Source organism: Engystomops pustulosus, chromosome 1 (genome assembly GCF_040894005.1).
Source record: "Engystomops pustulosus chromosome 1, aEngPut4.maternal, whole genome shotgun sequence".
NCBI lineage: Eukaryota > Metazoa > Chordata > Amphibia > Anura > Leptodactylidae > Engystomops > Engystomops pustulosus.
The window spans coordinates 126096342-126240520 of NC_092411.1; the positions used below are offsets into that span (position 1 = coordinate 126096342).

At 42.4% G+C, this 144179-nt stretch overlaps 2 protein-coding genes across 5 annotated transcripts; one reads left to right on the forward strand and one right to left on the reverse strand.

The window, feature by feature from the left end:
- Positions 1-10236: 10236 nt before the first annotated feature.
- On the forward strand, positions 10237-34189 carry SNAPC3 (small nuclear RNA activating complex polypeptide 3). 3 transcript variants are annotated; one of them, XM_072152980.1, is made up of 9 exons: positions 10239-10553; positions 21349-21432; positions 23992-24073; positions 24454-24558; positions 27945-28094; positions 28988-29070; positions 29711-29875; positions 31103-31210; positions 33438-34189. In XM_072152980.1, the coding sequence occupies exons 1-9, from the start codon at positions 10333-10335 to the stop codon at positions 33583-33585; spliced, it is 1146 nt and encodes a 381-aa protein (XP_072009081.1). In that variant the 5' UTR covers positions 10239-10332; the 3' UTR covers positions 33586-34189. The 3 variants fall into 3 exon arrangements, with proteins under 3 accessions (XP_072009084.1, XP_072009089.1, XP_072009081.1); XM_072152983.1 differs by lacking the exon at positions 31103-31210 and having other exon boundaries at positions 10237-10553; XM_072152988.1 differs by lacking the exon at positions 29711-29875 and having other exon boundaries at positions 10238-10553.
- A 2770-nt stretch (positions 34190-36959) lies between these two features.
- PSIP1 (PC4 and SRSF1 interacting protein 1) lies at positions 36960-89385 on the reverse strand. 2 transcript variants are annotated; one of them, XM_072153007.1, is made up of 17 exons: positions 89001-89385; positions 86833-86939; positions 69529-69605; positions 68477-68615; positions 63626-63763; positions 63057-63158; positions 61552-61605; positions 57520-57628; positions 54987-55065; positions 52092-52290; positions 51025-51140; positions 48906-48955; positions 47179-47249; positions 45855-45956; positions 41574-41790; positions 40923-41016; positions 36960-38301 (listed from the first exon to the last, which is right to left on the reverse strand). In XM_072153007.1, exons 2-17 carry the CDS (start codon positions 86902-86904, stop codon positions 38253-38255), a joined length of 1668 nt encoding a protein of 555 aa, XP_072009108.1. In that variant the 5' UTR covers positions 86905-86939; positions 89001-89385; the 3' UTR covers positions 36960-38252. The 2 variants fall into 2 exon arrangements, with proteins under 2 accessions (XP_072009108.1, XP_072009101.1); XM_072153000.1 differs by having other exon boundaries at positions 89097-89384.
- Positions 89386-144179: the final 54794 nt, after the last annotated feature.

Below are 144179 nucleotides of genomic sequence, written 5' to 3' on the forward strand. Positions count from 1 at the left end.
ACCCTGACAAAATCCTGGGGTAGTCACAGGGGCTGGGCTTTGGTTTGGATGCATTTAAAAAAAACAACACATGACTTGTCTGTGCTGCAGACTCCTCATCTCTCAGCCCCCACCTTTGTGCTCCTGTAAAGCTCCTCCCTATCCCACTGATGTCAGCTCACCATGCTGTGACCTCTGTGAAGGAGCTGTATAGGAGCACAGACAAGTGGGGGCTGAGAGCTGAGGAGTCTGCAGCACAGACAAGTCACATTTTTTTTAATGAAATGCATCCAATGCTCAAAGGCTGAGCTCTCTCCATACAGGGCAGGTGTCAGCTGTTTTATACACCACAATTGGTGCTGGTAGTTAATCTACCAAACTTCCAAATTGCTACTTTTTTGCCGTTTTGCAACCATAAATATTTGAATAAAAAGTGATGAAAAGGTTGTATAGAGTTGCATGTGGTGATACTGTGTTCTCACTGAACCACGACTAATCACAACAGTCCTTAGTCCTCACAGCCCTCATTTATGGTTGCATGCATGTAGCCTCAAAGTAAATCCACCATCACAATCAGGCATGATAAACCAGGGGCACTACTCATAGATCCAGGCACCCAGACTGTGGTGATAATCTTATATTTGGTATCCATGGTCTCCTTCCTTTTAAAATCAACTTTTAAAATTATGATAATAAGGCTGAAGGGCTCTGGGAGGCGTTACCCGAGCTTTTGTTTACTGAAGCTTCACATGCTGTTACACTGTATATGAGCACTTCCCCCTCTCAATAGGCAGGTGGAGAAGGGAAGTGGAGACAGTGTAACAGCCGGTGAAGCTACAGTGTGGGGGCTCTGGTAACACCCCCAGAGTCCTTCTGGCTTATTAGCATAAGTTCTAAAACCTATGTTGTATATGACATTATTGTCTATGGTTCATTATACTATAAATTAGTAATAAAGAGGCAAATATATACAGAGCATATACAGACTATAAGAAATAAATGTAAAACTGTAGGAAAAAGACACATCTGTGAGGGATCAGGAAGGGTTATGTAAGTGGAAACATTTAATGCCTAAGCGGAGTGGAAATAATCATGGCTTGTGTAAAGCACGGTAAGCTAAAATGCATGAATGTGATAAGACAAGCCTTTTTACTTGACATTCAATAACAGTGCTTTATAAAATAATACACATTTTCCTAAAAACTGCTGCAGTCTGTCCAGTTTAGGTGACCTAGACAGCACTTTATCTACTACTTGAAAGGTTTTTTTTTTGTGGTAACAGAGAAAGTTTTAGATTGCTGAATTATTGTATACGAGAAGTTGTATATTTATCACAATTATTATTACTATTATATCTTCCTATAGTCTTAGGCCCCTTCCACACTTGCATTTTTCACTCGCGTTTTCTGCGCTTGCTTTTGATGAACTGGAAGGCCCCTTCCACACTTGCATTGCAGATCAATGGTCAGTGAAAAACTGACATTTTGCATCAGAGTGCATTTAGTTTTCAGTCAGAGTTTGTTCAGTGTCTCAGTTTTTCATGCGCATTTTCAATGCAATTTCAATGCGTTTTTCACATGCAGGTAATGTGCGTGAAAGGACTCAGGACTGAGCTCTATCTTTTCTATGGCAATTGATGCATGAAAAACGCATTGCACTTGCATTGGACTTGCAAGTGTCTCAGAGTGTCTTTGATGCATCTCCATAGACTTGTATGGTGCGTTTTTTTAACGTGTGACTTGCAAAAGTAGGGCATGCTGAGATCTCAACGCGCGTTAAAAAAAAGTGCATGTGTGCGTGAAAAAAAATGCAAGTCTGAAAAAGCCCATTGATTACAATGGGTCAGAGCGAAATGCAAGTTCTGCGCGTCAAAAGCACGTGCAGAAAACGCACGTGAAAAACGCAAGTGTGAAAGGGGCCGAAGGGGCCTAATTGTCAATTTTTATGGGTGGTGAAAAAGCGATGATATTTTTTAGCCCTGCCATTCACCATATGGGATAATTATTTTTATATTTTGATAGACTGGGCATTTTGAAACATGGATATACTTAACCCCTTAAGGACCCAGCTCATTTTGACCTTCAGGGCGAAGACCCATTTTTGAAATCTGACATATGTCATTTTATGTGGTAATAACTTTAGTACGCTTTAGCTTACCAAAATTATTTTAACATTTTTTCTTGACATGTTGTACTTTAAGTTGTATGAGACATTTTGGTTGACATGTTTTGTATTTATTTATGAAAAAAATGGAATTTGATCAAATTTGGCAAAATCTGCACTTTTCAAAATTAGAAATTACTGCCATTTGGACAGTTAGTTTAAGCATATTAATTAGTTACCAATTATCATTTACCATTTATGTGCTTCATGGTAGTATCATTTTTATTTCTTTATTTATATAGCATACACAGATTACGCAGTGCTGCACAAAGCATGTCAAATTGGTCCCTGTCCCCATGGGGCTCACAATCTAAACAACCTACCAGTATGTTTTGGAGTGTGTGGGGAAACCAGAGGACCCGGAGGAAACCCACACAAACACGGAGAGAGCATGCAAACTCTTTGCAGATGTTGACTTGGGTGGGATTTGTACCCAGGACCACAGCGCTGCAAGGCAGATGTGCTACCCACTCAGCCACCATGCCGCCCCATTACTTTCTAATTAGGTTGTAAGAAGACTTACAGGTATAACTGTCTGTAAATTTCTACATTTTCAAGAACATTTTCAAATCAAACGTTTTAGGTACCAGGTTAGTTCTTAGGGACTTTTAAAAGCCTATTTATTACAAATCCCCAATAAGTCACCCCATTATGAAAACAGCACATTTTGAGTTATGGAAAAATGCTTAAAGAAAGTTTTTTGACCATTTGAGCATTCCACATTTTTATCCATAGCATGATTATTTAAACTTTTAGCATTCAAAAAGAGTGTACGTATAAAATAGTTAGGGAGATTTGGTGTACAATTTCTCTCCAACATTGAATTACTTCACATGTTGATGTTCGCTGGCATTTGGGCACACAGTAGGGCACAGAAGGGAAAGAGCAGTCAATGCTTCAATCTTTTTCAGGCACCATGATATGTTTTCAAAGCCCTGGAAATAACATAGTAAGTGACTAAAAAAGCAGATGTAGCAGAATTGACTAAAAAAAGCACACTTGCGTCATGTTCCTATGGTCTATGTTTTTACATGTACGGTCCAAATGACACCTCCCATTTGGTTAGTATGGTTTGGTTTGCTTAGAGATACCAAATTTATATAGGATTTATTTTGTTTTAAAACTAAAAAAATAATAAAATAATAAAAATAATAATACTTCAATATACATTTCAAAAAATTATTGTAGAAAATATTATATTGTTGTAGAGTGACCATACTATCGAAATATAAAAAAACTTTAGCACAGAGATGTTATCAGTAAAGGAGATTTTCTAGAAGGTTACCTGCTCATATTGAGGCAAGTAAACAAGCAGCTATTGAATTCTAGGAAAATGGATATTCACATGTCTACCTCTTGATGAGTAATGTGATAAATTGCTTTGAATGGAGAGGTAATTGACTGTGCTTTACATTTTGTATTAACTTGACTTTCTGCTATTGGTTTCAGAAACCGTTTCAGTTTTGGACACTTTCTGTGCCCTTTGCTCTTCTTTAAAATTGCTTTCAAATTTTTCTTTAACTGTATTTTTATTTGATTTTCACATTTAGAACAGGGGAGAGGGTGGGCGATTAAATAGCAAATATAGGGGGACCCACTCCCGCCTCTATAACACATGAGCACATAAGACAAAGGACTAGGCCAGTGATGGGCAACCTTTTGAGCTTGGTGTGTCAAAATTCGCCAAAAAACCGAGCATAACTCGGGTGGTGTGTCACCTTGACAAAAAAAACATAATTTTGTGATATTTATAGTTTAAATAACAAATATGTATACTATTTAACTTCTAGGGTACTTTAACCGTAGGTTGTCTGATTGATCCTACCATGTACTGCCATACTACATTATGGCAGTATATGGGGATTTTCCCAATCATCTATTACTATGTGCAAATCGCACATTGTAATAGATCGGTTACAATCAGACAGGTGTGGAAATGCTTAGTAACCTGTGAACTTTCTGTCATGAAAGTTCACAGGTTATAGCGAGGGCGCAGGCGCCGCTGTCTGCATCTCCCTCATGCCCTCTTGGCATGGAGAAGGTGTGAGGAGCAAAAGATTGGCAATGTCTGGGCTTGTACATCACAAAACTGACACACAAGCCCTGATGACTGTCTTCTATCATACAGTGCACTGACCTTACTTACTATATGATGAGAGTGGTTGTCCTCCCTTGCCCCTGCTGTGGAGATGGTCAGTGTAGAGGTGGCAGCTGCTGGGACATCACACAAGGCAGCAGCAATGTGACCTCTGACTGTGATGCCATCTTCCCCCCACCACAACTATAAGGAGCTGCAGAGGAGCCTCCTGGGTGTATGGCCGGGTCACCTCTCCTGCTGTGCCCCATGCTGATACCTGTGCTGACTGGAGACACTAGGCAAAGCTCACACATGGGGAGGGGCCGGCCCTGGGGAGGAGGAGGAGGGAGGAGTGCCGGAAGCTCAGTGCAATCTCTCAGCCTGCACCTGGTCATGTAGGTTGAAACTTAACTCTCAGGCAGCCGTGTGTCAGTGAAAATGGCTACGTGTGTCAGCACTGACACGCGTGTCATAGGTTAGCCATCACTGGACTATGCAAAGGAGAGACACACAAGGACTAGGAGGGGAGGTGGGAAGTATAGGGTAGGGGGTAAACGTCTGCACCTCACATGGTGTTAGGTCATTGTGCTGCTGGACCAGTAAGGCCCCTTTCACACTTGCATTTTTCATGCGTGTTTTCTGCGCGTGCTTTTGACGTGCAGAACTTGCATTGCTCTCTGACCCATTGTAATCAATGGGTGTTTTCAGACTTGCATTTTTTTTCACACACACACGCGTGTTTTTTTTAACGCGCGTTTAAATCTCGACATGCTCTACTTTTGCAAGTCACGCGAAAAACGCACCATACAAGTCTATGGAGATGCATCAAAAACGCATTGCACTCTGAGACACTTGCAAGTGCAATGCAAGTGCAATGCGTTTTTCACGCAGCAATTGCCATAGAAAAGATAGAGCTCATTCCTAAATCCATTTCACGCGCATTTTCTGCGCGTTAAAAACGCATTGAAATTGCATCAAAAAAGCGCGTGAAAAACTGAGACACTGAAGAAACTCTGACTGAAAACTGATTGCACTCTGATGCAAAATGTGCGTTTTTCACTGACCAAACCCTGATCGCACCCTGATCAAACTCTGATGTGATCTGCAACGCAAGTGTGGAAGGGGCATAAGAGTCCCAGGGAGCCCAGACAAGATCAAATGTATCCACTTTGTTTTGCATAAGAGCTGTCAAGTGTTCCATAGTATAAATGTCAAGAACCTGTCCAGCTACAGCGCAACCACAACCAGGGTTGGCGCAAGCTGTCAGAATGAGTAAGTGGTAGCAAACTTACCCTACAACGTCCCTAGGGCTATGGCCTTACCTGCAGCCCGCTATTACGGACCCTAACTGACCCTGCTAGGTGACGAGAAAGACTTGCTTCATCTGGCAGCTGCTGGATAGTAGAGCGCACAGGTAACAGGAATTCAGATATAGACCAGTGTTCACACTGGTACACAGAAAACAAACACAAGTCTGAGAACATAAAAGCAGGGGTCAAACAACAGATTCAGACAGACAAGCGGAGTTGGACCAAAGCGGGTCAAAACCAAGATGGTGGCAAAGGTATAGAATCAGATAGCAAATACAGTAAAATGGTCTGTAGGCAAAGCAGAAATAAAATACACATAGCTAGAGAACACAGGAGACCAGCAAGGTCTGAATAACCAGCTAGGTCTGATAAGGTATATAAGGCAGTTCCTGGGCACGCCTCCAGCTGCAGCTGTCCATCAAGCTAGTAACCCTTGCAGAACTCCTTATATTGCATGCACGGTGGCTGAGTGGGTAGCACTTCTGCCTTGAAGCGCTGGGGTCCTGGGTTCGAATCCCACCCAGATCAACATCTGCAAAGAGTTTGTATGTTCTCTCTGTGTTTGGGTGGGTTTCCTCCGGTTTCGTCCCACACTCCAAAACATACTGTTAGGTTGTTTAGATTGTGGGCCCCATGGGGACAGGGCCAAAACGCACATGGGAAACATGTGGCGTTTTGAACCTATTTTTGGGCCACTTTTAAGCAGTCCGTTAAAAACGCATGCAATTTTTTTTAAACGCATTCGTTTTTGACCGGTTTTACCAATTATCTTAATTAAAAGGCTGGTGGCACAAGTGGTGTTTTGAACCTGTTTTTGGTCCATAAAAAAAACGCATGCGTTTTTTGAAAACGCATCATTTTTTGACCGGTTTTACCAATTATCTTAATTAAAGCGGGTCAAAAACGGACTGCTTAAAAAAGGCCCAAAAATGGGTTCAAAACGCCACGTATGCCGCCCGCCAATCGGGGCATGAACAGATGTGTTTTCAAAAAACGCATGCGGTTTTTAATGCATGCCTTTTTTTAACAAACTGCTTAAAAACGGCCCAAAAACGGTTTCAAAATGCCACACCTTAGGCCGCGGTCACACGTTCCGCAAGGCGTCCGTTCATAATGCAACGCTTGTGCACAGGGGGGCGGTCCTCAGCCCGAACGCACATGCGTTTCAAAGGAAATAAACCGATCACATGCGTTTCCATGGAAACGCATGTGTGTTCGGGCCGAGCACCGCCCCCTGTGCGCTAGCATCGCGTTATGAACGGACACCTAGCGGAAAGCGTGTGACCGAGGCCTAAGGGTGATGCCACATGTCACGTTTTTAAGCATGTGTTTTGCCTAATTACATTACTGTTAACATTTGCATTTACAAACACATGTGTTTTGTTAACATCGCGTTAACAAATGTAATTAGTAATGTAATAAGGCAAATCACCTCTCCTCCACTGTTGTAATGCATTTTAAACGCAATGAAAATGCATCCAAAACACAATGGGGGTCATTTATTAAGGGCCCGATTCGCGTTTTCCCGACGTGTTACCCGAATATTTCCGTTTTGCGCCGCTTGTACTTAAATTGCCCCGGGATTTTGGCGCACGCGATCGGATTGTGGCGCATCGGCGCTGGCATGCGCGCGACGGAAATCGGGGGGCGTGGCCGAACGAAAACCCGACGTATTCGGAAAAACCGCCGCATTTAAAAACCGAAAATGTGTCGCATAAGGACCGCTTACCTTCACCTGGTCCAGCTCGGTGCATTCCGGCGCGATGAGTTTACTTTCAGCGCAGCAGCGCCACCTGGTGGACGGCGGAAGAACTACCTTATTAAATCCCGGCCGGACCCGAATCCAGAGCGGAGAAGCCGCCGCTGGAACGCGAATGGACCGGGTAAGTAAATTTGCCCCAATGTGTGAATGTGCCCTTAGTGGGTTTTTAAGACTACCGGAGTACCATACCATACAAGAATAGTAGGAATTACTTAATCTCCAAATAACTAAATAGAGAGAAGAGGGGGGGAGGGACTTGTCTGTCAAATCCGGAATAGACTCTTGTCATGGCATGGCCTAGACATCTGTCATGTAAGACTGGAGGGTAGGCCAGGGTTGTATAAGAATGATTTCATTGGTGACTGCTCAGTTTGTAAAGGGAAGTGAAGGCAGTGCTTCCAGATTGCTCTAGTTTGCATCATGTGGCCCAGGAGGCCACGTTCCAGAAGAAAGCATTAGGGGGCACTCCAAAGCTTCTCCATTTCCAGAAGAGAGATCAGAAGACCATTCCATCTATTCAGGAGTTACTGTAAAGATGAGAAGAGGGCCCGGAAGTTCTGAGCATAAAGGGTTTTGTAGGAAGCAGTGATATAGACCTGGAGGTATTTCAGGGACTTTGTCTGCCATTTATAATTATTATTAGAGCGGAGTAGGACTAATTGGTCCACATGAATATTAATTGGTAATGCCTTGTTTTTACCTAAGTTAACCTTATAGCCAGACAAACTACCATAGTATTCTTTCAGTCAATGGAGATTAGGGAGGTTGGTGTGAGGTCGTTATTTCAGACCCTCTAGTGCAGTGATGGCGAACCTATGGCACTGGTGCCAGAGGTGGCACTCAGAGCGCTTTCTGTGGGCACTCAGGCCATCAGCCCAGGACAGAGTTCACCAAACAGGAACAAATCCATTAAATCTTCCTGCAGTCCCAGGCAACTTATGAGATGCTGCGCACAGCACTATTTTACAGCGACACTTCATTGACTGTTTGGAACTGCTTGAAAAGTGAGAAGGTGCTGACAGAACTGCATTATCTTTGGAGGTCCTCATGCTGGACCCACCATTCTTTCTAAACAGAGAGACCCTGGAGAGATGCTACAATGAATTTGCCCAACTTGTTTCAACTGTATTGGTGGCATCAGGGGCTGATACAATTAAAGAAGTGGAAGAACAGGTAGCAATAAGTTACTGCTTAAAATGGCACTTTGGCACATCAGGTTAAATAAGTGGGTTTCGGTTGTTGTTTGGGCACTTGGTCTCTAAAAGGTTCGCCATCACTGCTCTAGTGTACTTTAACCCTGCAGGGTCTGATTGCTCATACTATATACTGCAATGCTCTATTAGACTGAAGGCTGCCATGGCAATTGATCGTCCCCCTCTAATGATGTCACGGGGGGGTGATCGGCAATTGTGGGTTTATAAGAGGAACCTGTTACCAGCGGGACGCCTGTTAAACCCCTAAACATACCTTATAGGCTGCATTAAATGTTGTGCGTTTAGTATCTCCTCTCTGGCCCTGCGTGTACTATGCCGTTGTGCAATTAATAGTCGGTCGTGCCGCCTCATGCACGTGCTTGCGCAGTGAGCGTTTCTCCCTCCAGATACACGCATTTAATGCAGCCTAAAAGGTATGTTTAGCAAACGCGATGGAAAAGCAATGTTACCTTAGCATGTGGTCTGACAGTTGCATGGGCCTGAATAGGGCCAAAAAGTAAATTTATCCTTGTTTGGGTTTTATGAGGGTCAGAGTAAAACGAGGAAGATCAGTCTCTAGGACAGTGGTGGCGAACCTATGGCACGGGTGCCAGAGGTGGCACTCGGAGACATTTCTGTGGGCACTCAGACCATCACCCCAGGACAGAGTTCGCCACACAGGAACAAATCCACCAAATATTCCTGCAGTCCCAGGCAACTTGAGAGATGCTGTTCTCAGCGCTAATTTAAAGCGACACTTCATTGGCTGGTTGGAACTGCGGGGACAGTGAGAAGGTGTGGACAGGGCTGAATCTTTGGAGGTAATCCTCCTGGACCCTTCATTCCTCCTCTATAGAGAGACCCTGGAGAGAAGCTACAAGTTTGAATTTGCCATCCTTCTTTCAACTGTATTGGTGGCCTCAGGTGCTGATACGATTGAAAGATGTGGAAGAACAGGTAGCAATAAGTTACTGCTTAAAAAGCCATGTTGGCACTTCATGGTAAATAAGTGGATTTTGCTTGTAGTTTGGGCACTCTGTCTCCAAAAGGTTTGCCATCACTGCTCTAGGATTATCTATTCTCCACAGATCATAGAGTTGATGCTGTCTCAACAGTTTACGGAAGTCTTGTTTGGACTTAAGACCGCGGTCACGCGTTAGTGTTGCGTTCATAACGCGATGCTAGCGCACAAGGGGGGGCTCGGCCCAATCGCACATGCATCTTAAGAAGGTGGGCTGAGGGTGGGTTCTCTTGCAGTGCTGTCCGTGTAGGTTGAGAAGGGCATATTAAAGTCACAGTAGCAAAAGTGACGTTACTTATTTGTAGTGGATCATGAAGTACCCACTGAGGGCAGGATTAAGTTTGCCCTACCTCAGTGCGGGGATAAATAAATTCACTACGTGGGGGACCGTACATAAAGTTGTTGGCCATAGAAAATACATGTTGCTGAGTTACGAGGAGGTATTTTTTATATGGGTCTATGGTGGGGCTGGCCACAGGAAAGGGGATATTATACTAAATTGGGACAATTGAGGTTGGTATTATACTATGATGGGGGGCAGGCCGATGGGAATCTCCTTACTGAGCAATTTCCCAGTAAAAAAAAGGTTTAAAAATAAATAGTTTACATTGTACAGCTTACATGTATCTCCTTTATAGTATATGTATTACATTGTATGTCAATTCACTGTCACTTTTTCATATCTGATGCTCCTTCCATTGGCGTTATTAGGCGCAAAGACCTTTGGGTCTTGTAGTTTCGGAACTGCTCTGGGACTGACGTACCATAGACGACGAGGACTACAATTCCCGAGATGCCTTGCGGCCAGCGGAGTTTCCTGGTACAGTATGGCGGGGCGCACGGATGAAAACATCCCCACGTACGAGGTGGCAAATGTGAACACTAAGAAGATACACGTGGGTTCCTTTGGACACCTGTGGAGGCAGAACCTGAGCAGCTGTGAGCTCAGTCTGGCGGAGGGGTCCGGGGTGGACCTGGAGGATGAAGAGCTGGCTACAGAGCTGGACTGCACGGCGGACATTGCCACCGAGATCAAGAGCCTGTGCAGGTAACTTACAGCGGCGTGTCCTGTACTGCGGAGCAGAAGCTAGAAATGTACATTAAATGTGGACACCTGGCTGACTGCAATCTGTTACTGTAATTCTATATAAATGTTTTATAGCTTAAGACTCAGTCCCAGTTTTTGGATTTTGACTTGCGTCGCTTTATATGGTTATAACTTTTCTACAAAGTGATTCTGAGATTGTTTTAACCCACATGTTGTACTTTGTTTTAGCGGTAAATTTTTGCTGATAAGTTTCGTGTTTATTTAAAAAAAAAAAAAAAAGACAAAATGATGAATTTTTTGTAAAATTTGCCATTTTTTTAAAATCAAAATTCGAAATGCTTTTTTCAGGCAGATAGATTTACCACCTAAATAAGTTGCTGAATAACATTTCCCATATGTCTACTTTACATTTTCATAATTTTTGAAACGTCTGGATAATTTATTTTGATGTCACGCGGCTTACAAATTGATTTTGATTTTCAGTATTTTCAGAATTTACTATTTTGGGGATAATTGCTGTTTTGAATGAAATTTTAAATATTTAACATTTAAAAAACCCACTACATAACCAACCCATTTTCAAATCTGCACCCCCTCAAACTATCAGAAACGGCTTTTAGGAAGATTGTTAACCCCTTGAGATCTTCACAGTAATTAAATCAAATTGGAGGTGACATTTACAATGGTCAAATACCTTCTTTTATTCCTAAAATTACACATTTCCAAAAGTTAAAAAAGTTAAAACCCATCTTACAATTTGTTATGCAATTTCTCCAGAGTACAGAGACAAGCAGCAAGGCGGAGAAGGGAAGGCGCGTCCTTTGAAGAATAAGATGCACGTATTGTTGAAAATTTATGAACTTTTTTTTTTGAGGGCATCAATTCTGTACTGTATTTTTAATTTTTTACATTTCTTTTCACCATATTGCCTCATAATCATGGTATCTCTATTCTATGGGTCGATACGATTACAGGGATACCATACTTGAATATTTTTTCTTATGTTTTACCAAATTTGCCAAATAAAATCCTAATGTGGGGAAAAATCTATAATTTATTCACCACCGTCTTCCAAGTGGCATAACATTTTTGGTTTATTGGCTACAGAGCTGGTTGATGCCTTGTTTCATTCATTCTGGAGTACATATGTTATTTTGATGGGATGAAATGGGTAGAAATCATAATTTTTGGTGGATTTTTAACATTTTTCTTTTCTACAGTGTTCATCAAGCGGGTTCAATAATGATATTTTTAGAAATCTACGGGTCGCTACAAACCTGATGATGTATTTGTGGGGTTTGTGTTGTGATTTGGAACTTTTTTTGTGCTTAGTTCTATCGTGGGACCTGAACAAGCAATGACCTGATTGCTTGTTCTTGATAATACCTCAGGGCTGCCATGACAGCAATGGGGGGGGGGGGGGAGGTTTAGGAGATCCGTATCAGCCAAGTTAAATGCCAGTGTTGCGCTGACCGCAGCATTTAAAGGGTTAAATACCCGCAATTGGAGCGCACTCCGACCAGGGGTGGTACACAGGGATGTCAGCTATTAGTTACAGCTGCCAACCAGTCTTCTCCGATGCTTGAGCTGAGCCGGCATAATATCTGCGTCCGATATAGCAGGGTGCTAAGTTTACAGCGCTCGGCGTTCAATATGTTGATGCAGAACGTTAATGGGTTAAAGGAGAACGACCATTGGTTTCATCTGGGCCTGGAGGGTGCTAAGAGGCGTACTCCTGTCCCATACCTGTAATCTTTTACAAAACTAGCAAACTTTTGTTCACTGGTTTTTATACAAAATTACACCAGATTGGACCTAATCCTCTTGATCTATCTGGCTGGATGCGCCGGTGGGGCGGAGGGTTAAGGGTTATCTTCCCCCATACAATTATGCTAATGAGTCTGGGGCACTTTGATTTACATCACCTGTCACCCAAGCACTTCAGCTTATAATTTATAAACACCTGCATTACGTTTAAAGCCCCTCCTGGTTCCTGACATCAACTGCTCTCTGAATGGGCAGGGACGAAAGTAATTGGGGAATGAATAAATTATCAGATGAGGCGTTCAGAAGTGCTCCGGTGATGTAAACCAGAACACCCCAGACTGATTAGCAGAATTTTTAATGTTGCCAAAATAGCAGCATATAGAGTTATAATAAAAGACCTTCTTAGAAGAAGGATTCATCAGGAGCTTGTAAGTAGGACTAGTATACCATTGATGAAACTGATGGTAGATGTCCTTTATGGCAAACTCAGGCAAAAAAAAACAAAAACTTTTTTTCTTATTATTTGTATTTGACAGTAGAGGCAGTTGTTTTTTTTATGGTTGTGATTTTACATGGGATGTGTCATAAATAGATGATTATGTGGGTCCCACTTACCATTCTCCATTCAACTCTATAGGAATGCTGACAAGAACCGAGGCTATTTTCTCCACACTTCCATAAAGCTAAATGGAGAGTAGCTGTGCAGCAGTATGTGACCTCCTTCACATGCGGCTACATGACGGAGGTCAGCATAACTCCGTTCCCTAGATAGGTCAGGTTCCCAGAAGAGGGACCTGCTTCTATTTATTGATGACGTTTCCTGTAGATATGTCATAAATGGTTTAGATGGGAATAACCCTTTTAAAGGGAAAATGCTAGAAGAACATGTCATACCCTACAGGATCAACAGGTTCCCTTTAACGAGGTCCTGTCAGGGCAATTTGGGCCTCTAAACCATCCACAGTTCTTCAATGACCCGGAGTGCTACATCACGGCTTCCTTGCACAAGTGTCGCAACTACAGCACATGCGCAGTGAATCGTGGTGTAGTAAGTATAAAGTTTTATATTTTAATAGTGGCCATGGAGGGACTTAATAAAAGGTAATTTGGGACACTAAACTATCAGGCCATAAGGACCTGTGGGTGGTTTAGGGTTCCAAATTACCCTAATGGGTACTTTTTAAGCATCTTCCCCCTACAGAACCCATATGGCCTCACACTCAGACTTCTGCACTTAATGTAGGCCATAGCACATATTACTTGCATAAAACCTACAGCCAAATACAGTAAGGGTGTAGTGGATCGGATGCATACAGATTCAATCCAGAAGAAAAGAGCGCTGCCTGCCCCTCCCCTCTCGATAGAGAATAGTGGCGCACGGCGTTCTCACGGCCAAAGATAGAGCACACTCTATATTTTTTTGCTGCCACGGCATGGTGAGCACACGTTGTGTAAGTCTGGGTGCCATATACAACTATGGGGGATGAAATGCGGCCCCCATATGTTTGTATGCATAGGCCCCTAGCCCGTATATTTCAGGGGTCTGTTGTGTTCACAGAATAAAATGATGAGGGGACTCTGTACGTAGCCACTATAGATTTGATCACTTTAGATTTTTAGAGTGTCAAAATTAAGAACAGTTCAAGTACTTGAAGTACTGCAATTTTTCTCAAGTTTTCTCAGTTTTCATATTTTATTTTAACTTTTTATGTGGTTTAATCCATTTCAGCAAAATTAGCCAGGGAAGGAGAGACGGGAGGATGGCTAATCAGTTTGGTTTTAGGAACCAGTCATTGCATTATGTCTGGTGGTCCATGTGTTACTCATATGATGGGGTCAATGTACGTCATGTCTAGCTTCTTGGCTTTTTCCCACTTAAAGTGAACCTGGAGGAGACTGAGACACAGACACACAGGCTACTGCAACTGTTAGGTTGGCCCCTCAGGGTCCTTACCAAAATTTTAAAAGTAGATTGAAGAATAAGGCCAGTTTCACATTAGTCTGTGATCAATTTGTATCAATATCATGCATGGACTTCAGTGCCCAGCAAAATGATCACTCCATGGTATGGCACTTCTCACATCTGTGATCACGGACTAATGTGAAACCGGTCTAACAAATATAAGAAGATTACCATAGTCACAGTGCCTGGATCTATGAGTAAGCGCCCCTGGTTTATCATGCTTGATTTCGATGTTAGATTTCCTTTAAAGGGAACCTGTCAGCACATTTTAACAAATACAACTAGTAACAGGTTCTCATAGAGCCTTATTACGTAAGTGGCAACCTTCTTTTAGCTAAAAATAGTTTCCCTTACATCCCCATAAATCAAGTTTATCTTGTATTACCTGACATCAGAGGGGGCATGTCCTGCTTGGCCGGCCCCTCCTTTTTACTCCATCCTATGTCCCATGCCCCATGCCTCCTCTTAGAAGTCAGCACTTTCATGTGATCAGTGTGATGTCATCTAAGGTCTTTTACCCAGTTATGTTTGCTATGTCTACCCCATGTATGTATCTCATCACATGAAATCACAGCATGGATCCATGGACTTGTACTCCTCCCCGCGTCTTCACGGAGGCATGGTATGATTTAATGAGACCAAATACATACATTGGCCAGACATTGAAATTTAATAGGGATTTAGATGACATCATCCTGGCCGCATGACATGGCCAATGAAATAACAGAGCTCTCTCTCAATATTCCGTACAGCAGCATGTCATAGCAGTCAGGAACAAGGAGACACGACAATGCAAGAAAAATTTAATATGCAGGACTCATTTAGTGTGATGGACGTGCATTAGGAGAGTTGCATATAAGTTTACAAACTGATTTTTGGGTGGGTTAATTTAAATGGCAGGTTGTAAATTGTTTCGTATTGCTGGTGTGAACATGCTTCAAGTTTTATTTACCCTATACTGTTAATATAAGAAACATTGTAATATCATAGAGAAATGTCCTGCATCTCTACTTCTTTGGATCTTTTCCACACTGTCCTCCATAACGTGACGTTCAGACTGACAGCAAGGTAGGTTGAGATACAACAGTACCAAATTACATGGATCTCCGTGAACTGGAGCTGACTAAAAGTAGAGAGACAGAGGCTGTAGAAGCTAGGAATTTTCTACCCAAGTTCTATCTTCACATCAATAACCTCTTTTAACCCCTTAGCGCTCTGCGCCGTAGCTGCACTGCGCTGAGTTCCTCGAATAGCGCTCAGCGCAGTACAGCTACTGCGCAGAGACGATGCCGATTCAGCGCTGCATAGCAGCCGAACCGGCATCGTTAGCCGTGGGATTTCAACGGTAATCTACCGTTGACATCCCCGGCTAACACCCACGGTCAGAGTGGGCTCCGATCGCGGGCGTTTAACCCCTTAAATGCCGCGGTCAACGCGACCGCGGCATTTAACATGCCTTCCGGGGGTCTTTACCCCACGATCGGCCCCCCCCCCCGCGCCGTTTTCAGGGGGGCTGATCACTGTTTTGGCACCTCTGGGGTCCGATCGGGACCCCAGAGAAGCCTGAAGGCGGTGCCTTTAAGATGGCGTCTGTGACGTCATCTTAAAGGCAAAGTGTCAGCCTATGCATCTGCATAGGCTGGCACTGCTAATACCCTGCAATACATGAGTATTGCAGAGTATTATCAAGAACAAGTAATCAGATGATTGCTTGTTCATATCCCATGGTGGATCAAGTAAAAAACGTAAAAAAAAATGTTTTTCAATAAATAATAACTTTATAAATCACTAAAAATGCCTATAAGCCCCAAAACATATAAAGAGACCTATAACGCTCAAAAAAGTCTAAATCATAACACAAACCCCCACATATATAGTATCACCGCGTCCGTAACAATCCATAGAATAAAACTAAATAACTATTGAACCCATATGATGAACGCCGTAAAAAAAAAAACGTTAAAAACCCGCTCAAAATTATGATTTTTACCTATTATATCCCACTAAAAATGCAATAAAAAGTGATCAACAAAACATATGTACTCCAGAATGATAATGTTGCAAAGAACAACATGTCCCGCAAAAAACAAGCCATCAACCAGCTCTGTAGCCAAAAACGTAACAATGTCATGCCACTTGGAAGACGGCGATGCAAAAATGATAGATTTTTCCCCACATTGGGGTTTTATTTGGCAAATTTAGTAAAACATAAGAAAAAATATTCATGTCTGGTATAACCGTAATCGTATCGACCCATAGAATAAAGATAACAGGATTATTAGGCTATACGGTGAACACGAAAAAAAAAAAAGTAAAAAATCCAGTACAGAATTGATGCTTTTCTACTCATGACCTCAAAAAAAGTTCCTAAATTTTCAACAATAGGTGATACCAACCCTTAAAATGGTAACACTGGAAAAAGCATCTCATCGCGCAAAAAAAAATGCCATCACATGGCCCAAATAACGGAAAAGCGAAAATTTTATAGCCTTCAAAAGGGGGCAACGAGAAAACTAAAATCCTGGCAGCTGCAGGGTGCTCCTTCCCTTCTGCGCCTCGCTGTGCCCCCATAACACAAGTAATGTCCACATGTGGGGGGTCGCTGCACTCAGGAGAAATTGCAGAACAAATTTTATGGTGGGATTTCTCTTTTTATCTTTTGGAAATGTGTAAATTTTAGGGCTAAATGAACGTATAACCGACAAAATTTGACCATTCTAAATTTCACCGCCATTTTGATTCAATTACTATGAAGATCTCAAGGGGTTAACAATCTTTGTAAATGCTGTTTCTGATAGTTTGTGGGGTGCAGATTTGAAAATGGGTTGGTTATATAGGGGTTTTTTGATGCTGAATATGTAAAATTTAATTTCAAACAGTATTTATCCCCAAAATAGTCAATTCTGAAAATACGGAAAATCGCTATTCGATTTGTAGGCCGCGTGACGTCAAAATAAATTATCCAAACATTTCAAAAATTATGAAAATGTAAAGTAGACAAATGGGAAATGTTATTCTGCAAGTTATTTAGGTGGTAAATCGATCTGCCTGAAAACGCGGTGATTTTGAATTTCGAAAATGGCAAATTTTTCTAAAAATTCATCATTTTTTTTCCCTTTTTTTGTAAATTAAACGCAAAACTTATCAGCCAAAATTTACCACTAAAATGAAGTACAACATGTGGGGAAAAAACAGTCTCAGAATCGCTTTGATAAGTAAAAGTGTTCAAAAGTTATAACCATATAAAGAGATGAAGGTCAGAATCCAAAATATGGGACTGAGCCTTAAGCTGTAAAATGGCTGCGTCCTTAAGGGGTTAAATATCCTATATTGTTTCAAAGTGATTTTCACTCCTTTCACTGTGCATTGGGAGTAAGATATCATAGCAGCCTCCCGAGTCAACTGGGAATTAGAGATAAAGTCTTATACTTATCTCGTCCTGATTCCGGACCAGCATGGCACCTCCTGTCACAATCCTCCTCTGTTGCCATGGAGAAGCTGTATCAACAATTGGCTCTTGCTGAAACCTACATAAATAACAACGTTAGTGTTCTAACTCCACAATAAAATGTTAAGATTGAGAGTTCCACATAACGGTCTCACCCAGTTCCTTCTAGATCGGAGATTGAAGAAATTTCCTCAGTAATTCACTTCTCTATACTGGATCCTGTGGGAGACCACACTACACTCTCGTACATGTGATCACAGCATCGGTCCTGTATCAGGAAGAATGTGGACAGATGGTGCAGATCACCAAGGATAAGAGTAAAAACTATTATATTCCAGCATACTCACAAACAGAATATTAAAAGCGCGCATATCACAATGGTTAAAAAACGCCTTAGGTCCTCTCGGGCACATTCGTGACTGCGCAACTTCAAATTTTGGTCTGCTGAGCCCATATCGTGGTGCGCCAAAGCGTGGTTGGGAAAAGGAATACAACTGTTTCTGCAGATCTGCTCCGACATCAGCTCGCCCTGAGCTGGTGCGAGGTATTTGTGGGTTATAACTGGCATTTTAAAGTGGTAGGTTTCCTTTTAAGCCCCATGGAAAACTCCTAGCCACTTATGTTGCCCTCTTTCTTTAGCTAGATGTCCTTTAAGTAATTGCTATCATAGCCGGTTTACTCTGACAATAGATTCTTGTCAGAACTTAAGACTTGGATACGTGTTAAAGTATATGTATTCCATATCATCTACAACCGTTTTCTCTATTTTTGCTATTTTTATTTTTCTGCATGCTCTGCTTATATTGTATTTTCTTTCTGAAGCCTCACTCGTGTTTGTTCTTAATGTCAGAACAGAAACAGAATTGTTTTCTCAAATCTGTAGTACAATACCTTATTATGTAGTATTATGCCGTCTGCTTAACTACACATTTAGGAAAAGAAGTATGCCATGAATTGTTAAATTTAGAGGAATGTGTATATGCAGTCCATAATGTTAGTGTGCTCTTTTAGATGAATCTATGTGATATTGCAATGTAAAGATGACCACATACTTTATTCCATCTGAAGGTGAAATGGCCTAAACGGTAGCAAAATGAAGACTGGAAAATGGTTCTTCGAGTGAGTAAGGTGTAGGCCAGTGATGGGCAACCTTTTGAGCTTGGTGTGTCGAAATTCGCCAAAAAACCGAGCATAACTCGGGTGGTGTGTCACCTTGAGAAAAAAAAACTGATTTTGTGATATTTAGAGTTTAAATAACAAATACGTATAGTTATTTAACTTACCTGCTTAGTGACTTCTTTTTAAATCTGTCAGTTGGTTTCTTTTGTTGGTCTTGCTGTTATTTAACTTGTGTGGGGTGCCATGAACTAAGATAAGTGAGGGGGAGGGGGAATTCTTCCAGTGATGGCAAACCTGTGGCAGTCCAGCAACAGCTAGTTTTAAGGACATTTGTGCCCTGAGAAGTGCCCCCCAAAGAGTGTACATCACAGCCCAGCCCGGCAGAGCTCAACTCAATAAATTAACTTACCTAACTGGCACAGGCTCCAACGACACCACGTGCCTCCGTTACTCCTCTTCAGGCCGCTTCAGCTCCTGTGTAGATGTTCCTGCGCAGGCACAGCATAGATTGCGTCTTTGCGAGCTGGGGCTGCTCTGTCTCCACGCTCCACTCTGCACACTCCGCTCTCTGACTGAGATGCAGCCGCTCGCTGCAGACCACATCGCCAACCGACCGCCCAACCGGCCCCAGACAACAGACAACTGCACTACAGCAATTTTTCTCCAGCAGCCGTGTGTCACTGAAAATGGCTACGTGTGTCAGTGCTGACATGCGTGTCATAGGTTGGCCATCACTGGTGTAGGCTAAACCACAGCCACTGCACGGATGTCATAGTTTCCTGTAATAATAAATCTTTATCTCCCATCTTATATATAACGCCATCGTATTCTACAGCATTTACATATGAAATTGAGACAGAGTAAGAAAATGGTCAAATGCTACAATAGAAATCATTGTCCTGCTTGCAAAAGCTCACAATATACACAGCAGGTATAATTGCTTGTACAATGGCCCAATTCTGCATCAACCATTAACCAGTAAGAGGAAGAGAGAGATCCGGAGAAGGAAACACTGAAAGTGTGATCAGTGCTCGTATGACACCTATGTGTAAAATATGGAAGTCTTCTAAAGATTAACATGATCAGTCTGCAGGATGGGGTGTATTTGAAAAGAAAAGCTGTCAACAAATATGAAACGATTTGTGATCAATGGCTAAATGTTCCAGGGCTAACTTTGGGGGCCCTATTCATAATTGGACACGGGCTATCCTATGGTCTTCCACAGGAGTAACTGCTGTATATTGGGTGCTAGAGTTTTCATGGCTTGCTCTGGATTCTTCTGACGTCAATGTACTTATCTATCTTCTCTTGTGTGGGAACCCCGATCGGGAGAGGGGGTTTGATTTTGAGGAAATCCCTATATTTGTTGTAGGTGTATTACATACTGTGTCTGGATCGGGGGGGAGACTCATGTATGCGCAGGGGATGGGGTAAAGATTACCGATGCAGTCACTGTATGCGCAGGGGATGGGGTAAAGATTACCGATGCAGTCACTGTATGTTCAGGGGGGTTAAAGATCACAGCTAGTGCAGGGAGAGGAGTCATGTGGCTGTCAGTCTAAAATGTCAGCATGCCCCATGATCTGTGCAATCAAGCTGTGGCACAAGGAATAAATGCTGTCATTTTAAACTTTTGGCTGTGGGTCTGACACTACTCCTGTCCTACATGTGGCTTGTGCGCTGCATAAGAGGTGCCCACAGTTGTCACTTTGAAATGACAGCATCTAACATTCAGACCTGGATTATTATTGAAGCTTCTGGAGAGTCTTTGTGCTTCTATCTGTATCTCTGTACTGTGACGCAGTTGAAAGTAATGACATAGCAGTGGTTGAGCAAAAGGACTTGCCACCCTTTTGCTATTGATGACCTATTTTGACACCCAGCATCCCTGCTGATCAGCTGTTCGTAGCAGCCATTGGCGCCACAAGCACACAGTGAGGGGAACTAGAAGCCGACCTTATACTGTTGTGGTCAAACACCATCTTGGATCACATTGGATAGTAGCAGACCTGCAGTACCATGGCACAGCCACTATGCAGTGGATCAAGCCGACTGGTTGTAGTGTTAAAAGCGGTTGCAAACAAAAGGTCTGTTGAGTGTGCAGATGTCAGTCCCCTACCAATCTGATGGTGGAAAACAGTATGAAGGATTGTAAACCAAGCACACACTTACATACTGTTGTGCGCCCCTCTGATAGTATCCTCTCTTCTCTTAGCTTCTCATGCCCTGGTTTTTATCAAAAAAGGCTTTTAAAATTTTACCGTATAGAGATACCGTAATTGGTAAATTAGATTGTGTACATCTCACATGAACTCTATAACAGACGTCTTTTATTTGGTAAGGACCTGATAGCCAGTGACACTAGTATGCTTTTTATCAAAATTGTATAACTTGGTCTTGTTGGCCATAGTGTTTTGAACTCATATGATTAAACCATTTTTACAGCAATGAATTACAACGGGGCTAATTGATTAGTTGCATTTTGATGTTTCTTTTAGTGTGGATGCATTAAAGAGTAATGAGGATGGAGAGGAAGCTGATCCAGAGATAATCCCTGAAGATAGCTGCCTAGTGACTTTGAGGTACGCTTTGATCTTTCATTTATTATATAACATTTCTGAATAATGGCTGCTGTTCAGTGTGCATTGAAGGACAGGGGTGAGCATCGGTCAGAGGTTTGCGTAAAGAATGGCAATTCTTTAAAAGTTCATTCAATTCATTAAAAGTTGATCAGAGTGGGGCAACCCCAGCGAGCAGCTGTTATACACTATGGTCAGAGCCAGAAAATCACAATGGCGCACTTTTATCACAGTGTCTGATGCTGGGTGATAAATCTGGTGTAGTGTAAGACTACCCAGTTGTACTTTGCACCTTCTATTAGTTAGCTTAATTTATGCCAGAGAGCTGCACCGATCCCTGGATCATTAGCATTATTTTTGGTGTACAGGCATTTTGGAGCGAAACCTCGCTACTTTTGCCATACCAGTTGTAAAAGTTCTTGAAAACTGTTAAATGTGGTGCACACTGTTATTTCGATGGAAATTACGACAGAATTCGTAAACGGATTGATAAATCTTTCCCCATTGTAAGTATATTTATAGTTGTGGTGCCTGGATCTATGAGTAAGCGTCCCTGGTTTATCATGGTGGATTTTGATTGCCTTTTAAGTTTGGTCACATCATTTTATCTTTTGGCTGCCCAGAACATGTTCTCTCACTCAAGGGTGTTGTTCCCTTGAAGTAAAACCAATATAAATAAAATTGTAGGGGAATGTAGCAAAATACAATTCCCCCCACTGTTGTACAATATAGGTAATACATTTTATTGTAAGGATGTTGTGCTGTGCCCTCTGCTGCAGCAGGATCGAGGATAAAAGTGATGATTGTGGATTTACTGCTGGGTAATTTCCACAACTATGTATGTATTCAACATTTTGGGGGAGCTTTATCAATCAGTTTATGCCAGAAAATTGGAGCAATTCGCATCTGCTTCACATTTACAGAAGGTTTTACATCAATTTTCGACTGTTTTCCAACTCCTATGAACAAGGGGCGTATCCTCAATAAAAGGGGTGTGTCTGTAGCAGAAATAATCCATGGGCCAGAAAATGTAATATTGTGGTGCAGCAAACTAGACCAACTAATAGGAGGTGCAAAGTACAACTCTCAAGTTTTATACTGCACCAGATCAATCATCCAGAATCAGACGCAGAGAACTGTCTAGTTCTATTCTGCATTGGTCTAAAGACTGACACATTGATAAATCTCCCCCATTGTACTTACAACTGTCTTCTATGTGACCTCCCTTACACATTGAATGAAACCTTTTGAAAGAATAGGTTAGACTTCATGTGTCCCTATGACAAAAACATGCACATTGACTTGCTCTGAGGACATGTTGTAAGAGATGATTATCGGTCCTTTGTTCAACAATCATTGTCTTCTCTGTATGGCCAATACGATCTTTTAAAAAAAACACTCCAGTCAAAGCTAATTCATTCAATAATGCATTGTGTAGGGTCTGAAGGGAGGAGCATGACTCATTGAATTCCCAGAACCTAGAGTCATGCTCCTCCCCTTAGGACCTGCATAAGGTGTAATTCAAAGAATCGTCTCTGACTGAAATGTTCCAATAACGTAAAATGCAGTAGTTTGTGCTGTAAGAAATGAAAATGGCATGAATTAAAAAATGAATTAGAAATTGTGTCCAGGGTAGTCTTCACTATGGGTCACGTTGAATCTGGCAGGATTTCTATAAATTCCTTTTTATTTTTTATATCCTTACATAAATCTTCCAAGGTTCCCATGTCCCTTTCACTAGTCCTACAAAAGACCTATTATATTAGTGGCGAGAAATGCTTTCATAGCAACATTATAGAGAGCAATAAAACCCCCAACTACTAAAGGCGTTGAAAAAGTATCATTTAGATAAATGTGTTCAGGTTTATGGTTGCAGAAAATACTTTGGAGATGAAGCTTTCTTTGAAGTTTTTTTTTTTTTTTTTTTGTTCTGTAAAAATCAAATTATTAAACCTTTTTGGTTTTTATTCACATGTCTACTTCTTCCAAAAGCCATAACTCCTATTTTATTACTATTACTAGTGATCAATTGGGATTTGGTTCTAATAAGCTTGTAATGCTGAACTATGTGTACAATGTGCTTGGTAGTAATAAGTGTGTAAACTGTCCTTGTCTACCTCTGACCCTTGTTCACCTGGCTCGTTGTTTGTGCTGCTGAACATCACCAATGCCTCTTTAGTGATCACTGATACTTATCAGGGAGCCCATTATACGTGACCTTTTCTAGAACTATGAAGGGCTTGCCATTTCATACACTCATGTGCGCAGTTGCATATATCCGGAGGCTCCGGCCTCCTGATCTATGAAAGTTTGCTGGATGTAGCGAGTGCGCAGACAGGTGCACTCTACGCCGACCCCCTACGTTGCTGCTGTGCCCACCGTTCATGCCCCCACTAGCCAACTTGGCATGGAGGAGGCGTAAAGGAGGAAATAATTGCAATTTACTGGTGCTTTACTAATAATTACGATTACTTTGGGGCTGGATATTGCAGGTACATACTTTCTAGAAAAAAAAAGGTGATCTGCTTTTTTTTTACTAAACAAATATGACCTTCCCTCTAGTATTCGGAACAAGATCATCGAAAGACGCAAGGAAATGGCGGTAGACCGGGCATTCCGTCAGGAAGTATTCCTTCATGAAATGGTAAGAACATTGAAGTTACATTTGTACTAACATGTGTTGGGACCTGGTTTAGCTTTCCTTTGGGATCAGTTCCCACTTTTTATTAGAATAATATAGAGTTTATTGTGTACTATGATTTGAAATGATGTGTTATTATAGGGCAGTCTGCCATCTTCTCTTCTGATAAGGTTTCTCTAATGACGCTCATGTTAGACTGACCCTGCTTTACAATATTTCGGCAATGGTATGACCGTACTCTATCCACTTAGTTAGCAGGGACTTTTGACAGATATAATTAACTGTACAGGAATCAAACGCAAAATATTCCTGTGCAATCCATACCAGCCTCACAATGTGATGTACAGGAGCTGTAAATAATTGTGTAATGATCTTTTCCATAGGAGTCTTGTGGCTTAGGAGCAAGACCAGAAGACCTTTCGGACCTGGTAGATGAGGGAGAGCTAGTGCTAACTCTGGAGGTTTTTCATCCTGTTGTATATCAGAAGGTGTGTGTTTACTAAACTGTATACTAAAGTACTTGATACTGTAATGTGGATAGTGCTGGATAGTAAGTTAATAAACCATGTAGCATTACTTTTCCAAGCTGATCTCATGCATAACTGATGGCAGATCGTAGGAATAACTGCTGGTTTCCAGCTCTATAGCCGATATCTTTGTATAATTTCCATTACCCAGAGTTACTTGCTGAAATTCAAAAGTGCATCTTCAAAGCCTTTTTATATACTGCAGGTGGGGTTTATGTACGCCACTATAATTGGCTGTAAAAGGAGCAATGTACAATTTCCAAGTCCCTTGCTACTTCCCTGGTCCCCCTGCTAAATAAACCCCAGTACACAGTGGAAATTTCTCTAGCTTCCCTACAGTTGTCAGCCTTTGCTTTGGAGTAATCATTGAAAGATCCGTTATCCGTAGATAACAGCAGATATAACAGATCATAACATCAATACAAATGAAAACCCAGTACTTGGATGACAGGATTGTCATTAACTTCATTCTTTAATAACACCTTCCCTTACACCCTTCTTGCATTTCCAGTTACCCTAGAGCAGTGGTGGCGAACCTATGGCACGGGTGCCAGAGGTGGCACTCAGACCCATTTCTGTGGGCACTCAAGTTGTTAACCCAGGACAGAGTTCATCAGACAGGAACAAATCCACCAAATCTTCCTGCAGTCCCAGGCAACTTAAGAGATGCTGCTCTCAGCGCCATTTTAAAGCGACACTTCATTGGCTTTGGAACTGCAGGAAAAGTAAGAAGGTGTGGACAGGGCTGCATTATCTTTGAAGCTCCTCCTGCTGGACCTGACCATTCTTCCTCTACAGAGAGACCCTGGAGAGAAGCTACAATGCCAGAGTCTGAATTTGCCTTCTTTCTTTCAATCGTATTGAAGCCTCAGGGGGCTGATACAATTGAAAGATGTGGAAGAACAGGTAGCAAGAAGTTACTGCTTAAAATGTTGGCACTTCATGGTAAATAAGTGGATTTTATTTGTCGCTTGAGCACTCAGTCTGTAAAAGGTTCACCATCACTGCCCTAGAGGGTGTATGCTGGCTTTCCGGCTATGCATAATGCAGCAAACCCCTGTCGCTAACACCACCAATTGTGGATGTTAACCATTTAAATGCCAAAATAAAGGTTCCTGGGGCATATAAGTGTTGCTGTTGCGCAGGCGCCGCCAACTTGGTTTTGTTCAATGCTCGCTGGGACGTCATCGGGGCACGACAATCAGTTGCCATGACATGTTAAACTCCCAGGCCTGTCTATAGGCAGTATCTGTAAGTGCTCAGACCCCCTAGGAGTCAAGTACTCTAGAGCAGTGTTGGCGAACCTATGGCACGGGTGCCAGAGGTGGCACTCGGAGCCCTTTCTGTGGGCACCCAGCACAGATTTACCAGATAGGACTCAAGGCTTCCTCCTGCAGTCCAAGACAGCCCGAGACACGCCATGCTCAGTGCTTTATTAAAGTGACACCTACTTGGCTGCCAGGACTACAGGAGGAGGGAGAAGGTATTGACAGAGATGGATTATCATTGGAGCCCTTGCTTTGGGTCCCCTGATTCTTCCTCTTCAGGTGACCCTGGAGGTGAACTACAATCCAAATGTCTCCAGCGTTCTATTGTATTGGTGTCCTCAGGACGCCAATACGATTGAAACGTATGGTACAGCAGAGATCAATAGGTTACTGCTCAAATTGTTATGTTGGCACTTTGCAACATAAAAGTGGGTTTTGGTTGCAGTTTGGGCACTCTGTATCTAAAAGGTTCGCCATCACTGCTCTAGGGGGTCTAAAAATGCAGTAAAAAAATGCCCAATCTATTAAATTAAAATTTATAAGCCATTATTCCAGGAGGTAAAACCTTTAACCGAAAATGGCACCCAAATGTTTGAATCGCCACACTTTTGCCATTTTGTATCACATAAGATATTGAATAAAACTTGATGAAAAGGTCGTCCAGTCCTTAAAATGGTAGCATTAGAAAATGTCATCTCATACCTTACACCGCTCCTTACACAAAAGTATGAAAACATTATTAGTGTCACAATAAGGCAAAATCAAATTTAAAAATTAAAAAAAATAAATAAATAAATGTAATAAAAAATTTTAGGTCTGGTCTCAAGTCGACCAGTGCAGTTAGTATATTGGATAGAAGCCAAATTATTAAATTGTATGTTGCTTGTGAGCTCCAAGAACTATCAACACAGACTAAAAGTTTGTCTGCACAAAAAGCACACTTTATTTGAACAGATAGTTGTCTTTTATACACCTTAGAATAGGCGTATACCACATGTATACAATGGTATGTACTAAACTAATCTTCACTGAAAGATATTTGTTTATTTTTCAGTCGTTGTTACACATTGCATCAGGAATAGTTAGTCATTCTTAAATATCCCCCCCCTTATGGTGACACAGGTGGGTTGCTATATACTTTTTAAGGTTAAGATTGTAAACTAGTGTTTGTGCTGTTTAATGATACATTTTATACAAAGATCCTTTGATTCCTTTGTAAGTTGAAGGTCTGTTACCAAATGATGTTTTAAATGCTAAAATATCATACTATAACTATAATTTATAGGGTATCCCTATCAACATATATAAATTATCTCTGTGATCATACTGACCCAAAGAATGGAGTGGAGGTGTCATTTGGAGCAGACGGTGAAGGTCGTCATAATAGAGTCCACAAGAAAATGATGCAAATTAGTTTTTTCGCCAATTTTACCACATTAGGATTTTTTTCCCAGTAGAAGGCGTGGAATATTAAATACCATCCCTAGGACGGACAGTCCCTCATACAGCTCTGTGCATAAAAAAAGTTATGGATTTTTGAGCGTGGAAAGCAGAAAAAAGCAAACAAAAATGCAAATGGGCAATGGCGTTAAGGAGTTAAAATGGCATACCCAGAAGCAAGACAGTACTGACACAGCAGCGTTTTGGCTCATGCCTTCCTCATAATCATAGTGGAGCTGAAACGCTGCTGTGTTAGTCCTGTCTTCTTGCTGTGTATGAATTTGTCTTTTAGCTGGGTGCTACTTTAAAGGGGTTGTCCACTTTCAGCAAATAATTGATATGGTTTGTGTAAGGAATAGTTATACAAGTTTCCAATACACTCTCTGTATCAATTCCTCACAGTTCTTTAGATCTCTGCTTTCTGTGCTGCTATAGAAAGCTTCTCTGTTTACTTCCAGTGGATATCATCTGTCCATGTGATGTGATGGATATGCAGGTGTACGAGCCGTTATTATCACACAACTCCTATTATTCATCTGCCTGTGTATCACATCACCATGGACAGATTTTATTCATACCGTATCTATCTATGTATCTCAGATCCTAAGCTGTAAATTTAGTTTATTTTATCCTCTTCAGAGCAATGGAAACAAGCCCAATGTGGCAATCCAGGTGCTTGGCACCCAGAAGCTGACAGAACTCCGAGACGCCATTAAGTGTGTCAGTGACTTGCAGATTGGAGGGGAATTCAGCAGCAATCCAGACCTGGCGCCTGAAAACATTTGCAAGGTAGAAATCACTGGCATGTTTTAGCAGGAAAACTTTATGTAATTTTTTGTGACTAATTAAAATTGACACTATCATCCTATGCTTGATACAAACATCAACATTTTACTTTGTGAATATCATTTTGTAATGTAAGTGTCACCATTTTACATTTTTCAGTGTAATCCACTGTTTAAAGTAACATACAGTTGCTTTCCATACAATAGCGAACACATTAAAAATGGTAATATGAACCAAAACAATTCTGAAGCGCAGGAAAACATAACACAAGTAGCAAGGATGATGCCCTCAAATTTTACATTGGTGTGACTCGGTGGGAAAAATGGGCAACCTCTTATTGTGCATCAGTGTTTATGGCATTTTGTGTTCAAATCCCCACTAAAGGCTTTTTCATTTTTGTTACACATAGACTTCAAAAAGGTTCATTTGGGACCCTTAACCACAGGTCCATAAGGTATAGTTCGTTTAGGATCCCAAATCAACCTGACAGGTCCTCTTTAACTATTCCCTGCAACAGATTCATTAACTATAACTGGGTGCATTAACTATGGCTAGAGGGAGGAATGTTTAGAGCTGGCGCATCGGAGGAGAACAGATATGTCCTAGCTGCTCATGGAAACCAATCGGAGCTCCGCTTTAATTTCCCACAGCTGGTTGCCATGGGCAACTAGAACAGTTCTGTTCTCAGACACTTTTGAGATATCTCCCCCCAATGTGTTGGCTCTTAATAAATTCCACTCCATTGAGTAGAACTGTCCACTTGACTTATAAGCTCAGAATGACCATTCATTTCAATGAAGATCTTTACTGTGATTTATTGTAAACCTGTCTGTATAGAAATTAGTATTTTATTCAGCATGTTATTTCTTGTCTTTTAACTATTCTTTTCATTTCAGGATCTCTTCAAATCAGCTTTCTTCTATTTTGAAGGTGTTTTTTACAATGATATGAGATATCCAGAATGTAGAGATTTAAGCAGGTAAATCCCTCCCTCATTATACCCATCTATAAACATGTTTTACTTTGTCAATTGTGTACTATAACGTCCTGGTGCGACGGGGTGCATGGAGAGAGCTCTTAGCTCATGAGTAAGGATGCTATATGTGTCCAAAACGCATTGGATTAATATGATGTCCAAGTTTTAAAGATGCCTAAGTAAAGAAAAATTTTATGGAACAAAAAGCCCTGGTGGATTCCAACAGGTCCGTGTGGTAAATGAGCATAGGAGCAAAGCTCGAAGCGCGCCAAAGATGTCAGGGTAGGAGGAGAAATGAGGCTACTAGGGCATGGAGTAGCCGCGAGGTGTAGCCTCATGTCCGACTACTCCACGCCCCAGAAGCCGCTTTAGAAAATTTACGTATTAGGGTATTAAAGATCTTAAAAAGATAGCGGGGACATGAGGATTAGTTCTAAAAAGGGCTATCCTCACATCCCATACATCCACCTACCACCCGTTCTACCTTTATAGGTAGAATCGTGGTGGTAGGTTCCCTTTAAACAGTCTATTGTTCCCTGATTTATACTGTATATGTGGACTTCATGCTATGGTTCCTGCATTGAGCTGTTGGGTAGTTGTTTGTCAAAGGTTTAGGTATAAATGTCCCTTTATTCTATTTTAGCACCATAATTGGATGGTCCGAATCCCATGATAGAGGTTATGGGAAATTTCAGTCGGCCAAGATGGAAGACTTTACTTTTAATGACCTTAATATAAAAATTGGCTTCCCTTACTTGTACTGCCATCAAGGAGATTGTGAGCACATAGTTACTATTGTAGACATAAGGTAAGTAAAACGTACATGTTTTAATTCAGTGGAGTTTATGGAAATAAAAACATAAATACACACAAAATCTGCAGCTTAATTGTTGTATATATGCTGTGAATGTACATATATTTACTGCTAAATGTGAATTGTGTTTTTGAAGTGTATAGTTCCTAGACTTCAGAGATATTGTTGCCAAAGTAATTAAAAATCCAACACCTAATTAACAGGCAAATTCCTCCTGTATTGCCATCTTCCTCCAATGACGTTGACGATCTCACATTTAAGAGGCGTGAAGAAGCTTACACAAGATGGGGCTCTCTGACTCTTTCACATCACGTGGCCTTCCCAGTTTCATCATAGCTCACACCCGTGCATTAATATAGTTACACTGGGGTGTCCTAAGAGTGAGTGACATCTTATTACTGTAGGAGGACTTGATTGTTTAGCCTGCTCATATCCTTAGATTAATGTCACTACGTAGCACAAAGAAAACTCTCCTGGACCATAATTGCACAACAAATCCTTCTCTAGAGGGAACCTTCAGCAGAAATTGGTCTTAAAAACTCATGCACCTGCTTGACAGCATACTGGTCAATCTTGTTTCCGTCATGGCCCAGTGTGGAGACATCCATAAAATCAACTTTGAAGTCACATGTAAATTGGTTGTATAAAGTCATAGAGGCAAAGATGGTGGTAATTTTTGATTACTGATGATAGATTTTTATCTAGGGCTTAAACCGCCCTTACTTCAGTTGTAAAGGTGACCTTCAAATTAACTCTTTCATGGTTGCCCAGTACCGGGAACAAGAGCACAAAACCCAAGACGCATCAGTCTCATAGTGGATGTAGATTCTCCCTCCAGTTTATTAGCCCTCAGCTGCATATATCAAAGAGAACATCATCATGAAAGGGGCGTGAACAGAAGATAGAATACTGCAATGCTATTGGTCATAATGAATTTACCATTATTTCTTCTGAGGCCTTGTTTATACTAAAAGATATGTAGGTGCTAGAGCAAGAATATATAACAAGTAAAGGACAGACTTGCTTCTCATTAAATGTCAAGGAGAAAACTGGCAAACAGGTTACATAAAAATGAAGTTTAAATCATGACATTAGCTGTGAGCAGGCCAGCTAAAATGTCCACTTTATGTAAAATGGCCACTGTTTGGTTCTCTTGGTCCAAGATGGCCGCTGTAGAGGAATATATCATTAACACTGATGTATATATTTTTTTATTTGAAGGTTAATACATCATGAAGATTGTTTAGATAGACGACTCTATCCGTTGTATGTCCGAAAACATTGGTTTTGTACAAGAAAGTGCAATGTGTGTAATATATATGTTGCAAAGTAAGTATTTTTCAGTATGGATTGTACAAATATTAATTTACGCTGTAAAGGGCAACAAAGATGTGTGTACTCAGTTACCAGGCAGCTGAGTACACAAGACTGTAAGTACACAAGGGGTTACCCTCTTAGCCATTTATCTACATGAAGAGGCACATAACTCAGCAACCGGATATACAGTAGTACGATTAACTATGACAGTACACGCAGTTGCATCTCCATGTTGCCATTTTCGGATTGAATAAGAGTGTATTTGGGAGGCTTTTTGGAAACTTTAACCCCTTGACGATGCCCGCCGTAGCTGTACGGCACAGCGGTGCAGGGAGTGTATGAAGATGGTTTAGCCCGTGCAGGGGGGGCAGCGATCGGTTGCTTTGTCAGACCTAAGGCAGCATGGTTTAGGCAGATTCGTTACAATTGTAATTGTAATGTAAACTGTGCAAAAATGCCCTATCCTGCAATATAGTAGTATTTCAGTATATGGTAGGAATGATCAGACCATCTTGGTTTAGCCTAGAGGGTCTAAAAAAAATAGTAAAAAAAAAAAAGTTTCAAGAGTTTCAAAAAAAAAAAAAAAAAAGGAAAACTTCAAATAACCCCCCCTTCCCCAGAACTGATATAAAACGTAATAAACAGTAAAAGTCACAAACACATTAGGTATCGGGCGTCCCAAAATGCCCGATCTATCAAAATATAAAATCTGTTATTGCCGTTGGTGACCCCCAAAATGGAAAATAATGCCCAAATGTCGGACATGCGACTTTTACATCACATAAAAAAAATTGAATAAAAAGTGATCAAAATGTTGCACAGTCCTCAAAATAGTAGCAATGAAAATGTTGCTTATTTTCTAACAAATGACACCTAACACAGCTTTGTACACCAAAGTATGAAAAAGTTCTTGGCGTCCGAAGATGGATGTTTTCTTTGCACACAATTGTTTAAACTTTTGAAAATGTATTAAAATGCTAACCCTATATAAATTTGGTATCGCTGTGATCATACCGAACCAAAGAATAAAGTAGAGCTGTTATTTGGAGCGCAAGGTGAAAGTCGTACACAAGAACGTAACTCGAATGCAGTATTTTACCACATTTTTGGAAATTTTTTTTTCCAGCTTCCCAGTACATCACATGGAATAATAAATAATTCGACAGAAGTAAAAATTTGTTACGCACAAAATAAGCCCTCATACAGCTCTGTACATGGCAAAATGAAAAAGTTATGGATTTTTGAAGGAGGGGAGCAAGAAATGAGCAAAAAAAAAAACCCTGCGCCCTTTAGGGGTTAATGCAAAAATTCTGCTGGAAAATAATATAAACGCCTGGAAAATACACACAAGTTAGTGCAGCTTTTTGGAATGAAATATTCATCATCAGTTATTCATAAAAATCCACAGCTGAAAATGGGCATGTAATGGTTATTAAAAAAACATTTTCTTTGTGGGAAAAAAAAGTGTGCTATGCACCGCTGAGCTGCAAAGTCTCATTGATATGACTGTATTCTGTAATACACAACACAAGACTGTGTGAATGCTCTGTTTAAAGGGGTTGTCCGAGACTAACATAACATAGTGAGGTGGCTGCACCTCTGCTTACAGTGGCAAGGATACTCTGCTCTTGCAGCTTCCGGCCGTGCTTTTGGCAGGAAAATTAAGTACAAAAATTGCCACAGTTACTTCATGTGGAACAGCTTTTAAAGGAAATCTACCATCATGATAAACCAGGGGCAGTTACTTATAGATCCAGGCACCATGACTGTGATAATCTTCTTATATTTGTTATCCTAATAAAATCAACTTTTAAAATTACTCTGAAGGGCTTATGGGGGTGTTGCTTCAAAGACATGTTCCACCATGCAGAGAACCCATCCTGCTCTATGAGATTACATCAGACAGAGGTAAGGGGAGGGGGGTGTTGGAGAGGTGCTCCTGCAAAGTGTAAAAGCCTGTGAGCACATTAGCATAATTTAGAAAGTTGATCTTTGAAAGAAGGAGGCCATGGGTAACAAATATAAGATACTCTTAGAGCCAGATGCTGTGATTAAGTGCCCCTGGTTTATCATTCTTGATTTTTGATGGTACATTTCTTTTTACCCTTTCTAAAGTAAAATTTTGAGGAATCCTTAGTTTAGGTGTAGTTTCTGGGTGTGACTGAGTGTTATTTCCTATGATGTTTTAGGATGAATGTGAAGCTATAACATAATTTTTGTCTCTTCTTTCTGCACCTAGGTGGGTAACAAACCAAGACAGCCTTGCTCCAGATGACCCTTGTTTCTTCTGTGATGTCTGCTTCAAGATGCTTCATTATGACACAGAGGGCAATAAACTTGGGGACTTTCTTGCATATGTTTATGTTGACCATGGAACATTTAACTGACAGTATAATTCACAAGAATAAAACCAGTTATTGGATGTCACTTAGGAATTCCATGTTCAGGAAATGAACTTTGTTCCATGGAATTATTTCTTCATGCCAAAAACCAAACTCCAGTTCTGCAAGTCTAGTGTTGGACAAAAATCAAGGCGTGAGAAAAGCTCCTGTTACAAAACTTGTTGTGTAGTGACCACGCAGCCCATTTCCTACCGGCCATCCCTCCCCCATTATTGTGTATAGTGACTATTGTGTATAGTCAGTGTCATTGCACTATGCTGTCCTCTGACATATTCTCTTTACACTATTGTACATATGCTTCATGTGGTTATAACTATTGGGATATGTCGTGCACCTCCGGAGTGAAGAATCCTTTTACAATGTGCTTACACTTTTGGGCTGGATGGTAAAATGACAGCCAAGACACTTATTCTGTTGACTGAGGAGGACTTGTCTCACATTCCTCACAAGATTATAACAAACTATAATTAAACTCACATGCCAGAAACATTTTTAAACTTACCACTTACTGTAATTTCTGCAATTTTTTTTTTACTTGAAACTTATCGGCCTGGTGAAATTATTTTTGTAATATACTTAATTCAAACAATGCTGTTTTAGGAGCATTGAATGGGAACTAAAAAAAAATTAGGAGAGGCAGGGCTAAATAGCAGGCGTCTGAATAGGGCCCTCCTTCCCACGCATATAGTTATTTCTATACACTCGTGTACACATACAGTGCCATATACAAATGTACAGGATATCCACATGCTATATACATAAGTAACTTTTGCTAAATGTAATTTGATACAAATAATTCTTTATGGTGGCAAACTGTTCAGAAGGACTTGGCAATGAAGGAAACTTTTTATAAGAATTAGCCCGTCATCCATGTTCCAGAATACAATATACTTGCATAGTTCATCTATCACGTGTCCATGTCTGTCAGTCTTTCCTTGCAATTGTGTTCTGGTGGTGGTCAGGAGGTTTTCATCATTTCCAGTAGCTCTTCATCGAGCTGTTGTTGAGACTAATTGCACCACCAGGGTTCCAGCAACGAGAGACGTCAAGCTGACCCACACGACTTGGACAATGATGACAGCTGTCATATATAGTAAAACTAGAGGTGGGTCATGTATGTTATGGTGCACATCCTCCACTTTGTAGTGTGTTGGGCAGATGATGGTGCCCCCTAACACTGCAGGCTCCAAAGCCATGCTACCACTATAGTTATGCCCCTAGTGAACAGAAAGTCACCGTTCAACCATCCATTCCCCGAGGACCTAAATCTAGAGGGTTACCTTCCTTTATAATGGTTGGAAAAAGACTCCTGCACTTATTTTTCCACTATTTAGAAATGGAATGGGAAACAGAACCTACTAAACACAGGTATGAACGTTAGAAAATATCCTAAAAAAGACAGGTTAAATAGCAACCCACTGCAAATATGGCTGTATGCATCATAGATGTATATTGGAGAGCGAAGCTAAAAATGGAAACTGCTCTGGTGCACTAGGTTGAGACACACTCAGGAGTAATCCTCAGCCCCATGGAGCCTGGAGACAGCCGTATCACCTGAGGAAGCCACACTCACGTTCTTGAGGCCTCACACGTGAATACCACAGCATTAAAAGGAGCCAGCTCAGACAAGCTTCTAGGACAGTGGTGGCGGACCTTTTAGAGACCGAGTGCCCAAACTACAACCAAAATCCACTTATTTAAAATGAAGTGCCAACATGGCATTTCTAGCAGTAACTTATTGCTAACTGTTCTACAACAACATTCAATTGTAATGGCTCTCTTAAGGCCACCAATAGAGTTGAAAGAAAGTGGGCAAATTTAGAATTCTCTCTCCAGGAAGAATGGTGGGTCCAGCAGGAGGACCTCCAAAGACAATGCAGTTCTGTCCAATGACCACCTCAATTTTTCGGCAGTTCAAGCTGCCAATGAAATGTCGCTTTAAAATAGCTTTGAGAGCAGTATCTTTTAAGTTGCTTGGGATTGCAGGAACATTTGGTGGATTTGGTCCTGTTTGGTGAAGGTGCGATAATGGCCTGAGTGCCCATAGAAAGGGCTCTGCGTGCCACCGGTTCGCCACCACTGTTCTAGGATAAGTAGTAGTGCTCAGAGACCCTCTACATCCCGCATAGTATCCAAAGTCATGGAACCTCAACTGACCACCCCCTTTGTACCTGTTGCAGCCTAGTGGAAGGTTCCCTGCTGGTTTCCTCTGCACACCATTCAGACTGCTGAGCTGTCTTTTTGTAAATTAATGACCACGTGGAGCTTTCTGATGCAGGTGTTATGTATTCAATTGCAAGTGAAATATTAATCTTTAGTCCAGTTTTAGATACAAATATAGTCCAGATCTGAATTCAGTCTGAATATGACACATCTATGATCATTTATACATGATGCCCAGGCTCAACCTGACACTATGGGGGATATTTATCATACGCTGGCGCTCGTGCACCAGCGTATGATCGCCCCGCCGCTGCAAATTCGCAGCCCGATACATGAAGAGGCTTATGCCTCTTCATGTATCGGGCTGCCAGCTGCGCAGCATTTATCCTACGCCAGGATGAAAAGTCGCCGGCAGCAGCGAGTGCGCAGGCGCGGGGACAGTAACGTCCCGCGCCGGCCCACTCCCGTCCGGCCGCGCCCCCCCCTGGCGTGAAGGTGGCGGATTGGGGAAAATAATCGCAAAAGCTAGCATTTGCAGTTATTTCAGGGCCTCTGTGCCACTGGCGGTGCGCAGAGGTCCTGATAAATATCCCCCTATGTATTTAAGACAAAGTTTTGTAGCACTGCAGATGCTGCGTGACCAGGACAAACTGCACCACAGTAGAGGATTTGGTTCATTGCTCATAAAGAGAAATAAACATGCTGGTTAGATGGTGAATCACTATTGGAGTCTGCAGTTGAAAAGGATTTGGGAGTAATAGATTTATGAACAAAATTAAGAGAGCTGCTTCAATAAAATAAAAAAAGGTTTGCCGTTCCCAGAATGATTGTGTCCCTCTAAAGCTCTGATGTGACCTTTTCTATTTTAATATATTTATATGAAAAAAATTATATACTGCATGTTAGAGAACAAAAAGGATCGATATAATCATTGTAGAAGAGATCATATCATACAAGTGCTACATAGAAGCTGCTTTAAGGATGAGGGGGAAATAAAGGTACTGGCAATTCTTTTTCTCATGAGGTCAGAGAAGAGATTGATTTGACAACCTGACAATCTTATATGGAATAGGAATAATTTGTTCAAGAAATAAAATCACCAAATTTAAATTTAATCTGTAACAATCATCAGAAATCTGCATAAACCTTTCTTTTACCACTTTCAGCCAGAAGACATGAAAGTCAGTGATAAATCATAGGGTTTCCAAGATTTATTTCAGCCTTCAATACAAAAGCACAACAAAATGTCAGACACCGCATTGTATTTACATAGCAGGCTTCATGTGCACATTATACAACCATTTAAAAATAAAGAAACCAAAATTAGTATGTAAAGTTAAGAATTTCAAGTCCACTTTCCTAACATTTTTCACCGCTATATAAAAAATATATCAACATTTTCTTAGTTGTCTTCACAATTACAACATGGAATTAATTATACAGGGAACATGTATAATAGTTCTACAGCCACTTAAAAAAAAAACCCTAACTATTGGATCCATAAGCAGTGGAAGGTTTAAACTTGGATGTTGGAGAACGTAAGATGACTGTCACATTGAAGACTACAGCCATCCTCAAGCTTCTAGAATTTAGTATTTTGTGTGCCATTATATTGCGTAAGTACAGTACCAGCACTTATGTTATGAGTTATTTTGTAAAATGTGTATATTCTTGAATAAGAGGCACAAGTGATGATACAATGTTTAAATATTCTTCCCACCATTGTTTATGGTGTAGTTACAAAATAGGCCATAAATCTGTGCAAGACAACATCTCAACATAATATAGAAAACAATATGAAGAAAATAAATGTACAGCCCATTTCGTGTGTAGAGTAGGCGTCTGCACATATTTAGCAGGTTTAGTCATGCGATAATCTGGACGTCCTCTTATTAGCAGAACAAGTGAATTTAACATGGATTTAAATAAGAGAAAACGGAATGTAAATGCAATTTACAGCTTACAATACACGTAGCAGTTTCTATATGGAATCTTCTGGTGATACTTGGTGTGCCTTAATTCTCTACAGCCAAAAACATGACTCATCTCACAGAACATTGAATTTGTGCTTTTCTTGGTTTTGCTTACAATTCTGTGCCTCTACTGCTAGAAAAACAAAAACAAAAAAACAATGGATTTTTTTCTTGAGAGGACATCTGTAATGTGTTTAAACAAGTAGGAATCAGGATTCAGTGCTGATCTTTCAGAATGGACACTTCCACTAAACCACAGCAAGTCATGGTATGGAATGGATTGACAGTGTATTGCACCCAAATACTACCACAGCAAAATGATCCAGTAAGCTTCAGTGTCAGAACCGCAGGTTAGAAAAAAATAAAATAAAATCGTGTTCTACTGACAATGAACAAATGTCTTTCATTCCAAAACACCAAAATACTGAAGATATAAAAAGATTTAAAACACTGATCAGTCTAAAATTGTCAGTTGTCAAACTGCCACAGAAGTTCTCCAGAAACCTTGCTCCTCCACTAGTTGTCTGAGGCAGAGTCATCACTGGCGTGCTTGCTGATGTCAGTGCTGGGGACAGAGAAGCACATTCAATAGATTAGGAGACTAATTCAAACATCAATCTGGACCTATATCTATCTGTAGAATATGAGTGCGCCTCGTCTACTGGAGAACAGCTTTGGCTGTGTATTAAAGGTTCTTTCCCTTCAATATGGTGTCCCAAAAACTTACGGCAAAAACTGAACTATTTCCAGCCTGGGGGCATGCCTTTCACCTTACTTATTGTCACACCAGATACGTGTTGAAGATTGAAGGTAATAACTAGCCTCTACATTTTAACCAAAACAGAATAGGTTGCGCTGCAGGTCACCAACTCTTAGTAATGCTACGCTTTATTTTATAGGAGCTTATTGGTAGTGCCCTTATCCTACCCATGAAAAACAGGTGGTGAGAGTTGGTTACTGAAAACCCCTCAATCCCTTCTTGATGTAGGCAGTGTATAGGGTCCAACTTGCTGATTTGTGGGGGTCTCAGTGAAGGGACCCCCACAGATCATTAGGTCTGATGCACCCCAGTCAGTTCCCTTGAGATGATATATACTTGTGTATATATATCATCTCAACATATGATAACATATACTTGTGTATAAGCAAACATTTTCAGCCCAAAAAATGTGATGAAAAATCCCACCTGGGCTTATACAGGAGTGTATAAAAATAATAAGCTTACATACTTCCCTTCCGGCGCTCCATGCATCTCCTTTTCACTCAGAGCAGGCAGACACGAGTCTATGCTCTTTACCCACCGGCACACGCTATGATGAGGCACTACGAGGAACCGCAGTTTATTGTTTTACACACCGCTGGGCTGCAGGGCATTACATGAATAGAGGGGCTGCTGCAGGGCATTACATTACTCAGGGAGGCAATGACCAATGCATTTCCAACCCTAGGCTATACATTTTCCCAGTTATTTTTAGTAAAATAAGGGGACTTGGCTTATATAATATTATATATCGTATATACCGAGTATAATAATATTAGAAACCCCCCTATACATCATCCCATTTTCACATCTGCAACCCCTCAAACGAATGGGTTTCTTTTTTTTTGTTAATCTTCCAAAATTTGTTATGCCATTCCTCCCCAAATATGGACATTATTTGTTGTAGGGGCTTACAACGAGGCGCAGAAGAGAAGGAGGGAGATGCATTGGACAGTTTTGCCCTAGATTTTTGTGGTTTTTAGTTAGCTCAGCTCAGAAAAGTGCACCACAAACTATATAGATAAAAATCTATTCTGTAACTGATTTATATTTATATAAATTTATATTTTTGATTTACTAATTTTGTACAATAGAACCTAATGTTAGGGTCACAAAATCACCATTTTCCAAGTTCCACAACTCCTAATTTTCAGTCTATACTGCACTCCTTTACCATTGCACCTCCTTACAAACCCATCTTCTCCATGTGTCCTATATGGTTTCCCATGGTTACCAGAAAGCATAACAAATGGAGTAGCTAGGGGGGCGGTGGGGACAAGGTAAAACCTCTACTAGCAGCAACACATCTGCAGATAGCTAATGAGAATAAATTAGAGACTTGCTTATTATTGCTAAATGCAGAGTTAGGCAAAAGTTTTTATACTTTACAGTTGTATTTTAAAGAGATTTTCCCACAAAAGAAAATTTTCAAAGCGAAATCCCCTAGTGATGTTTACACAATGGATAATTTTAACCTCTTACTTTACAATATTACTAGTTTTATTGCCGTTTTAGCGCCTACCACTCCCTAGGCTGGTCAGTAAAATTCCAGGGTGTGGGCGGAGACTCTCTAAGCAGACACATTATGATATATCTAGTTATGTGAGCTGGCAATGTGGTTAGATTATCAAAGTACAAGTTTATATACACTTTCATCTGGCTTCTGACATTGTACTAACACACTGACACAGAGAGGAGACAGATGAGAGATGCATGAGATGCCTATTACACAGAGGAACGACAGACAGAGGATGACAGACTTTTACACGGTCGGCTCTGCTACATCTTTGTTCTCACAGATACGTTATTTGGGGGAAGGGGGCGGCAGGCACATATCTGCCTGGAGTTTATAGCTCATCTTGTTTATCGATGTGGTGCTGGCATTAAGTGAATCAGTGAGGGTCTGAACTCTGCTGTACTGCAGGGGGTGTGGCTACAGGCTCAGAGCAGAGACCGACAGATACTCAGCAGCAGGGGGTTACACAGGAATCCAATATGGCGGCCACACAATCCCAAGTCAGAAGTTACAGAGTCGTGTCTGGGCAACTGAAATTGTGAACACCAAGACTGATAGAGACAGGTTGGGCTTATATGTGAAATGCTGTATTTTTGTTAACAGTGAATTAGAGAATGTTATTTTGCTATCCTAAGTAAATATAAGTAATTTTTTTTAGTAGGAATACCCCTTTTATGAATTTGTATAGCGATTAACTTTAGAGGCCTGCAACACATTGCAACAAATCACAGACATTTACAAGGAATCGTTATAATGCATAATTCTAACTGGCACAAAGTCCTCTCATCTTTTACACTGACAGTAACGAGGCTGTACAGGTGGCTATACAACTGTATATACTGTTCTGTGCCAATGTAAATTGCTCTGTCATTCATTGCAATGTGTTGACATTCTGGAAATAGTGCCTTACCGTTTAGTACCCTTGTCCTCATTTTCCTCTCCACTTTCTCCATTCTGTTGCACTTGTTCCTGTCCTTCACGACCACCATTTACCGCTTTTGTATCTAAAGGGGAGGCGGGGGAAAATAAAATAAAAAAAACCATTTCATGGAGCATTATTCCATACATAGAAAATAAAAAATGATTAAAGTACTGTATATACTCTAGTATAAGCTAAGTTTTTCAGCACAAAACATGTGCTGAAAAAAAAAAAAACCTGCAGGTAGTCTTGATTCTTATGGGTGGGCAGCGACAGCTCCATGCGTGCTGGTAGCCGCTTGCTGACAGTGTGTGCACAGGCTTCCTAGTCTCTGCCCACCCACAGGAATCAGGAAGAGGACATGCTGGAGGCGAAGGAAAGGCAAGTACCTCGCTTGGAATGTGCTGTGCTGGGAATACTGGGTAACTGGCTGGCTATATAATGAGTGGAGGCTGTGACCAATACATTTCCCGCCCTAGGCTTATACGCAAGTCAATAGTTTTCCCCAGTTTTTTTGTGGTAAAACAAGGTGCCTCAGCTTATATTCAGGTCAAGTATATATGGTATGTTTCTCAGAAGAATTAAAAGTAGCAGAAAATATATTACAAAAAAAAAAAAAAAACACAACACACTCAAAAGTACCAGAGGTCTGTTCTTTTTCCACTTTTTTATGAGGCCCCCTCTTCCCTTGGTCTTTGCTTTTATTGGCTTCCTCCTGCTGCCGCTGTTCTGCCAATGACTTGTTGAGAACTTGTGTTATTACAGAGTCTCCTTCACCGACAAGGAACATATTTTTGAACTTGTTATAAAGCATTGTGGATTTATCCATTACCACCTGGCTGGCTTTAAACCGCCGAATCTGAAAATGTAACAAAAATATTACATAAAATAGCCTACACATAAGAAATTATTTTTAAATTTACCATCAATTCAACAAACAAAAGGAAAAAAAAAACAAATTGCTACCATCAATGCCCTAGTCTTAAAATAAACATGTTTTCATTACTTTGTCACAGTCAAGGTTTGACTCATCCCGTAGCATAAATCCTCCCCATGTATCTGGAAGTCCAACACACAAAGTAAATTTAACACAAGGCTGGCCATTTGTTTACAACCAGCACCTTGCTGGTATACACAGCCATAAATAAAAATAAATTTAGAAAAATCACAATGGGTGCAACAGGTGCCAGAACTCCTTCAATAAATATTGGCATTGGTTTCCATGAGTCATGAATGAGGCTGAATGTACCCATCTGGTGCAGCCTTTACGGTCTGTTCCCTCTCCATACAGGTCAGGTATCTGCCACAGTCTGTGCTGGTAACAGTCGTGGCAGTTAACTGGCTATGACCACGGCAACAAACAGATCATTTCACATAAATAGCAGCTTCACATGACTGCAGCCATATTACTGCCAATCAGCACCCCCTACATCATCATCATCAGGGGTCGCTGATCGCTTAGGAGCCTCCTATGACTGACTACCCCTTTAATTGGCAAAGACTTTTCAAATACTTCTGTGTGGCCAAGAGGGGGCCGCTTAATAAAATAAACCTGTACTCCACAGTCCCTCCTGGTGTCCCATGCCTCCATTTCTCCAGTCCGTTCCCCTGTTTGTTTACAGGGGCATGGAAGAAGTGCAGAGTTCAGCTCTCGGTCACCTCAGATTGGAGAGACCGTGGCGTGGGACACAGAGCTTCCACATAAGCAAGTACAGGTTTATTTATTTAAAGGACACCTGTCATCAGGTCTGTGTCACTAGTCCTGTCACCTCTACCTGTTGGAGCAGATCACAAGGATCCCATCCCAGCCTTTATCTAGTTATTTCATACATTATTCATTGTAAAATCATCTATTTTTTATCATGTAAATGAGGCTGGTCACACGGTCAGAGGCAGTGATGTCACCCCTGTTACCCCTCCCCTCTCCTCCCCCTGCTCATGTCTGTGTGTAATGTATAGTAAAGCATGGCTAGTGTGTGTACTGCATCTGCTGACATGCTGCATCTTCCTAATATACAGGTGAGAGACACAGACATCAGCTACACATGAATCTGACATGTTCTGCTGTAACATGGCTGCCTGGAGCTGCTGTATCTCTCCTATAGACACACACATGCACACACAGGCTGCAGGGGGCGCCAGCACCAGGAAGAACATCATTATACAGCCTCACATCATTATACAGGCTATCAGTCAAGCACTGGGGGTGTGGCTGTGCCTCCCACTCATGAATAGAGTGGACAGCTTGAATATGCTAATGCTTCATTGGACATTTCACAGGTCATTTGCATACAGCTTTAGGACCTCATTGCTTAGGTTTACAGGCATGTAGAGGGACATTGAAGGGATAGAGGCAATGCTCTCTAATGGCAGTTTATGAAAATATATTTAGTTTAAGGGGGTTATTTTGCATGACGGGTTCTCTTTAAGCAATCCCCTCCTGGCCACATGGAAGTTTTTGAAAAGTCTCCCACAACCCCTTTAGGCTCTCTATCACAGCCTGTTGGAGGAAGGCAGTAATAAAAATCTGTATTTTCACATTATATTGCAGTGTATTGTATGAGCAATCAGACCCCTTAGCGTTCAAACACCCAAGGGAAACTAATAAAGTAGTAAATTACAAAAAAAAAAAAGTAACTTTTTTAAAATATAAAAGATTCTCATCACCCTCCTTTCCCTAGAAACCATATAGAACAAAATCATAAACATGGCAGATATTACAGTGTCCCTAAAATTCCTGATCAGAGACGCGGCCATGTTATCTGCCGGCATACTATGACATAGTCAGCGGCCGCATCATAGTATGTGCCAGCCAGCGTCTCTGCCGGCTGTTACAGAAGACCGAAGAGGAGCCGCGCCGACCTCTGAACCACCCGAAGGGGAGTATGTAAGCTTATTATTATTTTTTTTTTTTAAGTGCGGTGCAGGCTGGCTATATACTAAAGGGGGATTGCTGGCTGTATACTGAGGGAGGGGGGCTGTGACCAATGCATTTCCAACCCTCAGCTTATACTCAAGTCAATAGGTTTTCCCAGTTTTTGGCGGTAAGATTAGGAGCCACAGCTTATACTCGAGTATATATGGTATGTGATTTTGACTTGTGCTTTACGTCAGTGGCAAATGTTAGTTGACATGATTTGAAAATTATTGCAATTTTCCTAATTTGAAATGGTTTTGTTTTTAAACTGACAATCTTATCATCCAAATTACAGGCAGCCCCCGGGTTACATACAAGATAGGGTCTGGAGGTTTGTTCTTAAGTTGAATTTGTATGCAAGTCTAAACTGTATATTTTATAATGGAAGTTCTAGACAATTTTTTTTCTTTTGCCCCAGTGACAATCGGACAAAATTTTTGGTGTAATTGGACCAAGAATTATCAATAAAGCTTCATTACAGACATCTTACAGCAGATCATTGCAGTCTGGGACTATAGTAAAGCATCCAGAGAGCTTCACCAGAGGTAACAGTGGGCAGGGGGGTCCATCTGTAACTATGGGTTGTCTGCAAGTTGGGTGTCCTTAAGTAGGGGACCGCCTGTACTTAATAACTAAAATTTACCATATCTCTGCATTATATTGGGATAACTTTGTAAACATCCTTAAATTTTTCTAGACTTACAAAAGTAACAGCAATGTTTAGGAAAATATTAAAAACCGTGTTTAAGGACCATTGCAATTAACCCTTTAAACACCTGACCCTTTTTTTTTCCCCCCATTTCCATTTTTCACTCCCCACCATCAAAAATCTATAACTTTTAGTTTTACAAGAGCTGTGTGACTGCTTGTTTTCTGCGTAACAAATTGCACTTCATAGTGATGGTATTTAATATTACATGCCGCATATTGGGAAGCAGGGAAAAAAATGCAGTGAAATAGGTAAAAAAAAAAAAAAAAAAAAAAAAAAAAAAAAAAACAACACGCATTTGTGCGGTTTTCTTGTGGCCTGGATTTTACAGCTTTAACGGTTTGCCCCAAATGACATGTCTACTTTAATCCCCCTGATTGCACCCATCCAAAGAATAAACATTTGTATAGGTATTACAGAGTTTTCATACATTTACAAATAATTTTTTGTACAGGAGGTTTTTAATTTATTTTTGATTTTGCCATCTTCTGGTGCTTACAACTTTTCCCATACTTCGGTGTACGGAGCTGTGGGTGGTGTCATATTTTTTGCAACTTTTGATGACGTTTTTAATGACTTGTACCGTTATATTTTGATAGATCGGGCATTTTCAGACGTGGCGATACCTACAGTATGGCAGTATATGGGGATTTTCCCCCTCATCCATTCCAATGTTCAAATTACACATTGTAATGAATGGGTTAAAACAAGAGCCACAGGTCTTTGGAAGACCCGGGCCTGTCATGGCGACCGATCGCTGTCCCCCAATGATGTCACGGAGAATGACGATCTTCACCAAGATGGCGGCGCACATGCGCCGCCTTCTCTTTGAAGCTGCCGGCAGCTTTGCTGGTGGCGATGTATGGGCAGCGATTGCAGGCTTCCGGTAACTGTTTTCTGCAATATGCAACCCGTGAGCCCTCTCCATGCGCTTGTCGGGAATGTGTTAAAGTATTTTTTCCTTTTAAGTTTTTTAAAACATTTTATGATAAAACAAAAAACGATAACTGAAACGTCAGCGCAGGAAGGGATACAAACGCTAAAGCTCTGCTTTTGTAAATACTACACACACAATCGATCTCTCTCTCATATATATCTATCTCTATATATCTATATATATAGCAGCCCTAATTACTAGCCCTAATCTATCTCTAGTGCCAAATTGTAAACAAAGTAGTATGCTACAAATGTCCCCTCCCTTTCTTCCTGGTCTCAATGTATAAATAGTGGCGTTCATGTGATTATACAATTCATAACTTTCAGAATCCACAGAGAAAATGAAAAGGATATGCCTTACTTTTTTCAAGGTAGTGATTAGATCTGTATGCTTCTGAGCATTCTGCATGGTGACCTGGAGAGACGCCAACTCGTCTAAGGCATTAATACATCTATGTACATCCTGAAGAAATAAATAAATTCTTTAGTAAAAATTAAGCAAATGGCAAAATTCAAATGTAACTACAAACCGGTACCTAAAGAAACCAAGATCAGTGACGTCCTACACACACACACACACTCACTAATCATGAATAATAATCAGCAACATACAGATCAGCAGTATGGACTTAGTGTCCCAAATCAAACAGATTCCCATCTGTGACAGCGAAAAATAAAGTTTATACTGGGGCTCACTGCGCCTGCACAATGTTCCAATGGAACTGAAGTAGTACAACCACTCTTCAATACAGATGCTTCATACCTATTGGACATGTGCAGTGCAGGCAGAGTGTACTACACCTGCTTCATTTGTAAAACTTCACCTACTTCTTTTCGAAATGGCAATTTTGTGTCCCATATCACACTGACAGGTTCCCTTTAAGGCCAAGGACTGGTACATTCTAACCCCCAGACCCACATCCCATTTGACTGAGGCGCTACTATTTCATCCAGGTTATGGCATCATGACTAACAAGCCAAGATTATTCCATAACTGGTGGGTGCGAGTTGTGTATATCACAACCATGTGACATTTCAGATTCTAAAAATAGAGCTTGGGAAGGAAGGTGAAAACTGGTTTTAAGGGCAAGGGGTTAAAGGGGTATTCCCGTCTGGGCATTCACATTCAGTTTGATAAATCTGCCATACATAAACATTTCTTCAATTAGATGTTATTAAAAAAAATGTTCCTGTGTGAAGATCATTTCCCATAGATGTAGTGATATGGTCCCTTAGAAACGAGATGGCTTCCTCGGATACGGCCACCTCTGCCTGAGAGATTTCCCAAATAAACAAAAAGGTTTTGTATATGAAATGTCTGGGAGTTACTGCAAGTCCCACAGCCGTCCTGCGGTAATGATCGCTGAATTCAGGAGGTCAGGCAGGGCTCTATAGCGCATGTCTGGCCACCGCTGCCAGAGTGTGACGTGGCCGTATCCGAGGAAGCCATCTCGTTTCTAAGAGACAACATGGCTACGTTTATGAGAAATTATCTTCACACAGGAACATTTTTTTTTTTTATAACATCCAATTGAAGAAATGTTTATACATTGCAGATTAATGAAACTGAATGTGAGTGCCCAGACGAGAATACCCCTTTAAATTAAGATATCACCATTTTTTATTTTTTTTTTAAATGTGAATAACAAAAAAAACTGGCACCAGTAACTAAACACACAACATACCTGGTGGTCAATTTTTAAAGAGTTCTTAATTTCAGCATGTATCCTTTGTAGCCTTGAATCTATGGAGACCTCTGAAAGTGTGCAAAAGAAAAAAACAAAAACAAATGAAACTACACTTAAAAGTGGTCATTACCTAAGGCGTTAGACAAGAAGGGCCTAACTTGTTTTGTGGGAAACGTCACAAGTGGCAAGGATTTGCCACATCGTGACGTAGTACCACGTATCACTACTGGCACCGACTCTGGTGCTATAAGCTGCGGCTGTAGCCGACACACGCCGCTAACACCTACGATCGGAGATTTCTCCTGACGTGGGTGTTAATCCCTTACACTTTGCGGTCACGCATGACCACAGGATGCAGGGCCATAGGTACGCTAATCCGTAAGCCTACGACCTACTAAAATTAAGTATTTGTAAATTGCATCTTATGTTGCAGAAAGTGAGCTCTTATTTGTTCAAATTGCCAAAAAATTTTTAAGATTGTGTAGCCATTAAAAAGTGACAATGCAAAACTGCTTTGAAATTGAAATTTTAGCCCCTGTAAAACAATTAAAGGGTTAACAAACTTCATAAAAGTGGTTTTACCTATGTTGAGGGGTGTAGTTTGTACACTGGTGTAATTTATGGGGTTTTACTATTATTTAGGCCTCTCAAAAGGTACTTGAAACCTGAGGTTCCTCAAAAGCAGGATTGTGGTTTTTTATGAAAATGTTGGGAAAAAAAAAACAAAAACAAAAAAAAACAACGCACCTAAAGCCCAAAGCCCCATAACCTCCTACAACATGAGAAGACTCAAAAAAGAAAAAAGAAAAAAAAAGCCCAAGTCAAAATAAAGCAGGCATTCGGTTAATGTTAGTTATCAAGTATTTTTGAAAATGTAGAACATTTTGAATTTCGAAAATCAAGAATATTTCCAAATTTAAACCAAATACCATATATACTCTTGTATAAGCCGAGTTTTTCAGCACAAAAAATGTGCTGAAAAACGTCCCCCCGGGTTATACACGAGTCTATTACAAAAAAAAATGTACCCACTTAAAAAATAAACTTACATACTCACCCTCCGATGTCAGCGTGTTCTGTCTTTTCTTCTGTCATGGACGCGGCCATGTTTTCTTCGTGGCCGCGCATACTATGACGTCAGCAGCGGCCGCATCATAGTATGCACCTGCTAGAAGAAAACATGGCCGCGTCCATGCCGGAAGAAAGAAGAGGAGCCGCGGAGAAGAAAGAAGATGGAACACGCTGACATCGGGGAGCCGCGCTGACATCGGAGGGTGAGCATATAAGTTTATTTTTTTAAGGGCTGTGGGGGCTGGCAGGCTGTATACTACTGGGGGGGGGGGGGTGTTTGATCAATGCATTTCCCACCCTCAGCTTATACTCGAGTCAGTAGTTTTTCCCAGTTTTTCATGGTAAAATTAGGGGTCTCGGCTTATACTCGGGTCGGCTTATACTCAAGTATATACAGTATCTGTTTTTTCATTAAAAAAAACCCGCAAAACTTACCACATAAATTTTTCAACAACTAACCCGATGTGAAAAGTGTCACCAGAAAACAATTTCAAAATCACTTATAGTGACAGGGCAGATTTGAAAAAAAAAAAAAAAAAACAAAACACAGGCCTTGTCAGGAAGATGAAAAGTGGCTTCGGTGGTGAGAGGTTAAAAGGGAACTAACCAAAAACAAACACTTTAAACTAAAGAAGAAAAAAAACAACACCAACCTTTTTTCTTGTCAAACTTCTTCACTTCAGGTTTTTTTGACTCTTCTTTGCTATTAAAGATTAAAATAGAATAAAAGATCAATAAAAAAAAAACAAAATAGACATAGAAAAATATATTATTAACCCCTTAAAGACACAGGGTATTTTCGCTCATTTCTCGCTCTCCATCTTCAAAAATCCATAACTTTTTCATTTTTCTGCGCACAGACCTGTGTGAGGGCATATTTTGTGCGTAACAAATTTTACTTTCCCGTGATGTTATTTATTATTCCCTGCCATGTAGTGGGAAGCCGTAAAAAAATTCCAAATGTGGAAAAATGTAAAAAAAACTTCATGTGTTCTTGTGGGCACAGTTTTTAGGACTTTCACTCTGCGCTCCAAATAACACCTCAGCTTTTTTTTTTTTGCCATCTTCTGAAGATGCACGGAGCTGGGGGAGGGGTCATTTTTTGCGAAATGAGCCGCCATTTTCATTGCTACCATTTTGAGGTCTTTGCTATATTTTTATCATTTTTTATGTCATCTAAAAAGGTGTAAAAGTCGCGTTTCGGACATTTGGGTGCGCCATTTGCCGTTCCGGAGGTCACCGCCGCCAATAACCGGTTTTATATTTTGATAGATCGGGCATTTTGGGACACGGTGATACCTAAAGAGTCTGTGATTTTTACTATTTATTATATTTTATATCAGTTCTAGGGAAAGGGGGGGGGGAATTTGAACTTTTAATATTTTATTATTTTTTCCCCACTATTTCTTAGACCCTCTAGGTAACTGTATCGCAGTATATGGCATTTCTGCACTGTATACATTACAATGAGCCACAGGCTCATTGTAATGGATGTGCAGAAGCCATGTATCCTCGGGTCAAACGAAGACCCGAGGGTACCATGGCAACCGATCGCCGCCCCCCCCCCCGATGACGTTTGGGGGAGTGGCGGAGGTAAGATGGCGGCGCCCACGCACCGCCACGTTTAAAGTGCCGCCGGCGACTTTGCCGGCGGCAAAGAAAGAGTTGACACCCGCGATCGGTGCAAGCATCGACCGCAGGTGATAGCGATGGGCCTTTGTTGCGATATAAGATAAGATAATCCAATCCTTTATTAGTCCCACAGTGGGGAAATTCACAGCAAAGTCCATCTCTGTATGAAGAAGGCTTAGCCCGTGAGCCCTCTTCATACAACCTTCACAGCTCCGTGGCGGATATATCCGCCACAGAGTGTGAAGGGGTTAAAAACAACGGATTAAAAAAAAAAAAAAAAAAACCACAACAAAAACCACAGACACACACACAACACATAATAATATTAGATTTTTGGATACATTTTTGTTTCATACAAAAAAACAAAAAAAAAAAAGACCCCCTGACCACATCCAGTCATTCTTGTCATGGATCCTGGAGAAGATCTCACCTTGACAGAGAAACAAGCTTTCAGGATGAAGGGTTCAACAGCAACGGTGTCAAAATTTATGGAAAGACTAGATCGACTTTGCTGAAAAGATGCTAAGAACAATAGGAGACTACATGGGGAAAGTGTGAAACCCGAAACTAATATCAAATTCTAAGTAATATGCATTGCACCTTAATTTCCATACACCAACATTCCAATGGTTTCTATTCAGAGACTTTACAGTCTTGGAAGAAAATGCCCCCAAAATCCAACAGTACCAGGAGGCGACAACCCTTCAGGTGAGGTGGAGGTCATCACTCAGAGTACGATGCAATTATGCATTTTTTGGAAAACAAATCATCTTTCACACATGTCAGATTCTCCCTGCTGCAAGTTACTTTCTAGAAACTTTTGCAGGAAAAACATCCATAGACACTATACTACCGTATGGTAGTATATGGGGATTTTACTTATCTATTACAACATGCCACTGGCACACTGTTTGCAACAAATGACCAGACACTATACAGCTTTGGGTCTAAGACTAATGCAGTCATCGTTGCTCGATGATACTCCACAATTTAAGCCGAGATGCTGACGACAATCAAAGGGTTAACACCCGCAATCAGCGCTAGAACTGGATAATACAATTTGATATATTTTTACCCTCGGGGATCTATACAAAGGCAACCATGAACCCAGGCAACCCCTTTAAGTGTAGAGCTGCTCACCTTTCCAGCTCTACTGTATCCTCGGTCTTCCTTTTCTTCTCAAAAACTTCTTTTTCGTGTATAGGCTTCAATGGCCTTTTCTGGGGAGGTTGCATAAGTTTTCCAACTTTACTTTTCTATTTTAGAAAACAAAAATATAAATATAATATAAATCCCGAAAACGCAAATCATTGAGTCAAGATGACACCTCTACTTTATTCTTGTGCAATACAGCTGACATCCAGGGTTTATGGACTTGGGCTTGGCCTCAGCCCTGTTCATACTCCCCTTCATGACAGACATTTACGTTGGGTGGTTGGGAAGGGGTTTATAATCCCACAACTCTTGGCTGCTAAAACATGTTGTGGTGCAGTTTCGGGACACAAAAGCTCGTTCAAAACAACGATGGAGTGCTAGAAACCCTAATTGACAAGATAAAAACAAAATTGGACTAACTTTTCAATAAAGGGAGCTTTCCATATAAAGATAGCTATAAGATAAATGAGTCTTATTCATCAATTTCATATTATCCAACCTTGGGTGCTTTGCCCAACAGCTGATGTCTGTGGATAGGTCATCAATCTATTCTGGAAAGACCATTAACACAGAATGTAAGCAAGTGTAAATCTTTTATATTTCACTAATATTTTAGGGGTGGGGGAGGCAGAATGCAATGCAAGTCCTTTTATATAATTTGTTTCAGCACGCAGTACACATTTAGCATTCATTTTAGAACTGTACTTTTTGCACATCAATGTCACTTAGAGAAAAATGATCTATAAATTTTAGTTCATTACTACCACTTTGGGGTACATTAAATTATTGCATATAAACATATTTATGCTAATATTCTAAGCACTGACTTAAGGGTAGATACAGATGGTAATCTATTGTAACCCATGCTTGAGTCACAGGGCGGTAACAGGCCAGGGAAAGCCATGGAAACTCTACTCCAATAACATTTGTAATGTAAATTTATTGTGCAGTTCATATGAACTTGTCAATTTCCATTCTAAATTAGGCAGTTGCGGAATTATTCGTAGATTTAAAGAGCCCATATATACTCCGATGCAATAGAACACACACACCTTTTCTTCTTCTTGATCATCATCTTCTGAAGCAGAATCAACTTTGCTTGCAGTTTTCTTTAACTCAGGTTCCTTTTTGCTGGCTTCTATTTTTTGATTTTCTTCTTCTTCGGTGCTTTCTTCATCTTTTCGTACAGGCTGCGGCTTTTGAAGTTTATTCTCCAAAGCTTTCTTTTTATTCGGATCCTCTTCGACTGGACTATTTATAAAGAAACAATAAGAGCTGCTACAATACCAAATTCAGAGTAGGAGGCAAAACAAATGGCGAAGTGACACAACATAATATCCATATTGCAAACAACTATTGTGAATCCTGTTTACTCCTAAACACTTGCTTTCAATTATTTAGAAAATTATGCCATTTTATTTTTTACCTCTTAAGGAGCAGGTATTCCTTTCTACCTTCCTAGAATAATAACTCCTCACATTTTAAAGGGGTTTGCCTATGAAAATAAGTTTGATTTTAATCCCCTACACAATAAACATAAATTTTTAACCCCCCTTAGGCTACATTCACACGATATATGCCCGCCATACCGTAGTACAGCAGGCATACATCGCCCCCGCCCCTCTCCATAGTGTAACCTAGGGCCCGGAAGGCTTCGGAACAGTAGCCGGTCGTGTATATATACGTCCCCCATACATTTGTGTGTAGCCTTACTTTGAACTTTACAATGAACTTTGAGTTAGGAGCTAAAGCAATAAAACTGAGTAAAATTCTAGAGTGTGGACGAGGACTCTCCAAAGCAGACCCTTCATGATTCATGAGACAGATCAGAGATGAGCGATTATCTCTGAAACCGAATCCATGAAACCGATATAAAACACAATGACATTCTCAGCTCTGCTAACTCATCTATAAAACACACAGAGTCAGGTCTATTATATTTATTATTATTATTATTATATAACCCTCCTTGATAAAGACCTCATCTATCTGTAGCTTGTAGAATAAGTCTCTGCACACTGCTGCTTGCTTGCAGAAAGTGCCTGTGTATGAGTTGGTCTTCCAATGCGGGGGGGGGGGGAAACAACAGTGTGCAGATAAGAGAACCGAAGAAGAAGCCGACCATAGAAGATTTATGGTCGTACCCAGGGGCTAGCAAATTTGTTAACAAATTATCTGTGAAATACTATATTTTTGTTAAAAACAGTGAATTAGAGAAAGTTTTGTTATCCTGAGTATATTTAAAAATGTTGTCTTCATGGAATACCCCTTTAACCATCTAAGCCATATGAGGGTTCATTTGTGGAATACATTGTAATCTCATTATTTAATACAACATACAAAGATAGCAAATAATTACTTTGAGAGGACTTTCTTTTTGTGTCTTTCGTTTAAAGACGACAGGACTTTTTGGAAGGACCTAGACAAACTGGCATTGCAGCAATAGTTGAACCAAATCAACATCTATATTCCCCTTTTCCAAATCCTTAATGTGAATAGGAAGCGTATAGTTTTGGGAAAATCTAGTCAAGGTGGTTGGAGACCTCTTCGATGGCTGGCCAATTTTGATTCATACATCTAAACGAGTAGTTTATTAGTACCGTATTTTTCGGCCTATAAGGCGAACCAAAAATCCTTTAATTTTCTTAGAAATCAAAGGTGCGCCTTATAGGCCGGTGCGCCTTATATATGAACTTATACAGAAATGTACTAACAGACAAGATGTACTGTACATTTACCAGAGTTTAATAGCTCCATCCCCAGAAATTTCCTGCACCTTCCCACACAGTATACAGGGTCCCTAGCTCCTGAAGTGCCCTGGCACCACAACTAACATTGTGCCCATCCTGCCCTCTCCTAGCACGGAGAGACGGGAGCTGCCATAGTGCGGACCACGAGGCAATCATCATCATCAGTAAACAATCCCCCATACCTGACAGCCCTGTAACACGGGAAAGAGAAAGAGCCACAGGGAACCCCAAAGGAATAACACCCTGGCTGAGCAGGGGAGGAGAAGGGGCACAGGGAGACCACTTAACCCCTGCTGCATCACCCTGCATTAACCCCCAGCAGCCATACCTCTGAGATCGGAGCTCTCTGACACGCTGAAGACAAGTTTCCCGTGAAGTGTAGCTGGCTTGAACTGTGCACAGGTCTACCACCTGCTGGTCATTTTTAGGTACTGCATTTGATCCTGCGCCTTTACTCCAGTGCACCTTATATATGAACCTAAATGTCTTAGCAGGCATTTATTAGAGGTGCGCCTTACAGCCCGGTGCGCCTTATAGGCCGAAAAATACGGTAGTTCATTGGTTGTATTTTGCTCTCTGCCGCCTTGAGGCCATTGCTTTAGTAGCTACTGATCATATTTTATCTCATGATTTTCCCCCTCGCATACTTCTACTATTTTGTGCTTTGTAAAATTACTACCACAGGTCTTATATTCATTTTAATATGCATTTAAAATGCATAAATACATTTTTTTTTAAAAAACATTACATTAATGTTTTTCTGGGGGGGTGTCAACAAATTATATTTACATATAAATACATTTAAAATAAATCTTTGCATTGCATATTATGGAGACTTTTGTATACCATTATAGGGTGACATTTTTCATTCAATTCAAGAGAACTGCCTTTGTGAGTTTAGACTTATTTTAACTTTAAATGGCAAAAAAGGGGCTCCTTGTAACAGGCTCAAAGAAACTTCCTTCCCTCTACCTGATCTCACTGCAGCATAGGGAGACTGTAACAGCTTGTGAAGCTGATGCATAAAGGTGCTCTGGTAACAGACAGACGCCCTTCAGGCCCATTAGCATAATTTTTATAAGGAAGGCAGCCATAGATAAAAAAAGATTACCACATGATCTATGATATCCCTGGTCAATTTTGCTTTTATGGTAGATTTCCTTTAATTGCTGGCAAAACATTTATATAAATTCTTACATTTCAGGTTCGGGTTCAGGTGGAGGCCTTATTATCCTTGGTCTCCCCCTAGGTTTTTTCTGTGGAACTTCTGTGGGTACTAAAATAAAATGATATACAGAGAATTACTTGTAAATTTTAATCATTAACACAAATACATTTCCATACAATCAATCATTAGCACTTTAAAAAAATGGGGAGAACTACTTTCTGGGATCTGTGAAAGTTAGAGACTACATTTAGCAAGAACTGTGGGTCAGGTTTTAATATCACCCTACCTTCTAGCATCTTTAAGTATGTGGGTCTTACAAGGTAGAGAAGACAGTTCATCCTTCTTGAGTTTGAGGAGACTCTCCTTCTGACCCTAAAAAAAACTGGTCTAACACTTGAGCCCCCCCACCACTTTGGGCTGGCATCTGTAGTGATGACGTTATCTGAGTGGACAACCCAAGGCAGGCCCTCTTCTGTAACAAGCCATTGATTTAGAGAATCTAAAACTAGATCGGGGAGTCTTATTTACCTGTCAAGATAGGCAAGCAATTTGTCCCAGGGATGCCAGCAGAAAGTTGAGGTTCATCCCTGCTTCCTACTAGCAGAAAATTGTTGAGGTAAGGTATAAATAACCCCTACTCTTCTCTTATGTAGGTTGCCATTTCTGAAACTACCTTTGATATCTCTATTGCTCCCATGGTGTTCACAAAGGGAGGGCACTGAACTGGTAATGTAGTGTATCCGAGTCTATCTGGAACACTAGTCAAATATTCAGATACAGATGGATAACCAGTAGGGATATTAGAGGAAGGAAGGACCTGGATGGTCAGCGTTAGACCAAATTGGTTGAGCAGCAGTGTTTTTTTTACTTTTAATTTCTGAAGTTCCTCCTGGGTAAAACTGTAGAGGGACTCTAAAAAGGAGTAGGATTATTCCGCCATAAGCTTCCCAATACAACTAGTACGGGAAGCCTTTTAGTTTAGTGGGAAGATTTCTACCACAAATTCTGCATTCCCTAGGATGTGTCTTACTAGGTGGTTGTTATAGGCAGCTCTTCCCCAAAGAAAATAAAAATAATGCCATAATGCCCCCTAGTCCTCAAAACAAATATACGACTTACCACCCTTTAGTATATTGACCAAGGGTCCTGGAGAATCATGTCTCTGTTGCATCCCAAACAGCAACAGAACCACCACTCCCCTACTCAAGTAGGCATTGTGCTGGCTAAGAAAGGGATGGGATAGAATAAAGGGATAGAAGAATATCATTCTGGACCCTACACTGCCCTAATCAAGTCTCCTTCCAAGGGACAGAAAACCAGTGAGGTAGGAAAGGAGGAGTTTTCTTATACTCAGGTTGTCATCGTAGTGAATTACATTTTGCGTCATCGAAAGCAATAAAATGAAAATTGGATATAGGCATACATACATAAAGATTAATAGGTGTTCATGCTTGACTGTGAGCCATTAAAGGAAACCTACCACTTTAAAATGACCCTTCTGACCCACAAATACCTTAAGCTAGCTCAGGATGAGCTGATGCCGAACCATATTTTCAATTAAACCAGAAACCGCTGTATTTGTAGAAAAATGATTTTCTTGTGGTAGTAAAATCTGTCTTCGGCGCTTCTGTAAGCGTCATGCGGCGCGCACCCCAGACCCTGCTCCGCGGTCACGCTCTCGTCAGCGCCGCTCCCGTCACTAATTTTGCAATGGGATCCGGCCGCGACGCGCCGGGAGGAGGTGGTGCGCATGCGCTAGTGTGCCCGAGAGCTCGGTGACGTCACCGGCTCTCGGGCACTGCAAAATTAGTGACGGAAGCAGCGCTGACGAGAGCGTGACCGCGGAGCAGGGTCCGGGGTGCGCGCCGCATGACGCTTACAGAAGCGCCGGAGACAGATTTTACTACCACAAGAAAATCATTTTTCTACAAATACAGCGGTTTCTGGTTTAATTGAAAATATGGTTCGGCATCAGCTCATCCTGAGTTAGCTTAAGGTATTTGTGGGTCAGAAGGGTCATTTTAAAGTGGTAGGTTTCCTTTAAGATTGATATGCATGAACTTAAAGAGGACCTGTCACCCAATTTATCGGCACTAGGAGCTGCTTACTAAAGTAAGCAGCTCCTAGTGCTTGATCAAACGCAGCAGTGTTAGAGTGATAGCATTACCGGAAACCTCCGGTAATGCTATCAAACACTGCGGCGGGGTACAATGTAATTGTCGGACAGCTTGCAAAGCTGTCCGACGTATTCATGAGGGGGCGTGGCTAGGGGGCGTGGCTAGTCACTGCGGGCCTATGGAGCGAGCGGGGTGGTCCGGGGAAGAGGCAGCGCCTCGGACCGCCCCCTCATGAATACATCAGACAGCTTTGCAAGGTTTCCGGTAACGCTATCACTCTAACACTGCGGCGTTTGATCAAGCACTAGGAGCTGCTTACTTCAGTAATAAATGGCCTTTTACAAGAACAAGAAAATGTATTTACATTTATATACAAAAATGATCCCCAAATAATTGTAATTAATAACTAAGCATTTTTTTTTGCATAAAATTAAAAGAGTCATACTTATTTTACGGGGTCTACCCCGCTTCGGGCTTGGCTTTGGTGGTGTCTGTAGAGCAGCAGCAGCCGCCGCAGCAGCAGCATTGCGCTCCGCCTCTGCCAGAATATCTACCTGAAATATAATGATTAACTTTTGTGGATTACATTTAAACGCATTAAACATTTAAAAAAGTAACTGTAAAGGCCCCCCCTCACACACACACACACACACACACACACAAATCAATAGCTCTTGGGACATAAGACAACTTTGCCTATTACCTTTCTTACGTATATGCAGCAGTTTCTTTGCTATCCCCCTCAAAGTACCTCATTGCTGCCTCCTCTCCAGGTGCTGATAAGCCCTATGATTCCACAGCTTGTTTACACTTGGTTTCTCATACGGTTTCATGGGAGGGGAGGAGCTGCTGCTCCCTGCTCACAGAGGTCGTCAGGTGTCAGTGAATGTAGCAGTGCTGGGTGTGTACAGAACAGTGGATGCAGATGTCTCCTGCACAGAATAGTGAAGTACAAGATCTCCCTGTTCCCTATCAGTCACTCCTCCCCAGTCTGCACAGAACTTTCTGTCCCCCTCTCTTATTCTCATGCTGCTCCCTTCCCCCCACATTGTCATCGGCAGTATCAGCTCTGTGCAGAGAAGCTATTAATACTTAGTGCTCACGCAGCATAGTGATAGACTTCATGTGCTAATGATTTCTACCACTGATTACATGAAGCTGCCATGCCATATACACCCTCTATGTGCAATGTTCAATGGATTTACATGTAGGAAACTAAATTGATTTAATGCTAAATTACTTAGAGAACACAAGGCATCATGGGATCTGTGGGCAAGCTAGCTGGCTTCAGCTTGAGGGCATAGATCAACAGACAGTCTCTGCCCACTTCACCTTGGCATTAGAAAGATTTTTATCAAACACTTTCAGAACAGAAAAAGCCAGGCATCGTTCTGTTTGTTTTCAAAGAGGGAATCACATAATATTTTGGTAAAATCACTATAGCCTTACAGTTACGCTTTAAAGGAAACCTACCATTTGATTTGATGCATTATGAACCAAACATACCTTGATAATGCTATAGCTACACTGATGCAGGACCATATCTTGGTTAATCCCTGAGATGAGTGGTCTTGCTGAAAAACAATTATAACTTTCAGGACCGTGGGAAAGCTGGGTTAGGCTGGCTGCCTACATAAAACACATTACACGTGGAGCTTCTATTACATATGGCGCTTAGTCAAGACATGACTAATCAACTTGAGCTGGATGACTCACAGCAGCTGGGAGGTGGTGCAGCAATTGATTATTCTGCCTTCAGGCACAACCCAGGGATTACATCAACCTCTGGATCCGTGAATAACTAATGTGCTAGGAGAAGCACAGAGTCAGCTACAGAATCAGCACAGCTTCATTATCATAATTTTATTATTGTTTTATCAGTAAAACCACTCAGCACGGGGATTAACCAAGATATGATTCTGCATCAGTGTAGCTACAGCATTCTCAACTATGTTTGGATCATAATGCATCAAATGGTAGATTTCCATTAAGATTTCATAGTAAAATAACTCAAATTTATATTTAAAGACATTGTAATTCACACCTGCAGGAATTTTCCTTAAGGCACCAAGTTCCTATATTCTACACACATTTAGTAAAGTGGTTGCACTAGAAAGAACTTGTAAACATTTATAAAGTGTCTGTGTGCCAGTTTTGTGTTGTGGTTGTACAGTGTCCAGCAAGACAGAAAAATAAGAGGTGCTCCGAAAAAGAGTTTGCTAGTGCTTAGTCGGACTGTGCCCCACAATTCTGCAGTATGAACAAAAAGCACAAAAAAACCCACCACACTTCCGGAGCAGTGCAGGGGGCGCCGGATTTATGGAGAACGTGCACCACAATTCATGAATCAGGCGCACCCTGCACACTTCACAAAAACAGAACAAAAGGCCACAACCAGACTTGGGCTGCATTCATGTAGCTGTATGGAGAGGGGCGCTTCTTAACCCTCCCCAACCGACGCATGCCCATCGTGCTATGGTGTGACAGGCACATGTTAGTGCGAATTGCTTGTCCCACAATTGACACCTCCCAACGGGAACACCAAAGTATAAAAAAAAAAAAAAAGTTAAAAAACGGCAGAATGAAGAAATTACTTTCTGTACTGAAGGTTTTGAATGCAAGGACCCAAAGATTAAGAGACATGTCATTTGGGATGCACAGTAAACCCTGTAAAAGCTAGGCCCAAAAAAAAAACCTGAACAAATTTGTTTTACCACTTCCTTGTACACAGCATAAAATATTAAATATCGTAACTTTGAAGTACAATTTGTTATGCAGAAAACAATCCCACATACACCTCTGTACATGGAAAAATTAAATTATGGATTTTTGAAGGTTTTGGGAAGAAAAAAAAAAATGGACACAGGTCATCAACCGGTTAAAGGGGTTATCCGGGTTTTAAAAATTACCTAGGGCCGGGCTGGGGAGGGCTCGTTAAAACATAATAAACATGGACTTTCCTCGTCCGGCGCCGCTGATGTCCCGCGGCGCAGTCCCTTCGATCCGTGTCCGTTTGTTTACAGGGGCACGGAAGCCGCAAACATGGAGCTTCCGGTCCGCGATGTGGCCGGCTCCTCCCATCCGCCCCCATCTCTCAGCGTTGTAAGTGCTGTGAGATGGTGTTGCATGGGAGCATCCGGCCGGCCGGAAGCTCTCTGTGCGCACTTGTGATGAAACCGGCGCACAGAGAAGACCGGCTGCGGCGCGGGACATCGGCAGCACCGGAAGAGGTAAGTACATGTTTATTGTGTTTAAATAGCCCTCCCCAGCCCGGCCATAAGAAATTTTTTAAACCTGGATAACCCCTTTAAGCTGCAGATTTTCCAGCTCAGACATGATGTATTCCCGCTTTTATTTTTACATTGCAGTCTATTGGCATGTAAAAATCTGCATCAAATATGCACACAAGTCACCAAAAAAAAAAATAATTATAATAATATAATATGCTTTGTGGTGCAGAAAGGAGAAGAGGAGTTATATTTTTTGTCTTCTATGGGGTCACCAGTATTATGGTTTGCGCTGGGAGTCTTCAGCATCAGTATTAATCTGCTATGTGGTCTTCAGTACAACTTATCCACTCTGAATGCAGTATTTTTAGGGTGGTATTTACAATTTCTGGGGTGGCATTTCGTGCAGAATTGTGGTTGTTGGTACAACTAGGGCGCTGAAGCAGCCCCTTAAAATTTGAACAAAAATGAGGTTCTTAGACCAATAAATGTTATTCGCCCCTAAATCATGAATAGAACAGACATTTAAAGGAAATGTTTATATTATAGGTTTGTGGAGTCCGAGTCATTCTATTTTTTCACAACTCCGACTCCACCGCCCTGCTGAGGACGAACGGGAAAACAAATATTTTCATTTCCTAGTGTCCTCAGACAGCACAGCTTTCCCTCATGAGATATTTAACTGCTAAAAATAATACAGGTTCATGTGGCCTGCTCGGTCTTATATAGATTTATTGATCTAATTGGTTATTGCTTACTAACCTGTCTCTGATTATCCTGGGGTGAAAACCCATTTGTTTGCTGCTTGAGGACTAAAGCAAATGATCATAGTTCATGTCTGCTGTCTACGGATTTAACCGATAACACACACCTTTCATTTCCATTGTCAGCCCTGTGTGTGAGGCGATTGCTGAAGCTGCAAATTATAAGCAGGTCCAATTCCTTCCAGTTTCCGACAGCATTTTCTACTGCTACTGGCTTGTGACCAGACCTCACACATGCCACAAATGCCCAAGAGTGCATATATTTGTGTGCAGGTAGGGACAATCAAAGGCTTTATTAAAGAGAACAGTTCAATTATTAGATTAAAATTTTATATATTTTTTTAAGAACCTATTTACATTCTTAGCCACATCAGGTCTCCGAAAATGGCCCTGTATGCCTGCTCCATGAAAAATTACACATGCACTATATTTTTCATTAATTGCAGACACCATACAAATAATGTGTCTTTATATAAACTTGCTCACCTTTCTTTTTCTGCCTCTTTTGCCTTTGACTACAACAGGAGCAGCAGGAACTGCCTGAAAGAAAAAGGTAAAAACATTACCTACTGCAAAGTAAGTGAAAGCAGCATTTTCCTTATTCCACAATATCAGGTTTCATGTTATACTTTCACACCATTTTTCATGCTTGGGCCACAGTTTCAAAATTGTTATCTCACTAAAGACATCTTAGTCATATTGTTCAGGTATGCTATCAATATGTTATTGTGGGGATCCAACTACTAGCATGTCAATTTCATGCTAAGGATTTTCTTATGTGGGCATTACAGGTCTGCTTTCAAGGTAGATTTTACGCATAAATACCACCAAATCTGGGAAAACCTATTGACTAATATAAACCGTGGGTGAGAAATGCATAGATCACAGCCCGCCCCAGTTTTCCCAGCATGAAAATAAACAAACCGAATACTCACCTTTCCAACGCCCCAGGCAGGTCATCTTGTTTCAGCTCCAGGTCAGATCCAGGTCCGTGCACACAGCCCGGCCGGCACATGTTATTATGTCAGCATCCGCCACTGACATATCGTTTGCTGGGCAGGCCGTGTGCTTGGACCTGCCGCTGCCGACGGAAGAAGAGAAGACCTGCAGGGGCGCCGGAAAGGTGAGCTTTGACTTAAAATTTTTTTTTTTTGACTCGTGTAAGCCGAGTGGGTTTTTTTCAGGACATTTTTCTGTAAATATGTAATATGCCTCAAACTGAAAACATTTTAATAGTATAAAGTACCAGGATCAATAAAGGATTTAAAAATGGAGGCTTGCAAGCAAGTGTTTAAGCCATTTTATATCTTGTATGCAATAAAGAATATTATGTAACTGTAATTGGCCACTGAAGGTGTTTGGAAAAGTTTTGGATTTTCTCCATTTCCGGAGACAGCGGGAGGTTTCTTACACCTTCTTTAAAGGAAACCTACCATTTAGAATGGTAGGGGTAAGCTGTAAGTACCGAGCACCAGCTCAGGATGAGCTGGTGCCGGTACTTACTGTCGTTAGTGTTATAAACCGCGGTATCGCGGTTTTAACACTTTTTAAACTTTAGAGCAGAAGGGGCTTCGGCGCTGCACGCGACCGTGCGCGCACAACATCACCGCTATTTCCTATGGAGGCGCGTGCACGATCGTGCGCACGCAGCGCCGAATCGTCTTCTGCTCTGAAGTTTAAAAAGTGTTAAAACCGTGATACCGCGGTTTATAACACTAACGACAGTAAGTACCGGCACCAGCACACCCTGAGCTGGTGCTCGGTACTTACAGCTTACCCCTGCCATTCTAAGTGGTAGGTTTCCTTTAAGGTCAGTGTGAAAGTAAAAAAAGAGGGTGATGAAAAGTGTTTAAGTCTGGGCCTCAGTTTTATATGGATTACCAGACACAGCGATTCCATTCTTATATTGCACTTTGTTGTATCTCAGTTACATACCTATATTTCATTTGGCATAACTGAAAAGATATCATGTTAGCTCAATAATAACTTACATCACTGCTGGTGTGGTGACTGGTATCGTCCTTTGAAGTATTCAAATCTTTCTCTGGAGACCCAAGTGCACTGGAAGAAGTGTCAGAAAGTTTGCTTGAAACCTGTTTTAAAAATATAGGAGTTACCCCAAGTACATGGAGGCAGAGCAGGGATTTGAAGAGACAGAGGTGTCAGTCAAAATAATGGGGCATATTTCACTGCCAGCCTGAGGGAGGAGAAGAGTCAGATACCAGAGAGGAGTCAGAAAAGTCAATTTGTATATCAGAAAAAACACCTGTAATTTAAGTACAGGGCCCCACTGGCAGCTAATTTTAGTCGATATAGGGAGGACTTGTAACCCTTTATCAGCAGGGTCAAAACCTGGACCCCTTTAAAGAAAAAAAAAAAAAAAAAAATTGTAACTTTTACAGACTTGTAAGGTTTAAGTTTTGCGGGATAAGTCGATTGTTTCGTTGTTTATCAATTTTACAACTTTATGACTTATTACATTTTATCCAAATGTTTATGGTTGCCAAAATTCCGATTTTGAGTGTTAAAAGTATGCATAAAGCCAGCTTTAGCGACATACCTTTGGTGCTGAAGATTTCCTTTTTTTAGGCTGCATCTTGTCATCATTTTCTTCCAAGCCCTCTGGTGCTTCTTCTTCCTCTTCTTCTTCTCCTCCTTCTGCCTCTCCCTCAATTGCATTGATTAAAGACAAGTAGTTCTAAACAAGCAACAAGATATTATAAAGATTTCATTTCCAAATAAAGCATATAGGCCTTTATCAAATCAAATGCTTTTAAACATACAAGCTTTTCTTTCACATACATGAGTGTGGGTGAAATGCAAGTCCCATTAGATCTCTGGTAAAAGACAATTTGTAAGGTTCTAAATTACCATTTAGATGTCTTTATAAATATTCCAATGATGGCTCTATCCATGGGGTTAGAGCCAGCATTCTTCTAAAAAAAGACTTATACCAATGTCATCTGTTCTAGTCACGGAGGCAGGGAGCTGTAGTATACAGTCTGTATGCCCAACCTCCTGATGCAGACACTGCTAACCCCACCCCTCCGTGGGAAAGAAATGTGACTCTGAAGACAATACCTAAGGTTGATTTCTCTTCATATAGCCAGGTTTCTCCACCCACCTTTCTAAGGGAGTGGTTAATAAAGTAGTCACACACAGTCCATCTGTCTCCTTCAGGAATCTAGCAAGAGATTGCTTACAACTTCCTACTGTCCATACTGGCAGCAGGTTTGTAATAGTGAAACATGTCAATCAGGAACAGGGACGCAGGGAAGTGATATCTGCATATGCAGGTGCGCATTACTATTACTGGACTCAGATTAGATGAGTTGCAAAACAATTGCCTAGGGATAAATGGCAATGCTTTGTAATCACTATTTTTAATTAAGTATTTATTTTGGGTTGGTTAACTTGCATGGCAGTTTCTCTTTAAATACAGTCAAGTTGTAACAGTCAAAAATTTAGCATAAATACCGTATATACTGGTGTATAAGCCGAGTTTTTCAGCACAAAAAGTGTGCTGAAAAACGTCCCCTCTGCTTATACACCAGTCGATAAAGCAGTCAGTCAGTAAAAATTACTTTAAAAAAAAAAAAAAAAAAAAAAACTTATATACTCACCCTCCGGTGTCCCCGATGCGCAGCACTGCTCCCCCGATGTCCGCGCGGCTCGTCTTCAGGCTTCTGTGCCCATCTTCTTTCTTCTGCTCGGCGCCACCATTGTTTTTCTCCCGTGCGGCGCCTAGCATGATGTCAGCAGCGGCGCGTCATACTAGGCGCCGGCCCGGGAGAGAGCAATGGCGGCGCCCAGCAGAAGAAGGAAGATGGGCACAGAAGCCTGAAGATGAGCCGCGCGGACATCGGGGGAGCAGCGCTGCGCATCGGGGCTACCGGAGGGTGAGTATATAAGTTTTTTTTATTTTTTTTTTATGCTGGGCTGGGCTGTATACTACACGGGGGCAGGGCTGGGCTGTATACTACACGGGGGCTAGGCTGGGCTGTATACTACACGGGGGCTAGGCTGGGCTGTATACTACACGGGGGCTAGGCTGGGCTGTATACTACACGGGGGCTAGGCTGGGCTGTATACTACACGGGGGCTAGGCTGGGCTGTATACTACACGGGGGCTAGGCTGGGCTGTATACTACACGGGGGCTAGGCTGGGCTGTATACTACACGGGGGCTAGGCTGGGCTGTATACTACACGGGGGCAGGCTGGGCTGTATACTACACGGGGGCAGGCTGGGCTGTATACTACACGGGGGCAGGCTGGGCTGTATACTACACGGGGGCAGGCTGGGCTGTATACTACACGGGGGCAGGCTGGGCTGTATACTACACGGGGGCAGGCTGGGCTGTATACTACACGGGGGCAGGCTGGGCTGTATACTACACGGGGGCAGGCTGGGCTGTATACTACACGGGGGCAGGCTGGGCTGTATACTACACGGGGGCAGGCTGGGCTGTATACTACACGGGGGCAGGCTGGGCTGTATACTACACGGGGGCAGGCTGGGCTGTATACTACACGGGGGCAGGCTGGGCTGTATACTACACGGGGGCAGGCTGGACTGTATACTACACGGGGGCAGGCTGGACTGTATACTACACGGGGGCAGGCTGGACTGTATACTACACGGGGGCAGGCTGGACTGTATACTACACGGGGGCAGGCTGGACTGTATACTACACGGGGGCAGGCTGGGCTGTATACTACACGGGGGCAGGCTGGGCTGTATACTACACGGGGGCAGGCAGGGCTAGGCTGGGCTGTATACTACACGGGGGCAGGCTGGGCTGTATTCTACACGGGGGCAGGCTGGACTGTATACTACACGGGGGCAGGCTGGGCTGTATACTACACGGGGGCAGGCTGGGCTGTATACTACACGGGGGCAGGCTGGACTGTATACTACACGGGGGCAGGCTGGACTGTATACTACACGGGGGCAGGCTGGACTGTATACTACACGGGGGCAGGCTGGACTGTATACTACACGGGGGCAGGCTGGACTGTATACTACACGGGGGCAGGCTGGACTGTATACTACACGGGGGCAGGCTGGACTGTATACTACACGGGGGCAGGCTGGACTGTATACTACACGGGGGCAGGCTGGGCTGTATACTACACGGGGGCAGGCTGGGCTGTATACTACACGGGGGCAGGCTGGGCTGTATACTACACGGGGGCAGGCTGGGCTGTATACTACACGGGGGCAGGCTGGGCTGTATACTACACGGGGGCAGGCAGGGCTAGGCTGGGCTGTATACTACACGGGGGCAGGCTGGGCTGTATTCTACACGGGGGCAGGCTGGACTGTATACTACACGGGGGCAGGCTGGGCTGTATACTACACGGGGGCAGGCTGGGCTGTATACTACACGGGGGCAGGCTGGGCTGTATACTACACGGGGGCAGGCTGGGCTGTATACTACACGGGGGCAGGCTGGGCTGTATACTACACGGGGGCAGGCTGGGCTGTATACTACACGGGGGCAGGCTGGGCTGTATACTACACGGGGGCAGGCTGGGCTGTATACTACACGGGGGCAGGCTGGGCTGTATACTACACGGGGGCAGGCTGGGCTGTATACTACACGGGGGCAGGCTGGGCTAGGCTGGGCTGTATACTACACGGGGGCAGGCTGGGCTAGGCTGGGCTGTATACTACACGGGGGCAGGCTGGGCTAGGCTGGGCTGTATACTACACGGGGGCAGGCTGGGCTAGGCTGGGCTGTATACTACACGGGGGCAGGCTGGGCTAGGCTGGGCTGTATTCTACACGGGGGCAGGCTGGGCTAGGCTGGGCTGTATACTACACGGGGGCAGGCTGGGCTGGGCTGTATACTACACGGGGGCAGGCTGGGCTAGGCTGGACTGTATACTACACGGGGGCAGGCTGGGCTAGGCTGGACTGTATACTACACGGGGGCAGGCTGGGCTGTATACTACACGGGGGCAGGCTGGGCTGTATACTACACGGGGGCAGGCTGGACTGTATACTACACGGGGGCAGGCTGGGCTGTATACTACACGGGGGCAGGCTGGACTGTATACTACACGGGGGCAGGCTGGGCTGTATACTACACGGGGGCAGGCTGGACTGTATACTACACGGGGGCAGGCTGGACTGTATACTACACGGGGGCAGGCTGGGCTGTATACTACACGGGGGCAGGCTGGGCTAGGCTGGGCTGTATACTACACGGGGGCAGGCTGGGCTAGGCTGGGCTGTATACTACACGGGGGCAGGCTGGGCTAGGCTGGGCTGTATACTACACGGGGGCAGGCTGGGCTAGGCTGGGCTGTATACTACACGGGGGCAGGCTGGGCTAGGCTGGGCTGTATACTACACGGGGGCAGGCTGGGCTAGGCTGGGCTGTATACTACACGGGGGCAGGCTGGGCTAGGCTGGGCTGTATTCTACACGGGGGCAGGCTGGGCTGGGCTTAGCTGTATACTACAGGGGGGCAGGCTGGGCTGGGCTGGACTGTATACTACATGGGGGCAGGCTGGGCTGTATACTACACGGGGGCAGGCTGGGCTGTATACTACACGGGGGCAGGCTGGGCTGTATACTACACGGGGGCAGGCTGGGCTGTATACTACACGGGGGCAGGCTGGGCTGTATACTACACGGGGGCAGGCTGGGCTGGGCTGTATACTACACGGGGGCAGGCTGGGCAGCTTATACTCGGGTCGGCTTATACTCGAGTATATACGGTAAGTAGTACACGTCAAGAAACTTGATAGAGCATTTCTCTAATATCTGTTTTTTTCCTGCTCCCTTTTCCCACAAGTTTACCTAGTCAGTAAAAAATTTAAAGGGCACCTACCACCACGATTCTACCTATAAAAGGTAGAACGGGTAATAGGTGGATGAATGGGACGTAAGGATAGCCCTTTTTGGGTTAATCCTTACGTCCCGGCTATCCTTTTGTAAACTTTAGTGACTTTATATGCCAATTTTTTTAGGCGGCTACTGGGGCGTGGAGTAGCCAGACATGAGGCTACTAGTCGCGGCTACTCCACGCCCCAGTAGCCTCGTTCCTCCGCATACCAGGTAGTTTTCGGCGCGCAGCTCCTCGGAGCCCTCGTCCGAGTACCAGGCGTTCTGAGCAGGGTATGCGCACGAGGAGCTGCGCGCCGAAAACTACCTGGTTCTGTTCTCTTCCTTGCGATCTGTCAGCTGGACGCACGGCGTCATCGGCAGCAACACTGCCGCATCATAGTGTGCGCCGATTGTAGGGAAGAGTCTCTGCCGGCTAATAGAGCAGAGATAAGACCAAGGAGCCGCGACGATCATCGGAGGGCGAGTATGTAAGTTTTTTTGTTTTTTTTTTATTGACATTTTTTGTGCTGAAAAACTTGGGATATACCCAAGTATATATGGTAGCTAGTTACCTGTGGACTTGAGAACTTGACTTTAGGATTATTATCGATTTCCCATAATCCTTCATTGAACCCCTTTCGTTTATTCGGTTTACCATATTTTTCTTTATTTTCTTCATATGGGAATATGTCTTTTGGCCCCAAGAAAGCCCTTAAATAGAGGGAAAACAAAAAAAAAAATTTTTATATACCCCGTATTTTTCGGACTATATGACAAACTGGACCATAAGACGCACCTAGGTTTTAGAGGAGGAAAAAAAAAAAACATGTTTTTCCCCCCCAAATAGTATGCTAAAATATTTAATAAAGTAACAGTAAAGTAACTGGGCAGTGCAGTGTAGCCATGTTTCTCTTTGGAGAGGGGCAGGGACAAGCAGCGCTCACCCCCTCCTCCTCTCCCGGGCACCGCCGTCTATCTTTAGATAGAAGTATGCTGGCATGTAGTCACTGGTCACAAGAACTTACAATCTACGAGGAGGAGGGGACACAGGAGGTGACAGGGCTTGTACAATGGCCACAAGAGCTTGGTCTATGGGATAAGGTACCTTTACAAGACAGCAGCCACTACAGGCAACAAGTGTGAGCAGAAACCTGGGAGTCAGTGCCTTTCTCCTCCCCCTCTCTCTCCACTGTTGCTGCGCTCCTGCTCTGCCATAAAGCTCATTTATATCGGTGCCCTGAGAACGCAGCTGGCAGAGCGCAGCGGGGTGCTGCCATCCATTCCCTCCAGCAGTGGAGGGCTGAGAGGAGAGGAGCAGTGGCGCTCAGCACAGCCGCTTCGCTTCACTGTGAAGGGCTGCGCTTACTGCCAGCATCAGCAGGCAGAGCGCAGCTGGGTGCCCTCAATACCCTCCTGCAGCTACATCCGGACTACAGGACGCACCACTGTCGTCCCCCCCCCATTTTCTGGGGTAGAGGAAAGTGTGTTTTATAGTCCAGAAAATACGGTATGTATAATCAGGAAATTAGTAAAGCCAAAATATTCAAATATTCTTAGCTTCCCCATTTCTAGAATGTGTAATATATACTGTTAAGGAATTTTGGAGTACAATTGTGTAACTTACGTTTCATGTGTGCCAAAAAAGAAAATGGGCATTTTATTTGTGGGAGGTTTTACAGCCCCATCTGGGAGTTCATCCACCTGTAAATATAAGGGACAGATTAAGAAGGTATAGTAAATTTGCATGTAAATTAAGACACTAACCTGTCAGGGATGCAAGTTTTTACAACCTCAAATACAACATGTCCTCCATTCTCTCCCTTCTAGATTTTTTAGAAGCATCTCTAAAGTTAAACAGCTTGCCCCAAATGTTTAAGTTATCCCATAACCGCAGTGGTTGCCGGCACAAGACTTCTTACAAGCCAGTTGATGTCATGGGAGGCCGGGGAACTGCGACGAAGAGGGGTTATGCATATCAATTTGCCGAAGAACGCGTATAAATTACTGAGCGGAGGAGCTCAGATGAAGCAACCCGGAGCGCATCCAGTTCTATTTGCTAAGTTTATAAAGTAGTTTTAAAATCTGTCAATTCTGGAGCCTGGAAACTAGCTGAAAGAAGTGAGATCATCCCCTGCAAGTAGTTACAAGACTCTTTAACACCCCTAAAGTGGTGATAGATGTCCTTTAAGTACTTATGTCCAATCCTTGGAATAGGTCATTAGAAGCTGATCGGCAGAGGTTGACTACAGACACCCCCGCTGATCCCTTCCATGCATTGATGCCATATTGACGTACACTAGGGATGGAACATGAAGCCGATAACCAAGTCTGTAGTGTATCGATTAGAGTGCAGAACAAAAGCTGCAGCTCTTGGGCTACGTTCGCATGTTTGGATACGTCCAGTGGACATGCTAGGAAAGCTCCTGATGTACACAAGGAATGTGTCCATCCAGGCCGACAGAGGCATCCTTTCAGTCTGTCAGATCAGTTTACATCACATCCAAAAGTAGGATAACCATGTTTTTAAGTATAAGTAGGGAACCCTCTCTATGCGGTGTACAGAACGTCGGAGGCACATATATGCTGTTTTGCTTAAAAGGGATGTGCCAGGAATAAACATAACTAGCAAACAGTTCATTAAAATATAATGCAATAAATCACTTATTTGAAAGGAAACCTACCATGAGGAATCTACTATCAGATGTAGATCTAATGGTAGATTCCTCCTGCCTGCCCCTGCCCTAATCTGTAATTTAATAATCCTGGAATTTAACATAAAACTTTTAAAATCTTTATTTTAGTAATATGTAACTGCAGAGGCTACTGGGGCATGGACTAGCCTGGTCGGGCACTGGAAGTTAAGGCTACTTCACGCCTCAGTCTCTATTTTAGTATTATGTAAATTAACCCCTTCTCGCCAAAGCCACTTTTCACCTTCCTGACACATTGCCCATTTTTTCATATCTGCCCTGTGTGACTATAAGTGGTTATAACCTCGGAACGCTTTAAACATATCCAAGTGATTTTGAAATTGTTTTCTCGTGACACTTTGTACTTCATGTTAGTTGAAAAATTTTAGTGGTATGTGTTGCATTTATGAAAAAACAAACTGATATTTTGTAAAAATTTGGAAAAAACAGTAGTTACTTACCGGTAATGATGTTTCCTCGAACCACGACGGCACCAACCAGAGAGAGGGATCCGCCCCCAGGGACAGGAAACCTGAGCATAAAAAACACGCCCTTCCTATCCTGCCTCAGTGGTTACAGAGACTTGGAAGAACCTTATTAGTACATCAGAAAAAAACATTTCCATGTAAGCATAATTCTGATGCCCAAAATTATTATTATTTATATTAATTATATTAACTCTACCCATGAACTACCACAAATAAAAAGGTAGGAAAAAACACCAGGGTGGGAATATACCAGGTGCCGTCGTGGTTCGAGGAAACATCATTACCGGTAAGTAACTACTGTTTTCCCCATCACCACGACGGCACCAACCAGAGAGATTTTCAGAGAGAAATATTTAGGGAGGGATAATAGAGGAGAGCGATTTTCTCTGGTAAAGAGTTCAAGAGTACCCACCACATTTAACCGATAGTGTTTAAAGAAAATGTGGGGGGGGTAAAACCCCCATGCTGCCTGACAGATCCGGTCCCAGGATGCATGCCTAAATTATACCCAAGATGTGGCATTATTTTGTGGGTACTTGTGGAGCCACCGCCCACAGACAGTTTTATGTTATCGTTCACATTACCTTGTGTATCTGTGGAAAACTGTTCACAGCCTGGATTATGTAATAGTTCACATTACCTTAGGTATCTGTGGAACCACTGCTCACAGCCGGGATCATTCACATTACTTTGTGTATCTGTGGAAACTATTCACATCAAGGATTATGTAATTATTCACATTACCTTGGATATTTGTGGAACCACCGCTCACAGCAAGGAGTATAGCATCTTTCACATTACTCTATATCCGTGGAACTATTCACCGCAAGGATTATGTAATTATTCACATTACCTTGGGTATTTGTGGAACCACCGCTCACAGCCGGGATCATTCACATTACTTTGTGTATCTGTGGAAACTATTCACAGCAAGGATTATGTAATTATTCACATTACCTTGGATATTTGTGGAACCACCGCTCACAGCAAGGAGTATAGCATCATTCACATTACTCTATATCCGTGGAACTATTCACCGCAAGGATTATGTAATTATTCACATTACCTTGGGTATTTGTGGAACCACCGCTCACAGCCGGGATCATTCACATTACTTTGTGTATCTGTGGAAACTATTCACAGCAAGGATTATGTAATTATTCACATTTCCTTGGGTATTTGTGGAACCACTTAACTGCAAGGAATATAGCATCATTCACATTACTCTGTATCTGTGGAACGATTCACAGCAAGGGATATATCATAATTCACATTACCCTGCATCTGTGAAACTATTTCCAGCAAGGATTGAGGCATAATTAACAATATACTCTATACCTCAGGTGATACAATTGCTGAAAGAAAAGATTATGGTATTAATCATATTACCAGTTCCCTATCTTGGCCTCACAACTCCAGGTCTGAGGTTGGGGGGGGGGGGGGTGACTCCTAGTCAGGCTCCGTGAGCCTGATGGATTCCCATCTTTCAGTGTATGGACACTCAATGGCCACCTTCTCAGCGAATACATAGTCAAATGTAAATGTGTTAATGGTCCCGCAACCACAATGTGCTATATGAATAAACCTTTTATATCCTATTGTATGTAGGATGTACAAGGTTGGAGAGAGCAGTTTGAATTAGGTTAGGAAACTGCACATCTGTTACCAAACTGCAATATGCCAACACTCAGTTGTTAAAACCTAACAAGTTTGCAGGCATAGCCATATAACAAATGTTTTACTACATCTTGTAATCTTGAGTTTCCAAATGATCAATGTTGATGGGAACTCACTTTTAGTCCAGGCCAAGCATTATAAAAGCAGCATGTGGTTCATCAGACCTTCCAAGATAACTGAAGAGTAACCATGTGCTCTGTGAGGGGTCTCAGTCCTGCACATCTCTCCACCTAGGAGGAGAGGCTAACCTGCAAGTCGTTAGATAATTAACTGAACCTGCAAGAGTAATTAATCAAAAGCTGTGACTTGAGCTACTAACCAGGATTACAGACCATCTTCCCATTCTGGGACTTGCAGATTTAAATGCTGCATAGATGCAGCCCCCTCACAAAAGCAAGCATGTTTGAGTTTAGAATGGCTGGTAGCTTTTCCATAAGTTAACCAAAATTCATATTACACACTACATATCCTGAGTGTAATAGAAGAAAAATAGACTTACCACCCAGAACTCTCATATAGGTACAGAGGTTCTGCCGGGTCTGCGGGGATACGGTGAGCTCCTTGTCAGGTTCCGTTAGCCCCTCAAATGGATAATCCAACAGACACAAACCAATCCAACTGGAGGCGTGTTCTGTACGGGACGCCAGAAGTCCCATCCTGTTAGCGCCATTCACCATGTGAGGTGTGTCTGGAGAGTTATCACACCATGTAACTCCGAAACCTGCTTCTAGAGATGTCGGACACGGCTGGGCTCCCACTCTGGGATCAGCAGCGTGCAGCAGGAACCCCGAACAGGCGCACTCTAGTCCCCACATCATGCTGTTTCTGGGGCTAGGCTTTGGATCACTCCAGATCTGGACGATCTCCAGCTCACTGGCTGGGTTCAAAACCCTAGTACCTGTTGTCTGACAGGTACCAGGAGTTCTCTACACACTCAGGTTCCCGCCAGGGACAGGAAACCACTGAGGCAGGATAGGAAGGGCGTGTTTTTTATGCTCAGGTTTCCTGTCCCTGGGGGCGGATCCCTCTCTCTGGTTGGTGCCGTCGTGGTGATGGGGAAATTCTCAATTTTCGAAATTCAAAAAATGTTCTACATTTTCCATATATAGTCATAACAGCAAAAAAAGCTTAAAAACCAACATTCACCGAATGTCTACTTTATGTGGACATGGTTTTTTTTTTTTATACATACTCTTATTTTTGTAAGATGTTATGGGGCTTTGAACGTTATGGGCGATTTTTCACATTTTCATAAAAACGCTAAACCATGCTATTGAGAGTCCTGCTCAGGTTTCAAGTTACTTTAAAAGGCCTAAATAAAAGTAAAACCCCATAAATTACTCCATTATAGAAACTACAGCCCTCAACGTACATAATACAGGCAGTCCCCGGGTTGCGTACAAGATAGGGTCTGTAGGTTTATTCTTAAGTTGAATTTGTATGCAAGTCGGAACTGTATATTTTATCATTGTAATCCCAGCCAGAACTTTTTCGGTCTCTGTGACAATTGGATTTTTAAAAATGTTGGGTTGTCATAAGAACCAGGATTAACAATAAAGCTTCATTACAAACACCTGTGATAACTGTTACAGCCGATCATTGTAGCCTGGGACTAAAGTCCAATATCCAGAGGTCCGTTTGTAACTAGGGGTCGTATGCAAGTCTAGTGTTCTTAAGTAGGGGACCTCCTGTACAACTTTTATTAATTTTTTTTAACCCTTTAATTGTTTTACAGGGGTTAAAACTAAATCGGATGCAATTTTGAAATTTTTTTTTTTTGCACTTTACAAATACTTCATTTTAGTGGGTCATTACCTTATTGATGAGATTTTATTAACTCTTGAATGTAAGAAGGAAAAGAAAGTTGTCAATTTTGGTTTCCCCTTCTTATTGTATTTTTCGGGGGTTGAACACCGTACACTAAAAATACTATACAGGTAGTCCTCGACTTACGACGTTGATCCGTTCTTGCGCGGCGTCGCAAACCGAATTTTGACGTATGTCGGATCATACGTTCATTGTATCATACTTAGCCTATCCTACCCTACATAATTATCAATAAAACATAGGTACAGTAAAATATTGTGCAGTATAGTACGTTTAATAATGAAATACTGTACTGTGCTGTAACAGTAATAAACAGTGTACTGTACTGTAATAAACAATGTAACAATTCCAAAGAGAGAACAGGCTTACTTATTGGGAGGAAGCTACAGAAGGTGCTGGAGATACTGGGGCAGCTGAGTCAAGAGGGGCAGCTGAGGTAGAGGGTACAGGATCTGTTGCAGGATTTGTTGCAGGCAGGATCTTGAAGTACTGCTGCAGGTTAGTTTGGAAGGAGACCATCTTCTTCTCCTCCAAGATCTCCTTGTAACAGCTAAGGGAATCCATGACTCCTCTGGCAACCCTAGTGTACCTTTCCATGTTGGGATCCTCAGCCTCAAACCTTGACAACCCTTCCTGTATCAGGGCAAAACCTGCTGCCAAGCCCTGCCTTGTAAATCTCTTAGGTTCTGGGGTTGGTTTGTCTTCCTCTTCCTCTATTATCTGCTTCTCCAGTTGAATAAGGTCCTCAGCAGATAACTCCTCTCCATGAGATGCCAATAGCTCTGTGACATCATCCTCCTCCACCTCCAGATTCATTGTCTTACTCATATCAACAACGTTCTTTATGACGCTAGTCACTGACTCTTGGACCTCTGTGACATCATTGACAAACTGGTGACACAGTTTTTTCCACACGCCATTCATACTGGTCTGCTTAACCTCATCCCAGGAATCAGCAATGTTATTCGCAGCATCAAGGATGTTGTATGTTTTCCAAAAGTCCTTGAGAGTCAAGTTCTTATCCTTTTCAGTTGCTGCTAAAGCATTACCAATGACCCTTTGTAGGTAGTAGGCCTTGAATGTAGCAATGACTCCTTGGTCCATAGGCTGTATTAGGGCAGTGGTATTAGGTGGAAGGTAAACCACCTTGACATTAGGGTTAAAGTCATCCAGATGGGCAGGGTGTCCAGGGGCATTGTCCAGAATTAGCAACACCTTAAAGGGGATATCCTTGGAGGTACAATACCGCTTCACGTCTGGCACAAAATGGTTGGTGAACCAGTCATCAAACACTGCAAGTGTCACCCATGCCTTCCTATTAGACTTCCAGATGACTGGTAGATGACCTTTTGAAATACCCTTGAGCGCCCTTGGATTCTCAGCCTGATATACCAGCATGGGCTTCAGTTTGTAGTCGCCAGCAGCATTGCCCCCAAGAAGCAAAGTCAGTCTTTCCTTGCCGACTTTATGACCTGGTGCTGTCTTCTCCTCCTTGGCGATGTACGTACGGTTAGGCAAACGTTTCCAGAACAAGCCTGTCTCATCCACGTTGAATACTTGTTGAGCACAGTAACCACCCTCCTCAATTATCTTAGCCAATTCTTTAGGAAACTCAGTTGCTGCTTTCTCATCAGCACTAGCAGCTTCACCTTGCACTTTGATGTTATGGAAATTGGCACGATCCTTAAACCTCATAAACCAACCCCTACTTGCCACAAATTCTTCACTTTGACTTCCTTCCCCCTTTTCTCTTTTCAAAGCCTCAAACAGTCGCCTAGCCTTCTCCTGAATAACCATAAAACTCACAGGGATACGGCGTTGATTTTGGTCTTCCAACCAAAGCACCAATAATCTTTCCATCTCAATAATAAGCCCACTACGCTGCTTTGTTATCACTGTTGCTTTCATAGGAGCAGATCCTTTCACATGTTCAAGGATACGATCTTTATCCTTGATAATCGTAGCAACAGTAGAACGACTAAGTCCTAATGACCTGCCAATTTCTGTTGCTGTTTCCCCCTTCTCTGATTGCCTTATGATACCTACTTTCACCTCCATGGTGATGGCCTTCCTTTTCTTTGATACACTATCAGATGAGTCTACCTTTCGTTTGGGAGCCATAATGAAGGGTGTTATGCCGTGCAGGAGACTCGTTTTTCTCATGTACAGTAACCGGGTACAGTGTGCAGTACTCTATGACTTCCGGCGCACGTACGGTTCGACTTACGATGCAAAACCGCGTAAGTCGGAATGAGACGTATAAAGCGTCGTAACCACGAAACGACGTAACCCGAGACCGTCGTAACCCGAGGACTACCTGTATTATCTTTATTCTATAGATCACTACGATTACGGTGATACCTCATTTATATAGTTTTTTTTTATATATATTTTTTACAATTTTACTGGATAAAAACTAATATAAAAGAACATCTTATTTGTTTTTGTATTGCCATCTTTTCAGAGATATAACTATCATTTTTTGATTTGGCTTATTTTTTTGTGTGTTGAGTTGTCCTTTTCAGTGGTACCATTTTGGCACACATAATATTTATTGATCACTTTTTGGAACAATTTTGTGAAGGGATTTTATGAAAAAATGTACATTTTTGCCGAGTCTTTCGGGTTTTGTTTTCACAGCGTTCACCGATCGGGTCCAATAAGGTTTCTCAGTTATTGTACAGATTGTTACAGACGCGGCCATACCAAATACGTGGGTTTTTTTGGTGATTAAGCGTTTTTGTTTTTTTTTTTTTAACTTTATTAGACTTGTATGGGGAATGTTTGTTTAGGGGACTTTAACGTTAATTCTTTTTATTAAAAAGTTTTTTTTTTATTAATATGTGTTTTTAACTTTCTTTACTTTTACAGGTTGGCTTACACAAGTGATCCTCTATGGCTAATGTGGACAAACCTTTGGCCTTCATCTGCACAACATACTCCTGGAGGGTTTTAGGCTGCGTTCACAAGTGCATTTTTCAAATGCAGGATTTTAACAGCAATATAAGCAGGCAAATATCCTCTTCTCAGCTGTTGTATTGCGTGCACGCCACATGTGAACGCAGCATCAGTCACTGGCAAACCATTGTTGCAAATACCGTGAAAACTGGAAAGTTAGGGTGTTTATTGGCCGTCCATTGCATTTTGTCTCCTTACTGCTTCCATTTTGTGTTTCAGATGAAAACAAAAACAAACCTGAAGCTTTAACCCCTTAGCGCTCCGCGCCGTAGCTGTACTGCGCAGCTTCCGACGATTAGCGCTCAGCGCAGTACAGCTACGGCGCGAGCGCATAGGATTTTAGAATTGTCACCACGTCTCGCGACGTGGTGACATCGGGACGAGATTTGGGTGACAGAGGCAGGAGGAGTTCCTGTCTCCGTCACCCGACCAATCAAATCGGTCCCGCCCGCCGATCGCCGTGATTGGCCAGTCAAACCTGACTGGCCAATTACAGCGATTTTGGGCTAAAAAAACGTGGTTTTAGCCCCTTCCTCTTCCTCCAGCGGCACCATTTTGGTTTGGTATCGCTGGAGAGAGGAGAGAGCGTTACTGTGTGCACCAAAATACACTTTTACACTATAAATAGTGTTCTGATCCTTATCTGATCCCTATTGTTCCCTACAAATTCCCATCCCTATCTGTTTTTTCCTGTGTGCTGTGTGTTCCCTGTGTGATCGCCTTGTGTGATCCCACGTGTCTTCCGTTTTTCCCTGTCTGTCCCTTCTGAACCCAAACGCACTTTTCAGTGCGCTGTGTTAGCATTGTTCTGCACTGGACGCACTTTTCAGTGCGCCGTGTGAATAGCGCTGCACAGAATCTTTAGCAGTCTTAGCGGTAGTTAGTTTGTCTTAGGGCAAGCTAGGTGCATTTGTAGCGCCTTTTTGCGCGGTGCACATAGGTTTTTTTCGGTGCCTGGTAATATTTGTTTCCAGAGCGCCGTAGGTGTACCCGTACGTAGCTACTTTTTGTGTGTGCCATCTGTGCGGCTGGTCCGTGTGGTTTGGTGTGCATTATCTTTTTTTTTGTGTGCTATCTGTGCGGCTTGTCCGTGTAGTTTAGTGCGCATTATTTTTTGTGTGCCATCTGTGCGGCTGGTCTGTGTGGTTTGGTGTGCATTATCTTTTTTTTTTTTGTGTGCCATCTGTGCGGCTTGTCCGTGTAGTTTAGTGCGCATTATTTTTTTGTGTGCCATCTGTGCGGCTTGTCCTGCTAGACTGTTTATCCGAGTAGTTTGGTGCACATTATCTAATTTTTCTAGTTCTCTATTTTTTTTTGTGTGCAATGTCTCAGAAGACGTACACCGTGTTGGAGGCATATAACATGCTTGCCTCTGACACCGAGTCAGCTAGTGGGGATGATGGTCCCTTTTACCTATCATCATCCTCCTGCTCATCTTCCAGTGACCTGGAAGGATCCCCAAGAAGGCGCCGTAGGGCGCCTGGGGCTTCTGCAGGAGAGGCGCCTGGGGCTTCTGCAGGAGAGGCGCCTGGGGCTTCTGCAGGAGAGGCGCCTGGGGCTTCTGCAGGAGAGGCGCCTGGGGCTTCTGCAGGAGAGGCGCCTGGGGCTTCTGCAGGAGAGGCGCCTGGGGCTTCTGCAGGAGAGGCGCCTGGGGCTTCTGCAGGAGAGGCCCAGATAATTATACCCCTCAGGTCCCTGACTTTTTGGGCCATCCTGGAATTAACTTTGACACGACAGGGCTCAGAGCTGTGGACTTTTTTAAGTTTTTTTTTGATGAGGCGGTGCTGAATATTATTATATTTCAGACAAATCTCTACGATGCACAACATATTGCCCAAAACCTCACGTCCTTTTATGCACAACCCTACAGGTGGACCCCTGTCACTGCAGCAGAGATGCACAAGTATTGGGGCATAATACTCCTTATGGGGATAGTAAAGAAGCCTTCAATCAGGGACTACTGGAGCACAGATATACTGTACCACACCCCCATGTTCCGCATGGCAATGAGCAGGATGCGCTTTGAAGCCATCCATAAGTTTTTGCACTACACTGACAACACACAGTGCCCACCCAGAGGTGACCCCAGTTATGATCGGTTATTTAAGGTCAGGCCCATATTAGATCATTTTAGTGCCAAGTTTGCCCAGGCATATACCCCCGCCAAACATGTGAGCATAGACGAGTCCCTAGTACAATTCAAAGGGAGACTTCACTTCCGCCAGTACCTGCCCAATAAGAGGGCAAGGTATGGTGTGAAGATGTATAAGCTGTGCGAAAGTTCATCAGGGTACACATACAAGTTCAGGATATATGAAGGGAAGGACTCCACTATAGTGCCCCCAGAATGCCCCCCCTTCCTGGGTGTTACAGGGAAGATAGTGTGGGATTTAGTGCACCCACTGCTGGACCAGGGCTACCACCTCTACCTGGACAATTTCTACACCAGCACCACCCTGTTCAAGTGCCTCACTTCCAGAAATACTGCGGCATGCGGCACTGTACGCAGAAATCAGAGAGGTCTCCCTAAGTCGCTGCTTGGGCAAAAACTTAAAAGGCACGAAAGCAGGGCACTATGCAGCGACTCTGTATTGTGTGTTAAGTACAAGGACAAGAGAGAAGTCCTTGTATTAACCACAATACATGAGCACACCACCACCCCTGTCCCAGTACGAGGTGCCAGTACAGAAACCCCCAAGCCAGACTGTATTTTAGATTATAACAAATACATGGGAGGGGTGGACTTGTCTGACCAGGTGCTTCAGCCGTACAATGCCATGCGGAAGTCGAGGGTGTGGTACAAGAAGCTGGCCGTGCACATGATGCAGATGGCATTGTATAATGCTTATGTGCTGCATCAATATGCCGGCCAGAGGGGAAGTTTCCTGGAATTTCAAGAGGTGGTAATAAAGTACTTTCTTTTTGGAGACCAGGAAGGGGGGAGTGCTAGCACATCTGGAAGTGAGGCCACATCACGTATTGTACCAGGGCAGCACTTTCCAGGAGTAGTTCCCCAAACAGCCAGCAAGGGAAGGACACAGAAGAGGTGCAGGGTGTGCTCCAAAAATGGCATTCGGAAGGACACCATTCATCACTGTGAGACATGCCCAGAAAAACCAGGGTTATGTATGAAAGATTGCTTCCGAATTTATCATACATCCCTGGATTTTTAGAGTACTTTGTTGTTACCCTGACGCACAGCTTATACATCATGCCACATGCCGCACCTTCCCTTCTAAGCCCTGCCATGTGCCCAGCCTGTAGATTACTGTCCCGTATGCTTTACCCGGGAAAACATGCATCATGATTTTTAGGGTGTTTGTCTCCCATGGCAGCAGCTGGGCACAAAATGACATAATAGATATTTTTTACTATGCACTATCCATTATGCACTTTTTCAGGGGTCCACCTGTGGGGTTAAAATGCTAACTATACCCCTAGATTAATTCATGGAGGGGTGTAGTTTCCAAAATAGGGTCAGTTCTTAGGGGTTTCTACTGTACTGGCCCCTATTGGCATCTACAAATCTTTCATGATGCCAAAAAAAAAAAAAAAAAAATGTACAACGTCTGTGCTCCAACAAGTTATTCCCTTTTGAGCCCTGTCGTGTCTCCATCCTACAGATTATTGCCTCCTATGGGGTATTGCCCTAACCGGGGTAACCCGCAGAATGATTTTTGATGTGTTTTTCCCCAGTGGCATGAGTTGGGCAAAATACTTTTGTCACTTCAATGGCATATTTGATAAATTGCAATACAATTGTTTCTCTGCACTACTCACTTTGTATTACATTTTAGCCAGCACCTTAGGGGTTAAAATGCTCATAGAAGCCTACATACATTCTTTGAGGGGTGCCCTTTCCAAAATGGGTTCACTACTTGGGGGTTTCTATTGTACTGGTACCTCGGGGGTACCCCCCATTACCAATCTAGTGAAAACGAAGCTTGAAAACCTAAATTGTGCTTCTTTCTTCCTGACCCCTGCCGTGTGCCCAGCCTGTAAATTATTGGCACATGTGTGGTATTTCCATACTCGGGACAACCCGCAGAATGATTTTTGGGGTGTTTGTCTAAAGTGGCATGGGTTGGGCACAGTATATGAGGCACTAAAATGACATTTTTGAGATAAAAACGCAATTTTTACTCTGCACCATTTACTTTGCATTCAATTTTGACCAGCGTGTTGGGGGTTAAATTGCTCACCACAACCACCAATAAATTCTTTGAGGGGTCTAGTTTCCGAAATGGTGACATTTTGGGGGGTTTTCTATTGTACTTTTACTTCAGGGGCTCTTCAATTACACTGTGGCACCACAAAATATTTGCAGCCAAATTGGCCTTCCAAATTCCCAGTATCGCTAATTCTGTTCTGGACATCGCTGTGCGGGGAAACAGCAGCTGACATCCACATGTCTGGTATTGCCGTACTCGGAAGAAGCAGGGCAAGAAATTAGGAATATATATTTACCTCAAATTCCTTCTGAATGTATCCATTTTAGGGCTAAATTGGAAAGATTGAAATCCAAAATTGAAATTTCAAAATTTCCACTCCATTTTCATATGCTTCCGGAAAAATAATTAAAGGGTTAACAGACTTCCTAAATGCTGATTTGAATAGGTTGAGATGTTAGGTTCATAAAATGGTGTTACTTGTGGGGGTATATAGTACATAAGCCTTTATAGGGCACTTCCAAACTGAATTGATCACCAAAAACTTCGCATTTTTCAAATTTCAAGAAAATCTGAGAAGTTGCTACTAAAACTTCAAACCTTCTCACATCCATAAAAAAAATGGAAACTTAAATCAAATAATGGATATAAAAAGAAGACCAATGGCAAAAGGTTTCTATCAAAAAAAATTTGTGGTATCACTTTTTGTCTAAAAAGTATAACATTTGAAACTTTGAAAATAGTCATTTTTTTCAAATTTTTCCTAAATTTTTGAATTTTTACCCCCCAAAAAAGGAATGGATCACCGAAATGACACTACTAACATAAACTACAATGTCTCACGAGAAAACAATCTCAAAATCACAGAGATATCTTAAAGCGTTGAAAAGTTATTACCACAGGAAGAGACACTGGTCAAATTTCAAAAAAAAGTTGCGAGCCTTAACCTGCAAACAGGCTGCGTCCTTAAGGGGTTAAAATTGCTTTGAAACCATAACACCTGTTTTCCCAGCCTTGTGAAAAGCGCTGAAGTACAGAAATTAGCACCAGATTATACCTAATTATATTGCCGTTTGTATTTCCATTTACATAACACAAGCGTCAACATCACACTAACATTTATGGTTTGTTAACACATTGCTTTAACCACTTAACCCCTTAATGACCGCCCTATCGGGATTCTACGGCGGTCATTAAGGGTACTTCTTCTGATGCGACGCCTTTCTACGGCGGCGCATCAGAAGAAGATTTCGGGACATCGGGTTATTATAGTGCCGGTGTCGGGCTGTGATATTACAGCCCAGACCCGGCACTAACACCCGGGATCGGAAAAACTCCGATCCCGGGTGTTTAACCCCTTGCACGCCGCGGTCAAGCATGACCGCGGCGTGCAAGTGTGTCCCCCGTGGATCGGACCCCCCCGGTGTGCTTACCGGGGGATCCGATCCCTCCTGCCGCTGCCCCGGGTTCCGACGAGTGACCCGGGGCTGTCGGCTCCTCTTCTCACCGGGTCCTGCCTTCCTGGCAGGACCCGGCTGTAAGTAACTGAGCATGCGCGGCATGCTCAGTTACTTACACTATACACTGCAATACAAGTGTATTGCAGTGTAAAGGCTTGAATAAGCGATCGGATGATCGCTTATTCAAGCCAAGAAGTAGAAAATGTAAAAAAGTAAAAAAAAATAAATAAAATCTTTTTATAATATAATTAAATAAATAAATAAAATAAAAGTCCCATAATCTCCCCAGTAACACATAAAATGCAAATAAAGTAAATAAAACACAAAAACACGTACATATTTGGTATCACCGCGTCCGTATTAATCTGTACAATAAATCTAAATCAATATTGAACCCGCTCGGTGAACTACGTAAAAAAAAAACTCGAAAAACTTCCCATAATATACAATTTTTCATCAAACACCATCACAAAAAATGTTCTAAAAAGTGATCAAAAAAAGTTACGGTACCTAATATGATACGACTGAAAAGAACAACTGTTTTCGCAAAAAATAAGCCCTCAACCAGATCTGACAACAGAAAAATACAGAAGTTATGCCCCTGAAAAGTTGTCAATAGTAAAAACAATGCGATTTTCTCCAATATTGGTTTTGCTCAGGAAAATTGAGCAAAATAAGAAAAACTATATAAATGAGGTATCACCGCAATCGTAGTGAACCAGAGAATAAAGATAAAATATTATTTTTACGTTACGGTGAGCGGGGGGGGGGGGGGGGGATGCTCACAATCCAAAATAAAAATTGATGATTTTGTTTGTGTCCCCCTTGAAATAGTTAATAAAATCTCATGAATAAGCTTTAGACTCCCAAAATAAATTATTTATACATTGTATCTCATCCCATAAAAAATAAGCCCTCATATGATCGCATTATCAAAAAAAATAAAAATGTATAGGTCGTACAATGTGACAATATAAATCTGCTGTGGACGGCGCCTCCATTCATTCTATGCTCGGCCGTGCGCCCGTACAGCAGTTTACCACCACATATGGGGTATCAGTAAACTCGGGAGGAATTGGGCATTAAGCGTTGCAGTGCGTTTCATCATTTAATTTATTCTGAAAATGTCAGTTTTGGCCTAAATGAATGTATTTCCAAAAAAATTCCATAGTTTCTAAATCGCAGGTCCATATTTTTTAACCCATGTGAAACACTTAAAGGGTTAATGAGCTTAATAGAAGTTGTTTTACATATGTTGAGGGGTGAAGTTTCTATAGTGGGGTAATTTATGAGGTTTTACTATTATTTAGGCCTCTCAAAGTCACTTGGAAGCCGAGTTGTCCCTCAAAATGTGAGTTATGGCAATTTTCATGAAAATAAGAAAAATCGCACCTAAAGTTCTGCGCCTCATAACATCCTAGAAAAATGACCGGAAGCATAAAATATCATCCCAACATAAAGCAGATATTCTGTAAATGTTAATTATCAAACTTTTTGGGTAGTTTTACTTCCTGTCTGGAAACCAGAACATTTCAAACTTGGAAAATGAAGAATTTTTACAAACTTTTGCCAAATTTTCACTTTTTTTCAGAACGAAACGCAAAACTTATCACTTAAATTTTATAACTAACATGAAGTACAATGTGTCACGAGAAAACATTCTCAAAATCACCAGGATATGTTAAAGCGTTCCGAAGTTATAACCAATTATCGTGAGACATGTCAGATTTGAAAAATCGAGTCTGGTCATTGAGCTGAAAACTAGTGTCGGTGATAAGGGGTTAAGGACGCAGGGTTTTTCGGCTCATTTCTCGCTCTCCAACTTCAAAACTCCATAACTTTTTCATTTTTACGTGTACAGACCTGTGTGAGGGCTTATTTTGTGCGTAACAAAATTTACTTTCCTGTAATGTTATTTATTTTAACATGCCGTGTACTGCGAAGCTGAAAAAAAAATTCCAAATGTGGAGAAATTGAATTTTGTGGGCTCAGTTTTTAAGACTTTCACTCTTCGCTCCAAATAACACGCCTACTTTATTCTTTGGTTCGGTGCGATCGCGGTGATACCAAATTTATATAGGTTTTTATTGTGTTTTAATACATTTTCAAAAATTAAACAAATGTGTACAAAAAGGAAAAAAAAATTTTTGCCATCTTCTGACGCTAATAACTTTTTCATACTTTGGTGCACGGAACTGTGTGAGGTGTCATATTTTTTGCGAAATGAGGCGACGTTTTCATTGCTACCATTTTGAGGTCTGTGCGACATTTTGATCATTTTTTATGTTATGTATAAAGGTGTAAAAGTCGCATTTCGTACATTTGGGCGCCATTTCCCGCTTCGGAGGTCACCGCCGCCCGTAACCGTTTTTATATTTTGATAGATCGGGCATTTTGGGACGCGGCGATACCTAATATGTTTGTGATTTTTACTGTTTATTATGTTTTATATCCGTTCTAGGGAAAGGGGGGTGATTTGAATTTTTAATATTTTATTAAATTTTTTTATTTTTTAAACTTTTTTTTTCTTCCACTACTATTTTAGACTATCAAAGGTACATTAACCCTAGATAGTCAGATCGCTCCTACCATATACTGCAATACTTCTGTATTGCAATATATGGCATTTTTGCAGCACATTCATTACAATGAGCCACTGGCTCATTGTAACAAATCTGCAGAAGCCATGTAGCCTCGTGTCAAAAGAAGACCTGAGGCTACCATGGCAACCGATCGCCGCCCCCCGATGACGTTCGGGGGCGCGGCGATCGCATTAAAGATGACGGCGCCCGCGCGTCGCCGGTTTTTAAACGCCGCCGCCGGCAATCACATGGTTAATAGGCGCGATCAGTGCAAGCACCGACCACGAAATTAGCGGTGGGGGTTTTCTGCAAAATGCAAAAAACCCCACCTTTGAAGAGGACTCAGCCCATGAGCCCTCTTCATACATCCCCTATACCTCTGCGCCGTAGAGCTACGGCGCAGAGCGTTAAGGGGTTAACAAACGCGATGTAAACGCCACGCGTGAACGCAGCCTTAAAGTGTTCTCCAATTCTGATCAGTGTTCGTTAACAATTATCTAATTTACATTTTTATTCTGTGCTTTACAATATATACAAATTATGAAGTAGGCTTAAAATACTGCTATTTTACTCATGTTAGAATATCTTCACATAGGACACACCATGACCTTGACATTAGGGAAATTGTATGTTGTTCTCAAATTTTGATCTCCGGTGAATGAAGAGGGCAGCATGCAGAGAAAAGGGAAGGGCTGAAGCTCTCAAATAGGCAAAGGTACAGTTACATACACCTGCAGAGACATGTCTAATCAAACAGATTTATTGAAAAGTGGCCAAACCCTTTAAAATAAATACCATAAAGTAATATAAACAAGGTTTGCAATTTTTGTCAAGTAGAATTGTAAAGATTTCATGACCCCCCACCCCCCACCACCACCATAAAGCAAAGGGACACCACTGCAGAACCCAAAAAAGCCCTAATAATTAATTGTGGTCCACTAACTGCTTTCAGTTTCCATGTGTTAGATCAGGCAAGGTTTTGTGGTTTACCTTCACAATGGGAATCACAATGTAAAAACAAAAAGGGTCTAACGTGACAATAAAATGGCTGTAGTTGTATCAAAGCATCCAACTCACCCGGGCAGGCCAATGAGGATATCCCTTCATTTTTGCAAAAATCAAATCTCCAGGTTTGAAATCACGAGTCATGTTGTCTTCGGTTAAATTAGAGACAGAAGATGTATCTACACGGAAAAAGATAGACGGGTTAAGGTAAAAACAAACAGTGTAGAATTCCAGGGAAGGAAGTTTATTCTGTCAACAACCAATACAAAGGAGTTGTACCACAAACTGAACACAGGCCTACAGTAGCACATAACACAAAGGCAAGGCATGAAATTTTGCTCCCAAATGGCTAGACCCTAGCTTTAGACCACACTGCAAACAAAATGGTCTGCAAAGACTTTCCACAGTTAATAAGGGCATAAGCGCATAAATGTTATTTTTATCCATGCCCTATACATTGCTATAAGACATAACACACCAACACAATTTCCTTGGAGCATAAACACCGCTGTGGTTTGTGTCAGAAGATTTACATAACACATGCCCCCTTCACTTCAGCACCTCCTATATGACCGATTTGTCATACTTTGTGCAGTGTGTGCACTATATAAATAAAGAATTATTATTATATGACAGTGGAAAGGAGCATAGCTTCTTCACACAGAGGAACAAGGAGCTGACTGCACATGCCCGACTGGAGAGCAAAGTAAGTAAACAGGTCATATCTATGGAAGCTGTAAGTGTAGCAGGAGCTGGCAGTGCACAGGACTGACCGATTTCATGAAAAGGGGGAACAAGATTTAATGACATAGAATTAGTGAAGTGATAAGTGTGGGGACATAAGGTATAGTGCGGTCAAAGATTGTCACTGGATAACCCCTTTAAGTTTAAAGGGAACCTGTCAAAGCGGTTTTGGATACTAAACACCAACAGCTCCTTGTGGACCAAAGGTTTAGTTTTCCAATTAAACAGACAGGTTCTCTTTAAAGGGAACCTGTCACTACATTTTTCACAAACACAGCTAGTGACAGGTTCCCATAGAGCCCTATTATAAATAATAATTCTTTTATTCATATAGTGCACACAGATTACACAGCGCTGCACAGAACTTGCCAAATTAGTCCCGGTTGCCAATGGGGCCCACAACCTCATCAACCTTCCAGTATGTTTTGTAGTGTTGCAGACCTTTACTAAAAATGCTATACTTTATATCCCCTTAAAACCAACTTTATATTATATGACACAGGATCAAAGGGGGTGTGACCTGCTCTGCCAGCACCTCCCATCTACTCCTCCTTATGCCCCCTACCATTCGGCACTTCATGTCATGTGACCAGGGTGATGTTGTGTAAGGTCTTATACCCGGAAACATTAAAGAGAACCTGTCATACAGAAATGTGGCACTAGGAGCTGCTAACTGTTAGCGTCATAGGCTTCCTATAACGCTTTCATTCTAACACTGCGGCGTTTGTTTTAGCACTAGGAGCTGCTTACTTTAGTAAGCATCTCTTAGTGCCGAATTTCTTGGTGACAGGTCCTCTTTAAAGGGGTTGTCCGAGAGTTCCAAAAAATTAGGAGTTGGGCTGGGGCTAGCACATCCTAGCAGCGAGACCTATCAATTTGGATAAAGGAAGCAGGGCAATGCACGTAATATTTGATATGCAGGGCTCCACTAATAATTGAACTTGCCTCAGGCAAATTCCATACAAGTTTACAGTTTTTCCATGGAAACCATTAGGGATATGGGCGGTGCTTTTAATCAGTCTTTTTAAATGAAACATTTATTTTGGGATGGTTAATTGAAATGGCAGGTTACATGTTAGGTGACTTTTTCCAGGTAATTCTCTATAAATGTGAACATATACTAAGGATAAGACCAATCATAGAGCAGGGGCTGCATTCATACACATGCTACTTGGTGGCTTTGGCACAGATGCCTGAACACACAGCATTAGGCAACAATGGGGCACACCCCCTTCTCCCAGTCATCCATCATCAGCACTAGTGCGAATACTATGCAAGAGCAAAACATAAACAAGACAAAGCTGGCATTAGGCCGATCTTGTGATTGGTGCAATCGTATGCAGTGACAGAAAGACACAGCACGTGTGCCCTCAACCCAAACATGCAGGGAGGCGAGTCCCAGCACACGGCGGCTATTTATACCAGGCGCTCACGCACTTCTAGAACAAGCATGAGGCGATGCAGGCATCATGGCTTCCGCGGCTGCAGCTACTTACGCTTTACTAGGCGTTTATTACTAGGTGGGAGCCGCGGGCGTTGTGTGTCTCAGTACGGTGCGGCGCTCACAGTGTCATGGCAGCCCAGAGTCTTACCTCTCGTGCTGTTATTGCCTCCACTGCCGCCTATATACTCCAGACTGCTGCTCCTTCTCCCGCCTGCAGTCAGCGAAGCTCCCCTCCTCCAGTCTACTCACTAGCTGCACGGGGGAGGAACACCCGCACTCAACTCCCGCCAAAACTGGCAGCGGCGCACATTCCTCACAGGGATGGGAAGTTACCTCACAGCGCGCTCCAGTACCTCAGGTAGCGGCGCTTCCCCTGAGAATGTGCTTAGGTGAGGGAGTTTGATAGTGGACAGCACGATGTAAGACTTGGAAACCCCTATGTGGCTGAAGTGGTGCAGCCCGGCTCTCCCCTCCCTCCCCCTCTTTGAATGAAAAGAAGGCTGTCTGGCAGATTTAGTGCTGAGTGTAGAAGCCCAGAGTGCAGTGTTGTTTCTCTAATCGGTTTTAGTCTCCGGTGTATGGATTTCTATAATACTGAACGGCTCCTCTGGAAGTGATGTTCTCAGCTGCCAATAAGATTTTAGCTTTTATTTTGTAAATCACAAAACCTTACAAATTATGGAATTTGGTTGCCATAGGCAACACAACTTGAGAACCGAGCGTATTGAACACAGATTTTACCATTTTGCGTATAACACTATAGCCATTTTTGTGTTTGCAGTTTTCACCAACCCCTTCTTTACTAAAGTAAGCAGCTTCTAGTTCTACAGCATTTTCGTAAACCTCTGATAACTCTAACAAACAGAGCTGCGCTGTACAATTGAAAACGCCGGTAAGCGGTCAGGCGTATTCATAACGGGACGGTCTGAGGTTTCCGTTAACACTAGCGGTGTAACACTGCGGCATATGCTGTAGCACTAGGAGCTGCTTGCTTTAGTTATCAGCTCCTAGTGCAGGTTTTAGAGATGACAGTTCCTCTTTAAGTCCCAGGGGTTGGCTTTGGTTCGGATGCATTTAAACAAAACACATGACTTGACTGTGCTGCTCACTCCTCAGCCCCACCTTTGCTCACATCCTGGTGAGCTGACATCAGTGGGGGAGGGAGGAGCTGTACAGGAGCACAAAGGTGGGGGCTGAGAACTGAGCAGTCTGCAGCACAGACAAGTCACATGTTGTTTTTTGAAATGCATCCAAACCAAAGCCCAACCCCTGGGACTACACAGAGGTGCAGGGGTGTAAGGTAAGTTATAACACACAATTATATTGTAATGCAAATGCTTAGAAAAGGCAGAAAGTCATATTTGCACTGCAGGTGTGATGGACTACTGTAACCTGTCTTTAGTGGAAATGAGGTCCCTGGTGACCTGTTCCCTGTAAGACACAGCCCTTTTTTTAAAATCTGACAAGTGTCTCTTCCTTTGGTAATAACTTTTCAACACTTTAACATATCCCTGTTAGTTTGAGATTGTTTTCTTGTGAGACATTGCAGTTTATGTTAGTAGTATAATTTGACTGATTAGTTGGGGTTTTTTTAAGGGGAAAAATTCAATTTAGGAAAAATTTAGAAAAAAAGTTTAAATTTTTATAGTTTCAAATGTTCTACTTTTTAGAAAAGTTTGGAAGTGCCCTATAAAGCCTTATATACTATAAACACCTACAAGTAACACCATTGACCAAGGATTATCAATAAAGCTTCATTACAGACATCTCACAGCCAGGGACTATAGTAAATGATTCAGAGAGCTTCACTGAGGTCACAGGTGGCAGAGGGGTCCGTCTTTAACTAGGCATGTCTGTAAGTCGGGTATCCTTAAGTAGGGGACCGCCTGTATTGGAAACTTTGACATTTAAATTTTTGTATAAGAATATTCTCATTTAGCCCTGAAATGTACACATTCAGAGGATATTAAAGGGAATAATATATCTCAATATTTTTGGCTTGTTTCTTCCGAGTACGGCAAGAGCTGACATGTGGATGTCAACTGCTTTTTTGGTGCACAGTGATGTGCAGAAGGGAGTTAGTGCTATTAGGTTTTTGGCAGGTAAATTTGGCTGCAAATATTTTCAAGTGCCACAAAGTACTTTACGGGCTCTGTAAGTATCAGTACAATAGCAAACCCAAAAGATGACACCATTTTGGAAACTACACCCTTCAAAGAATTTATCAAGGGTTGTTGTGACCATTTTGACCTCCGAGATACTGGCCAAAATGTAATAGAAAGTGAATGGTACAGAGTAAAAATAGCATTTTTTTCCCCTCAAAATTAGCATTTTGCTGCTAAATCTATTTTGCCCAACTCATCCCACTACAGATAAACGCCCCAAAAATCATTCTACAGGTTGTCCCGGTTACGGCAATACCCCATATGTGGCTACAATCTACAGGTTGGGGACACGGCAGGTGGGGCACAGTTGGGAAAAAGCTAAATTTAGCTTTTGGATCTCCGTTTTCACTAGACTGGTGTTGCAGTGCCCCTGAGGTACCAGTACTATAGAAACCCCCTGAGAAGTGATTTTGGAAAGTCGACCACTCAAAGAACTTATCTTAGATTTTAACCCCTAAGATGCAGGCTCAAATGTAATTCAAAGGGAATAGAAAAACCGGTAATTACTCACGGGTAATTGTGTTTCCTTGAACCACGACAGCACCCAACCAGAGAGAGGGATCCGCCTCCAGGGACAGGAAATCCAGACTTTAAATTGTGCGGTACGCCCCATCTCCTTCAGTGGATTACAGAGACTGTATGGGACTTAATGTTCTTGATTATTTCTGACCACCGTATCATTCAGTATCACTTTCAATGAGAGAATCTCACACCTCTGTGACACACACATAACGCTTAACACCCAAGTGTGAAACTGAAAAGAATTTACAAGGGAGGGAATAATAACCAGGGTGCTGTCGTGGTTCAAGGAAACACAATTACCGGTGAGTAATTACCGGTTTCCCCCTCTCACCACGACAGCACCCAACCAGAGAGAATAACATAGACGAAAAATTTAGGGAGGGATTCCCGAAGAAAGAACTCTTCGCCCAAAGGAAAGCTCCTGTGCACCTACTACGTTCAGCCTATAGTGCCTGTAGAAAGTGTGAGGAGAAGACCAGGTGGCAGCCTGACAAATCTGATTAACCGATACCTCTCTAAATTCTGCCCATGAGGAAGAGACTGCTCTGGTAGAATGGGCTTTTAGACCCTCTGGTATCGGCTGGCCTGCTGCTACATAAGCGGAGCTTATAGCTTGCCTGATCCACCTGGCTATAACTACAGTTGAGGCCTTTTGCCCCCTATTCTTGCCTCCAAAAAGAACAAAAAGACTATCAGATTTTCTCCAATCTCTAGTCCTATCTAAATAAACTTCAATGGCCCTTTTAACATCTAATTTGTTAAATTCTCTCTCCCTATCCGTAGAAGGGTTACTACAGAAGGATGGGAGCCTGATCTCCTGGGATCTATGGAATCTAGAGACTACCTTTGGTAAAAAGGCCGGGTCTGTCGTCAGAACTACCCTGTCATCCAGAACCTTAAGGAAAGGCGCTCTACAGGATAGAGACGATATTTCTCCAACCCTACGGGCTGAAGTGATTGCTACCAAAAATACTACTTTAATAGTCAACCACTTTAGTGAACAAGTCTCCAGGGGCTCAAAAGGGTCTTTTATCAGATAATTTAATACCAGAGTGAGGTCCCAAGGGGGCACCGTACATCTCCTAAATGGGGTCATACGAGATGCCGCTTTTATGAACCGAGATATCCAGGGATGAGAGGCTAAGGGGGACTCAAACAGGGAGCTAAGGGCAGAAATCTGTACTTTAAGGGTGGCTGGTTTTAGGCCCTTATCTAATCCTGCTTGCAGAAAATCTAATATCTTAGCTATATTTGGATGAGCTAAGTCTATTTTGTCTGGAGTACAAAAATCTGAGAATACTCTCCAGACCCTGAAATAAATTTTAGAGGTAACTAACTTCCTACTCTTTTGCAGGGTTGTAATTACCTTGTCCGAGAGGCCTTTTTCCCTCAAGATACGCCTCTCAAATTCCAGGCCGTCAGATGGAGGTTCGCAATCTGCGGGTGGAATACTGGGCCCTGGGAGAGGAGATCGTGACTCTCTGGGAGGATCCAATGGTCTGATATCGATAGCTCTCTCAGTATTGAGAACCATGCCCTCCTGGGCCAGAAGGGGGCTATAAGAATAACTCTGGCCTGGTCTTGCCTTATCTTCTTCAGAACCCTCGGGAGGACAGACAGAGGTGGAAATGCATAGGAGAGGCTGAAGTTCCACTTTATTGAGAAAGCATCCAGACTCAACGATCGATCTCTCGGATCTAGGGAGCAGAAGAGTTTGACCTGCCTGTTCCTTCTTGTGGCGAATAAATCTACCTCTGGATGACCCCAGAGTCTGGTTATCTTGGAGAACACCTTCCGATTCAGGGACCATTCCCCCTGTCGTAAGAGATGACGGCTTAGGAAGTCTGCCTCCAAATTGTCCTTGCCCCTTATATGTACAGCTGATATTGATTTTAGATTGGCTTCTGCTAGCTCTAGGATCTGATCTAAGAGGCCCATTAAGGACCCGCTTCTGGTACCTCCCTGGCGATTCACAAATGCCACCGCTGTGACATTGTCCGAGGCAATCTTCAGGTCTGTCCCCCGAATCATCGGCAAAGCTCGTCTGATTGCGTGCAGGATGGCCTCTAGTTCTCTGTAATTTGAGGACCTCTTCCTGGATTCCTCGTTCCATGACCCCTGGAATAGGAGGTCTCTGACCTGGGCTCCCCAACCCGTAGAGCTCGCATCCGTGATCATGGATAGGGGATTCTCCTCTCTCCAAGGTCTGCCTGCCTGGAGGTTCTCTTCTCTTAGCCACCATCCCAGGGAATCCAGGATCTGTTGGGGAAGTGTAATCCTCTGGTCCTAGGAGGACTGGTCCCCTCTCCAGTTCTCCAACATGAAGAGCTGTAAGGGTCTTGCGTGATACATCACCCAAGGTACCACTGGAATTGCTGCTGTGAAGAGACCCAGAGTCCTCATAATCTCCCTTATGGTAGGGGATGGCTGTCTGTACAACTTCTCCACCGAGGTTACTATCTTCACCACCTTGTCCTGAGGAAGGAAAGATCTCTGCTGAATGGAATCTAATCTGATGCCCAGAAATATTTTTGACTTGGCCGGAGTAAGGGAGGACTTTTTCAGATTCACCATCCAACCCAGGCGATGTAGAATCTTCATTACCACCTTTATCAGGATCTCAAATTTTTCTGCCGAACCTGCAATCAGCAGGAAGTCGTCTAGATATGCCACAAAAGTGCCCTGATGTCTCCGTACATAGGCTCCCACTTCCGATATTAGTTTTGTGAAGACTCTCGGTGCTATAGCCACTCCAAAGGGTAGAGCTCTGAACTGAAGGTGCTCTATCTTGCCATCCATTATCACCGCCACTCTCAGGAATTTTTGACTGTCTGGATGAATAGGGACGTGGTAATACGCATCTGCTAAGTCTATGGAAGCCATAAAACAATCCTGAAAGAGCAGGTTTATGGTTGACTTTATTGATTCCATCTTGAATTTTTCCACCTGTAGGTAGCAATTTAGTGGTCTTAGATTTATAATGGTCCGGAAGGCGCAATCCGGCTTCTTTATAAGGAACAGGGTTGAATAGAATCCTGTCCCCCGATCTTGAAGTGGCACTTGCCGGAGCACCTCTTTTTCCAATAAGGATCTCACTTCGGTTTCCAGAGCCTGTTTTGCTGCTCTTTCGGCCACTGATGTTATCCTGAAACGCTGTGGGGGAGGGGATAGAAAAGGTAACTTTAGGCCATCCTGTATGATCCCCAAGATCCACTTGCTCCCTGTAATTTTCCTCCACTCCTCCTTGAACAGGGAGAGCCTTCCCCCCACAGGACCCCTGGCGTCATTGCTGACCGGGGCGTTTACTGGAATCCTGAGGTCGGGAAAACATGAAACCCTTAGACCTCCTAGAGGATCGCCACCCCTCCTTCTTGTCTCCAGATCTCTGGGGAGATCTAAATCGCCTTGAGGGGCGAAAAAATTTTCTTTCCTGAGGCCTTGTACTAGGAAAACCTCTTTTCCTGTCTGCTGCTTTCTCCAAGATGTTGTCCAGAGCAGATCCAAACAAGAATTCCCCCTCACAGGGAATACTACACAGATGGCTCTTAGATGGAAGGTCACCTGTCCAGTTTTTCAGCCATAAGGCCCTTCTGGCTGAATTGGATAAGGCCACCGATCTTGCTGATAACCGTAAGGCGTCCACCGAGGCATCGGCTAAGAAGGCAGAGGCTTTTTGCGCAGTGGTAACCTCCAAAATAAGATGTGACCTGGAAGCACCGGACTTAATTTTTTCCTCCAGCTGGGAAAGCCAAACAAATAAGGACCTAGAAACACATGTAGCAGCGACGTTGGGTTTGAATGCGCCCACTGCTGCTTCCCAGGAGCGCCTTAGGAAGCCATCTGCCTTTTTATCCATGGGATCTTTAAGCACACCTGAATCCTCCACTGGAAGCGCACTCTTCCTAGAAACTTTAGAAACGGCAACATCTACTTTCGGTGCCTTGTCCCAAATCTCTGTCTCTTTCTCTGGAAAGGGATACTTCCTCTTCATTGCCCTAGGGACAAAAACCTTTTTGTCCGCCTTGCGCCATTCTGCCTGGATAAGGGAGGAAATATTCTCATGGATGGGAAAAACCTTTCTCTTCCTTTCTCCTAGACCCTGGAACATAACGTCCGTTACAGAGCGCTCCTCCTTTTCATCCTCCAATTCCATGGTCGATCTTACTAATTTAACAAGATGATCAATATCTTCAATAGGAAACAGGGGTCTGCCTGACCTGTCCTCCTCTTCTGACTCAGATGACTCCCCCGAACTAGGGCCAGAATCTTCAAGTTGCCTGGAAGTGCTTGGGGAATTCTCTGACCTGAGGGATCTCCTTATTTTCTGCACAGAACTACGCACCTCCTGCTGGATTAGCATACGCATGGATTCAAACAAGGCTGACTGATCCTGTTCTAACAGGCGCTGAACACATTGGTCACAGTTAGGTTTTAAATATGAGTCAGGCAGATTATCTCCACAGATTCTACATGCACGATTCTTAGACTTTACAGTGGCTTTCCCCTTACGAGATTCTTCCCTCGTAGCAGTGTCCACCTTCATTAGAACTCATCTTCTTCAGTGGTGAGGGTACAGCTCCGTTTCTTCCACAACTGGAGCAACTCCTGTGGCTGGCTGTGGGTGCTAGAAACAACACACAGGACTCCTGTGTGGGATCTCCTTTTTAAATCTCCCGCTTCTGACGTCACATCCCACGTGGGACGCTGAACGGCGCACCACTTCCGGTCCCCGCCGGAAGTGGAGTCGGCGCCATTTTCGAGAAGACCACTGCGGGGAGGAAGAAACCTGCGCTCAGCCGCCTTCCTACGCACGCCTCCAACTCCGGGATCGGAGGCGCGCCGGAGTCCGTCTGCACCCACAGACTGCGCTGCACCTCGCAGCATTCACCTACGCGCCCCGCCGAGTGACCCCCCTCCGGTAAGCCTCGGCGGGGGATTTTGTGCAGCCACCTGGGGGTACCTGGGACTCCCATTCCCCCCTTTTACCGCGACTCCTGAGCCTCACCGAGACTCACTGGATCCCCCGTCAGGGACAGGAAACCACTGAAGGAGATGGGGTGTACCGCACAATTTAAAGTCTGGATTTCCTGTCCCTGGAGGCGGATCCCTCTCTCTGGTTGGGTGCTGTCGTGGTGAGAGGGGGAAATGAAACTTATCATAGCGTCCTCCATGATGGTTCCAACTGGATGATGACCCATGACCTCTGAAGGGACTGGAAGCAGAGAGGTTAAATGCCCCACCCCTGCATCCACACTCCAGTGGCTTCCTGTCCCTACACAGGGCAAGGAGTAGAGAGAGCTCTCTCCTCATCTACGACAGTTGGGACAGTGAGGGGGGATCCCGAGGTGCAGGTACTTACCCTAACCAGTCCTGGCCACGATCGGGTCCTGGCACTTTCCTCTGCCTCATGTTGCACTGTTTCTGTCTCTGTTCACGGCTCCAGGAAGCTAACAACACCCGTAGCAGCGCTGGCGAGCCGGCTTCTGTCTGACTCTGGTGAAGACTTCTGCCGGTATGACGGAAACTGTATGTGACGTTGCAGCAAGCGCGGTCCAAAAACAGGAGTGCGGAGCAATAAGTTTAAAAACACAGAGCGCGTTTCTCAAGTTGATCTGAGGTCTCATATTGGTACTACTAGAATCCTGACCCAGGTGCTTCTGAGATCAATATCCATACCATATCGGCTTCGGACTCTGTTAAGGTCAGATTCAGAGCATTTAGAGGTACATGCATTATGTAGCGGTCTAACTATAACGTAGTAGTACATTACTGCTATACATGATTGTTGACCGGGCATCAGGTCTATTATAATTAATCTCTGTTGATGTTATAGGCTGGCTGTGATTTCTATTTCCACAATTGGCAGCATGGAATCTTGCAGCATGGAGGCCTGGACCCAATATCATTACCTCCTGTGAGTGGTTAAAGGGTTACTTAGGGTGGTCATGATACATCCCATATACTATAAGAAAACATACACTCACCGGCCACTTTATAAGGTACACCTGTCCAACTGCTCATTAACACTTAATTTCTAATCAGCCAATCACATGGCGGCAACTCAGTGCATTTAGGCATGTAGACATGGTCAAGACAATCTCCTGCAGTTCAAACCGTCAGTATGGGGAAGAAAGGTGATTTGAGTGCCTTTGAACGTGGCATGGTTGTTGGTGCCAGAAGGGCTGGTCTGAGTATTTCAGAAACTGCTGATCTACTGGGATTTTCACGCACAACCATCTCTAGGGTTTACAGAGAATGGTCCGAAAAAGAAAAAACATCCAGTGAGCGGCAGTTCTGTGGGCGGAAATGCCTTATTGATGCCAGAGGTCAGAGGAGAATGGTCAGACTGGTTCGAGCTGATAGAAAGGCAACAGTGACTCAAATTGCCACCCGTTACAACCAAGGTAGGCAGAAGAGCATCTCTGAACGCACAGTATGTCGAACTTTGAGGCAGATGGGCTACAGCAGCAGAAGACCACACCGGGTGCCACTCCTTTCAGCTAAGAACAGGAAACTGAGGCTACAATTTGCACAAGCTCATCGAAATTGGACAGTAGAAGATTGGAAAAATGTTGACTGGTCTGATGAGTCTCGATTTCTGCTGCGACATTCGGATGGTAGGGTCAGAATTTGGCGTCAACAACATGAAAGCATGGATCCATCCTGCCTTGTATCAACGGTTCAGGCTGGTGGTGGTGGTGTAATGGTGTGGGGAATATTTTCTTGGCACTCTTTGGGCCCCTTGGTACCAATTGAGCATCGTTCACTGTACTCAAATGGCCTCCACAGTCACCAGATCTCAATCCAATAGAGCATCTTTGAGATGTGGTGAAACGGGAGATTCGCATCATGAATGTGCAGCCGACAAATCTGCGGCAACTGTGTGATGCCATCATGTCAATATGGACCAAAATCTCTGAGGAATGCTTCCAGCACCTTGTTGAATCTATGCCACGAAGAATTGAGGCAGTTCTGAAGGCAAAAGGGGGTCCAACTCGTTACTAGCATGGTGTACCTAATAAAGTGGCCGGTGAGTGTATATGTTCTATAGTACTGACTCCCCTTCTCCTTGGTAGGAGCCCAAGGAAAAGGATAAAGATAGAGGGAAAACGAAGGACAAGGACCAGCCTTGTACAGAGAAGAGAAAGACTCAATCTAGGAATTGCAATATATGTCTAGAAAAACGACACAGTGACTGTAAAAACCTGTACAATCATGGCCAAAAGTTTTTAGAATGATACAAATGTTAATTTTTACAAAGTCATACGCTAGGAAAGATAGTATGTGGAGTACTTTAATTATATATATAAACGCAGTGGTCTAGGACGGGAGATCCTCCAGTTCTCCCCTATTACTGCATTCTATGAACAGTGTCCAATACAATGACCACACATGCAGTTTAGCAAAATAAATTATTTTTACTTCAAAGATTCAGCTTTATGCATTCTTTGTTTAAAGCATTTGTCTGTCCCAAAATCAGTAGTTACATGATAACTTGTACTTATCCTATTTAGCTTGCATAAATATTAATACCTTGGATCTTAGAAGTCTATTTTCGTTCTAATGCTTCATTAAGAATTTTTTCATCCGGCAGGATATATCTGGTTATAGGATAATGAACTAGGACTCACGCTTTATTTGATCCTTAGGGCAGAGACTCAAACTCCTTAGACACCGAGCCACGATCTAAGTGAGCGCCATGTTAGCTGTGACGTTTCGAGGGACACGCCCCCTTCCTCAGACATGTCTTGAGGAAGTGATTAAGTAAAAATCACACCACTGGACACTTTAAAAGGAGGCTGGTGCTTGGCATCATTGTTTCTCTTCTGTTAACCATCATTGCACTGCACAAAAGAAAGGACTTTACTTGCCCCCATTTTAATAAAGAAACTGAACAGGTCGTTCAGAATGATCTGCAATTTGAGGAGCTTAAACAATCATGTACTTTACAGAAGGTTCAAAATGGAAGCCATAAGCTCCGCAACTACCCTAGTCCAACCAGGGGCATTCATGTGTAGGATAGATCTGAAGGACACATACTACCATGTGCCAATATACCCAGCTTCACAGAAATTCCTCAGATTTGCAGTATTAACACCAGAAGGGAAGGAAGCCCACTTCCAGTACAAGGCCCTCCCCTTTGGGATATCATTTTGAACTTTTTCAAAAATCATGATCGAAGTAGCATTTCTGAGAACATAGGGGATATTGATTATCCCATACGGTCTGTTAGTGGTTCCCAGCTCAAGACAGGAGTTAATACACCACTGAGACTTCACCCTAGTAACTCTTCAACAATTAGGGTGGATAATCCATATGGAGAAATCCAATATAACTCCAAGTACAAAGGTTGTTTTCCTAGGCATCCTGATAGACTCAATACAACATATGTCTTTACTTCCAAATCTGAACCAGAAAATAGTGTCCATAATAGCTGTCCATTGCCTTCGCTTTTTTTTGGCGTACTCATCTGATCGCTTGTTCAAGTGTATGAGAGTAGTCAGCTTATGCAAATGCATAGGGTGACATGCAAAGTGACAGATCTTGTCAGAAACAGGATCATTTACTTAGCAGCTGAAGACAGTCCGTGGGTTCAACATCAGACCCTTGGGTTGTGATGGAGGCTATCGCCATCCCCGAACCTGGCATGCAGGGGGTGGAGATCAAGGTGAGGAAGCCCTATTGACGCTGCAGTCATGTTTGACTGTGTCGTCGGCAGCAGAGATCGCAAATATGGCGAACCTGGCTGTCGCGTACAGCCGGCTCCCACACACTGTCAGCATTTAGAGTTGGCACTCTTAGTTTCAGGCAGGGTGATATCCTATTTATATTGCTCTTTTATGTTTGAATTTTGCAGAATAAAAATGCATTTGGGGAGAAAAATTATTTGTTTTTGCATCGCTATCTTCTAACAGGTGTAACATTAAGATTAAGATTGAGCTCTATTACTGCTTATTTTTTGTGTGATGAGTCAAACTTTTTATTGAAATTGGGGCGTAAATGGGACTTTTTGATCACTTTTCATTGCTTTTTTTTGTTTGGTTGGATGCGCAAAATCCGAATTTTTGGCGTGTTTTTTTACATTTTTTTTTTACCTTGTTCACTGTAGGGGTTTACAACGATTTTATTTTATTGTTTGGCTTGTTACAGAGGTGGCAATATATTATATGTACTGTTTGTCTTTGTTTGTTTTTTTTATATGTAGGAGTTTGGTAATTTATGGGGTTCTTAGGGGACTTTTATTGCTGTTTTTATTTTTTTAGGCAGATGCATAGGCTGACCCGCACAATGACAGATCTTGTCATTGAGATTAGAAATGCAGTGACTGCAGTATGAGGCGGTTTGAGATTAGAAATGACAGGACTTTCCAAATGTGTGTATATAGATGCAGTTATAGTCACTGCCCTGAAGTGGGAAATTATTTGAAATTTCTTGCTGTCCTGCTGTCTCTTCTCTCTCCCTATCTGCCTGTTCCTGTCTCCAGCAGCCTCTCCTTCTCTGTCTCCTTACTGTATTGGACATGTGACCCTCTTATACAGCAGGTTTACATGTCCCACCTGAGCAATTACAGCCATGCCTGTACTAGGCATGGCTGAGATTTTTAGGGCCCAACGCTTTTCTGGGTTTTCGTGTCTGCTCAATCCTTTTCACCAGAATAATTAATAGTCTACTCTTGGGTCATTATTAGTAGTCTGCTCTGGGGGCAGGCCCGGCGTCAGCACCCGGATAGCCTGGGCAAGTGCAGGTCAGCAGGATGTCTGCCCCGCTGCCCGGGAGATTCCTTACATCTCTCATCAAGATCTGTGTCCTGGGTACACAGATCGTGATGAGAACATTTGCACTTGCTGCTTTCCCCAGCAGGAGCTGCAGCCTCGGAGGCTGAAGGACCCTTGTTGCCCTGCCGGGGAAAGCAGTGAACACACAGAGAGAGCTGCATCAATGAGGTGAGGGGGGGAGGCATGACAGGGGCCAGGGAGGGGGAGAACATGGGGGCTGTGTGGGCACATTACTTACTGGGGGGCTGTGTGGGCACATTACTTACTGGGGGGCTGTGTGAGCTCATTACTAGGGGGCTGTGTGGGCACATTACTTACTGGGGGGCAGTGTGTGGGCACATTACTTACTGGGGGGCAGTGTGTGGGCACATTACTTACTGGGGGGCTGTGTGGGCACATTACTTACTGGGGGCAGTGTGTGGGCACATTACTTACTGGGGGGCTGTGTGGGCACATTATTTACTGGGGGCTGTGTGGGCACATTACTTACTGGGGGCTGTGTGGGCTCATTACTGGGGGGCAGTGTGTGGGCACATTACTTACTGGGGGGCAGTGTGTGGGCACATTACTTACTGTGGGGGGGCTGTGTGGGCACATTACTTACTGTGGGGGGGCTGTGTGGGCACATTACTTACTGTGGGGGGGCTGTGTGGGCACATTACTTACTGTGGGGGGGCTTTGTGGGCACATTACTTACTGTGGGGGTCTGTGTGGGCACATTACTTACTGGGGGGCTGTGTGTGAGGACATTACTTACTGGGGGGCTGTGTGGGCACATTACTTATTGGGGGGCTGTGTGGGCACATTACTTATGGGGGGGCTTTGTGGGCACATTACTTAGGGGGGCTGTGTGGGCACATTACTTACTGGGGGGCTGTGTGGGCTCATTACTTACTGGGGGGGCTGTATGGGCTCATTACTTACTGGGGGCTGTGTGGGCTCATTACTTACTGGGGGCTGTGTGGGCTCATTACTTACTGGCGGCTGTGTGGGCACATTACTTACTGGGCGGCTGTGTGGGGCAAATTACTTACTGGGGGGGCATTGTGTATACAGGGGGAGGGTTGAGGGGTGGCATTGTCTATACAGGGGGAGGGGTGAGGGGTGGCAGTGTCTATACAGGGGGAGGGTTGAGGGGTGGCATTGTCTATACAGGGGGAGGGTTGAGGGGTGGCATTGTCTATACAGGGGGAGGGGTGAGGGGTGGCAGTGTCTATACAGGGGAGGGGATGGCAGTGTGTATACAGGAGGAGGGGGGCAGTGTGTATACATGGTGGGCAGAGTGTATACAGGGTGGGAATGTGTACAAGGGGATGGAGGGGGCAGTGTGACTACTGGAGGGCGGCCCATAAAGGGGCTCACTAAAACCGGGAGCCGGCCCTGTCTGGGGTCTCCATTATTTGTAGTCTGCTCTGGGTTTATCCAGTATTAATACTCTACCTCTGTGGGTCTCCATTATTTGTAGTGTATTCTGGGGGTCTTCATTATTAGTAGCCTACTCTGGAGGTCTCCAGTTTTATTTACCTGCTTGTTTAGCCTTCCTTATGAGTTGTCTTCATTATATTTTTATACACTAGTTGCTCTTGTGCTGATAGTGGCATATCTATAACCAGAAACAGGCAAAATAAGCGCCTAAAATATAAATTTTTTTTCCACCAATTCTTTTTGGAAAATTATGATAAAAATTCCATAAAATTCTCCTTGATGGTGAAAAAAAATCTGTTCTCAGCTAACATTTTTGCACTGTCTTACTCACCAGGACACAACACAAGATATTAATTCAACACTGACAAAATTCATTGTTTAGTGTTTTTTCAAGAGGTCGGGCGTGTTCTGACTAGCCAACACATCAATGTTTTTTTAAGATATCCTGGATTGTTTTTTAACAAATAATATTAATACAGACGGCCGATATGTTGGTGGGAGTGAATCACTACAGCTGATGCCTTTTTCGTTGAAGCCCATTACTAAATGAAATCTTGGCGTTTTGCGGGAAACATACAAACAGCCTGAAAAGAGCTGACACCGTTTATGTTGAACTTCAGTTCTATTTTTTTATTTTTTATTTTTATTTTTCAAGTGTATATATAGTTCCACTATAGTTTTTGGTCAATGGTAATAGATCTCCCTTGGTCTTTGCCCTATTCATTGAGTCATATAAATACATATATGATAGGATAAGGATATTCCGAACTGTGGATGCTGGGGATAGGACAATAAAATATGTTTATATTCCATCGCTATAATTCTGTACCTGAGAGAGTCCCCTCCTTCGGTGTGCAAGGTTATAGAGATTATTGGTTAATTAGTGTCTCTCCAGTTTTACGATAAATTGGGAGCAGTCCCACTTAAAATGCTCGGGTGCTCGTTTTTCGAGACTAACTTTTCCCGATGCTCGAGAGCTCGTCTCGAATAACGAGCCCCATTGAAGTCAATGGGAGACTCAAGCATTTTTCAAGGGGACCAAGGCTCTGCACAGGGAAGCTTGGCCAAACACCTGGGAACCTCAGAAAAGGATGGAAACGCCACGGAAATGGACAGGAAACAGCAGGGGCAGCATGCATGGATGCCTCTGAGGCTGCTTAATCGTACAATTATGCTAAAATTATGGGCAACAGCATGGCCATGACAGAGTGACCGAATGAGGCTAGATAGCATCTAAAACATCCAATAATTGACCCTGACACTATAGGGGACGGCATGCAGCGGCAGCAGCGGCAGGCTAGAGAGTGTCATGGCGATATACCCTAAATGGACTCAGGCTTCACCAAAGGAGGTGAGCAAGAAGCGCTGAAATGATTTCCTATGTGAACAAAAGGTTGACGGTATATTTAGTCGATAACACAGCATGGTGGTGACATAGTGACCAAGTTCCATAACGTATCTGGTGAAACACCCGAAAAATGAGCCTGACACAGCTCGTTTGATAAGGGGACGACATGTGGAGGCAGCCATGGAGACGACTTTCATGATTAAGAGCGACAGTATGGGGCATCCATATTGCGCTGCTATGATTGCAACTTCAGGTCTCCAGCATGGCGGCGACAGATGGGCCGAGTTCCACTATGTATCTGGTGAAACACCTGAAAATTCTGCCTGACACAGCTCGTTTGATAAGGGGAAGATGTATGGAGGCAGTAAGGTAGTAGTAGTAGATTAAAGTTGCTGCAGTTAAAAATATGCTAGTTGGATCTTGGGATGGAGCTGGTGCTCCGCTGCCAGGCGAGCTTTCGCCTATCCAAGCCCCTGTCTCTCGGCTACTCCCCAAACAGCACTTCTAAGAACCTTTTGTATAAGATCAAGTGTAGTAGTGTTCTTATAAGTTTGGGTTATGGCGGGTGAGGGGAATGTAAACAGATGCGCAAGAAGTGCTGAAATATCGGTAAAAGATAAAAGTTTGCCAGTATATTTTGTGGATAACACAGCAGTTTGGCGACAAAGTTAACAAGTTTGATGTGGAAGCCATGAAAACAACCCAAAATTCTGCCTGACACAGCTCGTTTGATAAGGGGACGATGTATGGAGACAGCTATATGGACAACGTGTGGAGGCAGCTAAAAAGACGACGTGTGGAGGCTGCTATGGAGACAATTTAATTTGGATAGTGCCTGTATGTGGTAGTCCAAAAAAGTTTTCAAACCAGAGGAGCAGGTAGGTGGTCCTCCAGAAAAATTAAATAGATTGAGTGCCTGTATGTGGCACTCCCAAAAATTGTTTAAAACAGAGGACCGGCTTACTATAGCTAGAGCCAGTTGGACCTGGCAAAAAATAGCCAGTTTCCTCTGCTTTAGTGCACAAAGAGGAGGAGAAGGAGGAAAATGAGGAGGAGGAGTGCATAAATTATTCAGGTTGAGCTTCCTTCACCTGGTGGAGAATGGAAATCCTGAGAAATCCAGGCTTTATTCATCTTGATAAGCATCAGCCTGTCAGCGCTGTCAGTCGACAGGCGTGTACTCTTATCGGTGATGATGCCACCAGCTGCACTGAAAACCCGCTCGGACAACATGCTAGCGGCAGGGCAGGTAAGAACATCCAAGGCGTACAGCTCAATTCGTGCCACATGTCCAGCTTTGAAACCCAGTAGTTGTAGGGAGCTGTGTGATCATTTAGGACGATGGTATGGTCAGCTACGTACTCCCTCACCATCTTTCTGTAAAGATCAGCCCTACTCTGCCGAGACTGGGGACAGGTGACAGTGTCTTGCTGAGGTGACATGAAACTGGCAAAGGCCTTGTAAAGCGTACCCCTGCCAGTGCTGGACAAGCTGCCTGCTCGCCTACTCTCCCTCGCTACTTGTCCCTCAGAAGTACGCCCTCTGCCGCTAGCGCTGTCAGAAGGGAAATACTGTTTCAGCTTGTGCACCAGGGCCTGCTGGTATTCATGCATTCTCACACTCCTTTCCTCTCCAGGGATGAGAGTGGAAAGATTTTGCTTGTTCCTTGGGTCCAGGAGAGTGAATACCCAGTAATCGGTGCTGGAATAAATTCTTTGAACGCGAGGGTCACGGCATAGGCAGCCTAGCATGAAATCTGCCATATGCGCCAGAGTACCAATGCACAAGAATTCACTCCCCTCACTGGCCTGACTCTCCATTTCCTCCTCCTCCAACTCCTCCAACTCCTCTTCTTCTGCCCTTACACGCTGAACAGTGAAGGACTGTGCCTGATGACTTTGAGTTATAAAAAAAAATAAACGTAAAAAAAAATAAATCAGCAGACTGTGCCTAATTCAAATCAAACCCCTAATAAATTGTCCCACTTAGGTGTTTGAGATGGATATGTGTGTCACTAAGAGCTAAACACAACGGTCGCAAGTCTCCCTGCAAATTCCTCACAATATGGTACTAGCTGCACTACTAGTGCCAGCAAGCCCAGCCACAAGCAAATAAAAAAAAAAAAATATAACGTTATTGTAGCCCTAAGAAGGGCTGTTGGGTTCTTGTGGAATCACTCCTGCCTAACACTATTCTAATAGAACACCCTAACGCTTTACCTGACCAGCAGCAGCTCTCTCCCTAACGGCATCCAGACAGAGAATGATCCGAGCAGCGCGGGCAGGAGCTAGTCTATTCCAGGATCACCTGATCAGGCCAGCCAACCACTGCTATCGACGTGTAAGGGTACCACGTCATGCTGGGTGGAGTGCAGAGTCTCCTGGCTTGTGATTGGCTCTGTTTCTGGCCGCCAAAAATCAAAACGGCGGGAGATGCCATTTTCTCGAGCTGGCAAAATACTCGTCTGAGCAACGAGCAGTTTGAGTATGCTGATGCTCGAACGAGCATCAAGCTCGGATGAGTGTGTTCTCTCATCTCTAAAGGTCATGATTAAGCAGACATACCTTTATATATTTCTGTGGATGAGGGTGAACTATGAATCCCCTTTTTCTTCGGATACTTTTTAGCAGCACAATGAGCAGACTAGCCTAGTGCAAAGACAATTTCACTTTTGTTAACTATTGGGACACTCCAAAGGGTGGATGCGGCAGTCAGTTCCTGTCAGTTAAAGACATGTGACACAGGTAATGGAGGGTAATTCGATGCTTTCATTTAACATTTTTTAAAGAAGTTATTCTATAGTTTCTAAGGATTGTATAAAATATTTTGAGTGGAAAAAATAGGTGAGTATGAATATAGTATCACATGACTGTACTGCAAAATTTAATACAGGTGGTCCCCTACTTAAGAACACTCGACTTACATACCACCCCTAGTTACAAACGGACCACTGGATATTGATACGGTTATTGACCAATTCCTCATTTGAAGATCTCTGCCTCTCTACTTCTACGGGTCCACACGCGATCTCCTTGATCTATTCTATATTGACATGGGTAGATATGGCGGACACCCGTCCGGACTGCGCAGGTGCCTGGGAGAGGGACAAGTCAATGGCAAAAGGCGCTGATCCTGACGCACAAGTCGTCAATTTCCTGCCGCATGCAGGAGCTAAATTATAAAATTCAAACTCAATGGTACAGTGAAATTACACAAAATGTTCCCGGGGAGTGTGCTCCATGCTCCACATATGTTGGGAATGCAAGTCCATACAAGACCTCTGGCGAGAAGTCTATGACCTCTATAACAGCGTCTGCAAGTAGCTCCAACCCCTGAGCTTGCGCTTCTATCGATGGCTCCTGGACCCATCGCTAAATACAAAAAAAACCTGCTGCGTCACTTTCTCATGGCTGCGCGGCAAATCATTCCCAGACTCTGGAGGTCGACAGAGACACCTACCAGACTGCAGTGGATAGAGGGGCTAGACTCAATCAGGCGTATGGAGGAATTAAAGGCAAGTGACGGAGGCAAATATTAACAATTTAATAAGATATGGTCTGCTTGGATTGATTACCGAAATACACCCGCTCTACGTGATTGGCTTACATGAATCACGAGTGTAACTGTGAAATAACAAGCACTTACGCTGACCACCCCGCATTCCCTACATCGCCCTACCCTTCCCCTCTTCTTCCTGAACCCCACTACCCCCTTTGTGTTCTGTCTTGTCTCGTGTCTGTGACCCACCTTCAAGTTCCTTTAGACGCTGTTGACAGGTCACACTGTCATTTTGTTACTTGTTACTGTTATAAAACCTACTTCTCAGTTCAATTGTGATGTATACCAGTTCATATGGACACATATGCTGATATTGTAAAGTGTATACACATATATGAATGTTGCAAAAGGAATAATGATTTATCATACGCTGTCATGCTATGCAACAATCAATAAAGTTTGATGTTGAACCATAATTTGGGGACTGCCTGCACTCAGAATTTATAATCCCAAAATTTGGATTACCGTATATTCCGGCGTATAAGACGACTTTTGAAGACAGAAAAATCTTCTGTCTTGTCTGGGGTCGTCTTATACGCCGGTAATCCTGACCACCCGCCGTGTATTCACGGCGGCGGTCGGATCGCGCTGCATGGAGAGGGCTCACGGGCTGAGCCCTCTCCATAGCCGGTAAGCCTTTGCTGCAATATGGGTGTTTTCACAGCGATGGCTGCCGGCAAAGCTGTCGGCAGCCTCAAAAAGATAGCGGCGCATGGGCGCATACTCACCCTCCGGTGGCCCCGATGTCTGCGTGGCTCGTCTTCAGTCTTCCGCGCCGTCTTCTTTCTTCTGCTGGGCGCCGCCATGTTTTTCCCCGGGGCGGCGCCTAGTATGACGTCAGCAGCGGCGCGTCATACTAGGCGCCTGCCGGGGAAGATCAATGGCGGCGCCCAGCAGAAGAAAGAAGACGGCGCGGAACACTGAAGACGAGCCGCGCGGACATCGGGGGAGCAGCGCAGCACATCGGGGCCACCGAAGGGTGAGTATATAAGTTTATTTTTTTTTTAATGCTGGGCTGGGCTGGGCTGTGCGGTATACTACTGGGGGCTGTGCTGTATACTACTGGGGGCTGTGCTGTATACTACTGGGGGCTGTGCTGTAATGGTAATGTTGTTGTTGTATGCCTTATGTTTATGAGCGACAGTTTTCCTGCTATATACCTGCATGTCATAAGAATTTAAATTAAAAAAAGGACCATGTTAAATTCAAATCTGTTTTTTTTTTTTAATTTTTACTTGTGTTTTGTATGCGTTGGAAAAGGGGTAGTCTTATACGGCGAATATATCTTAAACTCTATATTTTAAACAGGAAAGTAGGGGGGTCGTCTTATACGCCGGAATATACGGTAGATCATTAAAGCAAGTGAAGGAAAAAAATATTTGGCATATTGCTCTTTTGGCATATTTGTTTAATATATTTGAGTCAGTGTTTGCCTGAGTAGAAACTGACAAATAATACAGTTTTTGGAAGACAGAGAGGGAAAACTAACATTTTTTACATGCTTAAAAGTTTAAAAAAACAAACCAGGTATGACACATATGCATCTATATAAAAATAAAACATTCTGATGTGCCCTAAATATACAACATTTGTGTTATTTCAAACTATTTTGTTCCTAGGTACCATATGGTTAAGTTGGACATTCTTTTGTCACACTAAATATTATTCTGTTCACACATTTTCCATACTAAAACTGAACTATCATTCTATTAGAAATTTAATATCAACTGTGAATTCTACCTGGCATTTCTATTACAACTACAGATGCCTCAATTCAGGAGGCATTTATTTTCTTTCTATAATCCTGTGCTAGTTCTTCACTTTCTCACTGTTCAGGCCACTGAACATTATTAACTTCAAAAATATGAAGGTTTACATATCAGTTTTATAGTAAGATTCTATCCATTTAGTATTAAAGATCTGTTACTTTGATACATTTGTGCCAATCACTGCTGCACTTTCACACACTTTTTCAGCTTGTCTTTCCGCTTAACTAATAATGTTATACTTCATTATGCCTTCACCTCAAATATATAGTAATGGCAATAATAGAATAATTTTGCTGACATGTATCAATTGACTTTTTCAAAACAATAGTGTAAGTACTACTAAGTACTGTAAGCACTACCCATTGGCAACCTTCCTCAAGCAATGCTGAAGGGGTATTCCAGAAAAAAACATCTTTTATCCCCTATCTACTGACACAAAGCAGCTGTGTATTGCTTACTTCTTGCATTGCTTATTTGGTGTACCATGCAAGAATTCCCATAGCAGTTTATGAAGTGCAGGACAAACATTTTTCCTGTTCTCCACTGACTCATAGGAGGAGTCAATGTTGGAAGTGGGCAATAAAGTCCAACTTTAGGGGACTTCTTATCGACTTCCAAGACTCTAAGCAATCAGGCATTTATTCCCTATGCTCTGACTAGAGGACAAGTATTAGCTTTTTCTCCAGCAGCAATTATCCCCTTAAGGACACTGCCATTTTGTAGCTTTAGGTTCAGCCCTATTTTTTGCATTCTGACATGCGTCACTTTATATGGTTATATCTTTTGAACACTATTACTTATCAAAACGATTCTGAGATTGTTTTTTTCCCCACATGTTGCATTTCATTTCAGTGGTAAATTTTGGCTGAGAAGTTTTGCGTTTATTTACAAAAAAACAAGAAAAAATTATTTTTACATTTTTAAAAAAATATTTGCCATTTTCGTTGTGTTTTCAGTCAGATAGATTTACCACCACCAACTTTACATTTTCATCATTTTTGCATTGTCTGGACAATTTATTTTGGCTTACAAATTCTGTTTTGAATGAAATATTAAATATTTAGCATTAAAAACCCTCTATATAATATACCAATTTTCCAGTGTGCATCCCTCGAACTACCAGAAACTTCTTTTTGAAAAATTGTTAACCACTTGAGATCTTCATAGTAATTGAATCAAAATGGAGGTGAAATTTAGAATGGTCAAATTTTGTCCGTTATACATTCATTTAGCCCTAAAATTTACAGATTTCCAAGAGATACAAAGAGAAAACCCATCTTATAATTTCTTATGCAATTTCTGCCGAGTATAGTGACCCCCCCCCCCCACATGTTGCCATTACTTGTTTTATGGGCGCACAGTGAGGCGCAGAAGGGAAAGGATCGGCCTGCATCTGCCAGGATTCTAGTTTCCTCTTGGCCCCTTTTGTAGGCTATAAAATTTTAGCTTTTTCGTTATTGGGGCCATATGACGGCATTTTTTTCCGGGATGAGATGCTTTTTCCAGATGCATTTTGGGGTTGGTATCTCCTATTGTTAAAATTTGTATAAACTTCTTTTTGATGGCAGGAGTAGAAAAGCATCAATTTTATACTGGATTTTTGACTTTTTTTTTTTTCACTGTATAGCTCAATAATCATATAATCAATAATCATCTTATCTAATAATCATGTTTTCTACGGGTCAATACATTTACGGGGATACCATACTTGAATATTTTTTCTTAAGTTTTACTAAATTTGCCGAATAAAACCCTAAATGTGGGGAAAATCTATCAATTGTGCATTGCCATCTTCCAAGTGGCATAACATTTTTACTTTTTTGGCTACGCAGCTGGTTGATAGCTTGTTTTTTGCGGGACTTGTGGTACTTTGCAACCGTATCATTCTGGAGTACGTATGTTTTTTTTATCACTTTTTATTGGATTTTTTTGTGGGATTCAATGCGTAAAAATAATAATTATTGGCAAGTTTTTAAACAGTTTTTTTTTTTACGGCGTTCATTGTCTGGGTTTAATAATATTTACTTTTAGTCTACGGGTTGTTAGGGACACGGTGGTACTATATATGTGGGGTTTGTGCTATGATTTAGACTTTTTTGCGCATATTGGGGCACATTTACTTACCTGGTCCACTGAAAGTGCATTGTCTGACCATAATGCACTGTGCCGTGATTCACTAAGATTGTGCACTGATATCCTGCATGTGTCGCTTCCCCGCTCAGGTCCGCCAGAGTTTACCTTCTTCTTCCTGGTGCATATAAGTGCATTGTCTTGCAACACAATTTGAAAGTTAAATCCAGTACTCAGTCTGAATCAGTCGGATCGTCGCATGGAAGCCAGCGCAGCTACGCCAAAACCCGAGCGCATGCGACACAGCGCAGACACCTGTTAAATACCTGTCAAAGCTGTGTAAATCCCGAAAACGTCCAACGAAAGTGTGATCCGTGACCCTTAGTAAATAAGCCCCAATATGTCTCTTTATATGCTATGGGGCTTATTGGCATTTTTATTGATTTATTATTGATTTTTCTTTTTTTACCCTTTATAATTACTTCCTCCATGGGACATGAACAAGCAATCATCTGCGTCGTATAGATGTATATAGCTGCCTCAGCCTATACACGTGCATAGACTGGGGGGGGGGGGATAGCGATTAGAGCCCACTTCGACCGTGGATGTTACACTGGGATGTCGGCTGTTATTTACAGCCAGCACCCTGTGTATGCCCATGCCGGTTTGGCTCACATTTCAGGCTTATCTGGCATCAGCTGTGCGACCAATATATTGTCCGAGCACTAAGGGGTTAATTATAGTATTGGAAAGCATTCGTGTTTGGTTATACAATTAACCATAAAAGATTCAGACACCTGTGATATGAGCTTGGATTTATAGGTGCATGAGTATGGTGTATGACAAACAGTATAGGACAACTTGGTACCAATTTTACTGAATATTTTGCAGCAAAGTATAAAAGTGCAAGAGACATACTGGAATTCATAGGCCAGTAAGGAGAGCAGATCAACATTAGCTCCTGGAAGGCTTAGTTGATTTCCTATGGCTGAAAGCACAGACATTTTTTGTCTGGAGGGCTCATTGAAGAAAGTAGTTCACAGGTACTGCAATCTTGTCAAACTCTTTAACCCCTTAAAGGGAACTTGTAACTGTTGTTCCAAAAAATTTAGCCAAGGACGGTTTCCAATAGAGCCCTCAGGTCCCACACTCACCCCTAGTTCAGCTGGCAAGATCAATCCTCACAAAAGCAGAAAATTACTTTTTACCATGTACCTGGTAACTATGGATGGAAGCAGGCAAGTCGAGTTGGGCGAATTTTATCCTCCCGAGTCCAGGTCCCTCCACCCTGCACCTCCGTCTGTACACCACTCTCACTATGCAATGTCACTCGGCTACCTGGCCGAGTTCTCCCACCTGTGCACTTGACCTGCCATAGCCGTCATGCGCAGTGAGCATCACAGTGCCCGCCAAAGCTGCCGGCCTACTGTGCACACGCTGCGCCCTTCGTTGCTAAGCACTAAGGTATGCGCAACTCCCTACGGAGTTTCCGTATCTCGCGTTCGGCGCCTCTGTCTAGACACTGTAATTGCAATGCTGTGTTTCCATAGGCAGAACTTTTGCATTTTTTAGTTCAAAAAGCTAGTTAAGGGCTTTTTTTTCCTGTGACAAGTCAGTGTTGTCAGTGGTATCATTGTAGAGCACATTCCTCATGTTGATCTTTTTTGAACCTTTTTTTTAGAGACTTTTTGTTCATTTATTGTTACTAAAATAAGCACCACCAGGATGAAGGATTACAAACCCAGCACACTGACCTACTGGTGTGCTCCCTCTCTGGTTGGATCTACTCTTCTTTTATCTTCTTATTCCCTAGTTTTTACAAAAAAAGTGTTTACCTTCTTCCTGATCCTGCCACCACGTTCCCACCAACCGACATCCAGCTGGGGTAAGTATAATTGCTACATATGTAAATGCATGTATATGTGTTTGTGTGTATATGTGCTGTATATGTGTTTTTTTGTGTATTTATGCTGTATATCGGTGTGTATTTGTTGTGTATAATGGATGTGTGTGTATTGTAGGGATTCACTCAAATGGTAGCCTTTAGAGAAGCGCCAGGCAGCAGTCTTTCAGGTGAACAAAACAGATGTCTTTATTTAGACATAAAAATAACAGGGAAAAGGGCTTGCTCCAGCCAGCAAAACAAAATGCATAGTCCATATGATAAATCTCAGTCCATGTTATCAAGCACAGTTCACATTCACAGACACAGTACCGTACTTCACCCTCCTGGGTTAGGAGCACCTTTTCAGTCCTCAGACTTCCCCACACAGCAAGGCTCAGCTCTGGCTCTGCTATTCCCTGTGTTCCACTCAGCTACACACAGGTAGGTAACCACCCACCTTCTCCTGACACAGGTGGCTTTACATAGGGCTGCAAGCCCTGGCCTGGAACGTGGGAGCAGCCATCCCACCCAGCACTGTGACTGCTCCAGAAAAAACCCGTCCCGGATCAGCTGCATTGCAGCTATGCTAAAATAACAAAAGTGTGTCAGTGGCCGAACGCCGCTGACACCAGCAATACTGGTTTTTACTTCACCGAGGCCAGGCACCACGGTGACACGTATCTACCATCCACCACAACACCTTGTGCCTTTCTACATACCCCCCCCCCCCCTCTGCCCAGCACAGGGGGTCTGGGCACCTTCAGCCAGCATGCAATAAACCCTAGACAGCGCATCTGCGTTACCTTGTAATTTTCCAGGTCTATGCTCCACTGTAAAATTAAAGTCTTGCAAAGCCAAGAACCAACGGGTCACACGGGCATTGTTACCCTTTTTCTCCCTTAGCCATTTCAGAGGAGCGTGGTCTGATACCAGCCTGAACTTTCGACCCAGGAGGTAGTACTGGAACGAATCTAGGGCCCACTTGATGGCCAAGCATTCTCTCTCGATTATTGAATAGTTACGTTCCGCTGGGGACAGCTTTCTACTGAGATAGCACACCGGATGTTCCTCCCCATTTACCACCTGCGACATTACAGCCCCTAGGCCTACCTCTGATGCGTCTGTTTGCACCACAAACTCACAAGAAAAATCAGGGGCTATCAACACTGGCTGTCTACAGAGAGCAACCTTAAGCTTCTGGAAAGCCCCCTCAGCCTCTGGGGACCACTTGATCATGGCCATTTTTTTTCCCTTTGTAAGGTCGGTAAGGGGTACTGCTATTTCAGCAAAGTTTGGGATAAATCTCCTATAATATCCCACAATACCGAGAAATGCCCTCACTTGTTTCTTTGTAAGTGGGCGGGGCCAGTCCTGGATGGCTTCTACCTTATTTATCTGTGGCTTAATCTCACCTCTCCCCACGACATAGCCCAAGTATCTGGCTTCTTCCATCCCAATGGCACACTTACTTGGATTTATAGTAAAACCGGCCTTTCTAAGCGCATTCAGGACTGCTTGGATTTTACCAAGATGACTCTCCCTATCCCGGCTAAAGATCACTATGTCATCCAAGTAAGCGGCTGAATATTCTCTGTGAGGTCTTAAGACCCGATCCATAGCCCTTTGGAAGGTGGCCGGGGCCCCCTGTAAACCGAATGGCATCCTGACATACTGGAAGGATCCCTCAGGTGTGGAAAAGGCTGTCTTCTCCCTGGCTTCCTTAGATAAGGGAATTTGCCAATACCCCTTGGTGAGGTCTAAGGTAGTGATATACCGGGCTGGTCCTAGCCTCTCAATAAGCTCATCTACCCGGGGCATGGGGTATGCATCTACCTTTGACACCTCATTTAATTTGCGATAATCATTACAGAATCGTCACTCTCCATTGGGCTTTGGGACTAGCACTATGGGACTGGACCACCCACTTTTAGATTCCTCAATGACCCCTAGTTTCAGCTTTCTGTGCACTTCCTTGGTGATGACTGCCCTCCTGGCCTCTGGAATCCGATATGGTTTTAGGTTCACTCTCACATGAGGCTCAGTAACTATCTCGTGTTCAATTACATTTGTTAGCCCTGGTGCTTCTGTGAACAGATCTCTATTTTTCTCCAACAATTGTCTGCACTGGTGTTTTTGAGAGGAGGACAGGGTCTCTGCTATCTTCACATTCTCTGTATTGACCTCTGATTGGGTCACAAGGCAAGAGGCCTCTGGGGCATCTCTATGTTTCCAGGGCTTAAGCAAGTTAATATGATAGACCTGATAGGGTTTTCTTCTGCCTGGCTGATGTACTCGATAGTTAACTTCGCCCACCCTCTCGACAACCTCATAAGGCCCTTGCCACATCGCCAAGAATTTGCTCTCCACCGTAGGTACTAACACCAAAACTCGATCCCCCGGACTAAACTGTCTAAGACGAGCCGATCTGTTATAGACTCTAGCCTGTGTTTCTTGAGCCTGCAGGAGATGCTCTTTGACAATAGGAGTGACCTGAGCTATCCGATCCTGTAATTGGGCAACATGTTCAATGACACTTCTGTAGGGTGTAACTTCGCTCTCCCATGTCTCTTTTGCTATGTCTAACAGACCTCGTGGGTGTCGGGCATACAACAGTTCAAATGGAGAGAACCCTGTGGAGGCTTGGGGTACCTCCCTAATGGAAAACAACAGGTAAGGTAAAAGGTAATCCCAGTCCCTACCATCTTTCTGAACTACCTTCTTTAACATAGCCTTCAAGGTCTTGTTGAAACGTTCCACCAACCCATCTGTTTGTGGGTGGTAAACAGAGGTGCGTAGTTGAGTAACATTCAGTACCTTACAGAGATCCTGCATGACCCTGGACATGAATGGAGTCCCTTGGTCAGTCAGAATCTCCTTAGGTAGCCCTGTTCTAGAAAATATCTGAAACAATTCCCTGGCGATAACCTTGGATGAGGCCTTTCTTAGGGGAACGGCCTCTGGATACCTGGTAGCATAATCCACTAGCACTAGTATATACTGGTGACCCCTAGCCGATTTTACCAGAGGCCCTACCAAATCCATGGAAACCCTCTCAAAGGGTACTTCGATAATCGGCAATGGTATTAGGGGGCTGCGAAAGTTTGCCACCGGGGAAGTTACTTGGCATGTAGGACATGACTGACAATAATTTCTGACCTCCCGGTAACATCCCGGCCAGTAGAATCTGCGTAGAATCCTCTCTACTGTCTTATCTGCCCCCAAATGCCCTCCTAACACATGGTTATGTGCCAGGTCCATGACCAGGCGCCGATACTGTTTGGGAACCAGGAGCTGTTCCACTATGTCCTCACGGATTTTTGTCACTCGGTACAACAAATTTTCATTCATGGCAAAATGAGGAAATCTTTTGTCTGCCCCTAGCTCTTGAGGAACCCCATTAATTACCATTACATTAGTAAAAGCACCTTTTAGAGCTTCATCTTGAAGTTGGGCCGTCCCAAAGTTACCCCTAGACACCTCCAGGTCTGGGACAGTATCTTCAACAGTTAACTCTTGCTCCCTGTCCCCCAACATGACAGAGAATGGAAATTCAGGGACTACCTCAGGGTCTGTGCTCAAGGGGCTGTCCTTTTCCTCTGGGAGTCTCGGCTGTACCACCTTATCCCAAAGACCCCAGAACAAAGGACAGTCCCGACCAACAATTATATCATGCATCAGTCCTTGCACTATTCCCACCTGGTGGGATATTGTACCCCCATCTGTTTTTAAGGTAACCTGGGCCACTGGGTACACCTTGGTATCCCGATGTATACAAGTGACCCCCAAAGTCTTCCCAGGGACCAACTCATGAGATATACGGGCTGTCACAAGTGTTACCAGACTCCCTGAGTCAAGGAGTCCGATGATGGGGGTACCATTCACCCTGATTGCACAAAGTGGTCCCTTCTCCATATTTGGCACAGCACTGCACACAAGATGCGCAAACATAGAGCTCCGCCTCCCAACGGAACAGTCCATGGGTTCCGCATTGAGAGGGCACTGAGCCGCCATATGACCCAGAGCATGGCATCTCCAGCAGATGATTTCTCTCACGGTGGGTCTAGATGTTGTCTCAAGTATATTCTTGGCCTTGGAATGTCCTTCACGAGAGGGCTTGGCTCCCTTCCTTTGGCCTCCAGAGTCACTTCGGGCACACCAGTAAGGAGAGGTCAGGGGTGCTGGGTCTGCAATAGAGTTCTCAACCGCCTGATATCTCTCCACCAGACCCACTAAGTCATCTGCGGTCTGGGGATTTCCCTGTGCAACCCAGCATTGCACTGGCTTGGGGAGTGCATGAACATAGCGATCCATCACCACACGCTCCACCATTTTTGCTGGGGAACAGACATCCGGCTGTAGCCATTTCTGGACAAGGTGCAGAAGGTCGAACATTTGGGACCTCGGGGGCTTGTCCCTCTTGTAACCCCAATGATGCACTCTCTGAGCTCGAACCGTAACAGTTACACCAAGTCGTGCCAGAATTTCAGCTTTCAACTTTTCATATTCCCGGGCATCTTGCCGAGACAAATCATAGTAGGCCTTTTGTGGCTCACCTGTGAGAAACAGGGCCAAGACTTCAGCCCATTGCTCAGCTGCAGTCTCTCACGTTCAGCGACCCTCTCAAAGACTGTAAGGAAGGCTTCCACGTCATCTTCTGGAGTCATTTTCTGCAATGCCTCACGTACTGCCTTTCTCAAACGCTGCCCATCCACCTGGCTAGGTGGCGCTGTGGTCTCCTTGACTCTGATTGCTTCTGCCATCATGGCCATCTGTTTAATGAGCAGCTGGTTTGTCTCTTGCTGCTGAGCGCTGGCCTGCACCAAATGCTTTACAAGGTCCTCCATTTTCTCTCTGTGGACTTTTATGTCAGCAGCAGCCTTAACCCAGGACATGCAGTCTTTTAAAGGGGAATCGTGCCCGCAATCCAAAAACCAATTGTAGGGATTCACTCAAATGGTAGCCTTTAGAGAAGCGCCAGGCAGCAGTCTTTCAGGTGAACAAAACAGGTGTCTTTATTTAGACATAAAAATAACAGGGAAAAGGGCTTGCTCCAGCCAGCAAAACAAAATGCATAGTCCATATGATAAATCTCAGTCCATGTTATCAAGCACAGTTCACATTCACAGACACAGTACCGTACTTCACCCTCCTGGGTTAGGAGCACCTTTTCAGTCCTCAGACTTCCCCACACAGCAAGGCTCAGCTCTGGCTCTGCTATTCCCTGTGTTCCACTCAGCTACACACAGGTAGGTAACCACCCACCTTCTCCTGACACAGGTGGCTTTACATAGGGCTGCAAGCCCTGGCCTGGAACGTGGGAGCAGCCATCCCACCCAGCACTGTGACTGCTCCAGAAAAAACCCGTCCCGGATCAGCTGCATTGCAGCTATGCTAAAATAACAAAAGTGGGTCAGTGGCCGAACGCCGCTGACACCAGCAATACTGGTTTTTACTTCACCGAGGCCAGGCACCACGGTGACACGTATCTACCATCCACCACAACACCTTGTGCCTTTCTACAGTATATATATGCTGTATATCTGTGCGTATGTCCTCTATATACTGGATGTGTGTGTATATATATGCTGTATATCTGTGCTTATGTGCTGTATATACTGGATGTGTGTATATATATGCTGTATGTCTGAGTATGTGTTGTATATACTGGATGCATGTGTATATCTGCTTATGTGCTGTGTGTATATATTGGATGTGTATGTATATATGCTGTATATACTGGATGCGTGTGTATGTTGTATATATATTGGATGTGTGTTTATGCTGAATATATGGGATTCGTGCATATATATACTGTACATACTGGATGCATGTGTGTATATATGCTGTAATATGCTGTACATACAGGATGCGTGTGTGTATAAAATGTATATCTGTGTGTATGTTGTAAATTTGATGTGTATATACTGTATGTGTGTATAAATCTGTAGACACGTGTATGAGTGTAAAAATGATTGTGATTGTGTAAAAACATGCATGTGTTTTTAAGGAAATGGTCTGCTATGGAGCCCGTTACGCTCCTGATCAGAAAATTGAATTACATCAGCGACGGCATCCTTGTTGCCGATGTAATTGAAATATGATTGTCTTTTACTGTGTCTGAGCTCAGCTGGCAGAGTCATGTCCCCACATGAGTTCACTGTTAAGGGGCCCACTGAGGCTCTATGGCCCGGGGGCCCACTGAAACCTGGAGCTGGCCCTGATTGGGACCATGCAAGATTTCGTTCCAAAGGTATTGGTGTCCAATAATAATCAAGAGATTAGTCTTCCTGCTTTCTTTAATCATGAAGTCCAGGCCTTGGATGTAAAAAGGGCTATCTTGGCTTACCTAAAAGTTACCAGAGTTGTCAGACAATCTGAGGCTTTATTTGTACAATTCCAGAGTCATAATAAGGGTAAAAGAACTACCAAGTTAACCCTGTCAAGGTGGATCCGTGATATTATCAAGGGATATTATACTTTGGATGGCATTGATACCCCTGCCAGGAAAAGGCACATTCGACCAGTTCCACCTCTACTTCATGGGCTGAAAAATCAAATATTTTCTTATAATAAATATTTAAAGTTGGTGACTTGGGCATCTTCAAATACATTCATGAGGCAATATTACCTGGGTGCTTTGGTTATAGATGGGTCAGCCTTCGGCTCAGGATGCTTTTCACATATCTTTTTTTTAATAAAAAACTTCTGTGAGGGCATGTTTAGTACTATAGGGGCACTGTTACTATATTGGCTGCTGTGGGGCCCCTGTGACTATATTAGCTACTGCAGAGGCACTCTTATTTCCTACAGTAGTTGTGCACTATTAAAGGGGTTGTCCGAGTTGTTGAAAAAAACTAAAAGTGGCCGAGAGAGGGCTGCTTAAAAAAGTCCTACTTACCTTCCGGTGCCCTCCGGTACCCAGCGCTGCTGTCACTCCGGTCCGAGTGCCATGTAAACAAACATGGCCGCCGGTGCAGTGCAGGACTCAGATTTCGGGCGTCCGTGGCCGGGCACGCCTATCCATCCCTATACACAGCATTGTGTATGGGGGCTGGAAGGTTGTCGGATCCGGCCGGAAGCTGAGTCCAGCGCTGCTCCGGGGGCCATGTTTGTTTACATGGCGCCCGTACTGGACAGCAGCGCTGGATACCGGAGGGCACCGGAAGGTAAGTACATCTTTATTTTTTTTAAGCATCCCTCTCCCGGCCACTTTTAGTTTTTTTCAAGAACTCGGACAACCCCTTTAACTGTTACTGTTAACATGACAAAAAAACTCAGAAAATGAGTGTGTCCCTATATTTTCTTACACTACAGACTGACTTAACCGGTTAAGCCAGTTCTGTTAGCCACTGCTGCATCTGTACATTGGCAACAGTTACCTCTATGAAAGCAGTAGCACAGTAATATGGCGCTCAAACTTTTCTGTTAAAACCTGCTTAATCTGCAGAGACAAAGCTGGAAGATGTTGACATGTTGGCCAAGTAGAAGGAAATGAAATGAGACATTTACAGTGAGTGCTGATATTGCCCATGAGCATCATACCATCTCCCCTGTACTGTGACTCATTGTTATTTTCTCCTATTACGGCAACCTAAATGGAGTCAGTCTTATACTATGTCTGTTTTTTTTATCCGGGATCACTAATATATTTGGTGCAGTATAAGGATGCCTGTCTCACTCTTCTTGCTTCTGCTCCTGTATCTGTGTAGGAAACTTGATACTGGTCCTATATCTATGTAGTGTGGTAACATATCTATGTAAATTTTAAAGGGATAAGTGTACACCACCTAGCAAAACTTGTTAAACAAAAGAGAAGGGGGAAAATTGGGGGAAGGGAAAAGTTGTGAGTGTAATAAAATATAACCTTTATTAGATTAAAATCATGAATGGAATCTCACACTATTTCATGAAAAGACTAGTACGGCATTAGTTGTGTTGCCATACTTTATCATAGCCTCAACAGTTGTAGAATGACAACTGAGGATACAACTACAGGTAGGGGTCCCCTTTATTAGTTGTTATATTCCTCCTGTAGCATAATTGTGTCCCACCAGTAGTTTGTAGTGGGAACAGGCTTTGTAACACAGAAGACTCCGGTGTCCACTTCCTTGAGGTTAACGGGTCACAAAAGACATCGGTGTCACTCACATATACCGCAGCGCAGCACTGTGCATAACCTGGCTATTACTGTGGAGAAGAGTGCGGCTAAGATGGTTGCACACCTCCTAGAGCAGGGTTAGGGAACCTATGGCTCGGGAGCCAGATGTGGCTCTTTTGTTGGCTGCATCTGGCTATCAGACAGATCTTTAATAAATAGTGATGGCTGCTGTGTGTGTCTCTGACTGATCACTGGACACAGACAGCGATGTTACCGCTGCCTAGGTTCTTTGTGCAACCCATGCACGATCACCGTCATCGTCTAAGCCTCAGTCAAAGAGAAGAGTGTTGGAGCGATGAGGAGCTAGCTGCAAGGAGCGCAGATAGGCAAATATTCTTTTTTTTTGCTGTGACTTCCTGTCTTCTGGGAAGCATGTGCCGTGGTTACCTATATACTGGGGGGCATGTGCTGCGGCTAGCTGTCTAGTTGGGGGCATGTGCTGTGGCTACCTATCTACTGGGGGCATGTGCTGTGGCTACCTATCTACTGGGTTTATGTGCTGGGGCTACTGATCTACTTGGGGGCAGGTGCTGTGGCTACTGATCTACTTGGGGGCATGTGCTGTGGCTACTGATCTACTTGGGGGCATGTGCTGTGGCTACCTATCTACTGGGGGTATGTGCTTGGGCTACCTATCTACTGGGGGAATGTGCTGGGGCTCCCTATCTACTGGGAGGCATGTGCTGTGGCTACCTATCTACTGGGTGTATGTGCTGGTGCTACCTATCTACTGGGAGGCATGTGCTGTGGCTACCGATCTACTGGGTGTATATGCTGGGGTTACCTATGTACTGGGAGACATGTGCTGTGGCTACCTATCTACTGAGAGTATGCGGTGGGGCTACCGATGCGCTGATGCCAATTGGCCCAATGCAGGGAAAAATTCCTTCCTTTAATATGGTGGTCAGAATAACTCCCTGGATCAACAGAAACTACTAACAAAAAGTTCTATTCCCATACAATGTTATATTATTTCTCTCCAGAAAGGCATCCAGGCCTCTCTTGAACATGTACATAGAGTCGGCCATAACAACCTCCTGCGGCAGAGAGTTCCATAGTCTCACTACTCTTACGGTAAAGAACCTTTGTCTATGGCGATGGTAGAACCGCCTCTCTTCTAGGTGTAGAGGATGCCCCCTTGTCCTGGTCACAGGCCTAGGTATAACAAGATCTTTGGAGAGATCCTTGTACTGCCCGTTCAGGTATTTGTACATTGTAATAAGGTCTCCCCTCAGTGGTCTTTTTTCTAAACTGAATGACCTAAAATTTTGTGATCTATCATTGTATTTTAGTCCCCCTAATAATCTTGGTTCCTCTCCTCTGCACCTGTACGGTGCCCAAAACCATACACAATATTCCATGTATGGTTTGACCAGTGATTTTTATAAGGGCAAAACTATGTTGTCACAATGAGAATCTATTCCTCTCTTAATACATCCCATAATTTTATTTGCTTTAGCAGCAGATGCCTGGCTCTGATCACTGAAATTTTCCACAAATCCCTCTTCAATGTTATACTATCCTCCTCTGTATTAATTACTTTACATATCTTAGTATCATCTGAAAATATAGAAATTCTACTTTGTAAACCCTTTAAGAGGTCATTAACCCCTTCCCGACATTTGATGTAATAGTACTGCATTGCGGGAGGTGCGTTTCTGCAATTTGCAGTACTATTACGTCAAACTTCTGGCCCCGGCTCCTGAACAGAGCCGGGGCCAGAAGCTGCGGGTGTTGGCTATATAGTTTAGCTGACACCTGCCTCTAACTCCCGCGATTGAAGATCTCTCCGATCGCGGGTATTAACCCCTACCACGCCGCGGTCGCGCTGACCGCGGCATGTTAGAGGCATTTCACAAGAATCGGACGCCCCAATGGCGCTTACCGGGGGGGTCCGCTGCTCCGATCGTAGCCCCAGGACTGCCAGTGCCCGGGGCTGCGCGATCCTCTTCTGTGTGCTGGGTCCCTGCCTTCTGGCAGGACCTGGCTGTAACACACTGCGCAGTGGATCGCTTGTTCAAGCTAACCTGTAAAAGTAAATAAAAAAAGTTAAAAACATTAAATAAAAACATTTATTAAAAAAAAGAATTAATTAAATAAAGTTAAAGTCCCCTAAACACAAATATTCCCTATATACATGCAAAAAACTCCCACATATTTGGTATCGCCGCGTCTGTAACAATCCATACAATAACTTAAACATTATTGGGCCTGCTCGGTGAATGCCGTAAAAACAAAACACGAAAAACTCACCAAAAATTTACATTTTTCATAAAATCTCTTCACAAAAATATTCTAAAAAATGATCAAAAAAAGTTGTGTGCCAAAATGGTACCAATTGAAAGGACAACTCAACACGTAAAAAATAAGCCATAAACTAGCTCTGTCAACCAAAAAATATTAAAGTTACGTCTCCGAAAAGATGGTGATGCAAAAACAAATTAGATTTCCTCTATATTAGTTTTTTTCCAGTAAAATTATAAAAATAAATGAAAAACTATATAAATGAGGTTTCACCATAATCATAGTGACCTATAGAATAAAGATAATATAGTATTTTTAGTGTACGGTGTACGACCCCCAAAAAATACAAAAAGAAAGGAAACCAAAATTAAAATTTTCTTTTCACCCATACATTCAAGAATTAATAAAATCTCATCATTAAGCCAATGACCCACTAAAATGAAATATTTGTAAAGTGCATCTCATGTCGCAAAAAATAAGCCCTTATGTCCAAATTGCCAAAAAGATTGTATAGCCAATAAAAAGTGACAATGCATAATCTGCTCTGAATGGTGCAGCTTCCCTTCGATGCCCTGGTGTGTGCCCATACAGCAGGTTACCACCACATATGCGGTATTGTTATACACGGGAGGGATTGGGTATCAAATTTTGTGGAGCGTTTTGGTATTTTATCCACTGAGAATTTGTACATTTTTTTAAAAAACACATTAATTTAGCCAAAAAAAAATTTACTTTCAAAATAGTATCCGATTTAGTTTTAACCCCCGTAAAACAATTAAAGGGTTAACAAACTTCATAAAAGTTGTTTTACATACGTTGAGGGGTGTAGTTTCTATAGTGAGGTAATTTATGGGGTTTTACTTTTATTTAAGCCTCTCAAAGGGACTTGAAACCTGAGCAGGTCCCTCAATAGCAGGATTTTGCGTTTTTTATGAAAATGTGAAAAATCGCACCTGATGTTCAAAGCCCCATAACATCTTACAAAAATAAGACTATGCATAAAAAACCATGTCCACATAAAGAAGACATTCGGTGAATGTGAGTTATTACATTTTTTTGCTATATGTGGAAAAAGTAGAACATTTTGAAGTTCAAAAATTTTTCCAAATTTTCACGAAATATCTGATTTTCTCATAAATAAATGCAAAACATACCACCAAAATTTTTCAACTTACATGAAGTACAAAGTGTCATGAGAAAACAATTTTAAAATCACTTGGATATGTTAAAGCATTTCTAAGTTATAACCACTTATAGGGACAGAGGGCAGATTTGAAAAAATGGGACGTGTCAGGAAGGTGAAAAGTGGCTTCAGCGTTTTTAAAAAGGGGCCCCAATACTGACCCCTGTTGCATCTTATTGGTAACGTCAACCTAATCTGACAATGTGCTATTGATGATGATCCTTTGTTTTCTATCACTAAGCCATTTGCTTACCCAATATACTTTGCTATTGGGTTCTGAAATTCTAAGTGATGGCTGTAGTCTTCTGTAGCCTCCTTTCCTACATGTCTACACAGCTCAGATTATACTTTTGTGAGCTCATCCCTCTTGACAAGTTACAAACCTCACACCCTACAAAAATTAGAGGACGCATAAAAACCTTACCAACATAAAGAAAACATACAAGAAATGTTACTTATGAAGTATTTTGGTGGTTTTAAAAGCTCAATTTGTGAATTTTAAAAATGAAGAATTTTCTGAATTTTTTCCAAAGTTCAGTTTTTTTTTTTAAATAAATAAGACCTATCACTCAAAGATCTGTGTCAGGAAGGTGCAAAATGGCCAGGTCATTAATGAATTAAATACAATGTCAGGATCTCAGGAATGCTGTCTTTTAAGCAGCAATCTCTCTGCATAAAAGTTTTTGACTTTTTAGTTCTATGAACATCCTTTTACATGTTTCTTTTTGTTCTGATTTAACAAAATCAATGATTTATTTAGTATTTATCTGTGTAGATGGATGTTCCGGATTTGGCAGCTAGATGGCAGCATTACATTAGTTGTTGGAAACCGGTACTACAGCCCAGAGAAAATGTCTGCTCATAGAATTAGCTGTAAGGATACCATTAAAAAATCACAATGAAGAATACAAAGAAGTAGATTCTTGGAAGTGTGCAAGCACATTGAGAGAGCCTCAATATGTATTACTAGAAATGAATACTGAAGTTTTATTTTAGTTACTACATTATTTGTTAGTATACCCTTGGACACTTGAGTTTTGGTTAGATTAGATGCAAGAGGTAGATGTTGTTCTAAATGTCAAACAATCCATAGAAATTGTATTTTATCCAAGCTGTCTTACAATAGCGATTAAATACAAGAATGTTTGTGAGCAAACTAGACTTCATGTAGTGCTTTATAGCCTGTACCGTAAATATGTGGGATGGTCTTTGAGGTCTTTATTCATTGTCCTGGCTGCATTTTGCTTCCTAGAAATTACATCCGCATCTTGACTACTACAAGATCTTTCTAGATTTTCATGGAGATGGGGTTAGTCAGAATCTGTTTCAAGTATATTCACATGTTTTAATTTTCTGTTGCAGTTTTTGAAGCCAATAGCACAATGGCCTGTTATTTGCACAAAAGATTGAGATTTACAAACACCCCCTTTGTAATTTCAAAGGGAACCTGTTATTTGGTTTTTCCGTACGAAAATGGCCACTTTAGAATCAAGTAATGACCTGTTCTGCCTTACCTCTCACTAAGCATGTACCTTACAGGGCAAGAATTACAGTGAGTCCCAGGGTTTGCTTTGGTTTGTATGCATTTAAAAGAAAAAGTTACTCCACCTTTCTGCTAGCGCACAACCGCTCCCTGCTTTTTCATTCACACAGGGACAGAGCTCACAGTATGCTGAGCTGACATCAGTGGATGATGGAAGAGTTGTACACAGGCAGAAAGGTGGGGGCAGGGAGCTGAGGAGTGATTGAGCAGCACAGACAAGGCACATCCAAACACCCAAAGCAAACCCTGGGACTCACCCCATGATTCTGGCAGTAAGCCAGGCAAGTTAAAACACACAATTATATTGCTCAGAGAAGGTAAAAAGGCATCTTTGCCATGCAGGTGTAATGAGCTTCTGCAACCTTAAGTTGACAGGATCCCTTTAAACACCATATACTAGTGCATACAGGCTTTGTTGTCAGCATTTAAAGAGTAGCACCAATTAGGGGTGTTAATGGCTGGGCGGTGAGCTTAATGTTAAACCCCAACTTCTGGCTGAAGTCTTCTTTGGGTTAGGCACAGACCAGAACATTGCAGGTTTGGGTCTGCTCATCAATAACCACTATATAACATAATTTCTATATTATTGAAACAAAAAAAAAAAAATATTGGAGTAGCACAGTGGTATAAAGGGGTATAGCCCTTATTGGGTGCAGACCTCAGAAAACCAAACTTGCTGGTAAGTAGGTGGAATTGAAGCAGCACTCCTTGTAAAGAAAAGGCGTTTACTCACCCAAAGTGAAAGTGTGACATTCCAGCCCCTCAATGTAGATATTTTCAAACATACAAAATACTGTTACAAAGGGGGAGCATATATAGACCCAGAAAGTGACTTCCACAATTACATGATTAGTTGTTTCATTGTAGAGTTGCAATGTTCTATACAAAGATACAGAAATAAGTGTGTAAGTACATTTAGAATACACATTGGGGCACATTTACTTACCCACCTTAGTTCACCAAAAATGCATTTTCCGACGGTAATGCACTGTGTCACGATTCACTAAGATTGTGCACCCGATATCCTGCATGTGTCGCTTCCCTGCTCAGGTCCAACAGAGTTCACCATCTTTTTAGTGGTGCATGTTAGTGTTTGGGTGTGCAACACTATTTGAAAGTTAAACCCTGTGCTCAGTCCGAATCAGTCGGCACACCCCCTAAATTGTGTCGCATGGAAGCCAGCGTGTGCGCTAAAATCCCAGCACAAGGTTACTGCTCGTGTGTCAGTTTGTCGCTAGGATACAGCCATACACACAGATCCAAAAGAGAAAGAACTGACCAGGCAAAGCTCCAGCATCTGATCGGCATTCATGAGGAGAGTACCTGACTATATTACTGTATGTACTGGAAATATCAACATAAAACACAGGTTTGAAAGAGGCTCAACTATTTTTAGGCTATACTTTTAATAACTTTATGCCAATAAAAGTGTTATATCAAGGCCCAAGTGGGATCCTGCCCTGTACTTTTTCAAGCCTTGAATGCCCACAGTTTCTAAAATACATCACACCAACTATTCTGGTCCTCAAAATGGGTAATGAAAAAAATGAAAGTTTACTATGCATACAGCAGAATACTATTAGAAAAGTCAGAAGATTCCATATAATTTGTTATTTAACAGGGCCATTGTCCTGTTGGTGGCCTCTTGGCTCAGAAATAAAATGTAACTTATGTTATGCAGCACTAGGAATATTCACACAGTTCCCATAAAACAGCGGCAGTCTCATATTCATTCGCTATTTTTTTCCTATGCCTTTTTTACCAATAAACTGACATTACATTTTTGTAACATTTTCAGTGTCCCTAACAGCGGGGAATTCCCTCTGGCCTATATGTCATATTGTGATCAATGTTTTGCCAGAAGCTGCTCACTGCTGTAACTCTTCTCCAATTAACAAACATATAGGTCTTGCTGTCTATCGCAGAATACAACATGGGGTCTTAATAGTTTCCTATGCCTTAGAGAGCTTAAAACTCATGATGTGATATTATGGGACTCCAAGCAGCTTTAGGGTTTCAGCTGTGAGGGAGTTTCTGCAAGAATGCCATGGAAAACTTTCATATGCACTACTCTGAAAAAGTAAAAGATATGAATTCTACAATGTACAGTGTGTATATTTGTTTTTTTTGTTTTTATTTAAAAAAGAAAAACCTAGCAGAGAGTTAAACCTAAAATAATTTTTGAAGATCAACATTTATTTTACCTTGCAAATCTATGATCTTCACGTCTGACAGTAGAACATGTTTGGATAATGTTCTACCGGATATGCTTTCACCTTTCATCACATCATTAACAAACTTTGCCTACAGCAGCAAGCATTGGAAGGACATATTTAATGAATAAAGGACTGTTTCTTCTTTACACAGAAATTTACATGAAAAGCATTCTGCATTTTGTGTAACATAATATTTTTGTATTAGAATGTGTTTATTTGTCATCCTACCTAATCTACATTCTACTGTTAAAATATTGTAATCCATACCATACAGTAAATGTTGGTAAATGTTTCAATTGTAGGAAAACACTAGGGGTGGGCATAGTGTTAAGGAAGTGTAAGGAGCATTTTGCGTTTTATTTTTATTTATTGCATTTTTTAATTTAACTTTTTTATTTTGTCCAAGCAAGGGACTAAAAATTATTGATATTCTGATCCCTCCTTCAATACACTGCAATACAGGCAGTCCCCAACTTAAGGACACCTGACTTACAGACGACCCTTAGTTACAGACGAACCCCTCTGACCTCTGGTGAAGTCTCTGAAAGCTTTACTATAGTCCCAGACTGCAATGATCAGCTGTATGGTGTCTGTAATGAAGCTTTATTGATAATCCTTGGTCCCATTACAACAAAAAATGTTTAAAAGCCAATTGTCACTGGGGCAAAACAGTTTTTTGTCTGGATCTACAATTATAAAGTATACAGTTTCGACTTACATACAAATTCAACTTAAGAACAAACCTTCGGAACCTATCTTGTACGTAACCTGGGGACTGCCAATATATGTGCAACATCCCCCACCGGGGCCTAGCCTTTTCTTGAGGCCTGGAGTCAGCCAGGGCCCATAGTACCTGAGTGGCTGGCGGTTGCGGCCTAGGCACGCTAGTGTCACTTTGCTTGGTATGGGGAACCGCAGGGCTGTCCTACAGTCTGGCAGGTCTCCAGCAGGGTTGAGTTGGCAAGAAATGATGAGGGAGAGGCTGCTATAGCGGTTCTCCCTGGTGCAAACCTTTGGGGTCTGGAGTATGAGTCCCAGTGTAGTGGATAGGGTGCCCGTGATGATGACAGCCGTAGTAGCAGGGACCTGACGGAGGCAGACATTGAACAAAAATAACTTACAGTTCTTTATTGGAACAGATAGGAACTGTAGCAACGTGCCATAACAGAATGGTGGAATGCTGGAGATGTAGTTGGAGGGAGCCACAGAATGGATCATCAGCCTGGATGCAAAGGGCAGGCTGGCAGATAGCTGTGTCCTAGTAGGATGCTTCAGCTTTTCCTGGGTTGCTTCAGATATCACCCTTGAAGGTAGGATGATACCCCTTTCCTCTCACTAACTAGCTCTTAGTTCCACTCTTCAGGCAGGGAGCTGGGCTCACCTGCTTTTGTCTGGTATGCTGGCTGCACTGACTCTTCAGAGTCTCTCTTTCTGTCTAACTAGATTAGACTTCCCTCTTCTTCTGAACTTCTAGAAGTTTTCTGACCAGGGGTTTTGTTACTCCCACTGGTCAGGTGGTGGCTACTCCTCCAATTACATCTCAGCTCACAGAAACAGAGTGTAACACATGTGATTGGTTGCTGGAATTACATCCCAGAAAACAATTAACTCCTGCCTTACCAGGCAGGTTCTACCACTGCAGTGCTCATCTGTGTTATGTAGTTGTTATGTAGTGACATGCTGTGGGGCTGATCAGACCCTACACAGGCTACAAGCTACATGGTGGGAAGTATTCGCAACAACCACTCTGCCTTGCATCGGCGAGGGTGTTGCATATGATATTACAGTGTATTATGGCTTTCCGCAGAACCTTCATTAGGCCCCAAGCTGTCATGGAAATGCCTTAGTAATGCAGAGTCCAGTGAACATGTTGGAAAACATCAGGGAGAATCTATGCGATATACAGTACATTTTATATGCATGAAGTCATATCTGCATATACAATCAATCACAATAATAAATGTCTAGACAAATCTATTGACTCTGTTTCCTTATTTCAGACATTGTAAAATTAATTCTGAAAATGTACATAGTTTAGTAAAGCTTGAATCCTGGTATTTTATTATACAGGATCTGTACTAAAAAATCTCTGGCAGCTGATTGCAAATAACATCTCTTGAAACGCAGCTTGTACTCATATTTCCCCCTCCTCCCTCAATTCAATGGAGAGAGCGTTAATAAGATGGCTGAACTGAGATACGCTTTGCATTTTCATCTTGTCATTTTTGAAAGCCATACGTATGAGTTTCAGTCTCCAAGTAACGACTCTGCGTGCATTGCAGTTGCACCACTGTTATTTACTTTGATGTTACAGACAGGGTGATGCTGAGAGCAGCCAGCCAATCTATTTTGCTTCATTTTGTTCAAATGCTGTGCTCTGTATGGAGTCTGGAATATTAGAGTCTACAAAAAGGCAGGCTGCCATATAGTCAGCAGTGGGGCCTTTGATAGAGAAGGCTTGAGAAAGCAACCCAATAGACTGTGATGCACTTATAATCAATGATCTATCCATTAATCCCATCTTAACCCACCTACTGACACCAAACAAGAGGGAGTGTGTTCAAGCAGATCAGCAGCGACTATTATATGTAGCACTTACACTATCTACAAATGGCCTTTATATGTTCTTACTTCACTCCTGACTATACAAAAAATAACACTGTGGTAGTTTTTTATCTGGATTTAATGGAAAACAACAAATACCTTTTTGTTTTTCAGCATAATGCAGAATAGATATTTGAGAAAACTCCTGGTTAGCTGACATCTCTTCTGTTCTAGATCAGCACTTGCTCATATTAATGTGAGGCTCTTACCTGTCTCTAACAAACTGCAGAGCACTAAACAGGAGGTAAAAGAAGTGATGTGGAAAAAATAGAGCCATCTTTGTGGAATTGTGAGGAAAACAGCATTCTAGAAGCAATGAAATGATCACATTGTTTTTTTCCTTATCAAATGTGTTTGGAATGGAAATTATGAGACAGATACAGTGTTCAGACAGCTACTATATGTTCTTCTTTAGTCTGATGTATATATTATATTCAGAGCCTGTTTTAAGTCATTTCCAATTTCTCTTTACAAACAAATTACACACTTTGTGGTATGAACCATATTCTAAAAAAAGCTAAATGAAGAGTAACACACTGGTATGAAAGGCCAGGTCAGAAATTCTGTCTTAATCAGTTTACAGTGTAATTGTAAGTACACATGGGATGAGACTTTAACTAAACTTGCCACCATGAGTTATGTGATCCCATACAAATACATCAAAAGGATTTATATTTCTGTCTGCTCACTATGAATGTTTCCGTTACTGGCCGTATGCTATTTATCTCTTTACATATTTCTTAGTAGATCCTTTTGCAAATACCTCACATTTTGCTCGCATTACTTGACATTTTTGTGATTTCACAAATTCATTGGGATTTCTATACACAGGACCTTGCTAAACACAGACGATGCTCCACAGACTGTACCCTTAAAAAACAACAGTAAAGTATAAAAACTTTTGCCTAACTCTGCACTAAGCTAAAAATAGCAGTTCTCTAATTTACTCCAGGTGAAATCAAAACAAAAGACACGGGAGGCACTGTCTGAGTTTGGAAAAAATGTGGTTTAAACACCAGATGTGACAGGGCTTTTTTTTACTGTAAGAACTTGTGGAATAGCCTGCCTCAGGCCCTGGTCACAGTAGGGATAGCAGAGAGCTTCAAGAAGGGCCTAGATGATGTTTAACATCTAAATAAAAATGATGGTTGTGTTGTAATATAGAATTGTTTCCCTGAAATCCCTTCCTCATCCAATTCTTCCCTTCCGTGGTTGAACTTGATGGATGTGTCTTTTTTCAACCATATTAGCTAGGTGGGTAGGTAACTCTCATGAGCTGTCATTTGCCTGCTAGAAGGGGTTTTATCTTGTTCCCTTGGCTGCTCTCCCTCACTTTTCTTTGATTAGTTGCCAAGGGAATCCGATATGTAGCCTGCAAAGTGCCGACAGGAAAAGAAAATCTCCAGGACCTTGAGTGATCACATGCTTCAGGTCATCAAATAACAAACATGCTGCAGCTGGACAAACTACAGGAAGGGAGGAAGTCTCGGCATACTACCCCAGGAATGGTATGTAGCAGTGCTGAGTGTGTTTTAAATGCATCAGATTTGTGTATGTGTGAAAGTGTGAAAACAATAACACAGATCCTGTGTCCTGATTGGCTGGGCTGTTTGTGTATGTTCATATGAATCCCCTCAGTGCTCTGGCCCTTAGCTGATATAACAATCTGGAGGTGTCTTCCCACTTTAGGATAAGCTGATAGTATTTTATAGATAGGACTGATAAATATATTAGGCTGGATCTCAGTCTAGAAGCATAGAAGCATGATATAGGTATCCTTGGAATTGTTGTCAAAGGCCGTTCTAAAATTACTATTTGTCAACTAGCTTTACAGTAACTCTTTAAACAAAATTCACACATTTGCAAAGCCTCCATGCTGTATATCTAAACAATAAGTCATACTGCTCAAGAAAAAAAATTCAGTGACAGAAATAAGATGCATAACGGGATGCATAACTTTTCCAGTTATCTCGGGTTTCCTAGGCAACATGTTGCTGTAGCGAGAGATTCAAACTTCCGCCAGTTGAGCTTTTATACACGCGGTGTTCACTCACCCCGCATGTCATGTACCCTGGCGCTCCAGCACTGAATGGATCCAGCGCATAACGATTAGCTATTTCCATTTGTACTTGAAGAAGGGTGTTCCGCCCGAAGCGCGTTTACAGTTTCGGGCGGAAAACAGAATCATTAGTGGACTTGCACAGTAAACGCCAGGAAATAAAAATGTAAAAAATGTTCCGAAAAAGATCATTTTTAATTAATACCCTTAAAAAAATGCTGTCAAAAGTGATACAAAAATGTTACGCACTCTAAAAAAAGACCACTATAAATAACAATCCTTCTCGCAAAAAACAAGCCCTCAACCAGATTTGTCAGACGAATAAAAAATAAAAAAGTTATGCATATGAAAGTTGGTGATACTAAAATTGACAACATTGCCTAATTACTTTTTATTCCATAAAAATGGGAAAAAAATTTAAAAATCTATATAAAAGAGGTATTTTTGTAATCTTGGCGACTCATAGAATAAAAATAATATACTATTTTTATGGTATTGTAAACGTCCAAAAAAACTCCCCACAAAATCTTACTAAAAATTGATGATTTTCATTTCCTCCACCAACAAAGAGATAATAAAATCTTACCAATTAGCTATAGATGCCCCAAATATATGTACCAAAAAAGTGCATCTCATGTTGCAAAAACAATAAGCCCCTATAGGTCCACATTAAAAAAAGAAAAAAAATTCTAGCCTGTACAATTGGACAAAGCAAATGTGATCTGGATGGCGCCTCCTTCCCTTCTATGCCCGGCCATGCGCTGATACAGCAGGATACCACCACATATAGGGTATCGATGTACTCGAGAGAAATTGGCTATAAAAATTTGTGGAGCCTTTTTTCATTTAATCCATTGCAATTTTCCACCCAAAATGAATGTATTGTCAAAAAATATTACAATTTGTAAACTGCACCTCCATTTTGTTTTAAACCTTATAAAAGGGTTAACAAACTTCTTAAAATTGCTTTTTCATATGTTGAAGGGTATACTTTCCATAATGGGGAAATTACGAGTCTAGCTACTTTTATAATAATAATTAATTCTAACTATAATTAAAAGTTGAGCAGGTCCATCTAAATACAGATTTTGGCGGTTTTCCTAAAAATTTGAAAAATGGCACCCAAATTCTAAGCCTCATAACATTTTAGTCAAGTATGTGGAACCTTAAAAAATCTGGCCAACATAAAGTATACATTTAGGAAATGTAAGTTATGAATTTATTTGGTTGCTATGACTATCTGCATCAAAAGTAGAGAATTTAGATCTTTGAAAATAAAGAATTTTTCCAAATTTTTGGCAAATTTCATTTTTTTCATAACTAAACAGAAAAGATATCATCCAAATTTTTAAACTAATTTGAAGTACAGTGGGGGTCATTTACTAAGGGCCCGATTCGCGTTTTCCCGACGTGTTACCCGAATATTTCCAATTTGCGCCGATTGTACCTGAATTGCCCCGGGATTTTGGCGCACGCGATCGGATTGTGCCGCATCGGCGCCAGAATGCACGTGACGGAAATCAGGGGGCGTGGCCAAATGAAAACCCGACGGATTCGGAAAAACCGCCGCATTTAAAAAAAAATTGTTTCGCGAAAATTTCACTCACCTTCATCCACGATAGGCCGGTGTATTTCGAGGCTTCCAGCGGACTTCAGTGCAGCAGTGCCACCTGGTGGACGGCGGAGGAACTACCATCATAAATCCCGGCCGGACCCGAATCCAGCGCAGAGAACGTGCCCCTGGATCGCGAACGGACCGGGTAAGTAAATCTCCCCCAATGTGTCAGAAAAGAAAACAATCTCAAAATCCCCTGGATATATTATAGTGTTCCAAAGCTATAACCAGTGACACAGGGCAGATTTGAAAAATGGGGCCGCGTCCTAGAGGCCAAAACTTCTATGCCAGACAGGCGGAAACCTCTTGATGTATTGCGCTGCGAAAATACAGCAGCGGGGCTATCATATGCCGGCGCACGACCCCCATGGAGTCAGATTTCAGTCAAGACATGCTTGAATCTAAAAGCCAAAGGTGGATTTACAAAATACTAACAAAATAAAAAAAAATAGATATTGGGCCCCAAGACATGCTTGAATCTAAAAGCCAAAGGTGGATTTACAAAATACTAACAAAATAAAAAAAAAAAATAGATATTGGGCCCCAAAATGGCAGCCTTCTGCAGGGGGTGTAGTGTGGGTATTTTTTTACTTAGAAGAATATTAGTATATTAAAGACACAGTGATGACTTTTTTTTGCTTTATTCCATAAAATAAAATGCTAATCAATAAATTATACATACTAAAAATAGTGCAATTAAAAAATAAATTAAATACTTAATTTGTCTTTTTTATCTTTGTTTTATATTAAGAAATTATTTAAAAGAAATTCTGAGTTCTGTTTATGGAAATGTCGGTACCAAAATTTGAGTAAAGCATAATACATGAGGTTTTCATGCAGTCTATCTAGCGTCATATCCCCTTAGTCTGTTTACCTCTATAGACATTCCTGTGGTGCTGTTTCCTCAACTCATTTTCATTACTAACATTAACACAAAAGTACTTCTTTTATTTAAAGTGACTAAAATTGATTTTAAGCATAGGTTATTTTACAGCACAGCTGGACTGTTTGCAGCAATTTAACAGTAGAATCCACTATTTAGTAAGGAGATTCTATGGATATCTCAACAGAAAGTGACTAATTTTGTGAAATGACAAGAAAATGTTCTCATTTATCATGAAGAGAATGGAGACAACTGCAGCAATTCATCAAAGAGAAGTGAGTGACAGAGTCTTTTACAAACTAAACCCACAAAACAGTTCTACCAATGTTTTTTCTTTGTATAGTCTGTAAGTGTACTTTTCTGGTTTGTACTAGGGTTTTTTTGGCGGGGAGAGTTGAATCTTTACAAAAAGGTGCTGTTGTATGCTTTATAGAACAAAAACCGAAAGTCTATAGCATATCATGATAACCAAATACATTGTGTTGTGGGGTGCAACCATCCACAAGTAGGAAAAGAAAGTCCTGCATCCAGTGAAAAATCTTTTATCTATGGAGTTTTCACATGAAATGTTGCAAAATTTTAGCAATACAAGATACCACCTCATATTTAGTTTTAGTCATAGCATATAGGTGATAAACACATAGGCCATTAAAAATCATATCTGTAACAACCCAGGCCTCTTTAAAAAAAAATCACACGATTTATTAATCTTTGGGAAGGTTAAAATGTTGCTGAGATTTAAATTTCCAAAGAGTACAAGTAATTTAGAATAAATATAGCAGGGAAGAAAATCTTCTTGTTAAAATCATAAGAAGTGTGTCACGATTAAGGGGTAATGGACCCACTGAACCACTGTGAGTGATGATGTAAGCTGACACCTGGGAGCGGAGTCTAAGTGGCACCCGGTTTTCACCAAAGCCTGCCGCAAAGCCGGTTGGACTTGCTGCGGTGGGATATCACCAGGTCGCGCCACAGGCGCAATTTTGCTCACAGTGGTGGCCAAGGCGAGGTACAGAATCTTAAGGCAGAGACAGAGTCGTGGACAGGCAGGAGGTCAGGACAGGCAGCACGGGATCAGAGTCAGGAACGTAGCAGGAGGTCAAAACAGAACATTTTCTCAGAGGCATAGAGCACAAACAGTCCAGGATTTAGATTAGATGGATAGAACGCATGCTTAATACCCTTGACCTTTGAGACTCCTACACACAAGAGGTTTTGCCAACATAACCAGATATACAGCAGATGGAGTTCTGAGCCTATCTTGGGTTGGATAACACACCTTACAGCATATGCACTTCTCATGGCATAACTATAAGAACCATTATGATCAATCAAGGTACCATAGTAAAGGCCTTTTTTAGGAAGATGGTAGGTGACAAAACCTGTATTAAAGTAGATGTTTTTTAGATACATATGTAGAAATCTGATGAAAGATATCTGTGATATCTAGGGTCCTCATATATGATCAGAAATTATCTGGTCACAAATTTACATGTGTCTTCAAGCTCCACGACATTAGGTGGGGTGAAGATCGAAGGATAGTTCATACTTTTTACCTCCCTAAAAAATTGATGAAAACAGTCTGTTTTCTATAAAAATCGTGAAGTGAAGAACAGACTGCATGGTGTGTTTTGACCTTTGACTTGAATAGGAAAGTCTGATCTGTGAAAATGGATTAACCTTTTTATTGTCAAGGATGTATCTAAATGCTCAGGTTACAAAATTATAGCCATATAACTGAGGCAAAATATTGGAAATGATAACAAGAATTAATATATTTTTTTATTATTCCTATCTTACCCAGAAAAACCTGAGAGCATACTTGCTCTCTATTTGTCATATATTGAGTTATTGTTTTTTTACACAATGGAGGGAGAGGATAAACATTCAATCCTCTTCACCCAATGAGGCTAAATATTAAAAACACATTTTGACAATATTACATGGCTTTTGTTTTAACATTTTTGGGGTGGTATACATAAATCCGCTCAATTTGACTCATTGGGGCAGATTTATCAAGCTGTCTGAAAGTCAGAATATTTCCAGTCACAGCTCAGCTTTCGATTTACCAGTGCTCATGAGTATTTTAAAGGGGAGCTGTGACTGGTTGCCATGGGCAACTAGAAATATTCTGACTTTCAGACAGCTTGATAAATCTGCCCCATTATTTTGAATGTATGTGTTCATGCATTTTTTTCAATAATGTGTGTTTGTCACAAAATTGCATGAAAGTTGTAAACACAGGCTATCTACCAAGTTTTTGACTGCCATTTAGAAGTCAGAGTCCAAAGACGAATGTTCGTGTGGTCCGCTGAATAGGGCAATCTCACGGCCATCTTAAGCCGGCTGACTATATTAAAAATTATGCATGCGCATGCAGGATCGCAGGATGCCAAGCGAGAGCGAGCGACACCATGACTAGGACTACGAGATCTGCAATTTACACTTCTATCAGCTGCGCTTGACGTGCTGACATCCTGATATCATCTAAACAGTGAGTTTCTTATATAATGCTGATCAAATAACCGTACTATGTGACTCTGTCATCATTCATAGCCAATTTATGTGACATTATCATATAAAAATGTAGTCATTCCATCACGTTTCAAGTTATATATATTCAACACCTTTACAACATTGTATCAGACTATCTGATTGTTCAAGAACCTCGGACTCTGTTTGAAACAATTTATTCACAACCTGAGTATTTACAAATAAGACTGTTCCACTCGTCCTTAACACCTCAGTCTAATATGATCTCCAAGACAAATCATTTTTTCAGACTACTTTTTTTTTTTTGGCGTGGTAGGCACTTGGGCCCTTTTAGTGCCAACCAACCTTTTCCCAGCCTGTGATCTCTATAATTGTAATTATTGTGCATTGACACTTTTACTCTTTATCTCATTGTATATGGTTCACGAACGTGGTCATGTATTTTATTGTATATTAAAATTGTAATACGGAATATGCACAGTGTCCATAACATACATGTACAACTATTATTATTATCCTTATTATTATAAATTCTTTTTATTAATATATTTTATTGTTTAGTGGTAGTCTGTGCTCGGTATTTTTATCATTTTTAATTTTATGTACCAACCTTTTATGTCAAGATACACAACATCCACAGCCTTCCCCAGGTGCAGACTAGAACTTACCTCCTTGTAGAGGCTGATCAGATTAGTCTGACATGACCGCTCCCTCTAAAAACCAATGCTGATGCTGCGTTATAAGATTATTTACAGTGGGATACTCCAGGATAGCACCTCTAGCAAATCCCTCAAGTGAAGTTAAATTCACAGGTCTGTATTTTCCAGCATTATTGGGTTTACATTACAGACTGACATTTTCAGAATTTATTCCTCATCATGTCTTCCACCATGGAATTTTCCTGGTTAAAGACAGTTGAGAAAGTGACATTCAATAGATTGGCCCTTTCCTCATCTTCCTCCACCATGACCCCCAGGTTTTTCCTCAGAGGGCCCACACTCTCCTATTCTAGCTTCTTATCATTGATATACATGAACAATAATTTAAGGTTATTTTTACTTTCCTTGGCAACATTTCTTCCAGTCTCTTTTTTTGCTTTATCCTTTAAGGTTCAGGAGTCCCCCCCCCCTCCCCTCTAGTTGGATCCAGGGCTAGTTTTGACAAGTAATTGTCTTTTTTGTCATATAAATGAAATATTACCATAGATTAAAGATAACATATCATAGAGAGAGGGAATAATAAGACCGGCACCACCTTCTCCACACGGTTGTCAGACTGAGAAGCGTCCCAGAGTGTGAACTGACCAGATTTTGTTGTTGCCCGGAGGTGCCCGTACCAATATGCAGTAGATACAAATGTCAAGATAAGAATGGAAAGGCGGCACTCACCGGTATATACAACGTAAAAGTCTTTATTCGGACGGACACAGGACAGGAGTGATGCACGCCACAGCTAGGCGACGGGCCGTTTCGCGCGTACAGCGCTTTCTCAAGCCTCAGACCCTGAGGCTTGAGAAAGCGCTGTACGCGCGAAACGGCCCGTCGCCTAGCTGTGGCGTGCATCACTCCTGTCCTGTGTCCGTCCGAATAAAGACTTTTACGTTGTATATACCGGTGAGTGCCGCCTTTCCATTCTTATCTTGACATTAAAGATAACATATTATTGTTATGGTAGAGCAAACAACCAAAAAAAAGCTATATATACCCTAACAAGAATTGAAAATTTCCTTTTCCTTTTGTCATTTAATCCATTGTCAATGTGTACTTTTTGGGCCAAAATCTATTTACATTTCTAGATTGCACTTCTATTTTGTTTTCAGCCCCTTAAGGTTGATCCCTAAAGTATTAACAAAAGTTGTTTTTCATATGTTGAGGGCTGTCGTTTCTGTAATTTACTATTATTTAGGGCTGCTATGAAAGTCACTTGAAATCTGAGCAGAATCGTCAACACATAAGATTTGTTGATATTCATGAAAATGCGACAAAATAACACCTTCAACTGACTTTACATTGTGTCACAAGAAAACACGCAAAAAACACCTGGATAACATGTCAGATTCTAAATATAAGGCCTGTTCAGGAGGTGGAAAGTGGTTTTGGCATCAAGAGATTAAAGAATGGCTGAACAATTGTACATGCTCTTATTGTTTCATATGTTGTTACTGTGTTATGTAGATTTATTATTATTGTTATTATAGGTATATTTTCATCAAGTAGATGTGCATGAATTGAGGAAAACTTTATATTGGTATTTGAATCTGGTATAATATTGAGAATTTTTAATGTTTTTTTTTGCATTTTACATTTCTTTTTAAATCTATTGCCTGTAACTATAAATCTGAAAGAAAAAAAATGAAAACATGTTTTTCTTTTACTTTATGTCTTTCAAGAAGAAAAGCTTCTTGTTGTGACCAAATGATGCTTGCAATAGCCTGAAGAAATGTTATGCAGGAAACATCATTTGAGTTTTGCCAGATATATGAACAAATATTGTACAAAATAAAACATGTAAAATGTTCCGTAGACTGTAAATTTGATTTAAGCTTAAAATGTTTCTCAGTATAACAACTGAGATTAAAATACAATATGTTCATCATTCGTGTTAATTTTCTGCATATATGCTCCATATTTTTGTCAATTGTACCAGGGAATTTACTTGATCAAAAGAGAACTACGTTGATGTAATTGCTTCCATAAATGGGATAACTTTTTAGTTTCTTATAAGTAACTGAGAGTTGGCACAAAATGATGGCAATTGTTTGTCAGCGTGCTGCAAGGGGTGTATGGAGAGGACTCACAGACTGAGCCCTCTCCATACAGAGAGGGAATTGCTGCATATTGCCAGCACAGATTGCGGGTATTATCAGGGAGTGATGATCCATCACCATGACAGCCTGGGGACTGATTGAGACTCTAGGCACTGTCAATTATAAAAATCTGTTACAAAGTGCTAGTGGCATGTTGTTACAGATCATGTGCAGAAACAACATACACTGTTATAGTGTAGTATGACAGTATATGGTAGGACTCAATAAGGTTAAAATACCCTAGAGGGTCTATAATATATAGTAAATAAATAATAAAAAAAAAAAAAAAAGATTTTACATCAACCTCTTTCCCTTGCAGTGACATAGTGGTATATCCCAAAAGTCCTGATGTATTAATATATAAAAAATTAAATTCTCAGTGTAGAACACCCTAAAGGAAAATAGTTTCCAAATGTCCAAAACACCACTTTTTGTCATATTTTTTACATCATAAAAATCCCAGTGTGTGGGTGTGGACTCTAAGCAGCCGGCACCGATGCGCCACAATCCGATAGCGTGCGCCAAAATCCCGGGGCAATTCAGGGGAAATCGGAAATATTCAGGTAATACGTCGGGAAAACGCGAATCGCGCCCTTAGTAAATGACCCCCATTATGATCCATCTAGTTCTGTGGGGTGACAATATGGTTCACCAGAGCCTGCCGCAAAACGGGTTGGACTTGCTGCGTCTTGGTACCGCCAGGTCGTTCCACAGGCGTGACTTGTCCACAGTGGCAGCCATGGTCGAGGTATTGAAACAGCAGGCAATCTCGTAGTCGGGAGACAGGTAGGAGGTCAGGACGGGCAGCACAGGGTCGGAGTCGGAGTCGTAGCAACAGATCAGGGCAGGCAGCAAAGGAGCGAAATCAGAAACAGAACCTGGGTCACAACAGGAAATCTCAATAACAGCACTAGGCATCAGACACAGCTTTCTCTAAGGCACGAGGCACTATTATCCGGCAAGGGTAACAGGAAGAGGCAGGGTTAAATAGTTAACCTAGGAAAGGCCAGCGGCAATTAGTGGCGCACTGGCTCTTTAAAGCCGTCGCGCGTGCTAGCACAGCCAAGGAGGATGGAGCAGCAGCAGCCGAACGGGAATGATCAGGAGCCGGGACCCGTGAGTTGCGCTTGCAAGGTGCTGGTGGGGGACAGAGGCCCGCGATGTGGGTCATGGGACCACTCGTGACAACTACTACATTTTACATTCATGCACAGTATCAATTTTTAGGATGTGGCTTTTTGTATACCTATGCTTTGATAAAGAAAGATATTTTGCATCACATACAGTGCTTTTGTTGATATTTGATTGTCTGCATATACAAGCAAACCTCATAAAGAAGGCACAATGTTTTTTATTACTGTAATTGGTTTCTTAATTTCTATATGGTAGTCATTTGATCACTGGGTGTCAGTTGCTGTGGTATTGGTAAATTGTTATGGTGGCATAGTGAAGCACAAAAAAATAATGATTTTTTTTGTCAGATTCAGCACCATGTGTGACTGAGATTATGATGACTGAGCCAACATTATTATTGGGGTTTCTAGCACCCCAGCGCACCTTTTGCTCACTCTTTATTTTATCAGACATTTTGGCACCACTGAGCTACTTTGCAGTGAAAAAATATGCTGAATCGTGGCATTGTTTTTGCAAATCTGATTAACATAGATAAACTCTATCATGGTCAGATTTTCAGGAATTCAGGAGTACCTTCCTCCGGTCCCGCGGCCGTGCGTATGCATCCCCATCTCTTAGGGTGTGCACGCGCCGGCTTCAGAAGATTTAAATGGCCACTGCAGTTAATTTAATTGGCGCTGGTCACTTCCCAGAATCCTTTGTATTTCAGCCTCTTCCTCACAACCTACAGGATCTTCATGCCTAGTGCCGTAAAAAAAGCTTGTTCCCATGCCCTTTGCTGTTAGTGTTTTTTCGGCATTGTGACCCCGGTTTCGTTCTTGACTACGTTCCTCTGCTGCCTGCCTGGACCTGTTGCTACATCTCTGATCCTGTGCTGCCCGTCCTGCCCATCCTTTAAAATTATGCTAATCAGCTTAGTGCTGGAGCATCACAGACTGTTACAGGCTATGATCAGTATTTTGGTATTTCCTTTATGTTGTGGTAATGCTGTGGGTTGCAGTTTGGATGGATCATTTGGATATTGTAGCACTATTGTTTGGAGTATTGGTCTTATGATAGATTTATTTGGTAACAGTATGGTGGTATTATTAAATTTTGGGTTGGTCATGGGCAGAGGTCACATTAATGCGTCACCAAGTGTCATAGACACATGTTGGGGCGCCATTCATTCTCAGAATAGTTGCCTAGCGTAAAAGTACGCTTGGCAATTATCCCCTATAGTGCACTGGCTAAGTGGTCTGGCGTGCACGTCAATTGTGTAAAGGAAGTAACATTAGGATTGCTGAGCACCGCCATTGCTCAGCCATATGCTCTCCGCGATGTCATCATCTCCCTGTGTCTGCACCACATCATACTCATAGCTGCAACCTGCACATGAAGGACCTTGGATGATGTCATCAGCAGACGATTGTCACATTGTGGGAGGAGCCAGGCTCTGTACTGTGGGCGGGGAAGTACAGGCTGCCTGTGCTTACACTATAGGAGGAAATGCCGAAGAGCTAAGTGTTTCCCTCCTAATGCCTCTGCTATGGTAGTGTGTGCTGTTTGCCCTGTGTTCATGTCTTGTGTGTCAGAACTGTGTTTGTGCCTAATGCATGTAATGTGTGCATTATATTCATGTAGCAGGCTGTTGTGTGTGCCTCATGCACTTAATGTGTATAATAGTCATGTAGCAGTGCTGTGTGCCTCATGCAAGCAATGTGTTTAATAGTCATGTAGCAGATCTGTGCGCCTCATGAATGCAATGTGTATAATAGTCATGTAGAAGAGCTGTG

Coding starts and splice junctions, on each gene's coding strand:
- SNAPC3 (XM_072152980.1), top strand. CDS start 10,333: ATGGCGGGGCGCACGGATGAAAACATCCCCACGTACGAGGTGGCAAAT. Junction 29,876..31,102: donor GTTACTATTGTAGACATAAG/GTAAGTAAAACG, acceptor TTTTATTTGAAG/GTTAATACATCATGAAGATT. Junction 31,211..33,437: donor TGTAATATATATGTTGCAAA/GTAAGTATTTTT, acceptor TTCTGCACCTAG/GTGGGTAACAAACCAAGACA.
- PSIP1 (XM_072153007.1), bottom strand. CDS start 86,904: ATGACTCGTGATTTCAAACCTGGAGATTTGATTTTTGCAAAAATGAAG. Junction 61,606..63,056: donor GTCACCACACCAGCAGTGAT/GTAAGTTATTAT, acceptor TTTTTCTTTCAG/GCAGTTCCTGCTGCTCCTGT. Junction 45,957..47,178: donor CTTTAAAAATTGACCACCAG/GTATGTTGTGTG, acceptor TTATTTCTTCAG/GATGTACATAGATGTATTAA.